Below are 137,985 nucleotides of genomic sequence, written 5' to 3' on the forward strand. Positions count from 1 at the left end.
GACTTGATAAACCGAGCTTAGAGATTCTTTGAGCCATATGCCCGTATGCCCCCTTTTAGCCAATTAGTACAGGGTATTCAAAAAAAAAGTAGCCGCAGTACGCGCATTAAAATGTTGCCAGGCGCTTGCCCAGTTGTTGTTCAAGTTGAAATTTATATTAGGCCAACAAAGTCGCCAGGACGAGAATGAGAACGAGGAGGAGGATGAGGACAACGCAGCCGCTGGCGATGGCGCCTGCTCTCAAGTGCTCATAAATTCACGAAAATTTCACAGCCGACGGACCCGACAAAATATAAAAAACGTGAACCCTTCAACAGCACTAGAGAGGGTTGGGCTCGGTTTCTGGTGGTGATGGAGGGAGAGGTCGAGCGGGGATCCAACCGAGGGGCAGCAGCTGGCGTCAGCTGTTGCAGGGCCCAGCTCGCCGGGCACACACTCGACTTTGGTTTGGCAACAAAAATTTTTAAAGAATTGCCACTTTACAGTCGTAAGGACCACATAAGCCGGACAAATAAAAACCTCGTTCGCATTCTGGGTTTCCATCCAAGGTACTTTTTTCCACCCTTTTTTCAGAGAGAACTTACCTTGCCTCGACCAGCACTTGACTAGTCCATTGCCTGATATCATCTTTATTTTTCCAGGCCACACACAGAACAGAGCTTGGCTCTTTTTACACTCAAAGCCTGGCCAAACAGTTGTAAAAACCCAATCCGGAAGAAGACGAGCATAAAACTTGGCCGCCTCATTCGTAGTGTCACTCGCATCCGGTTTATAATAATGTCATACGCAAGGAGTCCTTTAATAAGGACATTCAATTGACAGCGGCTGCTGTTGGCGGCAATTGGGTAAGCATAAATAACCACTTAATAGAATCATATAGAGATAACCAGAAGCAGGCACACAAAAGGCAACTGGGCAATTGCTATCTATCAAATTTCAATGAAACCAATAGAGAAAAAAACAAGTCCTTTTAGGCTGGCCATGCTTAAATACCCTTTTAAAAATTTGGGAAATGTAAAGAACATAAAGTTAGCCTGATTCTTAGCCCTGTCTCTTCTAATTCTCAAGTAGTTATAGCTACGGACTAAGGAAAATCTCACAGATCGAACAGAAAGTTGACTTCAAGAATAGAAAATCTTATTTTACCTAGCCTTGAACTTGATATTTTAGTACTATTTTAATTGAAAAGAGTCTAAGCTTTGGAACTGCCGTCTATTAAGGCAGTAATTGTGCCTTTCACTTATGAACAGAAATGTTTTCCGGATTCAAAGCTCTCATTTGTCTAGTTTTGACTCAAATTTCCACCAAGTTAAATGATTCTCAGTTTGCATAACTCTATTTAAGAACAAGGAAAAAATAAGCTTATATAAACGTAGACATTTGTGAACCACAAAAATATTATATTCCAATCTAATTATTGGACTTAATAGTTACCATTAAAAGTATACAACAGTATCTGGTTTCAACAGAATAACTTAACTGACGGACTGTGGGGTACAGTCTGCACCCAGCTATGATGACCATATAATCTCAGAGTCACTCACAGTCACACATATCGCGATGAAATTGGAATACCCTCGGCAAGCATTTGCGGAACACGAACAGAAGTCGCTGCTCTTTGTCATTATATCCGGAGTAGGAGCTCACATTTCTCTTCATCGTATCGGGCCGGCATTGCAGCATGCATTGAAAGACTCTGCAATTTTCGGGTATCTTGTTACGGCGACCGCCGACCGCCGACACCGCAACCTGACATGTGTGGACAGTGGCCTTCCATTATCTGTGCCTCGGAGTCCTTGTGCCCTGGCGTCCTGTTCGTGCTGTTCGGGTGCATGTGAAGTGGCGTGATTTATAAGCGCTTTGCCGGCGATAATAAACACAGGGTGCGAGTGCGACGAACGACGAGCTCAAACACGCCCACAGTTTGGACTGGCAGAGGTGGATGGGGGGGGGGTGCACACAAACAAGAGGTGGGCGGGGGTGGCAACACATGCAAAATAGTTTGCTATCCTTTGGCACATCCTTTTGCCTTGCTTTCAATTTTATTTGTTCGTTTTGCGGTTGCATTGGCTTTGGGGCCGATTTTTTATTATGCCCTGAACTCATTGAAAATTGGCAAAACAGGGTATATTGTTTTTTTTTAAATGTATGCGATAGGTAAGTGGAGGCTTTGTCTACCAGATAACTGATGTATAATATTCCTCTAAAATGTCTGCCTATCTGTATGTCCGTCCCTTTTTATTATTTATAAGAGACGACAGAGAAAGGGAGACAGAGGGAGAAGAAGACTACCTGAACAGATCAAGTTTAGTTTAAATTATCGATAGCTTATCCGCTTGCATGAAATCGATAAGTATCGATACTATATATATGATCTAGAGTGTTCAAATGTATGTCGGTTATCTAAACATGCCCAACATTTTTCACTTTTTGCAAATGTCGAACATTTTCCGACAATTTTATAAAGAGTTCTCGTTTGCTGAGTTCAGGGTAACTGCTAGTCGATCATTGCCGACTGTTGCCCTCTTATTTGTTTTACTTGCGTCCGTTTGACAATAAGAATGGCAATAGACGAGGCCAGTCGAACCAAGCTAACCGCACGTCGGTTCGGTTCCAACACGCTTCCCTGGCCTGGCCCCATATCATTAATTTTGCACAAAAGGACATTTCGCCTTTTGCCAAATGCAGGAATGAACCGATCAACGAAACGGGACCAACAAATAAATAAGGCTCGCAACGACTTTGTTTCTGCATTGGCAGCTGCTGCGACTGCATATTTGTGCCCGATGCCAAGGCAGTCTGAGCCATGTCTTTGGCCTGCCCAATACGTTCGACATTTTGTTGGTCACACGCTGCGTTGAGTTTTGCCAAATTGAAATTGTTTTCCCAAACAACAACGGGGCGTATACGTAACATGAGATTGTCTATGCCTTTGCCAAAAATCTCTGTGCATGTGTGTTGATGTCCGTGTTTCGTTAAGAGAATGTCACAATCATGTGCTCCGAGCAAGAATCAAATGCATAGAAACATCAGCCTACAGCAGTAGGTACTAGAATATAAGTATATAAAACTGTATGTACACTCAAAGAATATTTTCCCTTCATTTAAAAAAAAAAGAAAAGAATTGGCAACAAATTTAATTATTGAAAGCAAAGTGTAATAATATTTGAAGCTTGCACATTGCAAGGCATTGCCACGTGCGGAAAATGAGTGGAAACCATCTAGAGAGAGAGAGAGAGAAAGAGAGAGAGAGAGAGAGAGAGTAGGGAATAAAACACTCGACCATTTAGTAAGTAAGTATTAAGTGACACAAAATACACAAACAAATGCTTGTTTAGAGTTTCAATGAAAATAATATGAAAAATGGATACGTGCACAACAGCACGTGTTTCTAACAAGCCAGAATCCCGAACTGTTAGCACAAATGGTACCGAAGTGTCTGAGGAATGCTATGAAGATAGCTTTGAGGATAACGAGCCCCGAGCTCCGCCATCGTATCGCAGTACACGTTCGAAGGCCTACGGCTGTTGCATTGCCAAAACGTGTAAGTTTTCACCCACATACGATTGTACCCATGTGTATATACCATTAATCCTTTCACAGACTACAGTGAATATGGCAATCTGGTGGACAGTCTGCATATTACGCCGCGATTGATAATACAAAAGAAGGCCTTTCGAAAGAATTCAACATACGGCTTAAACATAGCGATTCGAAACACTGGACTGGTATTATATATATTAAATGTTTATACTCATTCGTACTATTTGCATTCACCTCATCCTAGTATCAACGTAAAATCACGATTACTACGGATAGTCCCAGCGATACCACAATTGTGATACTACAACCCGAACTGAATCGTTTTATTGAGACAGACAAGGTACTCAATGTGAAGATCAACATTCGCAGCAAAACGTCTAAGAACATAAATCGGCCACGTCACATATTAATTCATTCCTTTCATCCGAACATAACGTTTCAAGTGCCCATAATCGGTAAATGGTGGAGTAATATCCCGATAATACCCTGTAACCAGAAGTTAAGTGAGATGGCATATAGGTTTATAAAGCTATATTCGATCCAATATTATATATATATATATAATTGTGATCGATCGATTTAATAGATGTGCACGATACTTTTCGAAAATCGATATTTATCGACACTTAATTAATAACTATTTTGATAAATATTATTTAAAGTAATTATCGTTTTTGACAAATATCTCTTGCGATAAACACCGTTACCCATTGATATAACTTCCGATAAGTATCGTTGTTTCCCCCTTTCCCTTGCGTTTCGAATTATTAATACGCGAATTTTTCTCTAATGAGATCTTTTATTCACATAAGATCTGGCTACAGGGTAACTCCCATTCGAGCTCTCTCGACTATAGTTCTAATGTTAATTTCAAAATTCATCCACAGTCTTGAAAAATATGACCGAGCCGTTTGTTTGTGAGCACATAACCCTGCCCCCTACCGTGCCCAGGGACAGATCGCATTATGAACTAATAATGTACAATCCAACCAAAGATCCCATTACCGTGAAATACCGAAAGTAAGTTTTGCTTAAACTTAAACTATGCAAATTTAACGAACATTATTTTCTTTTTTCGATAATTTGCAGTAGTTTTAAGGGTATCATCCTGCACACTTTGAATAAAAACGTGATAGTGCCGCACGACTACCTTAAGCTATTGATCAAATTTGATCCAAAGAATCTGCAGGAATACAAGGGCTTCTTCAATGTTAAATTTGGTGTGAGTATGTATCAAAAGACCGACAGAGAGAGAGAGAAAGAGAATTGTAATTGCCTGCAGGGCTGATCTACAATATACAGCCAACCCCCTTCTACAGGTCCACCCAAGCTGGTGATCTTCAAGTATGTGCCCATGTCGATGAACGTGTACATAAACCGAGGCTACATATCGTTTGGCCTGAACAAATTTGGCGATGAAATCCAGCGCACGATAACCATATGCAACGAGAGCCCCCATGCAGTCCTGATGAGCACCTCCTTCTATGCCGCACCAAAATCAGAAGAAGAAATTTATGAAAGTGAGTCGGACGACATATCGGAACATTCACAAATATCGGACAAGCTACTCGAGTCGGCCATCAGCATGCACAGCGTGCTTCTCTACGATTTTGACGAACTGCGCCAAAGCGGTAGTCTATCATATTCGGAATCGGCTGCCTCTCACTTTCGATTGGAGGCACCGACGGAACTGGAGTCGCTGGACTCATACGAGATAATTCTCATATTCCGACCCGTCGCCGGTGAAGAGCCCTTTTCCGAAAATAAGGAACCGCCATTTCTGCAGCGCACCAAAATCAATTTCTGTTTCACGGACTTCAGCGAATGCATGCAATCCCATTATATAGTCGCCGAGGGGGAGATCGCTGGCATTGAGTTGGAGGTGTTTCCGAAAGTAATTGACTTTCGTAAGATCTATTTGGGGGAGGAGCATTGCGCCTTCATCAAAATCTTAAATGTGGATGGTCGGTAAGCGAGCTATCGCTCCAGTTCCCAAAATTATAACATCGCACTCTCTTCAGGGGTACCTGCCAGAGTCAAGTACAAGGATTGCCTGGAACCGGAAGACTGTGGAGTTCGTGTTACGCCATTAGAGGGTTTCGTTTTGGAGCCATGCGATCGTGGCATCTTTCACGTATCCTTCTTCACCATTGTATTGTCACGTTTCTTTGTGACGCTGCGTTTTAAGGTGGAATACGGCGCGTATTATACTGTTACCATAAAGTTAGTTCGATCGACTCTCCAACTAGAGCTCTGCATCGGGTCAACCGAAGAATCTTTCGAATACTCGAACAGTTATTTCGGTCGAGTGAGTCGAGACAAATCCACCGAAAAATAGGTTCGAGCTTTTCGAACTCGCTTCAGACTCAAACTTGTTGCGAACTCAAGCAGCTCAAACTTCGTTTGTAAGAATTTCTTTGGGTTTGGTGAGTTTTTTGTTCAACCTTCGCTAGAGTCAATCGGCTTCAAAGTTTGCAACAAGTAGGTTGACCAATCCAGAGCTCTATTTGTGCCTTAAATTTCAACCTTCCATTCCTCTCTCTCTCTCTTTCTCTCTCTCTATCTCTCTCTCTCCCTCTCTCTCTCCCTCTCTCTCTGCAGGGGCGTTGGCCAACATGTTCAGTTGCGCACATTTCCACAGCTTGTCGAATTTGGCAGCATACCCTTTGCTGTGCCCCAAAAACGCTTAATGCTACTTATGAATCCTCTGGCCGTGCCTATCACCATGCAGGTGACTGCCACGGACGATGGCTCAGAACAGCCTTTGGTCTTTAACATACGCGACTCCACCGAAATGCTGCCCATCACGATACGAGATCCCATTAAACATTTGCAACAAGTACACGAGGATCTACGCGGCCCAAATTATGATGTCAATGAAAAAATTGAGCTATCTACCGTCGAGCCCGATATGTTATCCGAGAAGTCACTCACGATCAACGAATCCGTTTATAGCCTTCAGTTCGAAGAGGACATCATAGGTAATCCGAAACATTTCTCTATATTACGAAACTATCTGTCCGTCTGATTCTATGAGAAGAAGTCTACCAGCTTGGAATTATTACTCCATATTCCGAACATCTGATATTTAAGCTTCGGTGTTTCTGAGTTATCTATTTGACCTACTTCAAACTGACTTAATTAATTTCTGTCTTACAGAGCCGGTTCCTGTATTGGCTACCCATCTGCTGAAAACTCTAAAGAGACAGAAGATTTTCGACAAATCGGAAACGGACAAGCGTGTCATACACGAGGCTCTAAGCAGTCTCTTAGAGACGAATTACTTTAGCATTATGAAGAAGCATAACAGCTTCATATTCCTCGACTGGAATGCCATACCGAGTGATCCCAATGAGGTGTATTGCGACAACGAGATTATCTATCTGAGACCCAACACTGGACGCAGCATTACCATATTGGTTATACCGAATCGCGTTGGCTACTTTCATCGATCGTTGAGCGTGCGCATCTGTCCGGCCACGCCCATGGATACATCTGAATCCACGGATGAACAGCAACTTAAGACGCTAATCAGGTCGGAATTCCTTTGCTCGAAGCTCTGGTTCGAGTACAACTGCTGCACGCCGGATATCACTTGGGAGAACTGTGTCGATCTGACCGGTCGCATTATCTATGCCGGTGAGGAGTATTCGTTTGATATGGAATTCTGGAACACATCCAAAGTCGGCGGATTTATACACTATGATGTGGTTGTAAGTTAACAAAAGAAGGGTTTCAAGAATGAAAATATTAACCGATATTAATTACACACACAGCCAAAGGAAATGAATTTTCGGGATGGCAACTGGAAGTTCTACATTGGCTCGAACTCGCATGTGGTTGGCAAATGTTTGATCACTTTCCGTGTGCTCGGCACAAACAAGCTCTCGGGTCTTTTACGAATTGTCGGCGGTCCACATCCCTATCCATTTCATTTGTTTGCAAATGTATTGCCCACCGAAATATGCGTTACACCGAAAGCTGTGCACGTACGTCTGCAGGTTTTTGAGCTCAACAAATTTCATATATATATAGAAAATTGCTCGCCAACCATAACAATCCTCTCCATGAAATTGGTAAGTGTATAATAAGAGAATTCCATTCATTCTGCTGTTTAAATACTCGACTCGCCGAACTTTAAGACATGCTCGACCTGCTAGAGTCAGCAACATGTTCGCGCTCGAACAAAATATTCAAGTTTGAAGCGAGCTCAAATTTTTTTGCGCGAAACACCTCGCTTTCTTTTATATTAGCTAGAATCAGATATAATTCCGTTATAGAATACCTGTTTGAATGTACACAAATATTACGCATTACCCCCAGAAAGACATCGAGTTTCAGCATCTGACAACGCGCGGCGGCAAGTTGGCGCCCACTGGTCAGAGCATGTACACGACCTTGGTGTCAATGTTTCCCGATCCAGATCTATATACGAACACATTATATATAGACTTGCAGTTTGACAATGTCATGGAAATACCAATTACCTTTCTGGTGGAGGGAGTGCCCATTTACTTCGAACCCAACATTAAAGAGGGCTTCGATGCGGGTCTACTCTTTACGGACACCAAGGAAAACTTTATGGCCAATATCTATCGCTATCGATTTCCGGTGAAGCTGACCAATCTGGGACATCGCTCCTACCGCTTAAATGTGACCCGGCTAACCACTTACAGCCCGGCCAAGAAGACGAGTGCCTGTGTTAACCAACCGCTGACGGCACGTTTCGATCTACAGCCCAAGCTGCTGGAGGTGCCAGCCGAGAGTGAGGATAACATGGAGATAATGATGACCAGCTACGAGGAGGGTCTCTACTTCTGCGACTTCATGATGGTCGTAACAGACATGAAATATCCGCAGCGCAAACAAGTGATACGCATGACAATCAAGGCGCAGTTTGGCGAATGCCAATTGACCTGGGATCGCAAGCAGCTCAACTTCAATTTCCAGCCCAATGATCCGCTCAAAGAGCGCCCACAGATGCGCACAGCCAACCTGATCAGTCTGGTGAACCTGCCCATAGATGAGGTAGTCCTGGAGGTGGTGGGTCCATTCCGCATCAAAGAACTCTATGAGCACACGTTAGAGAGGCAAATCCAAGTGTCTTTGAAGAGTCGCGAGGAGAAGGAGATTTTCGTCAGCCTCAACAAGTCGACAATGAAGCAGATCTTCTGCAAGCTGGTCGAGGGTCGCATCAATGTCTATGCTCAGGGCAAAAAGCATAAATATCTGTCGCTGCGGCTCAATGTGCTGGTGCCCGAAATCAATATCATACAGCCAGACCTGGTGCTCTTTGATCGTGGTCGTCCGTTTAATCATAATGTGGTTATCATCAATCACGGCTGCACCACCGCCGATTTTAAGTGGCGTCGCATCGACGAATCGGAGCATTACATTGGCGACGATAATTCAGTCGATGTGGTCGCCGAAGTGCTGTCCGAGATCCTGCGCACGCTGGAATACAATTTCACCTGCGAGGAGGAGCAGAACATGACGTTGCGCTATCAGCAATGTCGCTGCCAGTTCCACAGCGAGCAACAAAATGGCAGCCTCATATTGGAGATCATCGATGAGATCATCAACGAGCTCGATCTCAGCCGTCGACGCTTCCACATACCCATGAACGATATGTTGCCCGAGTCGCTCGACAACAGCGATCGGCACAGCTCCACCAGCTTTGTTCAGCACACAATCGATCACATTTTGGATAGGCTGAATATTGAGTCCAGCCAGTACCTGTCGGAGCCCTCCTCCGAATACTGTTTCTCGGATCGTTTCATTTACTTCTACGAGAAGGTGGGCCAAGTCAAGAAAATGGAGAATCAGGAATGCCTGCTACATCTGCCGCATGTACGTCGCTCCCATGAGGTCAAGTCCGTCTTCCAGCTGGATGTCATTGGCGGGCGGAGCGAGTATTTGTCGGTGACCCTTGTCAATTTGGTACAGAAAATCAAATACCACAAGGACAATATCTATCTGAATGTCAGGGTAAATATTGTAGAACTATATAACTCTCAGTCTATTTAGATCCTTTGTCTCTCAATCAAACCCCTCGACTCATACATATTATGTTGCCGCCGTTGTGACAATCCGTTTTTTATTTAATCTATATCTATCTGCTTATAGCCCTGGTACGAGACGTTTAATACCATTGTCCGCATCTCCAATGTGACCAAATATCCGCTGCAATTGCTTTTGATGGGACCAGCTAACAACGAGACGCGACTAATCGATGGCTATGCCAAACTCATGCAGGAGGAGGCGCTGTTTTTGGGGCCCCTGGGCACGGGCAAGGTCAAAGTGTCCGGCATTCTGGGCTTCAATGAGAACTTTCTGCGCATATTCAGCGTGATGATCAATAATAGTGCGTACAGCTTTTTCCGGCTGCGTGGCCAGGGCATCATGCCCGTCTTGAATATAACGACGCCACTGCCCAAGGTGGAGCAGAGCATATCAGAGGTTTTGGAGGAATACGAATTCATGCGTAAGATATACAATTACGAGATATTCAAGAGCATCACAGAGCGAGACAGAGAGCCGGCGGCCCTGGGCGAGGAGGAGGGCTTTCAGGAGGATCGGGTGAGCTGCGATTTTAGCGAGCTGTCCGAGAGCGAGGAGGATATGCCCAGCGAAAGGCAGCGCCAACATGATATACAGCTCTTCAAGATGGTGAAGACCTATGTGCTGGTCAATAACAATCAGGAGCTGCCAAATGCCGTGGTGCTCAATCAGATGCTCGTCACGGAGCGTTACATACATCGTTTGCGCAACAATCCCGACTTATATTCGGTACATCAGAAGGTCTACAACAGCTATGAGAGCCAGACCCGGACCCAGGGCTATAAGCTGCCTGTCAATGTCCGGCATTTCACGGTCCAGCCGCTGCCCTGCGAGCAGCTGGCCTATGTCCTCGATCTGGGTCCGCTGACCCGGGACACCCTAAGGCGTTTCGAATTGCGTCTGCATTTCTTTGGACCCGGCAAACTGATAGCAGCCGCACGCACAGCCGTACGTATTCCGGGGCTCTATGTGGACTTCAACGTGGAAAATCAGTAAGTAGCCAAAATAATTATATTTCTAGCTAAAGTCTAATATTTGCGTATTTACAGTCCCGACAAGAAGTTCACCTACTGGGCCGAGAAGTGTACGGAGCCCGAGTTCTTTAACAAGGGCTATCGCAACATGTGGGAGCGTTTATTGGACGCAGATACGAATCCCAAGTTGAAGCATGCGCATTCCTTTGATTTCGACGCCTTTGTGCGGCATCAGCGCGATATTACGGACAAGGATCGTCGCATGATCGAGGAGTATTACAATAGCCTAAATCTCTCCGTTTATCCCGATCACAAGCATCATTTCACGCTGGCCAAGATTCATACGGCAAATCTATCCAATTTCTCAGGCGTCGATATGCGCCTGGTTGGCTACTTTAAGCCCGAGTCCAAGTACTATGAGCTCGATCAGCGCATTGTGGACTATATATATATCGATGTAAGTCCGTTTTTACCATATAACTTGCTGAGCATAGATTTCTATATTGTCCGATATTTTCGATCAGTCCTGTCCGTCTGTCTGTGCCTATGTAAACTGATCTCTCTGAGCAGTTATTGCAGTGAAACTTCTTCCAGATACCTATCTCTGCTCTACAGATCATATATTTGCAGCTCGAAGCTTTGAGTTGATATATGAGTTTTTCTTCAATAAACTATTACTCTAGTAGATTCGTCGCAAAATCAGAAAGGAGCTCTTGAATGAATAATTTAATCAGCATAAAATGAATAGTTAAACACATTTTTTATTAATAAACGAGCGACATTTAATGCAACTAGAAATGCCTACATAGAACAGAGAACACCTTTTCATACATGAAATATAAATTATTCTACTAAAAATAAAGGCACTTGATTATCTTGTATGCCTTTCGCTTCGGCTACCGAACTTACTTTCTGCGGTTATTTTTTTTTTTTTTTGTTATTTTTTAATACCCTTCTTTTTAACTTTCATGTTTCCAGCTCCACATGGGACCCACTCTGCCAATTCTGCTGCGGGGCGTGATCAAGGCTTGAGTTAGCGGGAATATTCTTTATTTTAAATCTGACAATGTTTCGTATTTAAATGTTATGTGCATAAATAAAAAGACAAGCGCCAAAAAGGGCATCAGCAATACATGTTAAGCTGACGGAAAAAGTAGTGAAAAATGAGTAAAACTAGAAAGGAGCTGGTCACCGGCAAACCGGCCGCCCTTATCCAGCCCAAGATGTTAAAGTCATCCGGATAGAATTCAAATTGTTCCGTTGGCAGCTCGCCGCAGTTGGTTATAATCACCGGATCGATGGGAAAGTCGTCCGTGTCGGTCTTGACCTGCAACCAACAACAAAATTAAACAAGTAGATATTATTTAAAAATAAGCAAATTTACATTAAATTTAAGCAACAAATAGCTTAGCTTTAAGAAAACAAAAGTCAAATATGTATCCCTCTCCGCCACTCACATCTTCTATGGCATAGATAGTGTCCATGCCGTCCAGCACCTTGCCAAAGACCGTATGCTTGCCATCCAACCACTTGGCGCCAACTGTCGTCACATAGAACTGACAGCCATTCGTGTTGGGGCCACGATTCGCCATGCCCAGGTAGCCGGGACGATTGTGCTCAATGCCCAGGCCCTTGTCCTCGTCCTCAAAGAAGTCGCCGTAGATGCTGATGGAGCCAGTGCCATCGCCGCTGACTATATCGCCGCCCTGCACCAGGAACCGGTCCACGATCCGATGAAATGTGGCGCCCACATAGCTGCTGCCGTTGATGCCCCGTAGACAGATGTGCCGGAAATTGGCCACCGTCTTGGGCGCCAATTGGCCAAAGAGTCCGAACGTGATCCGGCCCAGTGGCTGCTTCTTGTGCTTAACGTCCATATAAATTCTGGAAGTTACAGTGAAGCTCAGCGCATTGCCCGCAGCGACCACAGTGAACAGAATCAGCAGCGAACCGAACAACCTCATGACGTTTCCAAAAATAATTTGTGTCGTCTGGTGAAATAGCTGACAGCAACTGAACTCGAAAACCTGTGATCCAAGCTGCCAGCGTCAATGAAGCCCTACAAATTTTAGGTTAAGTGCAACAAACTAGACAACCTCCCCACCTAGGCATACCCAAATACACACACACATGCACATACACATATGTGTCATTGATTTTTTGTTTAATTTTGTTTAATTCGCCTTCAGCTAAATACACTGTACTGTTTTGCCGCCATAAAAATGCTAAATTTTAAATTTTCAAATTGCCGCAATTAATTTTCAATACTTTAAACAACTATATCTCGGGTTAAAGTCAAATTTACATATTATTCAAATATTTAATATTTTTAACAATTTAACAACAATGACCATAACTCGGGTAAATAAAACCCGATTTTTGAGTGATATACCTCTTTCAACTCGCACAGATCCTAACTATCGATTGCCATCGATATATAGTTACATTAAATTTTAGCTGATTTAAAATTTGCATTTTTTTAAATGCAATCAAATCAAAATACAGATATATGTCCTTTTTAACAAAGTAGCTACATAAATATCTATGCCATACTCTTTAAAACTACGCCGAGTTCTGTGTCCAACAAATCTAATGGTCCAAGCAGCCATTGCATGTCACTCAACTGTGTCTGCAACTGATATTTAAAATTTAACGGTCGCCAAATTCCATTCGGCATGTCGGCTGTGTCACAAAACTTCAACCAAATTCAACTGAATTACCAGGCGAACAGAAATGCCAGCAGGTAGCCAAAAGTCCGAGACACCAGAACAAAATTAGTTTGTGCGCCGGCGCGCCATTGGTCAAGCGGAAATCCATTATGGCTGCTCGGCGAAATAAGTAACTGTAACTATCCTTTTGCTTTGATTCCTCTATGCATATTCGTCAATATATAGTGATGCGCAAGCACGCAAGTGATGCGCCGTATTTGGCTGAATAATGCAGTATCCGCTAAAACTAGCCATTTATTTTAAGAAATGCCGACAAGTTTAGTAAATTGTGTCTGATCTTGGGGAGATGATATTTTTGGACTCGTGAGAGTATATTAATCAGATTAAATATTGTCAAATTTTAATTTTGCAATTTTTTTTGTCAATCGGACTTGTGATCCGCAGGTGTCGAGTAAACTATATATTTTCTCGATCGGCGTAAATTAATTTTATATTTAGCTTTATTTGGCATGCATTTAATATCTTTTATGTCCTACTTAAGATAAAAGCTATATACATATATAAGTCATACGCTTCCAAACTCCGTCCTGTGCCTAACAGATCGAATAATCCAGGGGTTATCTTGGCAGCATACGAGATATCAAACCGATTTCACATCTAACTCAAATGCGGTTGCATGGTTGCAATTAATATTTAAATTTAACGGTCGCCAAATTCCATTCGGCATGTCGGCTGTGTCACAAAACTTCAACCAAATTCAACTGAATTACCAGGCGAACAGAAATGCCAGCAGGTAGCCAAAAGTCCGATACACCAGAACAAAATTAGTTTGTGCGCCGGCGCGCCATTGGTCAAGCGGAAATCCATTATGGCTGCTCGGCGAAATAAGTAACTGTAACTATCCTTTTGCTTTGATTCCTCTATGCATATTCGTCAATATATAGTGATGCGCAAGCACGCAAGTGATGCGCCGTATTTGGCTGAATAATGCAGTATCCGCTAAAACTAGCCATTTATTTTAAGAAATGCCGACAAGTTTAGTAAATTGTGTCTGATCTTGGGGAGATGATATTTTTGGACTCGTGAGAGTATATTAATCAGATTAAATATTGTCAAATTTTAATTTTGCAATTTTTTTTGTCAATCGGACTTGTGATCCGCAGGTGTCGAGTAAACTATATATTTTCTCGATCGGCGTAAATTAATTTTATATTTAGCTTTATTTGGCATGCATTTAATATCTTTTATGTCCTACTTAAGATAAAAGCTATATACATATATAAGTCATACGCTTCCAAACTCCGTCCTGTGCCTAACAGATCGAATAATCCAGGGGTTATCTTGGCAGCATACGAGATATCAAACCGATTTCACATCTAACTCAAATGCGGTTGCATGGTTGCAATTAATATTTAAATTTAACGGTCGCCAAATTCCATTCGGCATGTCGGCTGTGTCACAAAACTTCAACCAAATTCAACTGAATTACCAGGCGAACAGAAATGCCAGCAGGTAGCCAAAAGTCCGATACACCAGAACAAAATTAGTTTGTGCGCCGGCGCGCCATTGGTCAAGCGGAAATCCATTATGGCTGCTCGGCGAAATAAGTAACTGTAACTATCCTTTTGCTTTGATTCCTCTATGCATATTCGTCAATATATAGTGATGCGCAAGCACGCAAGTGATGCGCCGGATTTGGCTGAATAATGCAGTATCCGCTAAAACTAGCCATTTATTTTAAAGAATGCCGACAAGTTTAGTAAATTGTGTCTGATCTTGGGGAGATGATATTTTTGGACTCGTGAGAGTATATTAATCTGATTAAATATTGTCAAATTTTAATTTTGCAATTTTTTTTGTCAATCGGACATGTGATCCACAGGTGTCGAGTAAACTATATATTTTCTCGATCGGCGTATATTAATTTTATATTTAGCTTTATTTGGCATGCATTTAATTTCTTTTATGTCCTACTTAAGATAAAAGCTATATACATATATAAGTCATACGCTTGCAAACTCCGTCCTGTGCCTAACAGATCGAATAATCCAGGGGTTATCTTGGCAGCATACGAGATATCAAACCGATTTCACATCTAACTCAAATGCGGTTGCATGGTTGCAATTAATATTTAAATTTAACGGTCGCCAAATTCCATTCGGCATGTCGGCTGTGTCACAAAACTTCAACCAAATTCAACTGAATTACCAGGCGAACAGAAATGCCAGCAGGTAGCCAAAAGTCCGATACACCAGAACAAAATTAGTTTGTGCGCCGGCGCGCCATTGGTCAAGCGGAAATCCATTATGGCTGCTCGGCGAAATAAGTAACTGTAACTATCCTTTTGCTTTGATTCCTCTATGCATATTCGTCAATATATAGTGATGCGCAAGCACGCAAGTGATGCGCCGGATTTGGCTGAATAATGCAGTATCCGCTAAAACTAGCCATTTATTTTAAAGAATGCCGACAAGTTTAGTAAATTGTGTCTGATCTTGGGGAGATGATATTTTTGGACTCGTGAGAGTATATTAATCTGATTAAATATTGTCAAATTTTAATTTTGCAATTTTTTTTGTCAATCGGACATGTGATCCACAGGTGTCGAGTAAACTATATATTTTCTCGATCGGCGTATATTAATTTTATATTTAGCTTTATTTGGCATGCATTTAATTTCTTTTATGTCCTACTTAAGATAAAAGCTATATACATATATAAGTCATACGCTTGCAAACTCCGTCCTGTGCCTAACAGATCGAATAATCCAGGGGTTATCTTGGCAGCATACGAGATATCAAACCGATTTCACATCTAACTCAAATGCGGTTGCATGGTTGCAATTAATATTTAAATTTAACGGTCGCCAAATTCCATTCGGCATGTCGGCTGTGTCACAAAACTTCAACCAAATTCAACTGAATTACCAGGCGAACAGAAATGCCAGCAGGTAGCCAAAAGTCCGATACACTAGAACAAAATTAGTTTGTGCGCCGGCGCGCCATTGGTCAAGCGGAAATCCATTATGGCTGCTCGGCGAAATAAGTAACTGTAACTATCCTTTTGCTTTGATTCCTCTATGCATATTCGTCAATATATAGTGATGCGCAAGCACGCAAGTGATGCGCCGGATTTGGCTGAATAATGCAGTATCCGCTAAAACTAGCCATTTATTTTAAAGAATGCCGACAAGTTTAGTAAATTGTGTCTGATCTTGGGGAGATGATATTTTTGGACTCGTGAGAGTATATTAATCTGATTAAATATTGTCAAATTTTAATTTTGCAATTTTTTTTGTCAATCGGACATGTGATCCACAGGTGTCGAGTAAACTATATATTTTCTCGATCGGCGTATATTAATTTTATATTTAGCTTTATTTGGCATGCATTTAATTTCTTTTATGTCCTACTTAAGATAAAAGCTATATACATATATAAGTCATACGCTTGCAAACTCCGTCCTGTGCCTAACAGATCGAATAATCCAGGGGTTATCTTGGCAGCATACGAGATATCAAACCGATTTCACATCTAACTCAAATGCGGTTGCATGGTTGCAATTAATATTTAAATTTAACGGTCGCCAAATTCCATTCGGCATGTCGGCTGTGTCACAAAACTTCAACCAAATTCAACTGAATTACCAGGCGAACAGAAATGCCAGCAGGTAGCCAAAAGTCCGAGACACCAGAACAAAATTAGTTTGTGCGCCGGCGCGCCATTGGTCAAGCGGAAATCCATTATGGCTGCTCGGCGAAATAAGTAACTGTAACTATCCTTTTGCTTTGATTCCTCTATGCATATTCGTCAATATATAGTGATGCGCAAGCACGCAAGTGATGCGCCGTATTTGGCTGAATAATGCAGTATCCGCTAAAACTAGCCATTTATTTTAAGAAATGCCGACAAGTTTAGTAAATTGTGTCTGATCTTGGGGAGATGATATTTTTGGACTCGTGAGAGTATATTAATCAGATTAAATATTGTCAAATTTTAATTTTGCAATTTTTTTTGTCAATCGGACTTGTGATCCGCAGGTGTCGAGTAAACTATATATTTTCTCGATCGGCGTAAATTAATTTTATATTTAGCTTTATTTGGCATGCATTTAATATCTTTTATGTCCTACTTAAGATAAAAGCTATATACATATATAAGTCATACGCTTCCAAACTCCGTCCTGTGCCTAACAGATCGAATAATCCAGGGGTTATCTTGGCAGCATACGAGATATCAAACCGATTTCACATCTAACTCAAATGCGGTTGCATGGTTGCAATTAATATTTAAATTTAACGGTCGCCAAATTCCATTCGGCATGTCGGCTGTGTCACAAAACTTCAACCAAATTCAACTGAATTACCAGGCGAACAGAAATGCCAGCAGGTAGCCAAAAGTCCGATACACCAGAACAAAATTAGTTTGTGCGCCGGCGCGCCATTGGTCAAGCGGAAATCCATTATGGCTGCTCGGCGAAATAAGTAACTGTAACTATCCTTTTGCTTTGATTCCTCTATGCATATTCGTCAATATATAGTGATGCGCAAGCACGCAAGTGATGCGCCGGATTTGGCTGAATAATGCAGTATCCGCTAAAACTAGCCATTTATTTTAAAGAATGCCGACAAGTTTAGTAAATTGTGTCTGATCTTGGGGAGATGATATTTTTGGACTCGTGAGAGTATATTAATCTGATTAAATATTGTCAAATTTTAATTTTGCAATTTTTTTTGTCAATCGGACATGTGATCCACAGGTGTCGAGTAAACTATATATTTTCTCGATCGGCGTATATTAATTTTATATTTAGCTTTATTTGGCATGCATTTAATTTCTTTTATGTCCTACTTAAGATAAAAGCTATATACATATATAAGTCATACGCTTGCAAACTCCGTCCTGTGCCTAACAGATCGAATAATCCAGGGGTTATCTTGGCAGCATACGAGATATCAAACCGATTTCACATCTAACTCAAATGCGGTTGCATGGTTGCAATTAATATTTAAATTTAACGGTCGCCAAATTCCATTCGGCATGTCGGCTGTGTCACAAAACTTCAACCAAATTCAACTGAATTACCAGGCGAACAGAAATGCCAGCAGGTAGCCAAAAGTCCGATACACTAGAACAAAATTAGTTTGTGCGCCGGCGCGCCATTGGTCAAGCGGAAATCCATTATGGCTGCTCGGCGAAATAAGTAACTGTAACTATCCTTTTGCTTTGATTCCTCTATGCATATTCGTCAATATATAGTGATGCGCAAGCACGCAAGTGATGCGCCGGATTTGGCTGAATAATGCAGTATCCGCTAAAACTAGCCATTTATTTTAAAGAATGCCGACAAGTTTAGTAAATTGTGTCTGATCTTGGGGAGATGATATTTTTGGACTCGTGGGAGTATATTAATGTGACTAAATATTGTCAAATTATAATTTTGCAATTTTTATTGTCAACCGGACATGTGATCCACAGGTGTCGAGTAAACTATATATTTTCTCGATCGGCGTATATTAATTTTATATTTAGCTTTATTTGGCATGCATTTAATTTCTTTTATGTCCTACTTAAGATAAAAGCTATATACATATATAAGTCATACGCTTCCAAACTCCGTCCTGTGCCTAACAGATCGAATAATCCAGGGGTTATCTTGGCAGCATACGAGATATCAAACCGATTTCACATCTAACTCAAATGCGGTTGCATGGTTGCAATTAATATTTAAATTTAACGGTCGCCAAATTCCATTCGGCATGTCGGCTGTGTCACAAAACTTCAACCAAATTCAACTGAATTACCAGGCGAACAGAAATGCCAGCAGGTAGCCAAAAGTCCGAGACACCAGAACAAAATTAGTTTGTGCGCCGGCGCGCCATTGGTCAAGCGGAAATCCATTATGGCTGCTCGGCGAAATAAGTAACTGTAACTATCCTTTTGCTTTGATTCCTCTATGCATATTCGTCAATATATAGTGATGCGCAAGCACGCAAGTGATGCGCCGTATTTGGCTGAATAATGCAGTATCCGCTAAAACTAGCCATTTATTTTAAAGAATGCCGACAAGTTTAGTAAATTGTGTCTGATCTTGGGCAGATGTTTTTTTTTGACTCGTGAGAGTATTTAAATTTGTAGCCTTTCGTAAAAATAAATAGCTAGTTTTGGCGGGTATTGTATTATGCAGCCAAATCCGCAGCATCACTCGCGTGTCTTGGCATCACTATTAGACAATGCTTTTTTTTATATGTATTGACGAATGTGAGTTAGAAACCAAAACAAAAAGATGATTACAGTTATTACACCGAGCATTTTACATATATATAACCAATTGCGCGCCGGCGCACAATCTGTTTTAATTGTAGTCTCCGACGTTTGACTACCTGCTGGCATTGCTGTTCGCCTGGTAATTCACTTGAATTTGGTTGAAATTCTGCGACACGTGACATGCCGAATGGCGACCGTTAAATTTTAAATGATAATTGCAAACAAGCAGCCGCATACAGATGTGCAATATGTATGTATGGATGAGATGTAAAATCTCGTCGCAGCTTTTGATAAAATTCGAAAATATTTTAGTTTTGTAATTTTTGAACACTAATCGATGGTCGTGTTCCGTAAGAGTCGAAGGGGGTACATATGTATATCAACTTGTTATATAAAATAAGACTTTAAATACTCGACATACATATACAAAAATATTAAATTAAATATATGTACATCTATTGTAAACGAAATCAGATATTGCATTGTTGTCGATTGTGAATACAAATAACTAGGATTTTAACAAATAAGATAAGACGGATATGATAAGACAAACCCAAGACTGAACATTTTGAAGGCTTAATATATAATACTTGATACATCTTAAATATTGGCATTCGAAATATGTATTAAATTTCTTCATATGACTTGGTCTTTATTGTTAACAAGCTAGCTTACGAATACAAATTACAAATAAAAATTAAAATTGAAATGTACGAAATTCGAAATGAGTTTCTTCTACTTTTTACATTACACTAAATATATGTATGATAGATATTGGATAGATAACATAGTATACATATATGTATATGTATATATATATATATATATATAAGTGTGTATGTACAGTATAAAACTAATGTTGGGCGCCGGCGAGGCAGTACTCCTCCGTGGCGACCCAGGCTGCAGTCTTCATTGGCTGGGGGGCAGCGTGTGGTCCGTGATCCGTTTTGATTTTTGTTGCCGGGATCACAAACCATATCGCAGAGATTTGAATATACATGGGTATGGTGTGTGCAAAGCTGTGAGGCTCTGTGAGATCTATACTTTCGAATCTTCCTCGGAAGATTCGGGTGAGTCCTACATTCTCTTCTTTTGCGGATGCACATACTTGCACGACTTGCCCATGTGACAGTGTCCGCGCATGAATTGTTTGCAAATGCCTGTGTTGTTGTTGTTATTGCCACCGCCCCCGCCACGATTGGAGCCAGAGCCCGCTGACCGCCAATTGCCGCCGGAATTGTCCTGGAAATTGTTGCCACCGCTGCGCCAGTTGCCGCCGCCTCCACCTCCGTTATTCTTGCGATTGTTGTTGCGTGGCCCGCCGCCGCCGCCGCCGTTCGTCATGGGCCCCATGCCATTGGGCATGGGTCCGGGTCCGTTCATCATGGGACCATTAGGTCCCGGTCCCACCGGTCCCGGCCCCGGACCGGGTCCATTCATCATCATTGGCGGAAAGTTCATATTATTGAAACCGGGCGGCGCACCAAACGGACCGACTGGACTGCCAAACTGATTGCCCATAAAATTGGGTGGCATACCGGGCGGATTGTTCATCTCCATGCCGGCCGGTGGTCCATTCATGGGATTCATCATGGGACTGCCCGCCACCATTGGATTCTGCCAAATTGGCGGCGGTCCCGGCTGTGGCATATTCAGTGGCATCTGTGGATTTGGATTCGGTGGCATGTTACCCGCGTTGGGCATGTAATTGGTGCCAAACGGCTGGAAGGGATTATTCTGCGGCAACAGATTGGGATTCATGCCGGGAATAATATTGTTCATGCTGTTATCATTGTAGCCCAGCTCGTTGCTGGCGGCACTGTAGCCCTTCGGCTCCGGCCAGGGCAGTGAGCTGTAGTCATTGACCGCGTCCGGATTGCCCGTCAAATCATCGATGGGTATAATGGGAATGTCGTGTGAGAAATGCGGTTCCAGTTCCGCCTCGGCAGCACTGTCGGGTATCATGTCCGGCGAGAAGTAGAGCGCACGCAACGTGGTCGCCTCACGTTCCGCCTGCACGATACGCTGCTTGGATAGATTGCCGTTGGGATGATCGGGCACATTGGCCACCTCGATCAGTGGACGCCACTCCATTTGCGGCTCCATAATATCATCGAAGCCGCGTCGCGCAATATTCAGCGCATCGCGTTCACTGTAACGCTCCATGTTCTTCATTTCGAGGAAGCTCTGCTTCGTCACGTTCACACGCTCTGAGCGGTCCACCTCAAAGTAGCGTATCTGCGTCAGTTTCTCTTCCGGCTGCCAGGTGAGCTTCTTTTTGGGTCCGCGGCGTCGGTGCAGCATTAGCACGCCGGGTGGTCCATTCGGTCCGCAGCCGGGTCCAGGCTTTTTGGGCTCCTCGGGCGTATCGTCCGCATCGTCCGGACTGGCATCACCAGCGGCACCGCCGCTCTCCACCGCCGACTTCTCCTTTTGCACCTTCTGTTCAATGTCCTCCTTGACCTTCTTCAATGGTATATCATCATCGTCAGCATCTGTGTCCTTGCCCGGGGAGCCCGTTCGGCTGTCATCATTCTCCTTGGTGCTATCATCGGACTTGTCCTCACTCTTCGATTCGTCCAGCGTATCCTGATAGAATTTGAGCGGCGCCAGCGGCGCATCCTTTTCCGTTGGAGATGCGGCCGCATTCAGCCGCTTACGCTTAACAACCTTCTTGGGCTCTATGGAAGCCGCCAAAGCATCCGAGAATAGATTTGTCTCCACCAAAGTTGAAACTGCAAGCAATAAATACGAATTAATAAGAAATAATTTAAAGAATATATAATGCAATTAGGGTTCGTTACGCACTCTTCGGGTTTTTGCTTTTGTTGCGAAAAGAAACTGATAAAGGGGGACTATCAAAATACCTGTATGCCCAGCTAATTTGGTAGAAAGCTATATATATAAAAAAAAAAAAACACGACGTGCCTGGCGCAAGACTAAATCTTTAACTATATACCATATAGCTGAATCTATATAAGTATATATATAACTATATAAAATACGCGCAGCCTCTGCACAGACCCCCAAAAACTGCTCGAATAGTATATATAAAATATATACAAGCAGCCGATTTGCTTAACTATCAAACAAAAATTAACATCAAAACCTATCGTACACCCCTTGCAGACGCTGATCAACAACAACAAAAAGAAAAGTAATGAAAAAAAAATAGAAAAACAAAAAAAATTAATTAACAAACTGATCAACAGCGCGTGGGCATATGCCACATGTTGCAAGGCCAGCTCAAGTGAAAAGACGGCCAAGTTCTCAGACCTTGGTAGCATCATGAACATGCAACACAGCACAGTTTTCCATTTTCATTTGCTTTCATATATATACTATAGATCTTTTAAGTTAGTGCTGGGTGCTTGTCAAAATATCGTTGCGACCATCATAGCCAGCGGCAACTGTAGCGTGTGTGTGTGTGCTCGTCATTTTGGCTACCAAACTTTAAGAAACGCCAACTCAAGTTTGATGTTTATATAGATATATCATCATCATCATCATCAGCATCAGCATCATCATAGTTTTCATATCATATTTTATTTCAATAGAAAAAGTAGATTTTTCTAGAGGAAAGTCGTATTTATTTTTGGTTTTTCTGTTTTGTTTTTTTTGTATGTAGTAGGTTAGTAAGCTGCATCTACATACCTTATAAGCTAAATCATTAACGTGTATTGCATAGATTTATAGATATATGTTCGGTTTTTTTGTTTTGTTTTTATCTGTTGTTGTTGTTGTTTTTTTTTTTTTGTAGGTTGAGTTTTAATACTTAACACCAAGCCGACTTGCCGCCGCGCCAGCTTTCCGAGGAGCGCATGCGCCGTACAATTGGGCTCTGTCTTGCCGCTGGGGCCCATCCGGCCTGCCACATCGTCGTGTGCCCCGCCGCTGATCAGAGCTGCGCCGGCAACCAGCGACTTCCTCGTTTTGTCCTTCCATTTGCAGGTAGGCTTCAACAAACTAAATCAAAAATTCAACTAGTATAACTGAATGACCGACCGACCGACCCGCCGCGCGCACAATCGATCGATCGATCCGGGCCAAATAATTGATTGTACCAAAAAGCATCCAAAACTTGTCTAATCAAGATTTGCAGTTTGCCCCAAACCCAGCCCAATCAATCAATTAATGAACCACCCCAAGCGAAAATTAAACTCCTTAAAATGATTTCAACAAAAATACACACACAAGAAGTTCGTGTCAAATTGCAGCAAAACAACAAAAGCAAAAAACCGACAGAGTTTCTGTAAAGAGATAATAGGAGGATTAGTAACGTGCTCTTTGGAACGATGCTTACTTTTTTTGGGCGCTATCAGCTTAACCGATCCCGGCCGGTCCACATGTCCAATCACATGATTCATATCGATTTTGGGCTTCTTCTCGGCAGGCGTATCCCGGGGTGGTGGCGATGGACGCTTCAGTGCCGTCGCTGGGGGCAGAATCGTTGGTGGTATTGTTGGCGTCGTCGAAGATGTGGGCTTCTTAAGGCCTTTGCGCGATGGTGGGGGTGGCGCCTCCTCGGTGAGGCCATGGGAACGAAATTTGGACTGATACGTCTTGACTGTGGCCGTCTTTTCGTTATCACGGCGTATTTCTATCGATATCGAGGCCTTTCTATTGGGTATGGATATCGATTTGGCCTTTTGTACATCGGATTCACCATCTTTAGTTTTCTTTTCGGAGGATGCGGGCGGTGGCATTAGTTTGTTGTCTTTTTCATTCTCCTTCCTGGTGGCCGTCGAAGACGACGACTTCTCTTTGTCTTTATCGCGATTGCGATCTTTGGAGGTGCTAGAGCTCGACGAAGAGGAGGATGACGATGACGACGATGATTTAGAGGATTTGTGCTTGTTAGATGAAGATGTCGCCGTCGAGGATGAGCTAGAACCCTCCTTTCGATCCTTATCTTTGCTTGAGCTCGAACTGGAACTTGATCGTGCCTTGTCTTTGTCACGATGCTTATCGCTGGAGCTGCGATGGGACGAAGATGATGAACCCTTCGACGAGCTCTTGGAGGAAGACGAAGACGACTTATGGCTAGACGAAGAGGACCTGTGACTGCTGGACGATTTTTTATCCTTGTCACGGTCTTTCTCCGATCTACTTCTACTCTTGTCCCGAGCACTCTTATGCTTCTTATCAGACTCGTCATCAAGCTTTGAATCTGCCGTTGTACTACTATCATCTAAATTCGATTTCTCTGAACTGGCTAAATGGGCATTCGGCTCGGTCCCTTTGGACTCAGAGCCAGCCTCAGATGCTGGTAAGGAACTATCGTCATCGTTATATACACTATCTGCCGTTGTTAACGTAGAGGCAGATTTGTCAACAGTTTTGATTGTTATAACTATATTGCGCTTGCGCTCAGCCGAGGAGGTAATCGTGTAGTTTTGTTTGACGGTCGCACCGCCGCTGCCGCTGTCCGTGCTGTCCGACGAGCTGTGCTCCATATTCGTGTCCTTCAGATCCGATCCCGACGTATCCCTGGCTACTAACGCTGTCGTCTGCTGTGACTCGACTGCCCCCGCGGGCGAACTTGTGGTAGCTGTTGTGCCGCTAGGATTCTCCGTAACAATCTTTAACCACTGCTCAACCAACCGCTTCGCCAGTATCCGTACGCCTAAAATGAGCAAAAAATATAAAAAAGGAGGAACAAGGGCAAATTGCCATATTACCAGATTAGTCAGTTATACAGCCATTTGGTTTATAGATCTAGTGAAGTGACACTTACCTTCATTGCCCCCATCTTTGCACAGCCCTTTGACCAAAATGGGCGCCGAGTTTATTTTTAATCTATTTACATCAACAGGGGAAAGTAGCAACAATTCAAGTATCTCTTGTACGAGTGGCCAGTTCATTGTTCGTATCGCATCGCTTAGCCAGGTGCATACCAGACCCCATCCGCCAACTGTCATAAAGTCGCCCAGCAGTTCTGTTTTGGTCGACTTTAAGATCTGCACGTAAACGCACTTAGATACCAGCTTTTTTGAGTATTTCGTCATCAACCTATAAAAATCCACCAGAAAAAATAAATAAGTAAGGAAAACTAACGCTAGAGGGCGCTTGGTGTTTTTTTTTTTTTTTTTTTTGCACATGTGACAACTTACCCCGCTATCCGTTTTACTTCTGTCGCACTTAGTATACCTCCATTGGTATCTAAAAGCACCCGCAGGCACTTTAATAACTGTAAGGGCACTATGCGCGGCTGCAATTATTTTAAAATTTCATTAATTAAATAAATCAAACTCGATTAAAACATTATTACAAACTCACCATACTTTACTTCTTTTTTTAAAAACTATATGGCAACGCCAAATAGAAAATGCACTACTGTCGTCTCTTTCTAACGCAAGCGTCGATTCGTGCGTGCGTAAATTATAGAAATACAAACACCACGAAGATTACGTAATGCACCAATTTAGGCCATCAAATTGCAATCTTTATAAATTCAGATCTAAAATCGTAGAAAACGTCACTTAGTATTTGTGCACATACATATACAAATAATATTCAACTACACTTTGCAACAACGCTACCTAGCGACGCAATAAATTGTTATAATAACCATATGCTAAATAATCTTGCATATGTACGATCCATGTCCATTTATTTGCCAAACGAGCACCAATGGCCTTCAATTGTTGTATTCAAGTTAATATTTGTATGTTTTTCGATTTGACCAATTTCATCAGCAGTCCGCTTCCAACAAAAAAACGTGTTTCGCGTTCTAATGCTCTTGTCAACTACGCAGTGATGGAACCAATCGACTAATCGCAATCGATACTTCAAATGAACATGCAACCCTGCATTGAAATTAACCATTCATCTGCAGATGTGATTAAATATTTTTCTCAAAAAATTTTTATTGGAACATTTTTAATGAACGCGCGCTTGAATTGTTTTATGTAGCCTCCTAGCTGCAAATAAACATTTTTGTTCGAGATATTCTTAATTTAAAGGAGTTGGCAGCGCCGTGCCGTAGCCACGTAGACGCGTCATCGACGCCATATTGATTTTTCACAGAAATTTCTCACTAATACGCAATATGCGAAAAAATTTATGTTTTAACGATACAATACCAATATTTTCCACTTGAAATGAAAGAACTAACAAATTAAATCAACTTTATGCAAATTTTGCACGACACATCCACGCCCCCAGGTGGCTTTTTTTTCTTTTATCCGGATACACTTCAGGTTTTACGTTTATTGATGAAATTTTAGCAATATGACCTACCAAAAAATGAATTCAATTCAATTGTTCGCCAGCTAAACTGATTTATTTTTAATATTGACGAGTTTAAAAATTTATTGCGTCTCAAATTATATGCGAAAGTGAAAGTCCGTGCCTCAACGAAAATAACATCGACCAAACTCACCCAAAAGCAACAATAGAATGAAATATGAATGGAAAATTTCATTCGACACACCTTATTTGAGTACCTATCGATGTTTCAACACTGACACGATATTTCGATAACTGTTTCGCTCTAGCATGTACGTCACTATTTTAAAAAATGTATATATGATTTCATAAACTATCAATAAAAATGGGAACGTTTGTCGGACAAATAAAATGCCTTGTTGATTTTTCTTGGATTAATTATAATTTTCACGCAGTCCTACAAAGCTAATTTATTTTCAGCTTGGGTTAAACTTTTGTAACCTTGTATATTGTGTGTATTGATGTTACTTCAACTATCGTTATATGCTATCGCACTCATAACATATTATCGATACTTTTTATACGGCCACACTTGCTTGACAGCTGTTCAAAACAAACGTGCACGGCCAACTTTAGTAAATTTGTTTAAACGAAATTGTTTTTTATAAATTTAAACAATTATGAGTGACAATGAAAGTGACGGACCGACAAAGCAGAGCACGGAGCCAGTGGACAACGCATGGTCGTTGAAAATACCCACATTCAAGGCAGAGGACAATCCACATGGCCTGGTCGAGGAGAGCTCCTTTGCCACGCTCTTCCCCAAATACCGCGAGAAATATTTGAAGGAAGTGTGGCCCCTGGTACAGCAGTGCGTGGCAGAGCATCATCTGAAGGCCGAACTGGATCTGGTGGAGGGCAGCATGGTGGTGAAGACGACACGCAAAACATGGGATCCCTACATCATCATTAAATCCCGGGACATGATCAAACTGATGGCACGCAGTGTGCCCTTCGAGCAGGCGAAACGTGTGCTCCAAGACGACATTGGATGCGACATCATTAAAATTGGCAATCTGGTACACAAAAAGGAGAAATTTGTAAAGCGTCGACAGCGCCTAATTGGCCCCAATGGCGCCACGCTCAAGTCCATCGAGCTGCTTACCGATTGCTATGTCCTGGTGCAGGGCAATACGGTCTCAGCGCTGGGCCCGTACAAGGGTCTGCAGCAGGTGCGCGACATTGTGCTGGAGACCATGAACAATGTGCATCCCATTTACAATATAAAAGCTCTGATGATCAAACGCGAACTGATGAAAGATCCGAAGTTGGCCAACGAGGATTGGTCGCGGTTTCTGCCCAAGTTTAAGAACAAGAACATAAGCAAACGCAAGCAGCCCAAGAATAAGAAACCCAAAAAGGAGTACACACCCTTCCCCCCGGCACAGCCGGAGAGCAAGATTGACAAGCAGCTGGCCACAGGTGAATACTTCCTCAACAAGGAGCAGAAGCAGGCCAAGAAACAGCAGGAGCGCAGTGTCAAACAGGCGGAGGCAGCCAAGAAGCAGGACGAGCGCCGCAACAAGGACTTTGTGCCGCCAACAGAAGATGCGCCAAGCCAGAGCCGCAAGCGTCCGGCCGAAACCAGCAAAGTCGATGTCGATGCGTTGAAAGCAAAGCTAATAAAAGCAAATAAAAAGAACAGAAGTTGATCTGTTTAAGGCGCCTTAACTTAGTTTATAAGTTGAATCAATTCTTTGCGTACAATAAAATTATAATTAATAAAGAAAAAAAAACTGTTTTATGGCAATTTGGATTAATACTGGCAAAAATCTCGAGTTCTAAATACATTTTGTAGGCTAGTGTAGAAAATGCAAACGTATTTATATTGATTACAAATTTGTTTTGCTAGGTGGCAACGCTTGGGCTTGCTCTCCGCTCTCTCACCGCTCGCTGGCGCGCTCTCGCATGGAGACAGACACTTTGAGGCTTAGCTCATGTGGCTCTGGCTAACGGAGCTAGAGCTAGCCGTGTTGAGTTAGCCAAGTTAGTACCTTGATTTTGGTCTGGCCAGACGTACTAAACGCGGCCGCAGCGGACAACGCGTGTGCTATAAAAATAACTACAATTACGGCGACATTACGGCTATTTTATTTCATTTATATTTTCCATATAATTTGCAACTAAGGTGTGTGGAAATAATTAAATCAGTGTTCAAATAACACACACACACACAAACATATGTATAAGCCCAAAGCGAGACTTGATTTATAAAAAGTGTTGTAAAAATTGTGAAGAACGAACGAAAGTGGAAAGCCAAAATAGAAGGAAGGCGGACGAGAATACAAAAGCACAACAAGTAAACGGCAGGTAAAAAAAAAAGAAAACAACAAAAAAGTGACGAGCGCTCTCAAGCTGAGATTGGGAGTGTGCAGATAGATGTCAAGTGTGAAAGAAAGAAATTAGACAAAAGCGCAAGCCCAATTAAAGTTAGCTTTTATGTTTTTTAATGAAAATAACGCAGCGTTAATGTCTGCGAAGTGTTTATGTAGCAAATGCGCCAAACCTGACCTGCCCCCGCCCCCGCCCCTGCCTGTGCCTAATACAATCGAATATTTGACAAAAAATGCATAACGAACGTGTCAACAAAAATTTAAATTCGTGCTAATTAGCAAAGAATGTGCAATGCGTGAGTGAGAGAAGGAAGATGTTAATACATACGCATGTATGTATGTATGTGTGTGTGTACATTTGTGAGCTGTGTGTGTGTGTATGCACAGGTGCGATTTGCATGAGACATTCATATTGAATAACTATTAACAAATTTACATATCAGATATCATAAAAGGCTGTCAATTAGTTTAATTATCAATCAATTTTTAAATGATAGCTTAAATCAATGGATCTCGTTAGCTTGCTTTTAACATAAAACAAAAACAAAATGTTAAAATACATAGAATATTTTTTTTGCAAAAAAAAACTGGTAGAATACATTCCTGACTAAATAATAACAAATCTGAATATATATTAAATATGTATCTGCATAACAGAGATCACAGCGAAAAAAGAAAAACAAAAATTCAATGCGGTCAATTAGAACACACGCACACAGCGACACAATAGATAGCGCAGGTCTCGTTGAATTAGTGAATGAATTGAACAAAAGCATTGAAAATCAATATGAGAAACCTGCCGCCGCTCCCAGTTTGTGTGCATACCTTTGGTATTATTGCCCATGCTCTATGTACAATACCTACACACACACACACACACACAGACATGGGTATTCGTATGTGTAGCTAACAGTAAGCCGCCGTCTGTGTGAGTGTGCCTGTGGAAAAAAATCATAAAAATATCAACAGAGCAAGAGAAAAACAGGTGGAAAAGAAAGCTAAAAAATGCGGTCGTCAAAAAGTAAAGTTGCAGCAGACGCAGCGGGGACAAATCCGAGTTACCTTTTTAAAGCGCACACACACACACAAACAAACAAAAAACAGACACACACACACACATGCAGACAGACTCCAAGTAGGAGAGCAGAGTCTCACTCTCGGGGCACCTGGCAGCCCGCAGTCACGCATGCGCATGTGTGCGAACGGGATGGCCATAGTGTGCTTGCTTGGGGTGTCGGTGTCGATGTCTCCCCATTTGTAACTGAGCCGCGAGTCTCACTTGTTCACAAGCTGGTTTTTCACAGGGGCACAACAACAATAAACAACAACAACAACAACAACAAACACAGCGAGCACACTGAGCAATAATAAAAACGTTTGTTGTTTTGCCATTTGCCTGCACCACTGGAATGTTTTAAAGATAAACAACAACAAAATTGAAAATGAAATAAGTCAGGCAACGCTTATCTAAATTTTGTACTGCAGCTTAAGCCATGAACACACATACTTACATATGTATATGCACACTTATACATATGTCTCTATGTACATAACTAAGTGTGTACACACACCTTGATTTTCAAAAATTTAAACTCTAACGACTAGCTAACTAAGACGAATGGTGTTGTCTACTATCAAAATAGTTGCTTATCACGACTTAATTAATTATCTGTACTTAATGAATGGCGGCTGCCCAGCCGGCCGGTCGACCGTTACGATATTACTGTGCTTTTACGACGCTGACGCTGCCACAGCAAAGAAACTCTGGTTATTTGTGTATGTATGTATGTCTGTATGAGGCTAGTACACTTCATTATGCTTTGGACATTTTTGTTAGTTGGGTGTGATAATTTTTTATAACCTTCATTCGTCAAGTGTTGTCTTTGTTTGCCTAAAGCATAACTTGTGCTGTAAATCTGTCAAAACAAAAAATACCTTGCCGATGATGCAATTTGGCATGCGAGAATATAAATAAGCCAAGTATAACAGTCGGGTACATACTTTGGCTCTAACATTCAAATTATAAATTCCCACACGCACACACATGTGCATATGTGTATGTGTGTGTATAAATATGCGATCGCTTGTTTTACTGGGCATCCGGCGCAGTCGCCGTCGCCGTCGCCGTCGGCACACGCCTAAGTAGTTGCTGTCACTTAAGTCGAGGGAGCGGCTGTTTCTGCTCACTGTTTGTGTGTGTGTGTGCGCGCACGCCCGCTCTCTCGCACTGTTGCGCGCTCTCCGCGGCTTGCAAACTGTTGACAGAGAGAGAGAGGGAGAGAAAGAGCGCTAAGGTTGCCAGAGGCCACATAGACAAACAGGTAGATTCTATACAACTGACAACTGACAGCTGGCCTGTGCTGCGGGCTGTGGGCTGGGGGCCAGGGCGGTGACGGGCGCGCGATTTTTAAATTCCAAAGCTGCGCGACTGCGAACAAAATGTTAAAGTTTGAGAATAATTATGCGCTGTTCGCCAATGTGAAAAATGAGTATATCGGCTTGTGTGAAATGCCAAGAATATATAAATATGTGCGCGATTTTCGATAAATGACAGTTTGAGAGATACGGCAATAATATATTACTAAGCAATTAGCAACATTTGCTGGTCACAGTTTGACAATCACGATCAATGGGATGAAAGTCAACCTAAGAAGTGAAGCGAACTTTTTGACTTGTTTTACGGGCTGTCACAACACCGCAAACAGGGTATTGCGCAGTCGCTTACGCCCGACATTAAAATTGTATAGCTGTTGCGTTTGTGCCTTGAGCTCAGCGTGGAATGTGGCCTGAGTCAGAGCCACAACGACTGCGCAATAGCTAAAGCCAAAAAGTGTGCTGGCCGCAAATGTGGGATGCTTAGTGAATTCCAACATTTTCACTTTCAGCTGTGAGTCCGGGAAAACAGTCACAATTACCTGGCTGGCAAGATGGTCAATCATCATTCGAATGGTGGCGGCAGTGCCGGAAATAGCAGCGGTGGCGCCCATGGTGGAGGCGGCGGCGGTGGTGGTGACTATTCCGGCGATGATCGCAGCGGTGGCGAGGAGCGGGAGCGCCTGGATGGCGATCTGCATGACAAGCCCACATATCTGCTGGAGCATCTGGCCACGTTCACCGTGAACAAGGAGTCGGGCATTGTGTATCCCGCGGACGGCATGCGTCGGCTGTTGCAGCTGGAGAAGACCACAGGCATCTGGTCGCAGAAGATGCAGCTGTGCCTGGACTATCAATGGGTGCTTATCATGGATTACGAAACGGGGGTAAGTCGGCGCAACTAAAGTATAAATCCGGGTTCTTAATGAAAGTCAACTTTTCCAGAACATTATTGAACGCTTTCCCGCGTCGCTGGTGCAAGAACCCACCGCATTCACCTCCAACGACGCCATGGAGCTGTACAACAATATACTTGTCTTCATTGTATCGGGCGGCGGTGGTTCACGCTCCGAAATGCACATATTTCAGGTGAGTAATCCTCGTCAGCGCTCGTCCATCCGTCTGACCATGTGTTCTTCTCCTCCTGCAGTCACAAAGCGTTTCCGCCGTGCATCTGGTGGAGGATCTGAAGCAGTTGCGCAGCGGCAAAATGATAACACAGCAGCGTGGTGCCACGCCCACGCAGCATACAAGCGGCGCATCCAGTTCCGGCCTGGCAATGATGATGAGCAAAACATCCTCCTCCTCGTCGCACAGTCGCGCCACAGTCGAGCAACAGCATCATCAGCGCGAACAGCGCGATCGGGAGCGCGGTCGAGAGCGGGAAAGGGAACGGGAACGGGAGCGCGAACTACAACACCAGCATCACATGCATCATCAGCGGAGCAGCGTGGATCAGTATCGTGGATCGGCTGGCGCTGTCACCGACGTGGACATTGGCCACAATGGCGAGACGGACTCGGAGCATGGTGGCATGGCAAATGATCGCGATGAGACGAGCTCCACGTCCAGCGAGAAATACGAACGGGATGTGGCCGTGTTGAATCATTGTTTCGATGACATCGAGAAGTTCATTGCACGGCTGCAGCACGCGGCGGCTGCGTCCAGGGAGTTGGAGCGACGTCGTCGCAATCGCAAGTCCAAGAAACGTGATCCCGGCGAGGGTTTGCTCACGTTGCGCACCCGTCCGCCGCATGAGAAGGAGTTCGTGGACATATTCGCCAAGTTTAAGCTTTCATTCAATTTGCTGGCCAAGTTGAAGGCGCACATACACGATCCCAATGCGCCGGAGCTGGTGCACTTTCTGTTCACGCCGCTCGCCTTGATTGTGGAGGCATCCAGTGACACCTACTACGAGTCGCAACTGCCCTCGCGCGTCATCAATCCCCTGCTGACGCGTGAGGCCATCAATTTGTTAATCAACTGCGTCACCAGCAAGGAGACGGAGCTGTGGCGTTCCCTGGGCGATGCCTGGGTCATACCGCGTGACCAGTGGAAGGAGGATGTCGGCTCCTATCATCCGGTATTTCTCGACGGCTGGTCACCCGATTATTTAGTCATTGACGAACTGGAGGCCACATCGCCGACGCACATCAGCAAGCGTCGCCTTGACGTCCAGCCGGGGCCGGGTCATCTAGCAGCTGCCGGCATGGGTCTGAACGGACGTGGCGCTGCCGGCGGCTATGATGACTACGACACGAATGGCATCGGCATCTCCCTAAGCGAGAAGTACACCATTCACCATGGCAACGATCGGGATCGGGATCGGGAACGTGATCGAGCCGGTGCCATAAGTGCCTCCGATTTTAATGCACGCAGCGAGCTCTCCTTCGATTCCATTGAGCGCGGCAGCGGCGCTGGCGTCCCGTCCAGTGGTGTGGCTGGCGGTGCCGCTCATGGTCATGGACCTGGTGCTGGACCCACACTCAGCGCAATTACAGCAGGTCTACAGAATCTACACACACGCGAGTCCCGCAACGTCAGCAGCGTTGGCGGCAACTATGGACCCGGCGGCGGCGGCGTCTCTGAGATATCCGCTGTCACAGCACGTGGTGTGGGCAATGCCAATGCCAGCGAGGATCAGCTTCTGGAAGCGTGGCTGGAGGATCTGCAGTCAACAGGCGCGAAAATTGTTCTGGTCACCTACCCGCGTACCGCCAACAATGACAAGGAGCTGAGCGTCATGCGCGGTGAATACTTGGAGGTAGGTTTCCCATAGGGCTACCCATTAAGATTCCCATTAGCATCATCAGTCGAGTAGATCCCAGCCATGTCTGTCGATTCGATCACATGTCTGCCTGTCCGTCTAAACATATACATAAACTTTCCATAAGGGTCCACATCCAGCCATCCAACATCCAACCAACATCGGTTGGAGTAAGACCTGGGATGCAAATTCTCGTTTATCATAAGCAGGTCGAGCTTCGATAACTAATCGATAACTTCTACGTGGCCACGATTGTCGATAAATATCGATGCCTGTGTTCTGGCTTAGGCTCGCGTGCTTTGGAATTCCTCTCAAGGTTCGGTTCATAGTAAAAGTATAGGATTTCTGGTTTAAATCGGTTGGATGACGGGTTTCCAACCTTGGTACAGGGTAGCTCCTAACCGATTACTTATGACTATGTATTGCTGTATTTATCATGGTTTGCTCTCTCCTCCAAAACAGATACTGGATGACACACGCAAATGGTGGAAGGCGCGTAATATGCGCGGCCAGGTGGCCCATGTGCCGCACACGATTGTCACACCCTTCAATTATGGCGACGGCGAGGGCAACGGTCAGTTCTATGGCCAGCAGCAGACAGGCGCGAATAAGTCACGTCATTTGACGGCCGGCAATGCGGTAAGTCGGAAATGGAAACCCAATAAACCCAACACAATACAATCAATTCCGACTTTCTTCAGGACAATACGAGCATGGATCAACGCTCACCGGATGCCACGGACATGATGCGTAGCAAGCATCTGGGCAAGAAGGGCGAGTTCCGTTACTTTTAAAGGAGATATCCAAACCCAAAATATATTAACGAATAGTTGACCTTGACCTATGACCTATAACAGAGTTGATGCGAAAAGGAATCGAAGGAATGATGCCTACATAAAATCGTAGCTTATATTTCTGTTTCGATTTGTATATGTGTGTTTTTATTCTAAAATGGAAACTCGAAACTAACCATAAGACTAAATATAAGTTGTACTTCATCGAAGTTTAGCCAAACACACACACACACACACACAGACACACACACACATACTCAGCATCACAGTAGAGCGGGAAGTAAGTAGTGCATACCCAATGGTATATATATTGTTTATAAAGAGTGTGGACTGGCGGCGAAAGCAATCAATTGTTTTAATAAAGCCTGGTCCTTGCAATAACTAAAGGAACCTACATAAAACAGAGTTGTCTTTAAGTGTACAATTTATCGATAAATATCGATTGTCACAGTTTTTTCGATAAAGGTTAGATTCAGTGCTGCCCATTTAGCTGACTTTTAGCTATAGCTAGCTTTTTTTTAGATAGAAAACGTATAAGTTAAGTTTAATATTGTACTTTAAGCGATCTTTTAGCTAAAGCAAGCTAGAATTAGCTAGAAATGAGGCTATCCTAAACTACAATTTCCACTTTTTTGGGCGTTTTTGTTTTGCAATTTCAAGACGTTAGCTTGAGTCCAATTTCTATATGGAAATTATGATGTTCTTTAAGAGAATTAAATTTATTTAATAAACTTGATAGACTACAGGTAGTTAGTTAACTGGTGTACAGGAAAAAATTCAACGATTGCAACTAGCAAGGTTTTACTCGCTTCTAGCGATAGTTCGGAATAATCTAAAAAAATACAAATCTCCTCTTAGATAATGGACAATTTCTCGACACGTGAGAGCAGCGGTGAGTCCGAGTGATACTCCAGGCTTCTCACAGAAAAGTCACCCGAATCGTTGGTGAAACACTTGAGCGTGGATATGGAGAACGGACGCATCGGAAAATTATAGTAGGTAAAATATTGTCCGTTGACCGCGATGAGAAAGGAGCGATCGCCAATGCCGAAGGCGATTTTGAAGAGCTTGCCGCGCACAAACGGAAACTCGCCCTCGGTTTCCTCATCATCGCTGGCATAGCTGCAGGAAACGTAAAAGGAATGAAAGTGTGAGTGGGTCTCCCCGGTTATGGGTCATTCGGTTGGGGGTCGCACCTGTTGTCCTCACGCTGATAGCAACGCGTGACGGTCGTCTTGTCAAAGTTGACGTTGAACCTGAGCACCATGCGACCCGTGTCGTTGCACTGGAAACAAATGGAGAACTCCGTTGTGGGCGGTCCCTTGGCAATGCACTCCATGGCCACAACGGTGCCCGTCTCATAGCGCCGCGGCACATCGCTCTGGAAGGCGACACGATCCACGCACATGAGACTGCGCGGAAAGACGAGCGGAAAGAGCATCCGATGATGGAATTGTGTGATCTTCTCGAAGTCCCCGTAGGCGCGCACATAGTTGATTTGCTTGGGAAACTTGAGGAACTCAAACGAACCGTAGAGCTGATCGTTCACGTAGATCTCGAAGCAGCGCTGCAGCACGGCCACGCGAAAGGTGAAACATTGGCCCGGCACCAGGGGATTCTTGGGCCCATCGCATTTCCAATTCTTGGAGATTTCCTCCTGCTGCCAGCCCTCGCCCGGTTGGAACATGCTGCGTATGATTTGACCCTCGCGGAAGTTCGCCTCAATTTTGAGGAAAACCGTTTCGCTTTCATTCTGCGCATTCACATTGTCCGTCAGGTCCAGCGAAATTCTGCAAATATATATTTCGGAATTCGAGTGGACTTTGGTTGTCGGAATCATTATTGTTGCCTACTTATTGGGATGCGGCTTGACTTTGCCACCGACGATGAGCACATGACCAAACGGCACCTCGGTCAACACTTTTGCCTTCCAGACGTTCATCGCGATTCAACGGCTCCAATGCAACTGATTTGTTGGCCTGGCACCGCAGACATTGTACGCCATATTTTATGCGATGTTATGCTAATAGAATTGCCATTCATTGGCTTTCTACATTTATTATGATTATGTAAAGCGGCATGAAATGAAGAATTACCTGCAGCCGCATGCAAACTTGACATGGACATGGACATGGTAAGGTTAACCCGTCATCGAAGGACCCAGCCCCCCAACCAACGCCCACCTTGACTGCATTGAAACCTTGTGCCTTTATTTATTTGATTCAATCCTTGCCTTTGTAACCCATAACTGTCATCCTGAAGTTCTTTTCACGGTTGTTGGCCTCCACCCTCCCCGCCGTTTGGGTAGCTAGTTACCTGGCCATTGTTGTTGCGTGTCTTTTCGACAAAGGGAGCGAAATAAAACAAGGTAACAATTGATTCCCTGTCTAAAGTTTTTGCATTTACCAGCAGCGAACACCGCCCACCCCAGCCTGGGGCCCACTCGTCATCATCATCGTCGTCATCGTCAGGCTTCTTAGGCTTTTTGGACAGGGAATTCATTTCTTTTGACGTTTCTTGGCACCCTCCGACTGCACCCACCTGACGCCAATGACATCGAGTAGTTAAGCGATTTGGGGTCTGGGGTATTCAAATATATATTTGGCGTTGTGCTTTTCACGTCCTCGTCTGTCGTTTGCACCTGATCAACTTTTATTTTTACAGCTTATAATTGCGTTTCAACAACTTCAGCTTTGGGGCCTTAGCCTTCGGGGCACTACCGGAGGTAACATTCCAGCTACGCATAAACTCCAAGCAATTTATTAGATTATGACTATGTTTGGATGTTATAAATTAACTATCAGTTGGTGGGGCAGCGAATGAACTATCATTGAACCCTTGCGACCTTGTCGACCTTTCTCGTGAGCCCTACCTCAAGAATGCTGACAACACTTTGTATATTTAGTTTTGCTCTAGCTAATGATGGAGTCGTTCCGAATTCATCATTAATATTTGGTTATCATTCTTTTTAGAAAATATCTGAATTGGGAAAGCTTCTCTTGAGCGCTACCCTACGGAGCACTACCGCTCTGGAGGCGCCATATTCCCAACCAGCTACCCTTCAATCCCAACCAAATAGTTCAATTATAATTAGGTTTAGGCCATTCATAAACAAGTAGAAGTTACAAATTAACTATAAGTTGGTGGGCAGAGAATTAAACTATTATTGAATGCTTGCGACCTTGTCGACTTTTCTCGTGAGCCCAAACCCAAGAATGCAGGCAACACTTTGTAGAGCAATATAGCTTATTAAATAGTCTTTCTAAATTCATTGTTACCTATCACTCTCTCTAGAAAATAGCTAAATTGGCAACAATCCCCTTGAGCGCTACCCTACGGAGCACTACCGCTCTCGAAGTGCCACTCCCAACCAGCTACCCACCAATTCCAACCAAATCGTTCAATTATGATTAGGTTTTGGGCCATTAATTACCAATAGAAGTCATTAATTAATTATCAGTTAAGGAGGGTTCATTGAACCCCGGCGACCTTGTCGACCTTTCTCATGAACCTAACCTCAAAAAGCATGCAGCACTTTGTATTTATGAAGAAATACAGCTAATGAAGTAATCGTGTCGATTTCAACTTTAATTTCCGGTTGTCACTCGTGCTGATAACTCGAGCAAGGTTCTGTGTACGTTGCACAATTATCAGTTTCCATTTCAGTTTCAGTCTCGAGTCGTACCCACTCCACAATATCTCTACATATATATATTTATATATATGTATATATCTGTGACACGAGAAGCCACGTCGCCGGTCGAACATGCTTTAGCTTGAGCCCTGGACCCCCAACGTCATTATCGACCCTACTATCCAAATAAGCGACGGCTGCTGGCAGTCCCAACCTCAGGCGTGTCGAATCAGTTTAAAGCTGCCAACGACACGTCTACAAAAAAAAAAAAAAAATAAAGAAGAAAATCTCGGATTTTACACTCGTGGCGTGCCAGGGGCAGGGCTACAGCTAGGAAGGGGGTGTAAATCGTACAAATCAATATTGATTATAGATTTATGACCCTATGCTATGGCTGTCCATAAAAAAAGCTCCACTAAAACAGTAGCAAAACCCGATCGTCAATATATGTCTATAGATATGGGTCTTGGTGTGGGTCTTGGTATGGGTCTTGGTATGGGTCTTGGTATGGGTATAGGTATGGGTAGGGGTATGGGCTTGGATCTTGGTATGGGTATGGGTATGTGAATGGGTATTGGTAGGGGTCTTGCTATGGATAGGGGTATTGGTAAAGAGGTATACGTAGCCCTCGGACTCTCGACAGCTTCAATCTTTTATCCCCTCTCTCTCTCACTCTCTTTCTCTCTCTCAATGGTAGCACAATCAGTTTAAGTTGAAGATTAGGAGCGAGTCGCGTATCGGTGTCATTATCAATCCGACCGATTCGCTACGCTACACTGCCGGCAATGAAAGAACCAGAGTTTGTGCAATTTATATGATTGATTGGAAGGGTAACGGATTGGAGGTAGGTAGGTTGGGTAGGGTAGGGTTTCTTATCTGACTCTGGCTCTTTCTGGTGGCCAGGTGCAAAGATTTATTTTTGCCACAGCCGATCCTCGCAACGATTTCTAGATGACGTTGGCAATTGGATGCGATAGTTGGGCAAGTACTTTCCCTGGCGCTCCACCACGTGGCGTTATGTTGGGCATGAAAATAACTTAAGCCAAACGAACAAACTTGTTGCAATGCGTTGACAGTTTGCATTCCCTTGGCCCAAGTAATTTGCTGCCCGAACTTTGAATGGAGCGTACCGCGCACTGAGAGACACCTGGTCAATAAATATAACATATATATTGATTGGCGGATCGAATCTTCTTCTGCTCGTTGCGATCGCACCTGGGAGCGCGTGGCACTATGCACTTGTCGCGTATCGAAACGTAACTGAAACGTTGGATTTGTCGATGAAATTGAAAACGTCAGCGTTGGCTGGCAGGGCCACGAAGTTGTCGATCGGTAGAAACGAGCTCCCTGACTGATATGAATTGCAAGAGCTCGAGCACACACACACACTCACACACCTGTGCAGGTGGAAGGAGGAGCCGCTGCCCCGTGTCTGCGTGTGCGTGAAGCCAAAACAGTAAGCAAATAAATATGAAATATTGAACGCATAAATGTGGGGCAAAAGTGGGTAATATTTTTGTAGATAGCACTACGACAGGGCATACAGGTGTGCGGTTGTGTGCGTGTGTGTGTGCGTGTGTGTGGCCCTTGTATTGGCTATTAAATTAAAAGCACCCAGATGGAAGATGGAAACGCAATCCGCAGTTTTTGTGCCATGTCAGCAGCGCACATGACATGCTTGATGACATGTCATCGAAGGTGTCTTCCATACAGACTCGACGACATGTCAGCGAGCTTGTCTTGTGTTATAGGTGTAGCTTGGGTCTGATTTATTATCAGCCTTATATATAATCATTATTTTTATCAAGATTAAAGTTAATAAATTAGTTAATATGGCAATATTTTATTTTAAAAAGTAATAAAAAAAAACAGCCAAAAATAGTTCTCCATTCAACACATACATATTCGTAGCAGACATGTCCTAATGAGTGTCCTGCAAGACATCTGGCATGACATGTCATCAAGAGAGTCATGCAAGACAACAAGCATGACGTGTCCTCAAGAGCGTCCTGCAAGCAATTTCAATTAGATGTCAGGTAATGCTATCCCACAGGGTATTGATGCTCCTGCGCTTTGCCGCACACAACAACAATGGAAAATGAAATGGAAAATGTCGTTAACAACAAAGTTTGAACAGTTTTGTGTCACATGTATATATGCATTACAATTTGTCTCAATAGATTTCGAGCAGCGAGAGCTCTTCTTATCAGCAGCAGGTAGTTGCCGTTTATCTATATACCCTTACCTGTGCAGGTGTGTGTGTTAGTGCTGCTCCATAACACAAATGACTTCAACTCAAATGTTGTTTGCTATTTGCTCGACATACATACGTCTGCGTCAAGGCACTCTTCGAGACACGTTTGCATTGGCGATAGTCGGGGCCCTCCCTTGGGCCCTCCCCTCCCTTGCCATCTCTACAAAGAGTTTCAGTGGCTTTATCAACGAACATGTCATGTTGTATGTCGAGAAAAACCTCTCATAATTTTCGTCTTTGATGTTTGCACGAGCCGTGGTGTCATTAATTGATTTATTACTAAAGTTGATTGCCATGGAGCTGTCCGCAGCTGTCCGGAGCTGTCTGTCTGTCTGTTGGTTGACACTGGAAATCGATCTTGAGGGTCCATAACAGTGGGTCATGCAACAGATCCAGAACTACATAATTGCCAACTAATTCAGACAACAATTTTGGTAATGTGTTTGTCTTCTGTCGACCTGTCGCTGAGATACTTTGAGATAACGTCGGCAACATGTTCCGAACATTTAGTAAATTGGTGCGACAGGATTGCTAGCTTTTGGTTAGATCTTGTGCGGCTGGTGGGTTATTGTCATTGGATACAGCGTTTAGCTGGCCCGTGTTTATTCGTTTTGGGTTCTTGTTTGCTATGGGAAAAAGCATACAACTCTCGTTTGGTCATGTGTGTACACTTGGCGGCTGTTTATTCAGCTTGCGAATTGAACTTTTTTCAGTGGCTGTAGCAACACGTCTTGCCTTGACTAGCAAAAGTACATAGCGTAGAATTCCAAAGAAATGAAATAAAAATTGAAAAAATACTGTGCAGAAATTGTCAATTGCGGCGACTTTCGACGTTTGCCTGGTTGCTCTTGTTGCTGGCCTCCAGCACATTATGCATGATCAGATCGTATAGCCTTGCCTCCTCCAGCGAGTCGTCCTTCTCTGCTGTTGCCTGACCCGAAAGCTCCTGTGTCTTTTTATTGTATGTCTGTTCGGTAGGCAGTTTCTTGTTAAGAATCTCCAATTCGTTTTTATAGTTCTCCAGTGCACGCTGTAGCAGTTTTTCTACAGGTGAATATGTGGTTCGTGAGCGTAGGCGTGCTTTTGCTATTTCCAAAGACTGTACAGAAAACAAATTCGGTAAATGTATGTTTTTTAAATGCGATTCTATTTACTATACTTACCTTTAGGGTGTTTGAGTTCCTTTGTAGCGCCTCCTCATAGGATAGTATCTTGGGCGACTGTGCGGCTGTTGATTTCTCTGCCAGCTTTTCATTTTGACGCTCTAATTTTTGTTCCTCGGCTTGCCTACAATATACACAAGCATTTTTAGTTTCAAATGTCCGTTACGGCGCTCAATAGAAAGCGACATCTGTCGCCAAAAAAGTGTAGTGTCATGCAGTTTAAGTCGGCCTATTGACTTACATACAACTTTGTTAATAAATAAATATATAAGATTTTAAAAGTAAGTGGCTTTAGCCATATTTTAACAGTTTTACATACAATTTTATAATAAATACTTATTTAATGTTTGGCAATACTTTGTGCCTAGTGGCCGCTCTGATTTTATAAGCAGCCGCAAAGTATGCTACAATTTTAATATTGTATGTAAGCAGTAGAGGCACACTGGCTCATTGCATCGCGGCACATAATCTTACAAAATATAAGCGCACTTACACTTTTTCCAGTTTCTTATCAATTTCCGCCTCCAATGCTTGATACTTTTCGTTAATTTCCTTTATCAAGTCCATTTATAACACAGCGTGATGCCTGGCCAGTCACATCAAAATAATGCAATATTGCAGTCTATTAAAATTGACGCCAAAACAAAATGTTGCTAAGCAACGGCGCTGCCAGTGTTGCCCAACTGTCGAAAACTCATTTATATTCCATTTACCCAAAAAAGCGGTTAAATTTTGCAATACTGGTCAAATCATAAAAAATATAATTATGTTTCTACAGTATCAAGCCTCCTACTTAATTAGGGCCCTTCGGCTCACACTGTACGATTAACACATTGCGCAACAATAACAAAAAAAGACCCCGGACCTTTTTAAGATATGTCAGAGCGAATGTTAAAATTGCAGCTGAGCCAAACGGGATTTTGATCATTATCTACTTATTTAAAAGAAATTGATTGATATGCGGCGCCAGCCGCTCGGGCGTCACCAGGTGCAGATGATGCGTGCCGGGCACTTCCACGTAAACCACATGCTCGGCGTTTGCCTTAAGCGTTGCAATAACCTCAGCATAAACTTCGGGCATTTCGAACTTCATGCCGGGCACACCACGAATGTTAAGCACCTTGCAACGTATTTGTCGAGCATAGGCCAGGGTTTGTTCCGCCGTAAATAGACCCAGCAAGCTGACCTTGAGCCGCAGATCACGCGAGAAGAGAAATCCGCTGTGATTGGGCCGCATGCCGCGCTTCATCAAAATCTTAACAGATTCTTCGTCCACGGAACCATCGTAGGCATCCAGCACCAGCTTGATCATCTCCTCATACGAGTAGCAGGGTTGTTTACTCTCCGGCAGAGTTTCATAGTCGAGAAACTTGTCCAGCGCCTTGCCGGTGCCCTCTGCCATGCGCTTAACGCCACGCACCGTTGGTCCAGCGATGTCTATGTTGATCAGCTTGGCCACCTCATCGGGAAAGCTGGCCGCATACATGAAGGTGAGTGCGCCGCCCAGCGAGTGCCCCAACAGCGTGACATTCTTCCAGTTGTACTTGCGCACAATGCGCCGGATCAAGCAAATGCCGTCCCAGAATATAAAGTAATGCATGCCCTGCGGATAGTGCGAGGAGTGTCCATGGCCGGGCAGATCAATGGCCAGCACTGAACAGTCCGCCGGCAGCAACGGGCACAGCCTGTCGAACGAGCCACAATTGTCCTGCCAGCCATGCAGCGCCAGAATCGGTTGCGTATTGCGCGAGCCCCACCATTTACCTGGAACAGAAAAAGTCATTAGTTGGCTGTGTGTGCGTATATGTGGGCATATGTGTATAGAAAAAGAACCAGTGCCAATTCAGCTATTTTCCAGCTGAATTGCGCTGCATTACTATTTTCTTGGATTCCGCTATTTCTTTGGAATCGATAATTGGCAACATTGTGCGCTCGTCTGGAGCACTCTTCTCCTTCTACAACTTGTTGTTGGCGTCGCGCTATTTAATTAGCGTAATCACAGCCATTGAGAACGTGCGGCTGTGATTCGTGAGCTTAGATAAGCTGACTGAGGATGACTCAGCAGACCGCCAGAGATGGAGCTACGCAGTCTCGCTTACCTGCGACAATGCCCCAGGGCACATCTATGGTAAACTCGTCCCAGCTGTTGTCACCCAACATCGGCATAGATACACCATCTGAAAATGCCAAACGAAAGTTTCGCATGAGCGACGAGCAACAACAAAAACATATTTTGGATTAGCTTAAGTCAACAGCTGTTTTTTTTTTGTTTTTTTATCACGCTGGTGAAATCGGTATGTCTGGCAGGTTGGAAGAAACTTTGGACCAGAGGTCGCAATTGCCCAATTCTCTCACTTGTCTTGGCCGTCATTGTGTCATTCAAAGAAGTTGTTGTTGCGACTCGGGCCTGTGCCATGTCTGGGGACGGACGTCTTGGAGCGGACAGCGAGCGCTCGTAAACAATGAAATTTTGCTACTATTCGGCACAGCCAGAGTGTCTCTTTCTAAACAACAATATAAATGTTAACTTAACATTTTTGCGAACTGTTATTGGCAGTACCTGGACAATCAAAATGCTGGAAAATTTTTTAGCACTTTTTAAAATTTTGTTTGACTGTTTTAATGAAATTCAAGTTGAAAATGTGAAAGAGCTTAAATAAGTTTGTAGTTTTTTAATTTGAATGAAAATTACTTTGTCAAAAAAGCTGATTTTTAAATTTAGCATAACTGGCTCGCGGTCTAATAACTGCTAACAGAGTAATAACAGAACCATAATGAGTAAATATCTGGTAAGTCGCAATTGCACTAACAGTTTAGAGCCTGAGAGAATTGTCGGCAATCATATTGACTACTTATTATAATTTTATGTATTCACGACAGAAAAAAACGAGGTATTGTCTTAATTTACGAATATTTTTGTCGTTATTTGCCTGAAACGAACTGCTACTCAAAATCAGAGCAGCTATCACAGCTGCTCCGTTCACGTTTTACAACACTTCTCAGGCAAAACAAATTTTAGGAAACAAAGTGTAAACAATATTTAATAAAAATGTAAGTAGACAAATTGAATTATTTATAACAAATTGTGGGTAATATTATTAATAAATATGTGATTTGCAGGACGGAGTACTGGAAGTCGAATGAACGCAAGTATTGCGACTTCTGCAAATGCTGGTTGAGCGACAACAAAGCCGTGAGTAAATATTTGGACAAAATTAAAGAATTGTTTATTACAATTATTTAACTGCTGCAGAGTATTGCGTTTCACGAGAGTGGCAAGCGACACAAGCTAAATGTATCCAAGCGCATCACGGAAATCAGCCGCAACAGCGAAAAGTCGGAGCGGGAGAAACAAAAGATGGACGCAGAGATCCGTAAAATGGAGGATGCGGCAATGAAGTCCTACGCTCAGGATATACACGGCTATCACGGCGACATGACAGCCCGTTCCATTAATACCGTACTCAGCGCAACAACTTCCAGCAGTGCCAAGCTTGGGCCGTTCGGCAAGCCGCGCCAAATCGATCCAATGCGTTTGGAGGGCGATTCCGATGAGGATGCGGAGGATCAGCGTCGGGTAAATGTGGATAAAGTTGCCGCCGAGACGGTGCCAGACGCATCGCTCTGGGTGGAGGGCAAGTCCGATGAGGGCCATACATATTACTGGAATGTGAAAACAAATGAATCCGTCTGGGAGCCACCCAAGGAGGGTTATCTCTCCTATGAGGAATACGAACGCATCAATCAGTTGGCCATAGATCAACAGCAGCTCACGCAGGCAGAGGAATCGCTACGCTTTCGTGCCAATGCGGACGAGGAGGTGGCGCGCTTTAATCGCGAGCGACACGCAAAACTATATCGCAATCCCGAGAATGCCAAGGAGAAGAAGCTTAAGGAAGAGAAACGGCTGGAGTTTAAAACGGAAGAGGAGGCAGCCACCAAGGAGATTGGCCAATGGCAGGTGGTCGAAACCAGGTAAGCCCAAAGAATTCTTCCACATACAAAAATTGTTAAGATTTTATAACTACTTTGTAGACCACCAGCCGAGCCCATCGATTGGCAGTTGCCCAAAATGGATTATTATGATGCAGCACCTGTTGTTAACGCTGTGACGGAGACTGAGCCACCTGTAAAGCGTTTCAAGGAGAAAACAATATCGGGCCTGGATGAGGAGACAGCGAGCAGTGCACCCGCCACATTTAAGAAACGCAAATTTGCGAATAAAGGCAATGCGCGCAAGCCTTTGGATGAGTAAATGTCGTACCTGTAGCATTCAGCTAATTAAATCATTTTCAACCAGAATTAATTGTCATATAATAATCAATTGTTCTTTTGGGCAGCTATATGAAAATTTGTCCGATGCCGTTAAGACACATTTTCAAATTTGAAATTGTGAATAGAAATTTGAATTGTGGCGCTGCCAACTTGGCTTTTGGTATTTTTGGCGCCTGGTCAGTCGAGCAGCATTTGCTGCTTAACCCAACTACGGCCACACTATAGCATAGTCAGTTCATTTTTCAAGTTTACGACGTTCAGTCGTGTCGTGAATCGTCGGACGGGCGTCTCTAGCAGTTTGTTATTAAAAGAGAATTTCTGTTGTGCTTAATTCTGTTAATAACAACAACAACAACAGCAACAGTAACAACGAAGACAAGGCGCAGCGTGTGTGATTCAGTGTGTTGTGGGCCAATTGAGCGCAGCAGCAGCAGCGGGCAGAGTGCGCTGCAAAAGTGTGTAAATAAATTCAATTAATGTAAAAAGAAGCAAAAACGAAAACCAGTGTTGTTGGGTTTTCTCGTGTATGTGAGAGAGCAAAGAGTGCAGTGTAAAAATTAAACGTAAACAATAACAAATAAACGAGAAAATATTTTTGCTTGCTGCCTGATAAATTATAACACACATACAGACACACACAGAAACACAAACACCAATACACTTACACATTTATATATATATTTTTTGGTAAATGTGTGGCGGCGGTGTCAGCGGCGTTTGTTGTTGTTCTTCTTTGTGATTTGCAGCCGAAGAAAGGTCAAGCGTTGCGTAAAGCGGTTGCACAAACACGCACACACAGACACACGGACACACACATAATCGCAAACACGCACACACACGCGCACACACACACGCACCCGTGTAACCGAAGTTTGGAACTTGATCGTGTTAGCTGTAAATCAGGCAAAATTCAGTTCGTCTACGTTTACAACAGCAGTGTCCCACACGCGGCTGACATCTATCAGCCTCATTCACGTTATAACGGCAGCAACGCCTACGATTCGGACACCGAGTGGCTGGAGGACAGCGGGCAGACGGAAGCAGGAAACAAAGCAAACGACGACAACAACAGCAGCAGCAGCAACAACAACAGCAACAACAACAACAACAACAACAACAATAGCAATAGCAATAGCAATATGGCAGTGCGCAAAAAACAGGACGACAAATACCTGCTAGCGCTGCGGGAGCTGGTTAACAGAGGCGCAGGCAATCGCCAGTGCTTCGATTGCAACCAGAAGGGGCCCACCTACGTGAACATGACCATCGGCTCGTTTGTCTGCACACGCTGTTCGGGTGTACTGTGAGTATTTGAACTACCTGTTTGCTTTTGTATATAAGCCGATCTACTCGCTACTTATTACTCGTTACTTGTTGGTTACTCGCTGACTGTGTCTAATTACAACTACTTGTACTTATCCTTTATTTGAGTACATTTTTCACTCGTTTTGCGGTACACTGTTAGTGTGAGTATTTGAACTACCTGCTTGCTATTGTATTTAAGCCGATCTACTCGTTACTTATTACTCGATATTAGCTGGTTACTCGCTGAGTGTGGCTAATTACAACTACTTGTACTCCTCCTTTATTTGAGTAAAGGTTTCACTCGTTATGCGGTACACTATTAACATTAGTTACTCGTTACTATATACATGTAATGTATAATGTATAAATGTATATGAGCAAATCTTGCAGACACTCAATCCATAAATTGTACTTGACTTCAGTGTACTTACTTGCTGATGCTCTTATTATATTTGGTAATCATTTACTAGTTACTCTCTACACAATATCTTGTATTCGCTGAAGTGAGTTAGCAATTTCTTTATTGCTACGCAAAACTCGCAACTCTGGCTGCTCGTTTGAATTATGATTTAAGTATGATTGGCTGATAGTGAGTAACGACTTTACTCGCTACTTTTTAAGTAAATAATTTACTTACTACTCGTTGCTCTTATTCTCATCAGAGAGCAGTTACACTTATTCCTTATAGTAGCACTTCCTTATTACACTCTTCGACTCGTTACTATTAACAACAACAATCTACTCGTTACTATTTACTTCATTCTCGTTACTTGCTACAGCTGCGCCTTGATCGCTATCTCTTCTTCGTTACCTGTGTGCTTTCGTATCCACCTCGTTAGTTCATTTCAGCTTCCCCTCCTTCTCGCTACTCGCTGTTATGCTGTTTAATGTGCATATAAACGCTCACTTTACCGCAGATAAGCTGCAATCTGTGTGCTCTGTGTGATTGACCGATAATTCGGTTCGAATGCATTGACCGACCCCACAACACATCACCGATTAGACCTGTCCGCTGCACAGCGAGGGAGTCAGTGAGGCACCGAAGATGGAGGGGGAGGGGGGGCTTGTGCGGCGGGGGCGTTTGCGGCTAACAGCGAAAGCGAAAGCAATTTCGTTTCACCATTTGTGTCGAGCCACCAATTTGGAAATGCAAATCGCAGACAAACTTTCAATTGGCAGAGCCACTTGGTCTGAAATCAAATGAAATTATTTTGGCATTGGCGTTTCTAATTTGGGCTGGCATGCAAAGCCCCGAAAACAGAATAAGACGTCGTGTGGTGCATGCTACGTGCTCTCAATGCACTTGGTACCCTTTGACAATGGGGTATATTGACTATTAGCTGCGATGCGATGCCTTTGGCTCGTAATCCTGGCTAGCTACATCGATTGATTTGAACCGAAATTTCTCGCATTCCAATTAAGTTTCAACTTTTCAATTACATTCCAATTTGAAATAGATCAATTCAATTTATTCTATTTACAAACTTTTATTGAACGAAATTAGTAAAAAAAAAAAAAAGTTTTTCATATGCAGAGAAATAAATTTCTCTTCGTTGTAAATTAATAATAAAATTTAAATTGCCAGGAAAAAAAAAAAAACATGTTAACGTTCGGTTCGGTTTATTGTTCGGCTGTTAGTTAAGGGTATTTCATTTTCGGCCAACCGCTGGCGAAAATGATTTTTCAGTTTCTTTTTGTCCTTGGCACTAAACGCCAAATAATTGGCAAAATTGGCTGCGATTTATGCGCTTTGCTGCACTATTCACGAGCACTTTGTCCGATTAAATGCAAATTGAGGTCATCTCCTGCCTGCCTGCCTGCCTGCTTGTCGGGGAGTTGCCCACTTTCTGTTTTTCCGTTTGTTTTTCCACTTGATTTACGCACTTCCGCTCTCACGCCCGCACACTCTTCCCCCCCCCAAACTCTACACCTCGTTTTCATTATTTGATTGCTTTCAATCTGCCTGCTTCCGCACTCGGGCAAACTGGGCCCAGCTGATGCACATTCCACACGCAGATTGCGCCCCAGTTTCTCCACACTCACACACACACGCACACACAAACTAGTTGTTGTTCTTGTTGCTGATGTTGCCAGCTCGTCGCCTGTTTCACCTCAATTGGGCAACATGCGGGCATTCGCTGCGTTCTTCACGCTCTCATTTGCCTATCGATCAACGATAACATTTACGATTATTTTTTTTTGCATGTGACCAAAGTTGCTGGCACTTTCCTTGGACATAATTGAGATACACTTCCTGAGGGTATCATACTTCTTTTTGCAATATCAATATCAAGAAGTTAGCCTGAGTTGATATTCATTTATTTCCCATTGCCTTTTTGTGGCAGGTAGTGCATAGCTAACTACTCCAACTACTTACAAGCTTCCCTCTTCTCAATGTAAGCCGCTATTTTGGATTCAAAATATCGATAATGCTATATCGATATACCATATATATACTATATTTCATTATCATTCACTCATTAGCTCGAATTGCTACTATGCGTCTATACCTTCGCATTCATTTTCCATTTCATTGTTTTGTTTTTAATTTAGGCTCATTTTTGGGGGCTTGAACCAACGACTTTCCGTTTGCTAGCTCAACATTCAAACATCTAAGCTGCATAGGCTCATGACGTAACATAAAAGTTATAAAAGCTTAATAAAATTGCATCAGCTTCGCACATTACACAACACTGTCATCGGCAAGGGTATTCAAGCTTCGGCGAATTTCGAAAATAACTGTTCTTTCTTGTTTTGCATGTGACCAAAGTTTCTGGCACTTTCCTTCAGAAATGTTGTTGTTTCGGATTCGGTTTTTCTTTGCATTCATGACAAGTCGCCGCAGCATATGTAAATTATATTGAATGCAGCTTTTAAAGCTGGCGCTGGCATTGGCCAATGCTCCCCAGCACCGTTTGCATGACTCATTCGAGTGGGCCTGCCCCCTCTTTCCCCTTTTCCCCCCTCGCCCGGCTCCTGCAACTTGACTTGCAACAGCGGGCAAAATAAATAAGTATTACGACTATGTAAATGGAAAGCCGCATAAATGCCTCATTGCTGGCCCTTTTGGCATGACAAACAGCCAGACGACAGACAGACAAACAGACAGACCGAACGACCGGCAGAGGCGACGAACTCCATTTAACTGCACTGCATACCCTTTGCTGCCCGCGCTGCCCTTGCTCCCCTTCTGCTTCAGTGCCAGCAAAACAAAAGGAACTCAAAGTCCAAGACAAAATTGTTGTGCATGTTCAATGCTACAATGTTTCCTGCCTCGGCTGGCACCCCTCCCCAGCCCTCTCTATATTCCCCTAAACATTGCCGCCTCATTCTGTGGCAGGAACTGCCATTCAGCCGCATTTTAGCTTTGGCTTTCAGCGTCGAGCTTCGAGCTCCGAACTGCATACCGGCCGGCCACACGACATGGCTGTAAAGGCGAAAAACCTGTCAAACAGCTTTTTAAGCGCGGCCTAAAGTATTTTTGGGCCAGTTGCTGCGGTAACTGTTGGCAATTGCAGACAAATTGTTGCACCTCAATCGAGCAGCAGTCGCGCTGCGCGTCACCATCTGGCTGCCAAAGCAACTTGTTGATTAGATAAGGCCCCAATATGCACACACACACACGGCAATTCCGCTTTTTTTTTGGTCCCGTGCACTGAGGCTATTTATAAAACTGCGCTTGCGGATAATACAAAGTGACTATTTTACAACTATTTCTGTTCGTGAATCATTTAAAGCCATAAAACAAAGTAAATATAAATACGCGTAGTGCATGGATAAGGTATAAAATACTTGGCATATATGATAAGCAAATAAAATAAGAAAAAGTCTGCTTGTCGGCTTTTTTCGGTTCAGACTTTTATTCCTGCTAGAGTTCTAGCTGCTTTTGCTTGCGCAAAACTTGGCAGCACTGTTCTGCAGAATGAGAGAGGGAGAGACTGTCAGACGCTATACAACACTCGCCTCAGTTGCCACTGACCTACGTCTGCGCCCCCCTTCAGCCGGGCTGAGCTACTTTCTCAGGTGTGTCAGTTGCAGACATGAGCGACTTTAACGGCAACTGCCCACAAGCTGACAAATACTTACAACTAGGGGAATTGTACACACACACACAGACATGTATACATGCAGACATTTATGTATATTCACACACGCTTACGTAGATATGTACATAAGTGTATACACACGATAATCAGCTGCACGTCTCGTGGTCAAATTGTAGATATGTAAATTTGTCGATTATGAAACAACATAAACACGTCCCAGCCGCCGTATGGCTGCAAAGGTCGTCGTTGGGGCCGGGCGGTGGTGGGGAATCGATTCGCCGGGGCAGACTTTCACCAAACGTTGTCAGCTGTGTGGGCCCTTTTTGGGCTTTTCTTTTTTCTACCAAAACCAAAAAACAAAAACCAAAACAACAAACAACCAAGCAAAAGGTAAATAACAAGAAATAAAAGAAAAAAAAACAAAAAAAAAATCAACGAAAACGCGTCGCGTAATGGCAATTAAATACTTGTGTACATATGTTTCTATTAGAGATGAGTCCAAGTCGTGCCCTCTTTCGTGACACAAATACGGACGAGCTAGAAAGTAGATACTCTCTCTCTCTCTCTCTCTCTCTCTCTCTTGCATGAGGCACGAATTCCCAAATAACAACTGTATGTAGGATGTGACATATAGAACAGTTACTTTAATTGTTCGTGCCCAAAACTTGTGATCGTTTCGTGTCATCTCTAGCATATAGATACAAATGTATATATGTACATATATGTATGTGTTTAAAGCGCACTCACAAAGGCAAACACAAATATGCATACATATAAACAAACGGCGTATATATGAATGACAAATATACATATACATATGTACATATATTTATATATCTATACTTAAAGCATACATTTAATGTATACATATATATGTAAATCTATTTGTGTGCCCAATTCCCAGCTATTTTTACACACACACACACAGAAACACTTAGCGTCTCAATTTGTTGAAGCTTTTCCGCATTTGTCAGGCTCTTCTTGTCAGAATCCAGTCTGGCTGATAATTCAGTTACCTGATTATGCACCTAGCTATACGTACATATATGTATATATGTATATACTTACATGCATGTGTGCAAATCGAACACGCTTTGTTAACATTTGGAAAATGTGAATCGCATAACGAGTAGAATTCAGCAATAGCAAACAAAACTCTTCCCATCTGCCGCTCTCTTTCGCTCTTGCGTTCTTTATATACCCCCCCCCCCCCCCCCCCCCCCCCCCCCCTTCCCGCGTACATTCTTGTCCGATCGCACTATCTCGCTCTGTCTGATTGGCAATAATTGCGCAGTTTTTGTTGTCGATTTTGGTATTGAGGCAAATGCACAAAAGGTGTCGCTGTTGTAATCGCCGTTTGTTTTATTGTTTCATTCGTTTCGTTTGAGTTTGTTTTGCCTTGCCTTGAAATCAAGATTTATATTCTATAAATAATGGAATATATGTACGTATGTGTATGTATATGTACATATATATACTTGAATATATGGGATAAGCTGCTCAATACTTACAATTTGAAAGTGCGGAAGCATGCGAATTATGCAGTTTAGCCAACGATCTGGCAACCCAATTGCAACGTACAGTGGGTGGCAGGCGCCGTTCCACAGCTGGAAAGCTGCTGCCGCTGATGCTGCTGATGCTGCTCATGCAGATGCGAGTTCCAATTAAAAACGAGTACTCGAAACTGTTTTTAATGTGGGGAACTGGTTCCCCATGAAGTGAGCTGTCAGCGGGTAGGGCCCTGCCTAGTATTGTTGAAAGCGACGGGTGGCAACGGCGCCTACGCAGCAGAGATTTATTGCGTCGAAAACATATTTGCCCTGTCAGAATGTTGTTTGCGCACATTTGAACCGGGCACGAGTGGGTGGCAACAGCATTTTGGCCAATATGCCAATGAGTGGAACAGCGGCCCACGCTAAACCCGCTGGCCCAGCCAGAGGGCTTTGCAATGCATTTTCCCAACCATTCCAGTCGGCCATTTTTCATGACAACAAAAGGAGCTCAAGGCTTTTACAGCAATTTGCAGCTGGGCGCTGGGCGTGGGGTGGTGCATTATTAAAATATTCATGGATAGAGTGCAACCAGTGGGCCGCCATTACGGAGAGCATCCGCAACCCACAAGCCCAGTAGCAGCAGCCGCCTGACCGCCCGCTCGCTTGCCCTTTTGTCCTCATCCAGCCAGTGCCAAGTTGAATTTATTTTGTGCGACAAACACTGACAGAGGGCCTTCAACGCCTCTGCGCCAAAAGTGGCCACCATACCACACCACACCACACCACACAGAGATAACTGCAGATGGCGGACATTGATATTGATGTGCCTGACAGCCGCGTGGGATTCTCCTGTCATTTAGCGTTGTCTAATTGGCTACTGGCTGCTTTTCTCTCCCTTCGCACAGATGGCGCTGCTTAAATTCTTAGCTGCATGTAAACAGTGCTGCCAATTGCCGCTGTAATTAAAGCGGGTTTAACAGCGGGAAAATGCTAGAAATATTTGTTGTATAGGAATTTTTCTTAATATTACATTTCTTTTATGAAATACTTTCATAATTTGACTATTGTAACTTCAACAAATGGGAATCGAAGTGAATCGCATTAAAGAGCAATATTTAGGCGGAATATTAAAAAATGTAGAAATTATTGCTCTGCAAAAGAGGTTTATATTGTTTTCTGTTCTTCTAGAATCTTCAGAAATACCCATTAAATAGCCCAGCAGAAATTATTAAATACAGTTAATTTGGACAACAAATTAATAAAAATGATGACAACCTTTGATAGGGGCAATGTTGTCAGTCTTCAAAATGCTACTAATTTTAGAGCTAGAGAAATTGTTGATGTAGATGCTCCTAGCTCCCGCGCAGATCGAGTTTGTTTCCGATAATCGATAACTCCGTTACTCCGTTTCCAAGCAATCGATAAAAATCGATATCGATATCCTGTTTTTTGGGCAAGTAGAGTAAATAATAAGAACTAGAGTCACCAAACTTGACATATAGCTTCCAAAATAGAATATATATATGATATAGGATTTTTCTTCATGGTTTTCCCTCAAGATTAATCTGGCATTCAAATCTGAACAGCGATTTTTAAGTCGAAATTCATGTCCAAATCTTACCCCAAGATTCGTATATAGACATGGGTCAAAAATTACCACCCTCATATCTCGGCCAAATCTCATCCGATTTTCACGAAGTTTGGCTTTTTCTTCATGGTTTTCCCGCTAGATTAATGTGGCATTCAAATCTCGACAACGATTTTTTAGTCGAAATTCATGTCCAAATCTTACCCAAGATTCGTATATAGACATGGGTCAAAAATTACCACCCCCATATCTCGGCCAAATCTCATCCGATTTTCACGAAATTTGGATTTTTCTTCATGGTTTTCCCTCTATATTAATCTGGCATTCAAATCTGAACAGCGATTTTTTAGTCGAAATTCATGTCCAAATCTTACCCCAAGATTCGTATATAGACATGGGTCAAAAATTACCACCCCCATATCTCGGCCAAATCTCATCCGATTTTCACGAAGTTTGGCTTTTTCTTCATGGTTTTCCCTCTAGATTAATCTGGCATTCAAATCTCGACACCGATTTTTTATTCGAAATTCATGTCCAAATCTTACCCCAAGATTCGTATATAGACATGGGTCAAAAATTACCACCCCCATATCTCGGCCAAATCTCATCCGATTTTCACGAAGTTTGGCTTTTTCTTCATGGTTTTCCCTCTAGATTAATCTGGCATTCAAATCTGAACAACGATTTTTTAGTCGAAATTTATGTCCAAATCTTAGCCCAAGATTCGTATATAGACATGGGTCAAAACTTACCACCCCCATATCTCGGCCAAATCTCATCCGATTTTCACGAAGTTTGGCTTTTTCTTCATGGTTTTCCCTCTAGATTAATGTGGCATTCAAATCTCGACACCGATTTTTTAGTCGAAATTCATGTCCAAATCTTACCCCAAGATTCGTATATAGACATGGGTCAAAAATGACCACCCCAATATCTCGGCCAAATCTCATCCGATTTTCACGAAGTTTGGCTTTTTCTTCATGGTTTTCCCTCAAGATTAATGTGGCATTCAAATCTCGACACCGATTTTTTGGTCGAAATTCATGTCCAAATCTTACCCCAAGATTCGTATATAGACATGGGTCAAAACTTACCACCCCCATATCTCGACCAAATCTCATCCGATTTTCACGAAGTTTGGCTTTTTCTTTATGGTTTTCCCTCTATATTAATCTGGCATTCAAATCTGAACAGCGATTTTTTAGTCGAAATTCATGTCCAAATCTTACCCCAAAATTCGTATATAGACATGGGTCAAAAATTACCACCCCCATATCTCGGCCAAATCTCATCCGATTTTCACGAAGTTTGGCTTTTTCTTCATGGTTTTCCCTCAAGATTAATGTGGCATTCAAATCTCGACACCGATTTTTTAGTCGAAATTCATGTCCAAATCTTACCCCAAGATTCGTATATAGACATGGGTCAAAAATGACCACCCCAATATCTCGGCCAAATCTCATCCGATTTTCACGAAGTTTGGCTTTTTCTTCATGGTTTTCCCTCAAGATTAATGTGGCATTCAAATCTCGACACCGATTTTTTGGTCGAAATTCATGTCCAAATCTTACCCCAAGATTCGTATATAGACATGGGTCAAAACTTACCACCCCCATATCTCGGCCAAATCTCATCCGATTTTCACGAAGTTTGGCTTTTTCTTCATGGTTTTCCCTCTAGATTAATGTGGCATTCAAATCTCGACACCGACTTTTTAGTCGAAATTCATGTCCAAATCTTACCCCAAGATTCGTATATAGACATGGGTCAAAACTTACCACCCCCATATCTCGACCAAATCTCATCCGATTTTCACGAAGTTTGGCTTTTTCTTTATGGTTTTCCCTCTATATTAATCTGGCATTCAAATCTGAACAGCGATTTTTTAGTCGAAATTCATGTCCAAATCTTACCCCAAAATTCGTATATAGACATGGGTCAAAAATTACCACCCCCATATCTCGGCCAAATCTCATCCGATTTTCACGAAGTTTGGCTTTTTCTTTATGGTTTTCCCTCAAGATTAATGTGGCATTCAAATCTCGACACCGATTTTTTAGTTGAAATTCATGTCCAAATCTTACCCCAAGATTCGTATATAGACATGGGTCAAAAGTTACCACCCCCATATCTCGACCAAATCTCAGCCGATTTTCACGAAGTTTGGCTTTTTCTTCATGGTTTTCCCTCTAGATTAATGTGGCATTCAAATCTCGACACCGATTTTTTAGTCGAAATTCATGTCCAAATCTTACCCCAAGATTCGTATATAGACATGGGTCAAAAATTACCACCCCCATATCTCGGCCAAATCTCATCCGATTTTCACGAAGTTTGGATTTTTCTTCATGGTTTTCCTTCTATATTAATGTGGCATTCAAATCTCGACACCGATTTTTTAGTCGAAATTCATGTCCAAATCTTACCCCAAGATTCGTATATAGACATGGGTCAAAAATTACCACCCCCATATCTCGGCCAAATCTCATCCGATTTTCACGAAGTTTGGCGTTTTCTTCATGGTTTTCCCTCTAGATTAATCTGGCATTCAAATCTCGACACCGATTTTTTAGTCGAAATTCATGTCCAAATCTTACCCCAAGATTCGTATATAGACATGGGTCAAAACTTACCACCCCCATATCTCGACCAAATCTCAGCCGATTTTCACGAAGTTTGGCTTTTTCTTTATGGTTTTCCCTCTAGATTAATCTGGCATTCAAATCTCGACACCGATTTTTTAGTCGAAATTCATGTCCAAATCTTAGCCCAAGATTCGTATATAGACATGGGTCAAAACTTACCACCCCCATATCTCGGCCAAATCTCATCCGATTTTCACGAAGTTTGGCTTTATCTTCATGATTTTCCTTCTATATTAATCTGGCATTCAAATCTGAACAATGATTTTTTAGTCGAAATTCATGTCCAAATCTTACCCCAAGATTCGTATATAGACATGGGTCAAAACTTACCACGCTCATATCTCGGCCAAATCTCATCCGATTTTCACGAAGTTTGGCTTTTTCTTCATGGTTTTCCCTCAAGATTAATGTGGCATTCAAATCTCGACACCGATTTTTTAGTCGAAATTCATGTCCAAATCTTAGCCCAAGATTCGTATATAGACATGGGTCAAAACTTACCACCCCCATATCTCGACCAAATCTCATCCGATTTTCACGAAGTTTGGCTTTTTCTTCATGGTTTTCCCTCTAGATTAATCTGGCATTCAAATCTGAACAGCGATTTTTTAGTCGAAATTTATGTCCAAATCTTACCCCAAGATTCGTATCTAGACATGGGTCAAAAATTATCACCCCTATATCTCGGCCAAATCTCATCCGATTTTCACGAAGTTTGGCTTTTTCTTCATGGTTTTCCCTCAAGATTAATGTGGCATTCAAATCTCGACACCGATTTTTTGGTCGTATATAGACATGGGTCAAAACTTACCACCCCCATATCTCGGTCAAATCTCATCCGATTTTCACGAAGTTTGGCTTTTTCTTCATGGTTTTCCCTCTAGATTAATGTGGCATTCAAATCTCGACACCGATTTTTTAGTCGAAATTCATGTCCAAATCTTACCCCAAGATTCGTATATAGACATGGGTCAAAAATGACCACCCCAATATCTCGGCCAAATCTCATCCGATTTTCACGAAGTTTGGCTTTTTCTTCATGGTTTTCCCTCAAGATTAATGTGGCATTCAAATCTCGACACCGATTTTTTGGTCGAAATTCATGTCCAAATCTTACCCCAAGATTCGTATATAGACATGGGTCAAAACTTACCACCCCCATATCTCGGCCAAATCTCATCCGATTTTCACGAAGTTTGGCTTTTTCTTCATGGTTTTCCCTCTAGATTAATGTGGCATTCAAATCTCGACACCGATTTTTTAGTCGAAATTCATGTCCAAATCTTACCCCAAGATTCGTATATAGACATGGGTCAAAACTTACCACCCCCATATCTCGACCAAATCTCATCCGATTTTCACGAAGTTTGGCTTTTTCTTTATGGTTTTCCCTCTATATTAATCTGGCATTCAAATCTGAACAGCGATTTTTTAGTCGAAATTCATGTCCAAATCTTACCCCAAAATTCGTATATAGACATGGGTCAAAAATTACCACCCCCATATCTCGGCCAAATCTCATCCGATTTTCACGAAGTTTGGCTTTTTCTTCATGGTTTTCCCTCAAGATTAATCTGGCATTCAAATCTCGACACCGATTTTTTAGTCGAAATTCATGTCCAAATCTTACCCCAAGATTCGTATATAGACATGGGTCAAAACTTACCACCCCCATATCTCGACCAAATCTCAGCCGATTTTCACGAAGTTTGGCCTTTTCTTTATGGTTTTCCCTCTAGATTAATCTGGCATTCAAATCTCGACACCGATTTTTTAGTCGAAATTCATGTCCAAATCTTAGCCCAAGATTCGTATATAGACATGGGTCAAAACTTACCACCCCCATATCTCGGCCAAATCTCATCCGATTTTCACGAAGTTTGGCTTTATCTTCATGGTTTTCCTTCTATATTAATCTGGCATTCAAATCTGAACAGTGATTTTTTAGTCGAAATTCATGTCCAAATCTTACCCCAAGATTCGTATATAGACATAGGTCAAAACTTACCACGCTCATATCTCGGCCAAATCTCATCCGATTTTCACGAAGTTTGGCTTTTTCTTCATGGTTTTCCCTCATGATTAATGTGGCATTCAAATCTCGACACCGATTTTTTAGTCGAAATTCATGTCCTAATCTTACCCCAAGATTCGTATATAGACATGGGTCAAAACTTACCACCCCCATATCTCGACCAAATCTCATCCGATTTTCACGAAGTTTGGCTTTTTCTTCATGGTTTGCCCTCTAGATTAATCTGGCATTCAAATCTCGACACCGATTTTTTAGTCGAAATTCATGTCCAAATCTTACCCCAAGATTCGTATATAGACATGGGTCAAAACTTACCACCCCCATATCTCTACCAAATCTCATCCGATTTTCACGAAGTTTGGCTTTTTCTTTGTGGTTTTCCCTCTATATTAATCTGGCATTCAAATCTGAACAGCGATTTTTTAGTCGAAATTCATGTCCAAATCTTACCCCAAAATTCGTATATAGACATGGGTCAAAAATTACCACCCCCATATCTCGGCCAAATCTCATCCGATTTTCACGAAGTTTGGCTTTTTCTTCATGGTTTTCCCTCTAGATTAATCTGGCATTCAAATCTCGACACCGATTTTTTAGTCGAAATTCATGTCCAAATCTTACCCCAAGATTCGTATATAGACATGGGTCAAAACTTACCACCCCCATATCTCGACCAAATCTCAGCCGATTTTCACGAAGTTTGGCCTTTTCTTTATGGTTTTCCCCCTAGATTAATCTGGCATTCAAATCTCGACACCGATTTTTTAGTCGAAATTCATGTCCAAATCTTACCCCAAAATTCGTATATAGACATGGGTCAAAAATTACCACCCCCATATCTCGGCCAAATCTCATCCGATTTTCACGAAGTTTGGCTTTTTCTTCATGGTTTTCCCTCTAGATTAATCTGGCATTCAAATCTCGACACCGATTTTTTAGTCGAAATTCATGTCCAAATCTTACCCCAAGATTCGTATATAGACATGGGTCAAAACTTACCACCCCCATATCTCGACCAAATCTCAGCCGATTTTCACGAAGTTTGGCCTTTTATTTATGGTTTTCCCTCTAGATTAATCTGGCATTCAAATCTCGACACCGATTTTTTAGTCGAAATTCATGTCCAAATCTTAGCCCAAGATTCGTATATAGACATGGGTCAAAACTTACCACCCCCATATCTCGGCCAAATCTCATCCGATTTTCACGAAGTTTGGCTTTATCTTCATAGTTTTCCTTCTATATTAATCTGGCATTCAAATCTGAACAGTGATTTTTTAGTCGAAATTCATGTCCAAATCTTACCCCAAGATTCGTATATAGACATAGGTCAAAACTTACCACGCTCATATCTCGGCCAAATCTCATCCGATTTTCACGAAGTTTGGCTTTATCTTCATGGTTTTCCTTCTATATTAATCTGGCATTCAAATCTGAACAGTGATTTTTTAGTCGAAATTCATGTCCAAATCTTACCCCAAGATTCGTATATAGACATAGGTCAAAACTTACCACGCTCATATCTCGGCCAAATCTCATCCGATTTTCACGAAGTTTGGCTTTTTCTTCATGGTTTTCCCTCAAGATTAATGTGGCATTCAAATCTCGACACCGATTTTTTAGTCGAAATTCATGTCCAAATCTTACCCCAAGATTCGTATATAGACATGGGTCAAAACTTACCACCCCCATATCTCGACCAAATCTCATCCGATTTTCACGAAGTTTGGCTTTTTCTTCATGGTTTGCCCTCTAGATTAATCTGGCATTCAAATCTCGACACCGATTTTTTAGTCGAAATTCATGTCCAAATCTTACCCCAAGATTCGTATATAGACATGGGTCAAAAATTACCACCCCCATATCTCGGCCAAATCTCATCCGATTTTCACGAAGTTTGGCTTTTTCTTCATGGTTTTCCCTCAAGATTAATGTGGCATTCAAATCTCGACACCGATTTTTTAGTCGAAATTCATGTCCAAATCTTACCCCAAGATTCGTATATAGACATGGGTCAAAACTTACCACCCCCATATCTCGACCAAATCTCAGCCGATTTTCACGAAGTTTGGCCTTTTCTTTATGGTTTTCCCCCTAGATTAATCTGGCATTCAAATCTCGACACCGATTTTTTAGTCGAAATTCATGTCCAAATCTTACCCCAAAATTCGTATATAGACATGGGTCAAAAATTACCACCCCCATATCTCGGCCAAATCTCATCCGATTTTCACGAAGTTTGGCTTTTTCTTCATGGTTTTCCCTCTAGATTAATCTGGCATTCAAATCTCGACACCGATTTTTTAGTCGAAATTCATGTCCAAATCTTACCCCAAGATTCGTATATAGACATGGGTCAAAACTTACCACCCCCATATCTCGACCAAATCTCAGCCGATTTTCACGAAGTTTGGCCTTTTCTTTATGGTTTTCCCTCTAGATTAATCTGGCATTCAAATCTCGACACCGATTTTTTAGTCGAAATTCATGTCCAAATCTTAGCCCAAGATTCGTATATAGACATGGGTCAAAACTTACCACCCCCATATCTCGGCCAAATCTCATCCGATTTTCACGAAGTTTGGCTTTATCTTCATGGTTTTCCTTCTATATTAATCTGGCATTCAAATCTGAACAGTGATTTTTTAGTCGAAATTCATGTCCAAATCTTACCCCAAGATTCGTATATAGACATAGGTCAAAACTTACCACGCTCATATCTCGGCCAAATCTCATCCGATTTTCACGAAGTTTGGCTTTTTCTTCATGGTTTTCCCTCAAGATTAATGTGGCATTCAAATCTCGACACCGATTTTTTAGTCGAAATTCATGTCCAAATCTTACCCCAAGATTCGTATATAGACATGGGTCAAAACTTACCACCCCCATATCTCGACCCAATCTCATCCGATTTTCACGAAGTTTGGCTTTTTCTTCATGGTTTGCCCTCTAGATTAATCTGGCATTCAAATCTGAACAGCGATTTTTTAGTCGAAATTTATGTCTAAATCTTACCCCAAGATTCGTATCTAGACATGGGTCAAAAATTATCACCCCTATATCTCGGCCAAATCTCATCCGATTTTCACGAAGTTTGGCTTTTTATACCCTGAACCCATTAAAAATGGGTATAAGGGTATATTGTATTTGTGCGAAAGCCAAATGTATGTAACAGGCAGAAGGAAGCAACTCCGACCCCATAAAGTATATTTATTCTTGATCAGCATAAATAGCTGAGTCGATCTAGCCATGTCCGTCAGTATGTATGAACGCAAGGATCTTAGAACCTATAAGAGCTAGAGACTGAAATTTAAATAAAGTTACCCGCTATTTAAAAAGCAAAATTCCGCGTGTAATTTGGCAGCACTGCACGCAAACTGATTTTGGAGCACTTCCAGCTGTGTGTTTTAGTGTGTGTAAATTTTTGCTGTCTCGGCTGAAAATCGAATGGCCAGAAAATTGCCAACTGCAAGCTGAGAGCTTGCGAGTGGGTCAGCGAATTAAAGCGAAATATCTCACACAGCACTTAAAATAGTAAATGGCAAATGCTACACATATTTAGCTCGGGTTTGTTGATTATTTTTCTAATCAATCTCGTGTTTTCTTTTATGGCTGCCGTTTGTATGTTTCAAGTGTAGCGAATATTTCCGGTGCTACTCGCTTTTAAGCCACTCGCTTTGTTTATCTCTCGTCGGTTAGCCTTGAAATGTAATTGACTCGTCGTCGTCAGTTGTTTCTTGGCGAATTATACTCTCGGCCCGCTGTGTACGTTGACTAGCACGTACTCTCCGTGGCCTGCTACATTTCCATTTTATTGCACGCCAGTTACGTGCCGCCAGATTATATAAGGAGCAAGTTTCTCAGATGTTTTTACATCCCGCACAAGTATGTGTAGATGTTTATATTATTATGTGCCACAAAGGCACACGTTCCACTAATGGCTAGAGTATTTGACTAGTCGAGGTCATCGGTGGCTGCAAAGAACCAATTTGTACAAATTGACGACTAAGGAATACCCTGTGAGTTGGTTACAGCAAAACGCTTGCAAACAATTTTAGGTTTACAGGTTGTTAGAAGCAGAAATATGCTGCTTTACTTGACTAAACGATACCTTGTATTTACCAAGGTAATTCACACTAAGTAAAGCAAAAGTACGCAGCAAACAATACCCTGTATATGATTAGATGGCTGTAAGGAAAACATTTACTTCATACTATATGATACCCTGTGTTATCTGTGGGTATAAACTGTGTGAATTGCAGCCTTGCAACTTGCCTTCAGGATAAAATTATCTTTACAGAGGGTATAAGCCAACGAATATGAAGCACGTTTGACCCGACTAAGGGATACCATGTAATAATATTTGTAAGCACACTGAGTCAATAGAACTTAGATAACCCTTTAGTCTCACATTAATAGGGTATAATAGTTGTCTTGGACTTTAATATACCGAAAGGAATACATCATTAAATGTACTTATTGGACAATGTGACTAAGTTAATAAAGACGATGGGAGGATGAACACATGATAAAGGATGCCAGTAGTATGCCCTGCAGTAATAAATCATAAACAAAAGTTTTTGCTTAGCTAACAGCCGCAGATGCCCTTAACAATGACAACTTTACAGGGTATAAGCAGCGAAAACGACACCGTTGCAAAGTTAGCCGCAATTTTAGTTGATTTACATAGAAACTACATACATGCATCACAATTATATATAGTGTATATCTGTATTTACATACTCATGACACATATCGCACTTGGGATCGCACAATTCCAAAGCTTTTCATGCCGTCAGGGTTGCAAAGACATTGTCGTTGCCTTGTAAGGCACTTGACTGCGGTTGAAACTGAAACTCGGTTGATATTTTTAGCCCTCCGTTGTTGCACCCGTTGCCCGAATGCCTCCTGATCTCCCTGCATCCCCCCACCCTGTTTGTGCCGTTTGATAGTCTTTCACAATGCTGTCACACGCTCAGTCGAATGATTCATATGCTCAACCGCACAGTGTTTCGAAAATGTGGAGAATTAGGATTTTAAATATATCCAGATGTTATCCGTTCTTGGTGTTATTTAAAAACTTTCAGCAGATTAGGATTAATTCATTTGCCAGACGATATCTTGATATCAAAGTAAAACATATTAAGAAAACAGTCAGCCAGAATTGAAGAAATAGATATAAAGTTATGCAAATATTAAACATTCTGGGGATACCCTTATATTTAGGATTGAGATAATATAGGTATACTATAATATATCTATTTATAATTTTAAACGAGCCTAGAAATTGTACAAAACTTACTTACTTTGTAGAACAAATTATAAAATTATAGCTCAAAGAAAAATATATCGATAACAGCAATCGATAACATGTGAGTGAACACTGGTTTTGAAACTCTGCTTCGAGAGTTATGGCCTTTTTTTAAATTTTGTTTTGTTCTCCAATATTTCGATAACATTAGTCGATAACATGCATTTTTAAAGTTAAACTTTGCTATCCAATATATCGATAGCATTAATCGATAACATCTTAGTAAACATTGTTTTAAAAACGTTGATTCAAGATTTTTTACATTTTCAAAATTTATTTTGTTGTCCAATATATCGATGACAGTAATCGATTTAAGTAAACATTGATTTTTAAAGTTGTTCGATTATTTTGTTATTGTTCACTTTTTTATGCTCTGAACAAACCACTGTGCGTCTTGTAGATTTCCGCATGCTATTGAACTTCAAGTTAATAATATTTTCTTAAGGTCAGATCCATTCCGAGTCGCCTCAAGAGCTGGGAAAGCCAATGTCAATTAACCGAACAGCTGTTCGAGGCAGCTTTCTTGTTGTTTGTCTCGATGCCCGTTGTGTCTCTGCTCTGTTGTCTGTAAGGCAACTGCGAGATAAGCTATTAGGGCTTTGTCTTTTGTTCTTTTCAATAAACAATTAATTTAAATGTATATATAATATATATACATCAAGCACGTGTCAGCGACGCCTGCACCGAATGACCGCTGGAAAGGGCGTAACGGCTGGGACCTATCTTCAGGGCGTATGCATTGCGGCAAACATTACGAATGGATTTCCGTGAATAACATATCAATCCGAACCAGACAATATATATGCATATATATATACATTACATTTATAATTTGAGACGCCCCTTGACATCCACTTATCGCCATTCGCACACGCAAATATTTGCCATTGCAATATGAATTGCTGCAACGCATTTCGTCTGTTTTTTATTTTTTTTATTTAACATACTTTTTGTGGCGTCGCCAACACAGCTGACAGTTAAGCTCGAAGCTTGCCACAGGCCACAACGCTCGTGTCCACATATTAAAGGGAACCTTTTTTTATTGTTTTGTTCGCCAACACAAACAAGTCTACAGTAAGTTGTTTAACTTTAGGACAGGGGACATAAAGAAAAAAATAATAAGAAAACCAATTTAAACAACCTTCAAAACATTCAGTAAATACATCAGCTTTTGGTGCACTTCAATGACCCAACAATATAAATATCGAGTACAATTGGCTGAGTTGTTTTTTTTTTCTTTTTTTCTTTGTGACCTTAAAGTCAGCTTAAAGACTTAACTTAACTTGGTTTATTGCTATTTGAAACGAAGCTCGCTGGTTGAGTTATCGAAGTGACCCACTATTTGAGACAATTGAAAAAGCAGGACAACGGTTCAAATCCACGACTAGTCTACGTTTGTTTATGTATTGCAGAGTAAACTATAAAGATTAGTTGCATATTTTCTATTTAGTCCGAATTTATGTTAAAGAATAAAGTAAATATTTGTTTGTTCTAATAAGAAAACACAATCTTAAAGTGGGAGACTGGTTCGAACTCTAGTCTGCCGCTTGATTAAAATTTAGTATAACTGTGAATTATACTTAATTAATCAAATCTTGAGACTAATGGATCTTTGATATATTCATTTTTTTTAATTATTACTGATATATGACGTTTGAGTTTTATACCCTGAACCCCATGCTAATGGGTAGAGAGGTAAAGAGAGAGAGAGAGGGAGGGAGAGTAATAGTTTGTATTAAGCAGGCCAAAGGAAGCATCCCCGTAGAGCATAAGATTCTTCATCAGGACAACGTGTCTGTCCGCGTCTTATGTAGGTTCCCTTATATTTAATAGCTTCCTCTGTTTCTCCCATAACTAAACACAAATTAGTTTTAAACGTAAGCTTCGCGCTTTAGTATTTTCACACAGGTGGCTGCCATATAAAAAAGGCCTGAAAATTTCAAAAAGATCGGACCATAAACTCCGAAAGCCCTGAAAATGAATCATACTATAAACGTCAAAAGCGCAGAAAATTGCAAAAAATAAAACCGGACTAAAAACTTTAAAAGTCTTAAAAATTAAAAAAAGCACGGACTATAAACTCCGAAAGCCCTGAAAATGTCAAAAAGACAAAAAGACATCGGAAGTTAATCGAGAAAGCATTTCCTTATATTCAAAATGGAAAGAAAGGGCAAAGAAGAAGCTTAAATTGTGCCGCTGCTTATGTGTATAGAACAAAGAGCTTGTAACGCCAGCTTGTCACTGCTTTTAGAGTATCTGCTAGTCGCGCACTTCCGATAACTATTTCATGCTGAATGGTCACAGATACCCGTGCACAAATTCGAAGAAAACATTCACATAAAAATGTATCGTGCATATTGTGGACTTTAATTTAAATTTAATGACTTAGTGAGTCCGTATTAAAATCGTATTATAATGACGCATACTCTGTTTAGATCGAATTTAAGCAAGTCACTTGATTCAACATTGACAGCAAATGTATCAGGTTTCGTGTATAGAGTATCATGAATCAGAATTCTTTAATAGAATCTTAACATTTCAAAGTTGGTACAGTCTGAAGGGGTTCAGGTCCCCCGACTGCAATATGGGTATTCCCTGGATTTTAGTAATTTATATTATTGTGGTATTAGTTAGTTAACTAACTGAACAGGTTTTTTGTTTAAATTAATTGAAAAGAAAATGGTTTATTTGAAAGAATTCCAGTCAAAAGTTGAAAGTGTGGCTTTCTTAATTAGATTTCTAGAGAAGGAGGCGTGGCGTGGCTTAAAAAAACGATATTAGAAAAAGAAATAGAAAAAAAAAGAAACAGAAATTCGTTGGAAATATTTACTTAGCCAAGCCAGTTGGCTGTAAAGTGGGGAATGCAAGGGTTTCTTTCTGTCCCTCTCTCTCTCTCTCTCTCTTAAGTTTTTTCTTTTTTGAAAATTGACTAATTGCCAGTTCTTTGGCTTGTTATCAGCTGTGTCTGCCACGCCAAATGACTCATTGGCATTTTTTTTTATTGTTATTTATTTTTTTTTTAGTTATTTCAAGGCACAGCAATAAATAAATTCTTGCTGCTTAACGCTCATGACTCGCACTCGAAGCTAAAGTTCAAATCCCCCTCCATATGTTGGATCTATCTCGTACTCGTACTAGGTGCGCTTACTTTTCTTCATTTGCCGTTTGTAGCTTTTGCTTTTCGTATTGTTTATTATCATAATTGAAATTTTGTTGTTGTTATTTGAATTGTTGCTGCTTTTGCACAATTTCTTGACTCGGGCGGCAGCGCTAAACGTCATGTGGTAGGTCTGAAAACGCTATGCCATTGTTATACCCTTACCACACTTAAGATATTCACGCTCGACTATGAATTGTGTAACACATGGAAACATATCTGAGACAACGCATAAGGTTAAGATTGGCTGGAATAGAATATACAAATATATTTTATATAATAAGAATTGAAAATTTACAGCTGAGTTTGAACCGGCAACTTCTCGCTTCTCACTCTCAATATCCGTAGACTTTAAATTTCAAAAAGAAAGAAACTTAAAAATGGTGTATTTATAGCTGGGTTTGAACCGGCAACTTCTCGCTTCACAGTCTCAATATCTTTAGACTTTAAATTTGAAAAAGAAAGAAACGTTAAAGTTGAACATTTACAACTGGATTCGAACCGGCAACCTCTCGCTTCACAGAAAGAAACTTAACAATTGAAAGTTTACAACTGGATTCGAACCGGCAACCTCTCGCTTGTCATTCTTGTGCACCCTGCGCAGGGTATACTTAGTTCGTCGATGCCCAACGTTCTGTTCTTATAGGTTGCTGCAAATGTATCTGTATCTGTATCTATATCTATGTGCGTATCTATGTACAGATATAGGATCTGTAGCTGTATCTGTATCTTTAAATGTATCTGTTGGCTATGCATAATATTTCGCTACAATTTTGTTGTTATATTTTGCCGCAACGCAGCGACGAGTTTTCTTGTTTTTTTTTTTCGTTTTGTTTTGTTTCGCGTTTGTGTTTTTTTACGCTGAGTGCGCAAAATGCGCAAAAAACAAGTTTTGCACTTTGTGGCGAAAAAAAACAACACTGAAATACAATACACACATAACTAAGCTAAGCTTTATCTCAGTGTGTGTGTGTGTATTGGCATTGTGTGTTTGTTTTAATTTTGTATCCACTTGTGCCTAGCACGAAAGATGTGGCGCTGATTTGGAAAACCCGACAGCTGTTTGACGCTTTTTGCTTTCGGCAAACTCTTGACTCCTCCACAACCCGCCCGGCCTTTTCCCGAGAGAAAGAGCGAGAGAGAGGGAGAGAGAGAAGGGGGGACATTGTGAATTAGTGAACGGCAGCTTTAGCTTTCGCATATTGTTGGATGCATTGAACCACACACACAGCTGTTGACGATTGTTGCAATTGCCTTTGCATTTCGGGACAGGGCTAAGCCCCACAGAGAGTGGGTCGCTGGCTCTGACAGATGATGACACAGTTTGTTGTGTGTGCTGCGACTTGACTCAATTCTCTGGTCTTCGGCCGCCCAATTAGCATCATTTTGTGTAGAAACTTAAAAGTGCTGTGTACTTTTCAAGACCCCTGGCTCTTGTTGCCTCACTTGCGTCGTTTCTTTTAATTAGCACATTAAGCAAACAAGTCGGAACTTGTCAGCCAATGCTGCTGGATCAAGTCATACCCTGTGGTGATCCCTGCTAAGCCAGGGGCAGAGCCAGCGACGATCAGAAATGTGGCAGACTCTCATATGCAATCAGGCAGAGATACCTAAGATCAGCTGTAGAAAAAAACAAATATATATGTATAGAATATTCGTAGCTGGAAACTCGATTTATGACATCAGCCTTATTTAATGCTTTCTGGAAGGTTTTTTTTTATTCATTTTTAAGAGAAACACCGAAGTTGGCAGCATTTCTGAGTTTTATAATTGTAAAATGGATTCTGTGCATGCAAAATTTTAAAGCCAAACTTGAAATCAGGTCTATGCTTTGAGTTTAACAAGTCAAACTATATTTCCTTAGATAACTTTACCTTTTTGTCGAAAAACCGACGCTTACTAACACTCTACCTACGTAGCAAACGCTTACCAACACTCTTTAACTACAATGCTTGAACGTCATACTCGGAATATGGTCTATGAATTGTATTCTTATAGCAGATAATTATTTTTACTTGATGAAAAGCTGGCGCTAAACAATACTGTTTGATTACTTTGCTTGATAACTATATCAGCTTGAAGAAAACGTTTGTCAACACTAAAATGTGTTCTTAAGTAACTTCTATGAAATTGAATTGATTGGCTTGAAATTTGAGTTATATATTTATAGCAAACCTAGGTTTATGTATACCAAATATGATGCTTTCAAGTTATAAACTGTTTATTTGCTTCTAGCTTCAAATGTTCATAAGTTTTAATGGGATCTAGGATAGGAAGATTGACTCTTCTATTGCTGCTAGAATATATATGGATATATACATATCTTATATAAATGACAATATGACTTAGTACAAAGTGTAAAATCAAACTGCCATTCGCTGGTTTTGTTTTTTGTTGTTTTTTTCTTTTGCCAGCTACTCTCGCTGTCGACCCAAAGCAATTCAAATGCTTGTTGTAAGCGGATGGGCGTGGCATTGGACCTGGACCTGAACCGGGTGTGTGTGACTGTGAGTGCGAGTGTGTGAGTGTGTGAGGGGGGCAACTTTCACTTTTCACTCGGGTTACAAAAATAGCTGTGGCCACATTGCGGCACATGGCTGCGGCTAACGAATTGCGTGTGCGTGCCTCGAGACCAACAATTGGACACTCCACACACAAAGATGGCAACAAACTGACAACGGCCACTTGGACACCAGGCATCAGACTGAGTGTCAGTTGCATTTGATCTCAGGCCCGGTTTCCGTTGCGCTTCACAAATCAATTGACATCGAACGGAAGTGCCTGCAATATCGAAAATCGTCTCTGCATATCCCAATCCACTTGAAAGCCAGCGTTAATTGCGACAGAGAGAGAGAGAGAGAGAGAGAAAGAGCGCGAGAAGAAAAGAGTTTTCCATCACAAAGTGCAGTCTTTAATTGAATCACTTTTGCACACAGCTGCTGCCCCAGTTGCCCCCAGTTGAGTCTCAGCGGCGACTCGGACCCGCAGTAATTTGCAGAACTTGTCGCAGCGGACATAAATTGCAATTGAGTTGTAAATTGCATTAGACCCTAACAAGGGCAAAAAGACAATGCCCTATGCTAGCATGACACTAGCTGAAAGCATTAAATTGACTTATCGATTCGGCTGTAGCAGAAGTTAGAGAATAGATCGTTTAATCAAGGCAAATCGTTTTCAAGTTGGTAGAGGCAAGAGAATATACATAAGGGAGGAGGTGTAAGATGGCTAAATAATACAAGCTTAAAAGCACATCTAACTAACTAAATAATGTTAAGTTAAACCATATAATCAATGTTGGTAAAATTGTAGTTACTGCAACGGCAAATAGATACTGAGTGCAGGAAACAGAATTGGATAGTTTTTCTAAATGAATACGAGTTGAAAATAATTCAGTGCTGTATAGCGAAAGCAGTGGAAATTATAAATTGGAATGACATTTGCTGTAAAATTTAGTGTTGCATAGGAGAGAATGAAAAAGGCAGTGTTGAAAAGCGGTATACTACATTTAATATCTAAGAAAATAGTAGATGGATCGTATAGTATAGTATAGTGGATAGTAGATTAATCTAAGAAAATCAGTGTTGCAAAGGGCTGTACGAAAATAATAGACTTGAAAGGCGATATACGAAAATTGATATTAAGTAAATAAGTAGATGGCCAAGGAAATTCATATCGCTAACAAGGCCCAACGTTTCTTTATATTAATTTGTTTTCTCGAGAACGCTCACAAATAGACTCTCTTTTTCGCTTTGTGAACAGAGTATTTGGCATCTTCAGCTCGTGTCATTTAGAACCATGCAATGTCGATCGAAGCTCTCGCTTTTCGCTGCAGCCCCCCCTCCCCCTCCCCTTCTAACGCCCGCTCCAGCCAACTCGTCGCGTCTCGTCTCGTCTCGTCTCGCTTACCATAACGAATTGGCTCTGTGAGCCACTGAAGCGTTCATGTGAAACGTCCAGTTTCTTCATAATATATATATATATGTACATATGCATATATGAGCTTCTGTGTGTGTGTGTGTTTGTTTTTTTGTTGCTGTGCCCATTTCGTTTGGGAAAATTCGTGAAAAACTGAAATTAGCTTTAAGCGTTAGCGAGGCAAATTTTTGCTGTTGCCGGTTTTCGCTTTGAGTTTCATTTTGTGGCCGGTTTCAGTTTTCATGTTTTGCCGCTTCATCGCCTTCTTCTTCTTCTTTTTCTGGTCATAAATTCGCCTCCGCTTTGGCCAGTTGCTCCAATTGCAGCGCTTACCCCAAGGCCGGGCCAATTAATTTGTGCAATTATCTGAAATTGAATATCCATTTAGCGGGTCATTCTGACCTGTTTGCTCAAGTATCGGCCATAAAACCCGAATTATGCTTGCCACTTGTTTTGGCCATCTTTCTAAACGACTTTCTACACTTGGCGAAAAGTGTGAAAGATCTAACGCTTGGTTTTCCAACTTCGAGTAGACTTTGCTCTAAAATCCACTCGCAGCTTTTGTAAGAACTATAACTGTTCGAAAAATTAATTAAAAATATTAGAAAAATTAATTTAACAAGAAAATTATGCTTGGTCTAAGTAAAATATGTTTATTACGAGCATTTGCCTGCTTGAAATAAGTAAAATTTGCTTTGTGCAAAACAAATTTGAAACAAATTATAAAATAATAAATATAAAATATATATTGAAGAATTTTGTTGATTTTTTGCAGACGTGGTCTGACGCCACCGCATCGAGTGAAATCCATATCGATGGCCACATTCACACAGGAGGAGCTGGACTTTCTGAAGGCGCACGGTAACGAGCTGTGCGCAAAGACCTGGCTGGGCCTGTGGGATCCGAAGCGTGCCGCCGCCCAGCAGCAGGATCAGCGCGAGCTGATGATCGATAAGTACGAAAGGAAACGCTACTATCTGGAGCCAGCCAGTCCGCTCAAGTCGCTCAATCTGAAGTCGGCGTCGTCGTCGACATCAACGTCAACATCGACATCGTCCAGCAATGGCTATCATCACAATACGGGCAACATATCGAGCAATGGCTATGCCACCATCCATTTGACACCGCCCGCCGCCCAGCGCACAGCTGCCAATGGCCTGTCTAAGAACGGAGCATCCACAACGGCCATCAGCCGGCCGCAGCATCATCACCATCATCATCATCAGAATCACAATCACAATCAACTGAATGGCAATCATGACGGCTTCTCCAATAATCTGTCTGGCATTGGCCTGGGCCTGACCAGCCTGAACAGCGCCGGCTCCACATCCACGGGCGCCCTGTCCGATACGAGCAGCTGCGCCAGCAATGGCTTTGCCGGCGAAACAGATTTCGTTGCCGATTTCGGCACGGCGAACATATTTGATGCCACCTCGGCGGCGCGTTCCACAGGCTCACCGGCTGTCTCCACGGCCAGTTCGGTTAGCTCCACCAACGGCTATGCCAAGGTGCAGCCCATCCGAGCGGCGCATCTCCAACAGCAACAGCAGCAGCAGCAGCAGCAGCATCATCAGCTCAATGGCAATGGAACGGAGAACTTTGCGGATTTCGAGCATGCGCCCATTTACAATGCAGTCGCTGATGGTAAGTTCTTTCAATATTTTCTTTTTCTGTTCCTGTTGGTCAGCCCTGGCAGAGCGTGGTAATAAATGTGGGTTCCTTTCTTTAAGCGAGCTTAATTGATATATAGTCTAGTCCGTCTGTCTGCAACTTTGCTAACTCAGACTTCACTAAAGCTAGTTGATAGAAATTTTGTACAGCTGCTCCTTTTTGCTATAGATTCTACCTAAATCGGAAGGGAATGCATTGGCTAAGGGAATTAGAAAAAGCATTTCAAATATATATGAGACTTGCTGACTTGCATCTTGTTTTATTCTCTGTTCTGTTTAAAGTTTTAAACATATATTATTAAAAATATAGTATACTTGAATTTTTCATATTTCTGCTGTGTTTCCACAGTTTTAATGTATATTTTTTTTAATAATAATGATCATTTTTTAATTGATGATGCTCAATATCGTCCAATTATGCTATATAGTCTACACAGTAATAAACGATCCTTGGCTTCGATCGTTTCTGCGCTAGGTTGAAAAACTATAGAAAACCTATTTTTGACGAGCTTTTAAAGCTTCCTACTTCAAACTTTGGATTTAAAGTTGATGTCTGAGCAGGTTTCTAGAGAATTGTCCAGCTATAAACAGGCTGAGGCTAACTCGGAGATAGATTGATTTCTATAGAGCATTAGGCGGTTCATATGTCGGATGAGATCCCTATATCATATAGCTGCCATAGGAATAATCGGCAGAAAAGTCGGTTCGTGTAAGGAAAACTTTTTTACTTCTTAAGATACCTTAACCAATTTTAACGATGCTTTTTATATATGTGCCAAGTCTATATTATATAGATTTATAGAAAGAATTGGTCGAGAAAAAGGATGTTGTTTTATATGGAAAAGTATTCTGTTTTCCATGAAATTTTCACCAGCATGTGCGAGCTTCGCTATTCTCACATATCTGTAAAAAGCAAATATCTAGAAGTGTATTAAATCTTGGGCGTGCCGAACAAATTCTCACTTTCTCCTTTTTAAATATCAATAATTTGTCAAAGCTCTGCAAGGGAATTATTTTCTCAAATTTTCTAGTTTGTTTTTAGTTTTTTTATTATTTACAATTCTTGCATCACACGCGCAACACACACACACACACGCGCCACACAAGATGATTTCTCACCTGTTTTGCTGCTGCTTCTTCTTCTGCTGCTGCACGTGGTCACAAACCGAATGCCAGTTTCTGGCTGCTTTTGGCAATTGCGTAGAGCATTTTCTCACATAGATCGCATTTCGCTTAACAACTCCAGCTTGTTTGGCCTTGTGAAAGAACATTTATCGTTAATCTATGTACTCTCTCCTCCTGATCTCGCTGTGCCCTATTCTTATGTGCTGCTCCTGTCAATCGTTTGTCCCAGCGCTGAGCACGTGCCCGTCGAAGGCATCGCTGCCAGATTGGAGCGATTGGAGCACGCCCGACCCGACAACAGATCCCTTCGAGAATGAATTTGCAACGCTGCGCTCGGCAACAGAAACCAGCTCGGAGCCGGAGCTGCCCGCCTACTCCATGCTGACGCTCTGGAGCGACGAGTGCTGGCCAGAGAAGCCGCCTGCCATACACTATGACAGCTCGGCGACCTCGCTGGAGTCGGCCAAGTGTCCAGACTCCGGCGAAGATGCCAGCCGAACGCCCACAAATCCATTTCTGACCCAGCTGAAGCAGCCGGAGACAGCGTTCAGTCGGGCCTTGAGCGCGCTCCACAGCTCCGCAGAGGAGACAGAAACAGCGACAAGAACAACAACAACAGCAACAAATGCGACGGTCGAGCATAATGAGTGCGACTCAAATTCGAATATTTTAAATGCCTATTACAATCCTTTCTTTACGTGGAGTAAGTTTTACGCTGACTTTTTATGCCCTGAACCCATTCAGATGCAGATGAAGCCCTTGCAGGCAGAGCGAAGAATTCACCATTAAGATATATATATTCTCGATCTGAAAGAAGACGATTTAATTTCTGTCTGGCCGTCTGCGTAGCTGAGGCTTGGATCTTGGAGAACACAAAAGCCAATTCTGCCATTTTCATAATATCGATAAATATCGATTTTGAGATTTGGTTATCTCCCAAACTTTATGCAGGAGTTTTTAATACCTTAACGCTAACTTCTGCCATTTTCATAATATCGATAAATATCGATTTTGAGATTTAGTTATTTAAGCATAACCTGAAATCTATAAAAGCTAGACACTTGAAATTGTGAATATATTCTCCCAAACTTAATGCAAAAGGAGCTTTTAATACTTTAACGCAAACTCCTGCCATTTTCATTATATCGATAAATACCGATTTTGAGATTTGGTTATTTAAACATAACTCGAAAGCTATAAAAGCTAGCTACTCGAAACTTGGTATAAAGATTCTTGTAAAATATAAACAGCTTAATATTATTTCCCTTTTTGGAAAGCTTGCTCCATTTCCTTCCAGTTATGGAAAAAAAGCTTTATTGTTAGAGCCTTGCGATTTTGGCGTACGACAGCAACATCAGAAGGTAGCGCTGGGTTCAGGGTATCTGCTGGTCGGGCACTTCCGACTAGTGCACACTAATTTGTTTGATTTCCATTTAGTTGAGTTGTGTTTGTAGTTTTGGCTTGTTGTTGTTGTTGTTGTTGTTGCTTGTATTATGTGCTGTTGGGCTGCCTTTTGAGTTCCTACTTTAATATAGAAATAAAGTTTGCGTATTTGCTGCTGGCATTCGACTAATCCCTTCTAATTATAACCCTTTGCAGGCGCCGCCTTGCAGAGCCATCAACAGCTGAGCCAAACGACAAATAAGCAGAGCCCACGGCAGGCAGGCGCTGCGCCCAGCGAGGATCGCTATGCGGCGCTCAAGGACCTCGACGAGCAGCTGCGCGAACTGAAGGCCACCGAAACGGAGGCGCCGACGCCAACCAGTGGCAACCTCACACAGCTGACGGATGCCTTTGGCACGGGTAAGACTGCCAGACCTTAACCAAAAACCGCAACTAAAACATTTAACAATCCACAGCCAACAACAACAACAGCAGCAACAACAATAACATCCTACATGCCAATCCCTTCAAGAGCCAGCAGTCGGCGCTGCTCATCAACGGCAACAGCAGCCACTTGGTGAATCCATTCCAGGCACAGCAACTGCAGCAGCAGCAGCAGCAGAATCTCTATGGCCAGCTGGCGCTCATACCAAATGGCTACGGCAGCAGTCCACAGCAGGCTGCGGCTGCGGCTGCGGCGGCGGCAGCGGCAGCAGCAGCGGCTGCAGGTCAACAGCTGCTGCAGCAGCAACAGCAGCAGCAGATGACAGCCAACAGTTTCTATAATTTCAATAACAACGGCTTTGCCCTGGCCCAGGGTCTGCCCAATGGCTGTGGCTTTGGCAGCATGCAGCCAGCGCCCGTGCTCGCCGGCGGCATATCCGGCGGCTTTAATAATCCATTTGCGGTAGGCATTGTGCTCAGCTTTGTATGCCCTGTACCCGTATTCAAACAGGGTATATATGCCCGTTGTGCAAATGTATATGATAGGCGTAATAGTTGTTATAGGCTAGAAATGGCTATTTCTTTAAAGAACGATAAATATCGATCGATTTTGAGCGGTCGTTTATCAGTAGAATAAAAAATGGATATACCTAGTTTGCAAAAATAAACTGGCGCTGGGTACAGGGTAGCTAGCATTCGAGCATTCTAGACCAGCGCACGCTTGCTTAACTTTTAATATATTTATATTAATGTATTTATTCATTTAACTCGACAGGCCAGCGGCGCTATGAACACCAATAATCCATTTTTATGAGATTCAGAATCGTGTGGAGCACAGGACCAAAAGCGGGACCGGGAGCGGGAGCGGGAGCGGGCACAGAAGGAGCACCAGCCGCAGCAACAGGGCCAACAGCAGCAGCAGGAGCTCACATCATGGCTGAGGCGTTGAAGCTGAACAGAGAAAAGCCGCTGAACAAAAATATTTAAAGCAAAAAAATGAAGCAAAAAGTGAAACGAAATTAGTCCATTTTACGAACAATAGCTATAAAACTATAAAATATACATAAATGTGTATATACATAGGCATATGCATATGTGTGTGTGTATATATAGTATATATATATATATATAGATAACGTAGTCTGTGCTACATGCTGAATTGGTATCCATTTGAACGGATCGTGCAATATATATATACCCCTGTATATGTATATATATATATTCTTTTACAAAAGCTCTAACTCTCATATACATATTTATACCGCAAAAGCACACATACATATGCACACACAGATATATATATAGTATATATATATATATATATAAATTTATATAAATATACGTTTTGCGTGTAACTAAAGATTTGTAATTAGCGTTTGCCTTCAGCATCTGTAGACTTTTTACTAAACTTAACTTTCTCGTGTGTTTAGCTTAACTTAAACTAAATGCATATACACATGCACATGCATACACATACATGCATACTATATATATATATGTGTGATATATATATATGCATTATATATATTTATAATAATTACTAAAAACAAGTATCTGTAAGCTCTTATTGGTAGCGCAGAGCCCATCCTCAGCCGATGCGGGCTTAGTTTGTGTTTCGTTTAAATTTGATTTGATTGTTTGTTTTCTCCCTGAAACTTGTCGAACATTGTATACCCTATCGTTAGCATTGTCATCGTATACTTGTTGTCAGCTCTCTGCCCTATTTCTTTGGGGTTTCCTTTCAACTCGCTTGTTTCACTCTACGAAACTCTTGTCAGTTCTTGATTGTGTGGCCTTAATAAGATTATAAAACTGTTCATTAAAACTAACTATCATATAATATACTTACCTTATATGATATACATATATATATATATATATCTACATATACGAGTACATGTAATACATATATGCTTTTGTACCTAAATTAAATGCTTCTTGTTTTAATAATTGTTAATCAACTATGATAAATAAACCACAACCAACCAACACACACACACACTTAGAAGGGTTAGTTTGCTCAACACAAGAAGTTAAAGTTTGTTAAATGCGATAATAAAAAAATTATATATATCTCTTTATATACTTATCAACAAGTATATATATGTTATGATATAGCGCGACATCATTGCTGAAAAAAGAAAGAAACAAAACAATATCGGGATTGTTTGAATAATACGAGTCCAAATAAGAAGCAAGTTGAATTTTTCCATATTAAGCCTTAGCGTATGTCAAACATTATCTCGAAGCCTTAAAACAAATTATTTAAATTTACAACTTTCAATAAAAACTAAGAAAAACAAAAAAATTGTAATGTTGCATTCATATTTGGCTTTTGTGCTAGTTGAGGAATTCAAAACGGAATGTCAGCCCCATTTTCACTTATCATGGTTCTCAGATGATGCAAATATCCTTGGTATTACCATACCATTGATAGAATCCTGGTGAACCTAAATATCTGAATGCATGCTAAATTCGCTCGGAAATGTGTTAGAAACGTGAATAATGTACTGTGAGTGTACTGTTAAACATATGTTAATTAACATCCCATGTTAACAGTTAACAGCTGCTGCTAAGAGGGGCACGTGAGATTTTAACGAAAATTTGGTAAAAATACCAGGCGAACAGCAATGCCAGCAGGTAGCCAAACGTCCGCGACACCAGAACAAAATTAGTTTGTGCGACGGCGCGCCATTGGTCAAGCGGAAATCCATTATGGCTGCTCGGCGAAATAAGTAACTGTAACTATCCTTTTGCTTTGATTCCTCTATGCATATTCGTCAATATATAGTGATGCGCAAGCACGCAAGTGGTGCGCCGGATTTGGCTGAATAATGCAGTATCCGCTAAAACTAGCCATTTATTTTAAGGAATGCCGACACGCTTAGTAAATTGTGTCTGATCTTGGGCAGATGATATTTTTGGACTCGTAAGAGTATTTTAATTTGATTAAATATTGTCAAATTTTAATTTTGCAATATTTATTGTCAATCGGACATGTGATCCACAGGTGTCAAGTAAACTATATATTTTCTCGATCGGCGTATATTAATTTTATATTTAGCTTTATTTGGCATGCATTTAATTTCTTTTATGTCCTACTTAAGATAAAAGCTATATACATATATAAGTCATACGCTTCCAAACTCCGTCCTGTGCCTAACAGATCGAATAATCCAGGGGTTATCTTGGCAGCATACGAGATATCAAACCGATTTCACATCTCACTTAAATGCGGTTACATGGTTGCAATTAATATTTAAATTTAACGGTCGCCAAATTCCATTCGGCATGTCGGCTGTGTCACAAAACTTCAACCAAATTCAACTGAATTACCAGGCGAACAGAAATGCCAGCAGGTAGCCAAAAGTCCGATACACCAGAACAAAATTAGTTTGTGCGCCGGCGCGCCATTGGTCAAGCGGAAATCCATTATGGCTGCTCGGCGAAATAAGTAACTGTAACTATCCTTTTGCTTTGATTCCTCTATGCATATTCGTCAATATATAGTGATGCGCAAGCACGCAAGTGATGCGCCGGATTTGGCTGAATAATCCGCTAAAACTAGCCATTTATTTTAAAGAATGCCGACAAGTTTAGTAAATTGTGTCTGATCTTTGGGAGATGATATTTTTGGACTCGTGAGAGTATATTAATGTGATTAAATATTGTCAAATTTTAATTTTGCAATTTTTATTGTCAATCGGACATGTGATCCGCAGGTGTCGAGTAAACTATATATTTTCTCGATCGGCGTAAATTAATTTTATATTTAGCTTTATTTGGCATGCATTTAATATCTTTTATGTCCTACTTAAGATAAAAGCTATATACATATATAAGTCATACGCTTCCAAACTCCGTCCTGTGCCTAACAGATCGAATAATCCAGGGGTTATCTTGGCAGCATACGGGATATCAAACCGATTTCACATCTAACTCAAATGCGGTTGCATGGTTGCAATTAATATTTAAATTTAACGGTCGCCAAATTTCATTCGGCGTGTCGGCTGTGTCACAAAATTGGGAGCAAATTCAGCTGAATTACCAGGCGAACAGAAATGCCAGCAGGTAGCCAAAAATCGGAGACACCAGAATAAAACAGATTGTGCGCCGGCGCCCCATTGGTCATATATATGTATAATGCAAAGCCAAAAGGCATGATGGCTGCTCGGCAAAATAACTGTAACTATCCTTTTGTTTTGATTCCTATGCACATTCGTCAATACATATCTAATAGTGATGCCAAGACCCACGAGTGATGCTTCGGATTTGGCTGAAAACCACTATATCCGCCAAAACTAGCTATTTAATTTTATAAATGGCTACTAATTTAAATACTTTCACGATTCCAAAAAAATCATCTGCTGAATCAGATTTGAAGATCGGACTCTATTTAATAAATTTCCAAACATCCATCAAAATAAGAGACTAGTTTTGGCGGAAATTGCATTATTCAGCTAAATTCGGCTCATCACTTGCATGTCTGCGCATCACTATTAGGCAATGCTTCAATTATATGTATTGCCGAATGTGAATTAGAAACCAAAACAAAAGGATAGGTACAGTTACTTATTTCGCCGAGCAGCCATCATGGATTTTCGCTTGACCAATGGCGCGCCGGCGCACAAACTAATTTTGTTTTGGTGTCTCGGACTTTTGGCTACCTGCTGGCATTGCTGTTCGCCTGGTAATTCAGCTGAATTTGGTCGAAATTTTGTGACACAGCCGACATGCCGAATGAAATTTGGCGACCGTTAAATTTAAATATTAAATACGCTGCCCTGGATCATTCGATCTGTTAGGCAAAGGACGGAGTTTGCAAACGTATGTCGCATATGTATGTATATGCATGCCAAATAAAGCTAAATATAAAATATATATACGCCGTTCGAGTAGTATTTAGTTTACTTGACACCTGTGGATCACATGTCCGGTTGACAATAAAAATTGCAAAATTATAATTTGACAATATTTAGTCACATTAATATACTCTCACGAGTCCAAAAATATCATCTCCCCAAGATCAGACACAATTTACTAAACTTGTCGGCATTCTTTAAAATAAATGGCTAGTTTTAGCGGATTATTCAGCCAAATCCGGCGCATCACTTGCGTGCTTGCGCATCACTATTTATTGACGAATATGCATAGAGGAATCAAAGCAAAAGGATAGTTACAGTTACTTATTTCGCCGAGCAGCCATAATGGATTTCCGCTTGACCAATGGCGCGCCGGCGCACAAACTAATTTTGTTCTGGTGTATCGGACTTTTGGCTACCTGCTGGCATTTCTGTTCGCCTGGTAATTCAGTTGAATTTGGTTGAAGTTTTGTGACACAGCCGACATGCCGAATGGAATTTGGCGACCGTTAAATTTAAATATTAATTGCAACCATGTAACCGCATTTAAGTGAGATGTGAAATCGGTTTGATATCTCGTATGCTGCCAAGATAACCCCTGGATTATTCGATCTGTTAGGCACAGGACAGAGTTTGTAAGCGTATGTATATATGTATATAGCTTTTATCTTAAGTAGGACATAAAAGAAATAAAATGCATGCCAAATAAAGCTAAATATAAAATTAATATACGCCGATCGAGAAAATATATAGTTTACTCGACACCTGCGGATCACATGTCCGATTGACAATAAGAATTGCGAAATTAAAATTTGACAATATTTAATCACATTAATATAGTCTCACAAGTCAAAAAAAAACATCTGCCCAAGATCAGACTCAATTAATTAAACTTTCCGGCATTCTTTAAAATAAATGGCTCGTTTTAGCGGATACTGCATTATTCAGCCAAATCCGGCGCATCACTTGCGTGCTTGCGCATCACTATATATTGACGAATATGCATAGAGGAATCAAAGCAAAAGGATAGTTACAGTTACTTATTTCGCCGAGCAGCCATAATGGATTTCCGCTTGACCAATGGCGCGCCGGCGCACAAACTAATTTTTTTTTGGTGTCGCGGACGTTTGGCTACCTGCTGGCATTTCTGTTCGCCTGGTAATTCAGCTGAATTTGGTCGAAATTTTGAGACACAGCCGACATGCCGAATGAAATTTGGCGACCGTTAAAAATTTAAATGTTAATTGCAACCATGCAACCGCATATGCATGGGTGAGATGTAAAATCTCCTTGATGTCTCGTTAACTGCCAAGATAACTGTGGATCATTCGATTTGAAGGACACTGGACTTCTCGGAGTTTGCAAGCGCATGGCATAGATATATGTTGCTACTTTGTTATTAATATTTTCATTCTCTTTATTGATTTAATTGCATTTAAAAAAATGCAAATTCGAAATCAGCCAAATTTAATTTAAATATATACCAAAGGCAGTCGATCGTCGGGATCAGTACAAGTTGAAAGAGGTATTAACCCCATCCCGGGAAGATTGGTGAAGTACACGTTTATTTAAAGTTTGAATATCTTGGGTCTATTATGACAGATATTGGGTTTTCGTCCTGTGCGGATGAGGAATTTCGCTTTAAGGGGAAGAACACAAAATTGCATTTAATTTATTTGATGTATTTTTATTCATTTCCGTTTCGGTATAATTTCTAGTTTGTTCTCTTTCGTTTTTAGTACTAGTTGTTGTGGTTTTTAGCAATTGTTGAAATTACTATAAATTATATAATCATTATATTTTTATGTATTTATATATATATATTTATATATTTTAAAAATTCGCATATGAAATAAAGTCGAAAGTCATTTAAACCCTATGGTTAAACCTGCCACGAACGAGCCAACCTTTTGGTCAACCACTCAGCGTTCCGTCCTATTATCAGATTGATATTCTCTTCTCTCTTCTCACTAATCTTAAGCTAAATCAAAAACAAATCAATACAAAATATTATTGCATAAAGGAAAAATAAAACGTCAAACAATGTGTAATAATTCAAAACAAAATTAAAGCTGGAATCGCGGCTTCTACTTTATAAATATAATAATGAACTAATAATAATAATTATAGGTGTAAGCTATAAATAGAAAGTATGTATATATATGAAAGTGTGCCCAGGTTGGGCATTGCATCATCAACTGTACATTATGGCTTATATGCGTATCATATATATATATATAGATATATATATTATTTATAATATATTAGAGGGGGAGGCTCCACTTAAGTATGTGTGTTTCGTACGATGTTGATTATGTTTATATTAATGCGGGGCTAGAACAGCTTTTCTTTAGTTATTTTTATTATTATTAATATTATTATGGGTATGCGTATGTTTATATAATTTAAGAAAAATAACAACAAAAAAATGACTGGCTGTGTGTGGAAGAAGAAGACAAGCAGCTTTATCTTGCCAATTATAATTTCTTTTTCTTGAATTTTGATTTCTATTTTTTTTCTTTGCTGTTTTTGCAAGCGTTCCGCCTACATATTTACATACTCGATTAGATATTGGTATGATTGGGTATACATATATATGTGGCTCAGGATTGCGAACTTTATAAATTGTTTACAAAGCAATTGCAGTGCACACACACATACACACACTCACACACACACACACGCACATGACAAAAACGCACTCACACACATAGAGCTAGACATATCTTAAGTCAGTTTTTTAAAAGCGCTTTGCTGTGTACACAATACTTGGCTACAATGTTTAAATATCGTATATTATGTATTTATACATATAGAGTATGTAAATGTAATGCATTTTGACATCTAGAATTAAGTGTGTGTTTTTTTTGAGTAAAAGAAGCCTTTGGTTCTTTCATTTTTATCTTTTACAAAAAAAAAGTAGGTAGCGACAAATGAAATTAAAGAACTGAATCGAAAGCTCGCCGAATTAAGCATTAATTAATTATTAATTTGTATATAATTTTTATAAAAGTACAAAAAGTCTGTCTATTACGCACTCGAACATGAATCGGCATCGAAATTAACCGATTTATATACATACTCTCTCTCTCTCATCTCTTTCTATATTCTTTTTCGATTTCTCTCGCGAAGCATACAAAACTGAGAAAACAATTTGGTCAACGCGCTATGCCATGTTTAGATACGTATGTACTCTATCATATCAAGTTGTATTTAAGTTTGTATTTAGTTATATTACGAGTAATATATTAAATTGATGACCTATAGATGATGGGTTTTGGGTTGTGTGGCATGGCCCATTTACGTGCCGTTGGCCTTTGGCAGCGACCGCACCAGATACAGTTTCTCGCCCTGCTTGTTCGTATAGATGGGCGCTCTTTGGTAGTGTTCGACCAGCTGGTCCAGTGAATGGAACTTTCGCTGTCCAATGCAGTACATATTCTGCTCCACGTGCACACGGAAGTGCTTGTTGCGGCCGGGCGCCTTCAGGGAAACCGAGTAATCACCCATCTGAAAGAAAAAGAGTATGAATAAGCTGGTAATTGGTGAAAGGGATTTCTATAAAGATGGGCAATACCAGAATAACCATGACGATAGCTTAAGGACTGAGATTAGTTCGCTTGGCAACAGTCAGACGGGGTCGGAGATATCTTCTTTCAGTCTATACTATGTTTACTTTATATTAATACATCCACGGTAGACGTGGCAAATCATTAAAATCTACATATTTCTATGTCTATATGTTGGGCTCCTCTAAGGAGTCCATCCGAATGCAAAAAAGATACCTTCTTCTTTTGGTCTAGTACATTTTTATGATAAGAATTTCCATATTATAAAATAATAAAGTGCAAATTTCCTAGATTCCTTCGACATGATTCGCCAATGTGATTTGTCATTGGCTAATCCTGGAATTGCACCTAGATTCTCTACAGCTGGCACTCACATTAGTCTCACTGTCTCTGATGAGGAAATCACCATCGTGTCCATGGCCATTGAGAACCGTGTCGCATTGGCTGCGTGTGATGGCGCCATAGTACCAGGATTTGCCCGCCAAATTGGGTCGCTCGATGGGCTGACTTGGCTGCGTTTGTTTGTTATTGCAGTCGTTGCGGCGCTCCATGGAGTCGCCGCCGCCACCGCCGCCGGCACCGTTGCCGGTGGCATTGGCGCCATTGCTGCCGGTGGCATTGCCGTTGCCAGCATTGCCGCTGGTATTGCGATAGGGTGTGGCCAAGTAGTCGTTTAACTCTTGTAGATAATTGCGTGGAACTAAACCGACTTGACCCTGATTATTGCGTGCCTTATACCAGTCCGGATCGGAGGCGGGCCTGTCAACTATCTCAAGGCGATCGCCCTTCTCAAACGACAGCTCCTGGTCATTGTTCGACGTGAAGCTATAGAGCGCCACCTGCAAGCGAGATTGGAAGGATAGCTTAAGATAAGGTATACATTTATTTAATTTAGCTTCTGGAGACCCACCACAATGTCGAGCACATTCTCCGCCATGGCATAGGTGTGTATCTCGCCATCGTTATCACAATCTTCGGTTGTGTAATTGCTGGGAAACCAGCCAACCGAATTGCCGCTCTGGCCACGCCACCAGCCATCGTTCGACTTCTCCAGGATGAGTATGCGTGTGCCCTTGGTCAGGGAGAGCTCGTCCGGCTGTTGCGCCTGATAGTTGTATTTGACAATGGCGGTGCCAATGGCCTCGGCCGGATCGGGTGGCAAGCGCCGGGACATGGTTGGACTCTCGATTTGGCGTGAAGGCGAACAATTGGGCAGAGTCTTTGAGCCGGAACCCTTTTTCACCTTCTTCTTGATGCTACAAGAGATACGCAAGAGATGGATCATAAATATAGATTATAAATATTTCTACTATTGACATATTATTTTACTGGATGTAACAAAGGGGGTTTCTTTTCTTTTTTCAGCCCTACTTTCTGGGGCTAGCAGTGGAGGGAGGCAACCAGAGTGGGGCATCAAACAATTTGTGTGTGGTTGTGGTTCGTGCGGGGTTTTTGGGTGGGGAACAAATATGAAAGGCTTTCTACTCGAAATGAATACTAAAATACAACTAAAGCATTAAACGAATTTGTTTATACAATACAAAAGCCGAAAAGCAGTTGATAAAAACTAATTACAAGAAGAAAGCAAAAGAGTTGGAGTAGAAAACAAACTCGACATATTTTTCATTTTTTTGGTATCTTTTTTTCTGCTGAAATCGGAATAAAAAGAATACTTAAATTTTAGTGAGTTCTCATAGCTATATACACATTTGTTGTTTTGTTTTTTTGTTTTTTTGAGGTTTACTCGTTGGATGGGCTGAATGGAATTGCTCCGAATTGCAACCGAAACACGCACCTGTCGAAGAGCGAGGGCTTCTCCTTCTTCACATAGTTGCTGGGCACATAGCCGGATTGATTGCGACTGTTCTGGACGCGCCACCAATGCTTGGAATCATCCAGCAGCAAATAGCGCTCGTTCTTCCGCAAATCCAACTCCTGAGCACCCTGGGCTGCATAATCATATTTGGCTACCACGTAGCAAACGTCTTCCTGAGATTTGCCTGTTATAAAGAAATGCAGTTTAGTCAAAGTGCTCCGTTTGAATATATTTATGTATGGGCAAGTCCACAAAATGGTTGAACATAATTAAAAACTAATAAACTTTTTGTTGCTTTATTTGAACTTATTTATAATCCAATCCTTATGGAATAATCAGTAAAGAACAAAGATCTGCCAAATTAAATACATTTTTCCCTTACAAGTTTCTGCCCATTTCCGCAAAACTAGATCTTATAAGCTTCCGATTTGTGCCTTAACACTCATTACATATGATCGATATTTATGGATGTTGTGCAAATCGAGTAGATTATGGTTATATATATATTGAACTAATAGAGCCCTTCCTTAGTGATAGCTTTACCCTCCAAGAAGTTAGTTCTTTATTTTTGCTTTATATAGAGAGAGCGAACCAGGTAATTGCCCATATTTAGTGTATATTGTGGGCAGAACTCACCGTGCTTCATGTTGCCCGCCATTGATTGTTGTCCAGCGTTGCCAGTTCCGGCGCTGCAACTGGAGTTACCGCTGCTGCTGCCGCCGTTGCTGTAGTCGATCGGCGCCGGGCAGCCGCTGCTCGCTGGCTGGCCAAAGGTCACACTTTTGTGCTGGGCACTGCAGCTGGAGGCGGTCGACAGTGTGCGATGATGTTGCAGCGATTGCTGCTGTTGCAGTTGCAGTTGCTGTTGTTGCTGTTGCTGCTGCTGCTGCTGCTGTTGTTGTTGGTGTTGGTGATGGGAGAGCGAAGAGTGTCGCTGATGATGAGCGGGCGAGCCAGGTGCCAATTGACGACAGCTCTGATAGTTCTGGTGCTGCGGCAGCTGTGGCGGATACTGCGGCGAGCTATTTGCGTTGCCAGAGGAGGAGTTGGGGATGTTGCGCGCGAATCGCTGTGGGTATTCCAACATTCCAGTGTGGGCTCCTCAATGGCTTGAGAAGCGCGACGGGGCACACAAATATCTATTGATGTGCTCTCCTCCCCTCAAATGCTGCGTCGAAGATACAAATTTGGCAAAAAATGGATAACAACAACAACAAATAAGAGTTTGGCAGCAGCAGAAGTTGCAGCAAGAGCAACAACAATTCGCAGTTGTTGTTGTTGTTGTTGTTGATGAAGATGATTATGTTGCTGTTGTTATGATAATGATGTTGATGAAGATGTTGTGGTTGTTGTTGTTGTTGTTGCTGTTATTATGGTGAATAGTTGTTGTTGTTCGTGTTACGCTGTGTATTACTGTTGTTGTTGTTGTTGTTGCTGCATGTTGCCCGCTTCCTCAGCCAACGCATATTTCTGCTGCTGTTGTTGTTGTTGTTGTTGTTGTGATAGTTGTTGTTGTTTGGCAGCAAATTAAACGTTACGAATGCGGCGAATGCAAAACAAAGATGTGAAAGAGAAAACGTAAAAAGTAAGAAGAAGAAACAATGTAAACAAGATGAAATTAAAGCTGTGTGTGTTTAGCTTAAAACGTGTGTGTGTGTGTGTGTGTGTGTGTGTGTGTGTTTAGCTTAATATATGTTTGTATGTGTGTGTGACTGGCTATGCCTGTATGTGTGTGTTTGTGTGTGTCTGGCCGTCTCTCTCTGTGTGTGTGTGTGTGTCTATGTGTGTGTTAGTCAAAAAAGCATTTGCGTGAAAGCATTTATAACTAGTGCTTAAATACCTAAAAATATAGATATACACACATATATATCTATACATATATATTTGGCAAAAAGAAAAAAAAAAGCAAAAACAAATTTAAGCACAAATAAGTGAAATTTACATAGTATGTAAAAGGAATTAAAAACGGGCCATCGAGCTAGGATATGAGAGAGATCTCTTGAAAGTGTGTATGTGTGTGTGTGTGTTAGGGATGATAATGCTAATGATGATGATGATGTTGGTGGCAATGATCATTAAGATGATGGACATATTTATTTGGAGGCAGACAACGGCTGGCCACAAATGTGGCCAAGCGAGAAATGGACGCCAAGTGAAAGTTGCCCCCACTCAAATGGGGCAGCAACACTCTGATTTGAAACTTGTAATTGAATTCAATTCAATAAAATAAAAGAAAACAACATTTAACTGCGGAAGCCGAAGTCGAAATACCCTTACAGCTGAAGCTCGTAATTGCAGACTAGATAAAAGATAAAGCAATCGGATGTTGATCAAATTTGGTTTATGTTTGGGCAACAACGTGGCGCTCGTAAATGCTAAGTTTGGTTAAGATAAGTTGGAAAACGTAAAAGTTGTTTATACAAGAATTTGCGACCGATTGTTTCTATGGCAACTATATGTTATAGTAAACCAAACCCGGCCTGTTTCGTTTTGTGTATTATCTTTAGACAAAGGCAGCAAGTTTTATCTAGATAACTTCACTGAGAGCTGAGTTCACATGGATCAAAATGGACACATAAGATCGACTGAGTTTAACCGATTGTTCCTATGGTAGCTATATGATATAGTAAGCCGACCCGTCCCATTTCGATTTGTGTACTATCTATAGCCAAAGAAAGCAGCTGTACCAAGTTTTAGCCTGATAGCTTCACTGAGAGCTGAGTTCACATGGGTCAAAAGAGACTCAAGATCAATTGAGAACAACCGATTCTTCCCATCAGCTCTATGATATAGTAAACCGACCCGACCCGCTACTCTTTGTATAATTTCTGTAGCCAAAAGAAGTAGCTGTACCACGTTTAAGCCAGATGACTTCACTGAGAGCTTAGTTCACCTGGGTCAACACACACCTATATCATCTAAGCTCATCCGATTCTTCCTATCAGCTATATGATATAGTAATCCGACCCGGCCCATTTCAATTTATGTACAAACTATAGCCAAAAGAAGTAGCTGTACCACGTTTAAGCCAGATAACTTCACTGAGAGCTTAGTTCACCTGGGTCAACACACACCTATATCATCTAATCCCAACGTGCAGATCATGTATAATACATGCCAGATGGGTTGGGAGCTGCCTGCTTGACTGCAGCTCACAAATTTCGTGACAAAATGCAAACAACCCCTTGAGGCTAGCGCATAAAAACGAGTAACCACTTGATTTTAATTGATGAATTTTCAATTGATTTGGCAACGCGGCACGCGGGGAGTCGCCTCCCCGTCACAGTATGTGCAACAGCATCCATACAGCAGCAATAACCGGAGAAGCAGAAGAAAAGAAAAAAAACCCGCTATGAAACGCGGCCGAGATTGCGTCTGGCGCTGAGACTGGCCCAAACGCTCGATGAGTCACGAACAGGTATTGGAAATGGAATTGGAATTGAAATTGGATTGGATTGGGTTGACTTGTACTTAACACAAAGGCAAACCAACTAACAATATTTGCTGGATAAGTAGCACAGCGAGAGGGGGAGAAGAAAAAAAAAAGAGAATAATGAACGGGTCGCTGAAGTTTGAATACCCTTTAAAATGAAACATTTCCATACATTGCTTTTACTATGTTAAAGTAAAGAAATCTTTGGACAAGTAGCACATCGAGAGGGGCAGAAAAAAAGGGGTCGCTGAAGTTTGAATACCCTATAAAATGAAATATATTTCTATAGTCTATCTAAAAGCAAATTGTTTTATTTTATGAATTTCCTGAGAAATGGGGCATATTTGTTATGCTAGCGCTATGTTGAAGAAGGGAAATCTCAAAAAAGATTTATGACTTTTAGCCCATTGCTAATGAACGGGTCGCTGACGTTTGAATACCCTTTAAAACTATATATATTTCTATACTTTGCATTCAAGAAGTTTGTTTTATTTTATAAAATTTCCCGTGAGATCATATGTTATATGATATGCTAGTGTTGTGCTGGAGTAATGAAATCTTTGAAAGCAAACAAGTTTTAAGACATTTTAGGTTTGTTTTCAAACTAATGCACCCTTAGCTGTCACATATATGTATATATGATAAGATATGATATATGATAAAGTACTCTAATTCCCTTGAGTCATAACATGCGTTCTACTTGCAGCCAGCTGATTGATTATTCACTTTCATGTGTTACATATTCGATAACAAAATGTGCATGCCCTGCCGCGCGACGTACATATGTAGAGTAAAAATAATTCTATGAGACAGACGTGAGGCATTTGCCGTTTACGCAATGCCCAGCAGGTAAAAGGCATAGAGAGATAATCGACAGTTTTCATTATGAAGCCAACTTGGCGAGCTTGTTGGCCACAAAGCGTAACCAAAGTCAATGCCAACAGCCGTAGGCCAAACAACATTTGCTAAGATCAATAATTATGCGACCCAATAAGGTATTGGACATTTTTGTAGACTTGCGACTCGACGAGTTGAAGGCCAAGTTCGCAAGTTCTGCGAGCTTAATTAGCGTGTTTCGACCAACACCTTCGCCGAAAGCAAAAGATTTGCTGTCATCAGCGATAAGTTTTGGTTTGCTTTTTTTTTCTGCGAAATAGAAAGAAAATGTGTACGGTGTGTGAAGGCGAAAGCATTTTTTTGTTTGGTTTTTATTGACACAATGTGATTCTATCTTCCGTATCGCTGTCAGCATTTCCGTCTATTTTGGGGCTTTTTGTTTCGGTTTTCGCTCGATGGCTGGCCTCGAGAGAAAGCTGAGCGCAACGAAAGAACCACTTCATAGATTATATTCATATTTGCGCAAGACTCGTTTTCTCATGTACATTGTACAGTTGTTGATAGCTGCCATGAGGATAAATATATCAGGGACAGTAGACAAGACATATGCAAAAATAACATAAATGCAGACATTTTGTGTTTATGCTTGAGACCAAGAAATTGGAAATGATAACCCCGAGGTTACAGGGGCAAACAAACAAGGCAGCATAACTGGCTTTCTAATCGCACTGTAAATATTTACCAGGCTGATAAAGTGCCTGGCAAATTCTGTGTTGTCTAATCGCATTGTAGGGCAAATAATGCGCCTGACTATTGCTGTGTGGTCAATTCACATGAGAAGAAAATATTTACAATGCAGACTAAGTTCCTTGCAAATTTGACCAGTTAGCATTTTGCTTTACAAAACAACTTTAATTAGCTGCAGCTTTTGTTAAATGCGTGTACAAACCAATTTGCATTCAAAAATATATTTACAATGCAGATGAAGTTCCTTGCAAAATTTAGCAGTAAGATGCAGTAAAAATCTATTATATAAACAAAGCTGCAGCTTATATAAAGTGGATGTACAAAAAATATCTACAATGCAGATTAGGTGCCTTGCAAATGTTAACAGTTACATTTAGTTTAGTAAACAACAGATGAATTGACTTGCAAATGTTAGCAGCTAGCTGCAGTTAACATTTTACTATACTAAATAACTTTTAAATAAATAAATAGGCTGCAGCTTTTGTAAAATTGATGTACAATTTCGACTTTACACAGGAAAACGTGACTTCGTGTAGCGCTTCACCAACTGGCGCTGCGCAACTCTGGCACAAGGCCACCAACAGAGCTAAAACATTGAAATGCTTGGATGGCTACTGCTTATGGCCATTGAACTGGGCTGAGTGTAGCTGCTATTTCGATCTATTTTGTCGCATTTGCTGTATGTTTTGTTAGGTTCAAGACATTGCCAAGGTAGCGCCTTTGTCTTGTCTTGTCTTGCCTTTGCCTTGTGCATGATTCGGAGACAGTTCGTCAAAGAGAAAATTGAAAGAGTTGCACGTGCTCGACGGGTTTATGAGGCGGAAAGTTGTTTCACGGATAGGAAATGCTCGTTCCGTTCAACGGATGGGCAACGCAACAACCATATCAAGAAATACACTAAAAAGTGGCCCTACAAATTATTGAAACTAATTGAAGACAAAGTAAACAATTCTCTATTATTTCAGATCTTCATAGAGTTGGGGGGGAATATGCTCTTAAATCACAGAAAATGGGGCAACGAAATGCACTAAAAACAACAAGAAAATTGAGTGAGTCGAGGGTGCGGCGTTATCGTAGCCAAAGGGCAGCCACAGGCAGCTTGCGTGGAAAACTATAAACATATATTTCTATATATGAATGTGCATCTATTATGTGGACATGAGCATCGGAATCAGTGCTGGCATTCTAGCTGCTAAAAGTTAGCTAGATTCTAGCCGTTAAGATGGGAAATAAGCTAAAAAATAACGTAGCCAAAAATGTAAATGGCCAAAATTATAATTTTTCTATTTTCAGCTAACATTTTTGACATTTTAGCTATTTTATGCGGACTTTTATTATTTAATTAGTCATTAGAAAAGTTTATTAGTTGAAAAATGTTTAAGTTTAGTTAGAATTCCCATTTAGTGAAAGCATCAGAGTGAAAGACTTTCGCAGCTTCGTTTTTGTGCCTTAGCTTAAAATTACGGCGCTTTGTTGATTGCTTCGAAGTGTTGTCTTTTTTTTAATTTTTTGTAATTTTTGTATACTCTTTTCTGCCACAAACGTTTTTTTTATTCCCCTCCGCTTTTTTCACAAGAGAAATAAAAAATAAAAAGCTAACTCAAAAGCGCGAAAAAATGACATTCATAAAATTAGCCGGCTTAAGGAGATTACCGCCGAAACAAGCAAAAATTGTTTAGCTTTTTTTCTCTCTGGCAACTTTAATGTGTCAATATAGCTAAATCCAAAGTCTGGCAGCACTGATAGAAAAGAATAACGGAACTCAATTCAGTGCATTCGAGTTGATTTAGTTATTTTGCGCAGCTGTTGTTGTTGTTGTTGTTGCTGCTACAGTTTGAATTTAGAATGGATGCTGAAGAGAAACCTGTGACATGTGTATTTTGGGTCGTCGTGGGTTGAACTGCGCCCCGAAGTGAACTGCGCATCCGAAGTTCGGGCGGTGGTTGTTTGCACGCACAGGGGGTTGAGCGGGTGGCGAGAACAGATTGCTGACACACATATATGGCCGCGGGCGGTGTGCATGGCGACGACCATGGTTACCAAAAACTGCGAGCCAAGGCGGAAGGAAAACACGAGCAGGCGTTGCATAAAAAGGATTGCGCTCGCAGAGATAAATGTTAGGTCGAATGGGGGTTGCTTTTGCGCACGCACTCGTAGGCGAGAGAGAGAGAGAGTAACTGTGAAAGTGCAGAGAGAGCGCAGCAGATACGCAATTTTTGCTTCCTTCTCAGGCACCTTCATATGTGTGTTATCCTGGGAAAAGTACCGTTTTTGTTGGTGGTGTGGAGCAATCGAAACGGCGCTGTTAATCGATAAATATGTAAATGGGGAGAATAGTATAACCAAACATAACAAATACGAGCGATTTTAAAGAGAGAGCCAGAAAGAGCGAGAGATGGAGAGTGAATGAGCACGGAGCACGGAGCACACAAGTAAGCATGAGCGAGACACAAAACAGGAGCTAAACAGGAGCAGCCGTATATTTTGTGTGTACCTACCGGAGACGACGAAAGTTTTTGGCGACGACGACGACGACGGCAACTCCTAGCAGCAGCCAACGGCCCCAGCCCTTTGTGCAGCAGCAGAAGCGACCATATAAAAATGCACTTTCTTCACTCAACTGCGAATGATATTCAAATGTTTTGCAGGCGCTTGCCAAACTCTATTTTCTCACTTAACATACGTTCACTATACTAATAATAATAATAATGCATTAAATGTACATTATGTGTACATCTGTTCGTCTGTATGTGTATATATATAATACGCTGGCTCGTTGAAAATCACTTTTATGCTTGTATTTGACACTTTTCGTTTGTTGTTAATGACGCAACCGCACTACGCTACATTCAATGTATGCAATTCAGTTATTTCTAAGAATTATTTCGCGTTTGATTAATAATTTTAGGCAATTTTACCGGAGCAACTTCTTCGTCGCTCTCTACAATTTCGATATTATGTGTCGCCCACATCGATATTTTAACTTGTGCGCATCGAGTACTTTTTGTGAACAGCTGTGCCATCGATAGGCAAGCTCGTGCTTGCGATTTCTTATCGCACCATCGCGATATTTATCGCATTAAATAACAACAATAATATATAGAAAACAAAACGAAACCAAAATTTGTTTCTTTTAAAAAACAATGGGAGAGAGAAAATCCGCAAGCGTGTGGCTTGTTGGTTACGCTTCTGATATGCTGGAAGCAGGTCAAGAGGAGCCGGGTGATGAAGCGGCCGCCGCTCTCCGTCGCAAACAGCGCTTACCAAGGGTGAATGCCTGAGCCGAAGCGGATACATAGCTCGGCCGGGCGGAGAACCACCCGCATCGCAGGCTGGCATAGCACCAATGGAACCTCCCAAGCCGAAAGCAGCTCCATCGTCGACTACACTGCCCAAAAGTGAGATAACAGACGGCATTAGGCAAAGGCCTGATGACAAAGCAAATGCCTTTTTATCAGTCATAAGGTTATATAAGTGAATAGAATACAAATCATATTAAAAAAGAGCCCCTAAGTAATATAAGAATAAAGTTTTATAGATTTTAAATGACTACAGTTTTCAAATTACATTTTCTAGTGTTTTAATGCAGAATTTATCAGAAAGATAAACTACATTTAACATAATATTTAAATTTAAAAGTAATGCAACTGCCAAAATACCACACCTGTTCAGTTAGCCGTATTTAAAAAATACCAAAATTAATCGATACCTCGATAGCTCGATACATAGCTTGTGATTGCACATAAACATAACCATAACCATGGCATCGAGGTGTTCAACTTATTTATTTAAAAAACCGCTAATTTAATTAAGATGTTAATTTTAAAAATGTTGCATGGCGTGAAAACGGCGACTGTCCGCCTGGGCCGCCAGTACACGTCGAAGGCTAAGCGCAGCGTACTGTTGCAGGACCAGAAAAAAGTCAAAAGTATAAAGGCATAAGCACGTTGGGTTCCTCTTTTAAGCAAAATCTTTTTCAGACTATGAACCAAAGACAAGCGATGCCCATACAAATCGCGTGTATGTGTGGGGCTTCCAGGAGACAGGAGCTCTCGGGCTGCAAACAAATGTGAAGAAGGCCAAGGAACCTTACACGGAAATGGTGCATCATCCGACCCGGCTGCAGTTCTCGAATAACAATGAAATTACGGATGTGACCGCCGGCTATGGATTTACGGTGTATGCGGTGAAGCGGTCCGATGGTCAAACATTATTCGGCAGCGGACTCAACACGGACTCGCAGCTGGGCTTTCAAGTCAAGGGCAATAAAAAGGATCCCGCCAACCTGGATGTGATAATTTATCCAACAGCAATTCAGCTGCCGCGTGAGCAGGGCGAAACGGATGAGGATATGCAAGTGCGCTGCATGTCTGCCGGACGGGCACACCTCGTTGTGGTCACGCAGAACGGCACCGTTTTCACCATGGGACACAATGCGTACGGCCAGTGTGGGCGCTCCATCATTGAGGACGAGGTGTACACAGGCAGTTCGCTCATACATCGCATAGCCCAGACGGATATATGCGGTGCAGAGGATGAAATTGTGGCCGTCGAATGTGGCCAGGATCACACGATGCTGCTGACAAAGCTGGGACGCGTTTATAGCTGCGGCTGGGGTGCCGATGGCCAGACAGGGCAGGGCAACTACTATAGCGCTGGCCAGCTGACGCTTGTTGGCGGCGACATTGAAAAGGAGCGCATTGTGCGCATTGCCTGCGCCTCGGACTGTGTGCTGGCGCTGAATGAGCATGGCGACGTCTTTGGCTGGGGCAATTCGGAGTACGGCCAGCTGGATGATTCAACCGATGCAGCGCCCCAGATCTGTACGCCGCGAGCACTGCAGCTAACCAAGGGCATAGGCAAGGTTAAGGATGTGGCTGCAGGCGGCTCGTTTTGCATGGCTCTGAACGATCAGGGCCTGGTCTACACCTGGGGCTATGGCATCCTGGGCTTTGGTCCGTTTGTGGAGCAAACGTCCAAGCCGCAACACCTGCTGCCACCGCTGTTCGGACGCAATGATTTCAGCAATGCAACCACTGTGGTCTCGATTGGCTGCGGCGTCTTTCACATGGGCGCCATCAATTCGGATGGGGATCTCTTTATGTGGGGCAAGAATCGCTTTGGCCATCTGGGCGTGGGTCACAAAAAGGATCAATTCTTTCCCTTCAAGGCGGCCATCAATGGCAAGGTGCTGAAGGTGGCCTACGGCGTGGATCATACGATAGCCTTGTGCCGGCCCCATATATAAATAAACCACAATTATTTAAAGATCACAAATTCGCGTTTTTAATACATTTAAATCGATTGAAGAACATTTAGATTAGGTTTCTTTTTACTATTTTCTTGATAATGTTGTTGTCATTTGTTTCTTCTTGCAAATGTAAATAGCTTTTTTTCGCACGCGTACGCATTGATTTATAGTTATAGAGTTTAAAGAGTATATAATATAAAATATGTACTTGGAATCGAATGCATTGTGTATTTATATGTATCAAGTTGGGAATGGGCTTTATTTGGGTTTACTCTTGTTTGTTTTATGGTTTCCCCATTTATATTTAAATATACAATAGAAAGTTGCAGCAATCCTAAATCTCTACTCGTTTATCAAACCCAATTCGCACACGTATTTTTTAGTATTTGTCACAATTTCGTCAATCGCATTAAATTGCTTTCTAGGTACATTTCTTAACAGGGTTTCTTCTTTATATTTATATTTATATATATATATATATATATTTATATGTATATGATTCGCTATTCTTAACTGAGCTCGACGAGCGACAGTGCAGTCGCCGAGCCGCTTGGCCAATACAATACGATCGGTTTCCAGTTGATAAGCATGGTTACATCGAACATGGAGCCGGGCGTGTGTCTTAGTTTCTAGCCCGACACGAGCACGCACATCGCAACACGACGTGCTCGTGTTTAAGAAACAAAATTGCGCACGACAACAATTTACATACATAGAACAAATTTCTTAAGGTATAAATTTGACTTATATTGCTATTTAAAATTATGTAAAATCATAAGATACGACAAGAAGAAAACATGTTGAAATTTTAGAAAAATTCTAATTATAATTAAGAAATACTTTTAGGCCCAAACACGAGGCTATATTTCTTTTACATTGTTTTTATAATTTGTGAATAATTAAAATATATATATTAAATTTAGTAAATTGAATTAACTGAAAGGCAAACAAGTAGAACATTTCTCTTAAATAACAATATGATATAAAAACAGGCACAAATAAAAATTAAGTAGGAATAAATATTCTATAAAAAATGTAGTTCAATTCAAGGAATATACAAAAAACAAGTCGTGGCCCATACATTATTAATGATCGTGCCTGTTGCTCGCGTGTTTTTAAATAGTTATTCGTGTCGTGCCTAGAATGTTAGACACGCGCCCATCTCTAAGTAGAACTAAAGACTACAAGTTGAGGCTTTCGCCCCATAGATCATCGTTTTACACACAAACTTACGGAAATCAATACTAATTTGTCTTTGTTTGGATTTTTGTTGTTGTGTTTTTTTTTTATCATTTTGTTTTGTTTTTGCTCTTCATATGTTGATAATTTAAAACATTTGCGGCGCACGAACAACTATAGCTCAAGCCACCTGCTGCTGGCGGGCCTCGTTCGCCTCGTAGGCCTCCACCTCAGCTATGTTGGACAGGTCGTATTCAATCACGCCCTTACCCATGAACTCTGCATACTTGCCGGCATCTGGCAGAGGTTCGGCTGAGCGCTTGGCAACTGCAAGGGAAAAACAATCGTTAAAAAGTGAGCATAGTTGATTTAGTCGGACGTGTCCGACTGTGAAGATGCCCTGTACCCAAGCGTAAAATTTGTATAGAGCAAAAGTAACTAAAGATGTAAGATCGGATTAAATGGAGAGTTGGACTTTGACATTAATTTTCCTTAAGAAAACTAGAACTATTATCTTCGCAATATCTTTTCTACTAGATAATTTGCATGGGTACAGGCTAGAATAACTTTCACTTACCCCCAGACACATATTTCTCCATCATGTAGACCTTCATGTCGTAGCACTCGTTGGCTATGCGCTCCGAGATGAGCGACAGATCGGTGATGCGGGGTGTTATGATGCGCATATTGCGACGCACACGTTCTGTGTCGATGTTATAGTAGCCAGAGCCCATTTTCTGCATCAGATCCACAAAGCTGCTGGGCGGCAGGGTGGTGTCGCGGTCCAGGGGCATGATGAAGCAACGGCCGGTGATGGTATCGATGATGGCCGATTGGTTCTCCTTAAAGTCGTGCATGAAACGGCCATGACGACCATCCTTGAAGTCGGGCACATCGATCTTGGCATAGCCATCGTCATCGCTGCTATCCAGCTCGATCTCCTCGCGGAAGAAGTTATCGTTAACCTCGCCGAACTGGCTGCCTGCACTGTTGCCGGACAGTTGGGGCAACAGGGAGCGCCAGTTAAGGGCGAAGGCGTCATCGTTGCGCGCATAGAAACGTGGCATCTCCATTGAGTCCTCCGCATAGGGTATATCGCAGAGCGCATGGTAGCGCATGCTCGCATGATTCGGGGCATATAACCGGTAAAGTGTCCAGCCGCCCAGTACGCCCATCAGCATTACGATAAAAGCGATCAGGAACAAGAGAAACGATTTCAGACAGTTATATTGCGGCCGGTTGAAGACCATCGATTCTGTATCCGCATCGCTGTACGCTATTTTGGGCTGCGATTAGAAAATCAACAATAAATACTTTATTTATGTACAATAAATGTTAGACAGCGGTGGCCATATAATTAGGAACACTTTTTTTATATCTCTTTGTAAGTTATCTAAATTGCGTCTGTTGAAAATACTTTCATGAATTTAACTATTCACAAAGTGTTACTAATTGTATGGCCATGACTGTAAATGTATTTCAAATGACTTATAACGGTCCGTTTCTGCACGTTCTCAAGTAAAGTTCGTTTCTTATCACATTTTTTTTATCGTTTTCGCTTATATTAGCTCCAACGGATGGAAATGGAACATTGCATACAATCAACTTCAATTAAACAGAAATTACAACAACTTACATGCAGAATATTACTGATGCATAAATATGTAATGCAACTGGATATGTGTAAACATGGCTGTGGTCTAGCGTAATCAGTTTAGCTATTTTCAAGCCGGGACACTTTTAAATAGCTTTTCTAGCGTAAGACCTCACTTATTTCGTATTATGAAATATGCGTAAGATATAAGACCTTGTGTTTTTTTATCAGGTTCCTTTTCTCATTTCATTATTATTTAACGGTTACTCTTTTTAGCTTTTTACTGCAACTATTTAGCTGTTTACGCATTCTCCTAATCTGGCAACACTGCTGAGCTCTCCGCCAAATGCGCTTTCTTGCGTGTGTGTGTGTATGTGTGTGGGTTTATCGCTGATGAGCAAAGGGCAAAAATTGACTTCCATGCATGAAAAGCGGCGACAATGGAGGAAGAAAAAAAAACAAAACGCAAATGCAAATGACAAAAGCTTTGCTGCAGAATGCATATTTGCATGTACATACCAATACACATGCATATAAAACCTGCAATGGAATCATTTACAAAGAACCAGAGCAAAAAACAATATGCATACACACACACATGTACATACAGAAGACTAGGCAAACGGGCACAAGAAAATGGGGGAGGGTGGAGACAGCCAGAACTGAAGTCGTGCTGCTGGCTGGCAATGCCAACGCTGCGCGACCTCAAAAGGAGCGAAGTAAGGAGTGCAAGGACACACATGGGAATTCCAGCATGGAAAAATCGATAGATATGCATGCTGCTGAGAGCATACACACACACACACACACACAAACACGTATACATACTTATGCATGTACATAGAAAATCTCGCAGTAACAGACGCCCGCCCACACAAACACACGCGAAGGCAAACGAAAACGAAACTTGTAGCGCTATTGGCACGAAGGACACACAGGATATGTGGGGCCTGACAAGGACACGAACGATTGCGCAAAATATATATGTATATGTATGCATGTGCTGTCCAACTGCACATAACTTACACTGATTAGTGAACCATGATGCATGATGGCCTCGTCATTTAGATGCAACGGCAATGGCACCTTCTCCAGATCCTTCTTTTCACCTGTTAATTTAGCCAAAATCGTCATATTTGCTTTTATAACTTTACGTTCGGTGTGTTCTAGATTATTGAGCAATTTCGTTTGAAATTTTGTTAAACAGTTGACCGAAAAAAACCCAGACGTTTGCTGCCAACTACACCTGTAATGTGTTTACTCTTCAATTATTTTTTTCACTTTGTTTTTGTATTGCGCAGCAAACTGCGTAGCCAAGCAGCCGATATATCGTTCTTACTTGCTTGCAGTTACTTGCATTAGTATTATCGATATGTTTGTTATCGAGTAACAAAGACAGCCATTTTATTTGCAGCTAAAGATGTGTTATCTATACATCTAAGCAAATATAGCATAAATATGCTTTTAGATAATTCAAAAAGTGTCTTGACTACGTAATTATTGCATTTTTAGATTGTGCACTACAAGTTGTTGCGCTCCAGTGGGAACAAGTGATTCTCCAAATATCGGTATCCTGCCGTTAATAATCGCTAGACGGTAGCACAGTCTGCCGACTATTGCTTATCGCTGTACAGTATGCCAGTTGGTATGATTGATGATTTGACGTGATGCAATTGCAACTGATTTCTTCTTTTATTATTATTTTATTCCAGCTGAACTTGTAAGGCATTTATTTATTCAAGTACCTAGACGTTTTTTAAAAAAATGCAAGAATGAACACAATCGAAAACAGTCCGTTATGTTAATGTGCACCAGTGAGAACAGCTTGCATGTTATCGCTGGAATGTATAACAGTTGTGATGCTTGATGGTCTGACGGAAGATTTAATCTGTACTACTAACTGAATTCTTAGATGTACAATGGGTGTTCAGGGCTTAACACTATTTATGACTATGTTGATTCGATAGGAAGGCCAGATGACCCTTGGGGCACTTATTGGCATAGTGACCTTTGTGCCCACACTTGTAGCAGGTGATCTCCTCCAGCGGCGTCGGCACTTTTATAAACGCCGGCGGCGGATGATTGGGCACGCCATCTTCGTTGTTCTCCCCGCTGTGGTCCATGGCGTTAATGTTATTGCGATGCTCCAGGCTGCCCACATACTGTTTGCACGAGTTCGCCTTGTGTCCGAGCTCGCCGCAATAGTGACAGGTGGGCAGTTTCTTGTGCAGTTGATCCTTGCTGAGATCGGCGAGGGGCGGCAGCTCGAACCGCGGATGCATGTGCTTGCAGTTGGGCCCATCCGGACAGAAGCCGGCCAGGTAGTTCATGCAGAGCACACGCCGCAGATGCTGGTGCCGGCAGTGCGGCCCGTGGCGGCAGAAGCCGCGCTTATACCAGGGACAATCTTTCACCTTGCTCTGTGGATCGATGTGCAGGAACGGGCACTCCTTGTTGTGGCAGGCATTGAAACGTGAATAGAAATAGCATTCCGGCATCTTGGTCATGTCGTACTCGTGCAGAAACTCGCACTGGTCGCCCTTCTTGCAGAGGCCGCGCAGCCAGTGCTTGCAGACGATGGTCCGATCGCCTCGTATGTGCCGGAACGGGCAGGCGCTGCCCTTGTCGCACTCCTGGCCATTTTTTGTGATGAAATTGCATACGGCGGCAATGGACTTGTCCATGCCATAGAACGGCAGCGGTATGGCGCCCACCTGTTCAATCAGGTCGCGCTCCGCCTTGAACTGCAGACTGTTCACGTTGGCCAAAAGTATGTCCATGTCGATGCGGTACTTTGCTCATAAAAAAAAAACTATAAAAAAAAGAGCGCGTTGTTTTGGGATTTGTTGTTTTTTTTTTTTTGGCATAACACGCAAAAGTATCGATATTATCATTGCAATCAGCCACTGTTTATCGATACTTGGATAAAAAGGCATGTATGCAGCGCTTGCAACCTAGATGAATATGCTAGGTAGTTTTATTAATTAAAGAAAAAATAAAGCAAGTAAAAGGGATCAACTTAATTTTCGTATGCATATAAATTGTATAGATGCAAAAATGAATTTTAGTAATCACCATATATTTTATCAGGCCAGTACTACTCCTTGCCATTCTTTTGGGTTCAAGTTAACGGACCAATTTAATATAATTTAATTTAATCATTTGCAAATTGTATGCAACCAAATAAACATGAATGTTAAGTTTAGCTAGCAACTTATTGTTTGGTACTTTTTAATGGATGATGGGAAATTTTTGGTTAACTGCATACCAGACATTGGCATTTGTTTACGCGCTGGCGTTGCAATCAAAAAATGTAGCTTCGGTTGAAAGGTTAATAACTGTTCACAGCAACAACAATTGGGCGCGTGCGGCTAATGTGGAGGCGCGCCACGCCCACCAAGAAAAAAAAACCAATTACTTGCAAAATCTAAAGCGCCGCCATGCTGCCCACCTACGAGCGCTTGAACGACCCGAAAAAGGCATACTTTCGCCTAACATTTGCCCGGTTATCGATAATTGCCCTCAGCCTGCCATTGGGCGCATTTAGTTTCTGCGTAATCTGGTCGCTGTTAAATGACTTTGTGCGCTCCACATTTACGCACTGCGACGTGGCCAACTATTTGCCGTCGGTATCGGCGGCAATTGGCAATTATGAGCCACAGAAGACGGTCTGGCGCTTGGCCGTTATCCTGCATCTGCCGCTGCGCCTAACCGTGGCCTACATGTACTTGGAATACTATAGGGAGCATATTAAGCGCAATCGTCGCATGTTCGGCATTCTGGCCTGTACGCTGAACGTTATCGAGAATGTGGCGCTGTTCTGCCTGTCGCTGTGGACATCGGCGGACAACTATGAGATCCATCGGAATTCGTTTGTCGTTTTCATAGCCAGCAGCGAGTGCTATATGCTGATCTCGTATCTGTTGAATCGGAGCGCACGCAAATCCGTGCTGTTGCCGCACGAGGAGAAGTCGCTGCGCTACAAGCGCAATCTCTTTCTGGTCAATGTGCTGGCCTTCGGCCTGGCCGGCTACTGTTTCATGCGGCACAATGCCCGCTGCGAGGCCGGCGGTAAGCAAGCAATCAATACGATTTGTCATTCTCCAAATTAATGCCAACTTTATTTATCCTTACACAGTGTACACATTCTTTGCGCTCTTCGAGTATATTGTGGTGCTAACCAATATGGGCTTCCATATGACAGCCTATTGGGACTTTTATGCCTTCAGCATTGTCTGCGATGCCCGGAACGGTGTGCATATAACGCGTTCCTAGACTGCTCCACGTCCAGCGACCGTATCTCCGGCGTATTCTGTATATACATATGCGGTATTAGCTTAAGCTCAAAGTTTACTTAATTTTATTTAAGAAATCACACTGAATCACACTGTCAACGGCTTAGCTTTTATTTCAATAAGAGAAAAAGAGAAGAAAGTCAACTTGTAAATGCCTTAAAATATGGAGAAACTGCTGCCCATCTCAGACAAAGACCTGACGAGAAGCTCTGTGCGGCAATTCAGGATCTCGCTGTCTAATCTCTTGCTGGTTGGCTGCGCGCTGGCGCCCTTTACCACAATCTATACAGTACTGATGACATTGATATACGACTTTGAGAACTCCACGTATACGCATTGCGAGGTGCTAAACATTCTGCCGTCCATGTCGTCGGTGATCCGGCAGCAGCAACAATTGTGGATATTTATCGTATGGGTGCAGCTGCCGGCACGCTTGCTGGCGGCCTGGCTGCACTGGCGCTATCGGAGACGCGGCCTGCCCTGGCTGGCAAGTCTACTGAAATGCCTGTCGCTGTTGTTTCTGGTGCAGAACACTTTGAGCTCCATTTTGATGGCGCACTATGGTCATCTGTCGGGCACATTTCACAATGCGACAGCACTCTCCAGTTGGATATCGGGCCTCGGCCTGTTGGGTCTCTCCCATATGAGCCAGAGGTACTGTGCATCTGAGTCAATGGGGCCGCACGAGAGGCTTTCGAATCGCATCAAACGCAAGCTGCTAATCACGACCTGCACCGCCATGCTGGTCATGTGGCCATTTTATCTGCTGCACACGGGATTCTGTGTGACAATGGGTATGTTTGGCTGAAGCCTTTTCATTTTTCGACTATACGTATATATTATTGATCAATTGGAAGACTCGATCTGGCCATGTCCGACTGTCTGTTGAAATATCTTAAGTCTACGATAGGCAAAAAGTCTTGGAATCCCAACGTCCAATACATCAGTATCCCAGATACGTCGGTTCTGATAAGATTTCTAATTGGGTCTCACTGGCAATATCTCGTACATCCGTATCCCAGATATTTCGAATCCAATTAGAAACAGTATGCCCAATTGGGTTTAACTGGAACTATATTGTACAACCGTATCTCAGATACGCTGGATCTTATTAGAACCGCATTTCCAGTTGGACATTAATAGCGTTATCCTGTAAATTTATATTCCAGTTAATTTGAATCCAGTAAGAAAAAACATGTCCAATTGGACACATGTTGTATTAGACCGTACACGAGTATCCCAGATATTTAAGTTCTAATAAGAAAGATTGCTTCTAATTGGTTCTCACTGGCCTTATCTTTAAAATATCGTACGTCTTGCCTTAACTTCCTCCTCACTAAGTGCTATTATATAAATGAATATTAGCAAAATATGTATTTATTGTATTCTTTCTTCTACTTACAGCCTATTCGGTCTTTTCGTTTTGTGAATACACGTTGACTTTGGCTATAGCGTGCCATATATGGACATCATATCTGGATTTCCATCATGTCTATCTGTGCCTCAATGTACATTTTGGTTGCTATTTGGCAGACGCATAATTGTTATGGAACTGAAACTCTTTTTAATGCAATACTAAATCTATAAATACAGATTTGGGGCTGCTACGCTTCATAGATGCGCACCAGATCCTCAATGGTAATCGGATAGCTGGTCACGGGGCAAGTGCCCTTCTCCTTGAGATGCATTACAATGCATTTCCAGCAATAGACATAGCCGGATACAGCGCACGCTGTTGGCGTTTGCAGCGGCAGCAAACAAACGGGGCATTCTCCGCTCTTTGGCAATGTTTCCCTCAGCTCCTGGGGCAGTTCACGTTCCGGCAGGGGCTCAGGATTTTGTAGTGTGCCGCCCAGCTTGCGGCGCTGATCGTTCGAGTACCACCACTGTATGAACTGCAGGAAGAAGGCCAGCACTTCGAGCATCTTGAGGAACAAGTACGTCCACTTGTCCTCCTGGGGCGGTTCGCTGGGATAGCGCAGCGTCAGGCGCAGCGCACGAAACAGCGGCGAGTGGCTGGACGCATATTTGATTAGGTACAGGAATGTGTGCACCGCCTTGGAGGCGTTATAGACATGGAACAGATTAATCAGCTTCGACTCCCAGGCATAGGTGTCCTCATGCTGGGCACTGCGCGCTCGCAGCCTGCGCTCAACATAGGGCAGCAGAGTCAATAGCGTCGCGGAGCTGAACTGTTGCCGGCGGGTGAGCAGCTCTCCGGTGCTGCTGGCCGTGCGCTGCAGTCCGTAGAAGCTTTCGCCGAAGGAGGAGGCGCGTTTGCGCAAATACAAATACTGTAGGATCCATGTAACAAGCGGCGATAGCTCTTCGCGTACGCGTATGTTGCCCCAAAGCTTAAAGTCCAAACGTAGGCCAAAGTAATCGAAAACTTTGCTCAGCGCTGGATAGATAAGATTGTCCAGCGTCTCAGCTGCTGATATTTCAAAGATCGACGGCACATTCTGCAGATTCTGACGCACATTGGCTGCCTCCGCCATCTGGTGTCCAATTTCCTTATTTTATGACAAGAATTTGGTGGGCAGCCGCAACAATTGTCCGAGTACTTTTTGTCAATGTATCGTTGGCCTATGAAAGTATCGACTGCCTATCGACCGACCGCCACAAAGTATCGGCAGCATCAATCAGCTGTTTGCCAAATTTGTTTATAAAATATCGCTTGAAACGTCGCGCAGTTGCAAAGGTGAAATAAATAACGCAAATAACATACGAAAACAGTATGAAAACATCAGGCGGTGGCTCGGCGGAGGAGCCGGCCAAATCGTCGCTTGGCAAAATTAGCAAAAAGTCTACAAAGTCACGCTCAAAGAATACCAAATTGGAGCCTGGTAGCAAAAATTCTGTCTCAGCCACAAATGTTAACGTGCCCATGGGCAGCTTGCCAGCCACGCCCACGCATGTAAACATGGCCACAACGCCCACAACGCCAACGACCAGTTTAAGCAATTATAATCTCTTTGATGCTTCCTTTGCTGTGGCTGGACATGGACAAGGTGTGGGTGTGGGTGTGGCTGCGGAAATGGCGAACAATCCCGGCAAAGTGGTAGGAGGAAGTTAAGGAAACCTGGAGGTTGTCAACTTTAAAGCATTTTTGTCGCATTGCAGAGTCACCACAAAAGCTACGCCGGCTTTGATCCGCGCAGCATAAAAATCTTCTGGGAGCAACATGACCAGACGGACGTGGAGCTCTCGCAGGATGTGTGCGCGCGCCTGGCGGAAGATGCATCCTACAAAGTCTGGGAGCTGATTAATGTATGGCCACCGTTTTATTATTTTTAAAAAATGCTTGATTTTCATATATTTTCACAGAATGTAAAGATTTATTCGCGTCACTCGGGCGGCGTGGTCACCTACGATCTGGTCAATGAGGTGCTCAAGGATGCGGATGTGCCGCCCATGCTGGGTGCCATGGACAGCGATTGGGATTGCATTGACTACGATGGCAGCTATTTCTTTCACTCGGATAAGATATTTGAGCTACGCGATGAGTTTCAAAAGGACATTACGCTCTCGCTGCCAAATGATGCGGACTTTCATTGCATCTGCCCGGTGGAGGACAAGAATACCGAACAGTTGAAACAGTTTGTGCAGAGCCTGGTAACTGGTAAGTGCTTGGAACTGCTGCTGCTGCTGCTAACTGTTCATCCAAAATACTTCTCCCTTGTAGCGGCAATCTTTGGCGACTCCCAGGCACGCAGCGTGGCCGTTACGCAGGCGTTTCAAACGCCTTTAATGGGCGCCTGCTATCGCGTGATAGTCAGTAAAATGTTGCAGTTGCTCGCGTTCAAGCAGCACGATCAGGTGAGCCAACGCTGCTGGCGCCTGTTGCGCGCCTGCAATTACAACACACAGGCGAATCACATCAATTGCCGACCGGAGTATTTTCATCTGGCCGAGGTGCTCATCAGCCAGCTGATGGCGCCGTATGAGACAATCAAGGTGGCCGATGGCAGGCCGCAATCACAGCAAGCAGCACCGGTGCCAATGGAGCTGGATAAAGTGCTTAAGCTGGAACCTGGCCTGAGCGGCGATGCGCAGGCTGAACAGTATGCCAGTCAAGCCATGGATCTAGAAGCGCAGCAGCCGCAGCAACAGCAGGCGCAGGAGCAGCAGCAGGCGCAGCAGCCGCAACAGTCACAGCCAACGGTGCCAGAGATTACCATCACCAGCGACACATCACAGGGGCAGACCATTTACAAACTGCAGCTGGACGATGATAGCTGCGAGGCCGCCGAGCAACAGCAGCAGCAGCAGGAGCCGCAGCAGCTTTCCAGCTACTTTGCCAGCCCCGTGGGCAACAGCTACGTCGATGAGCTCTGTGAAACAATTGGCCAAATGGCGGCACAGAGTGGTTATCTGCATGCCGAGTGTTTATTTTTGATTAAGCGACGCTTGAACAGATTTTTTGAGGGACGCGACGTGTGCAATGAGCGGGGTAAACGATTGTCTTTATATATAGAACTTTTCATATACATTTAATAACATTATCCTTGCTCTTCTGCAGATTTCAAGTACATCAGTCGTGCCATACGCGGGCTCATCGCGCTGGGCGAATACGCCTTTCGGGAGTTTATACCCTACATATATAAGCTGAATGTTAACGATGTACCCGACAGTCTCTGGCGGGATTTGGCGCCAGCTGCTATATACCTTGGCGGGCGCGACGATATACATTTGTACGAGTGGCTGGAATACGGCTGCGGAGCGGGCAGCCTGCAGCCCTTCCTCGTACACTATGCGAGTGAGTAGACGCCAAAATATCTGGCTTACCGATAACTAATTGGAATGTGCTTGCAGATGCATATGAGAAAATGATCTCCAAACGTTATATACATGCCAGACAGCCCGCCTTCAGATTCGAGGCACAGCCAGGCGTGCGTCGCCTCGAATGGAGCACGCTGGCGGCAGCCATGTGCCATGGCGATGATCCCAGCAAGGCGCTTAAACCGAAACCCACGCTGTGCGAGGCCTTCCCCAAGCTGGTGCAGCCCAATTTGCGACTCAACTGCGCCGGCACCATACGCTTCAAGTTTGCCGGCTGTCGGCCCGTGCTGCTCAAGCCCAAGGGCGTTGCAGCAATGCACTTCATGGACTCGCCCTCAACCAATGGCGGCAGCGACATTATCCACTCCGATATACTCATTGCCAAGCGCAAGATCTTCAAGCCGCCAAGCAAGGTGCGGCGCCCGATGGCCAACAGTGGCTATCACTATTTGCGCATATGAAGCTGGTAATTGAAGTAAAATAAATGAAGAAAAACTTAACACATCAGGTATCAAGAAAACCTTATGGGCTGGAAAACGTGTTCTTCGTGACAAAAATTTATTTAACAATTGTATACTAGAATGCCTCCTCCTGCGGCATCGGCACGCCCGCCTCTTTCATGTCAGCCATAATGCGCTTGTTGATGATATTCTTAATGTTTGCATTGACATTGGGCAGCAGACCGCCCGTGCGTGCCGCATGCTCGATGCGCTGCACCACATCAATCTCGCGACGGGATGAAATGAAATTCGTGACCAGTGTCTTTTCCGAGCTGCCCACGCGTCCAATGCGGCCGCAGCGATGTATATAGTCGGAGATGTGCAGCGGGAAATCAAAATTGAGCACATGACGTGCGCGCGTTGTGTCCAGGCCGCGACTGCCCACATCTGTGGTGGACAGGACATCGCACTGACCGCGCTGGAACTCCTCGAAGCGGCCCAAACGTATCTTCATTAACATATCGCCATTTAGATTGAGACAATTGATGCCGCTGTTGTTTAGAAATATGGACACATAGTCGCTGGTCGCTGACTTGTTGCTGAAGACAATCAAGGGACGACGTTTGGCCAAATCCTGCTTGACCAGGATCAACAGGTTGGCCGAACGATCCGCCTTGGACATGCGCAGAAACTTTTGCGTCACATGCGCCATCAGATGATGCAAGTGCGGACTGACCACCTCACGTATAGTTTCTACATCGATGACGCGTTGCAGGATCTCTCGTGTATTGGTGGGCATTGTGGCCGAGGCGAGCAGCAGCTGGGTGCCCACAATGCGCGCATCCTGCACATGATTTCTGTGGAACTAAGGAGCAGAAATGTAGACAGCTGCTTTGGGTTGGGAAAATGCAAACTTACGGGAAATCTTCTCATGAAGTAGGTGAGCTTTTCCGTAAACGAATCGTCCAGCAGCGTGTCTGCCTCGTCTAGCACCACATGACGCACCTGCTCCATGTGATAGATCCCAGTTGTTACCAGCTTGCTGATGGCGCCCAAAGTCGCCACCAATATGTCTACCTCCTCGAATTGTGGATTCAGCATTAATTGTTTGGTATTTCCGCCGAGAAGTGCCTTCACCTTTAGCTCCGTGTTCGCGCACAGCTTTCGGGCCACCTGTGCGATTTGTGTGGCCAGCTCGCGTCCGGGCGTGAGTATCAGCACGCTGGGCGTATTGAAGTGTCGCTCGCCGGGCTCTGGGCATTGGCCCTTGAGCCTCTTATTTAGCACGGGCAACAGGTAGGCAAGCGTCTTGCCGCAGCCCGTTTCGGCGGCAATTAGTGTGTGAAAGCTGCCATCCACAATGGGCATGGCTTGGGCCTGAATGCCCGTCAGCTGCTTTATGCCCAGCTCCTGCTGCAGGTTCTCTAGCAGCTGCGGATGCAGCTCAATTTCAGATGTGGACAGAACTTCGCTCAAGTTCTTCATCTCCGCCTTCAGCTGCGCGCTTGTGATGCTGGCATTGAGCGTAAAGTGATCGCCCTTGGATTTATGATGCAGCCAACCCTTGGAGCACAGTGGCAGGGTGCCAAACTTGGCGTCGGCTCGCTCATGTTGCAGCAGATTGAATTGTGTGCGTCGGCAGCTAATAAGCGGTTTATTGTGGCTCTGTTCGATTTCTTTTGTCTTGATTTGTGCGGCAGCCTTGGCGTATTGCCGGCGCAAGAATGTCCGCGAAAGATTTTGCAACATTTCGTCGCCAAACACTTTTCTTGCGTTTACCACTGCACGCTGCAGTCAGCTGTTTTTGTTATGATGGGGCTCATGTAACGGAATCGAAGTGTTGGAAAAGGCCACAGCAGCAGTGCCGGCTGTCAGCGTATATCGATAACAAAAAGAACCGTTGTACGCGCCAATTAGCAAATGTCGCGAGTGTAAAGTTTAATTTTTGAGCTGTGCGTGACAAATAAATAGTATAATTAAGTGAAGTGCGTGTTCGTTTAATGTGTGTGTTTAAGTGTTTATATAATAACAATGTGTCAACAAAACGAATGTACAATTCTGCGATATGCGCGCAGCATGGAGAGCAGCCGGCACAAGCCAAGATCAGAACATATGGTGCAGGCGGTAAGTGAGAATTAAATACATACTTACATAGTATATAAATGCAAGCACATCGGCCAAATAGTAATATATGTATGTATGTATGTACATGCATACATATATATGCATCTATACATCGATGCAGCGAAAGAATGAATATGTACACATGAATATAAGCAGGCACAGGCACGCAATTGCGTGCACAGACCCAGTCGGACCTGCTTGTCTGCGAAAGCTACTGCTTATCCATTCTTTTTTCACATAAACCCAAGTTGTAAAAATGTGCACTTTTGCTTCTTACCAAGTAGAAAGCTTTGATTTCTGGGCGATTTTTATTCGCGAAAAACTGAAAGTTACGTTTTATATATTAACGAATTTAAAATATGAAATTTAAATGTTAAGCTAGGGGCTTACAAATTCTATGCTTGAACTTTATTTAGATTAGAAAACTCTTCACAGTACTTACTGTTGATGCCAAGTGATTTAGTACACAAAACTTAATTCAAAAATTCAGGAGAAAAGAAAATATTAAATAAAGCACACAGTGCAAGAAAAATAAAGGGATAATTTCTACAAAAATGGTCTGCAATTTGGAAGCTTTAATGAATTGAAATTTACTGGAGCCGAAATACTATGGAAAACTCTTGAAAATTTGTTAGCAGCAAGTTTTTTTTTAGCACAGCAGATGAGGGCTTTCGATACGGCGGCAAAAAATATATGTATTTTTACATGCAGATATATATTTTTTTTGGGAAACACAGATTAACTAAGGTACTGATATATTATGTGCCCTTGTGTGCAGATATATCATGCATATAACTGAATTTACTAACGTTAATAACAAAGTTAAAAGTTGATGTAAAATTTTTGTGAAATTGCAGCGACAAAACGGTCCATAAAAGTGCATAAAATCTGCCCGCATTTTGTCAGCAAGAGCAAAAGTTTCCAAAAGGAATTCACTTTTATGCGTGTGTGTGTGCTGGATTATTTTTCTTTTTGTTAATTTTGTCAACGTTGTGGGCGTATGATACGCCCACTTTTTAATATGTTTTAAGTAATTTGTGCACATTTTCGAATTTTTATCGCGGCCACAAAACTTTGTCCTTTTGAATTTGGCAATGCCATCAACTGCAAACTGATGATGGCCTCTGAGCCCCCGACCTTTTGACCACCAGCCCCCTTGCCCCCCGCTCTGCCATCGGTTGCTTGCCCTTTGTCCCACTGTCTGTCGCTTTGTGCTCAATGTCAGTGCTTGTTGGCGAGCGTGTAATGATGACTTTATGACTTTATTTACGTGCAATAAAAGCAACAATTCAGCTCGGGGAACATTTGAAGACACGCGCACATACATAAATACACTCGAAGAAAAAGGACATTCTAAACGGGGAAGATATCTTACGATTTTCATTCCCTTCTTGAATATTCCAAAATTACAAATAATTTTATTACAGATGATTTCGAAATTTGGCAGGGATTTTGTCAGCATTTTTAATTTCTTTGATTACATTTTCTTTTATGATTTCTCCGAGTGTACGTAAGTAGTACACATACAAGTTCCGGGAATACGTTTGGAGGAATGCGTTGTGGACGTTCCTCGGCCTCAATATAAAAGCGATTTTCAACTTAATTTATTCCATTTGCTTCCTTTTCATTTGGGCTGAATTTTAATTCTGCTCTTTTAGTTTTGGGCTTAAATATGTTAAATACCAGCTGCGCATGGACTCGCTACCTTTTTGATGTCATATATTCCCAACCAACCCTCCCCAGCGAGTGTGTGTGCGTGTGTATGTGTGTTTGGGACGCGTGCTGTGCTGTTGCCATGTGTCTTTCTCAAGTTACTGACAAAAAATTTGCAATTCCAATGATAAAAGTGTTGAACAAGTTCTGCAAAACACATGTGTAAGAATTTTTGCATGCACTAATACACTGAGACAAAAAGGGAAGACCAAATATATGATTGCTCCTCAAAACATAATGGAAAAGTACGGATTTTTAATCCCTTAGGTGACTTTTTTAATATATTGAAAAAGAAAAGAATTGAAGGAGAAAGATAAAAAAGTCAATTGAAAGAATGAGAGGCAGGGTGCAGTGGTGAGAAAAAGAGAGGGACAGTGGGAAATAGAGAACGAAAACGAAAGAACGAAAGAGAAAGAGAGAGAGAGAGAGAATAAAAGAGAGAGAATAAAAAAAAGAGATAGAGTGAGAGAGATAGAGAGAGAGATAGAGAGATAGAGAGAAAGATAGAGAGAGATAGAGAGAAAGATAGAGAGAGATAGAGAGAGAGAGAGAGAGAGATAAAAAGAGAGATAGAGATAGGGAGATAGAGAGACATAGAGAGTTATAGGGAGATAGAGCGAGATAGGCAGACAGAGATGGAAGGAGATAGAGAGGGAAAGATGGAGAGAGGACGAGAGTAAATTAAGCAAAATGAACAGAAATATATCTTATTAGATTGAAAACACAATATGTTAAACTTGAATTTATGAGAATCGCATAGTAGGGAACCATGTACGTTGTTTTGATAAGCGTATTACACACATTCAAGCAAACATACAAGATACAATATATTTCCTCCTGCCTGTTACGGCAGGATATAAAAACCATATAAATTAGATAAATATAAGAATAATTAAATAATTTCACTACATTACTACTTATTTTGCTCAGTGTACTAATACGCTTGACACCACATATTTTTCTAATGTTTTTATAATCAACCTAATGCAATAATAATAGCGAAACGCAGTGCAACAAGTTCGAATTATGTTAATGCCATAAACTGTCGTGTCCTCTGCCGCAAAAATTAGGCTCTAAAATATCACGCATACGCCACACACATTGGCGTCAAAATTGGCTGTGGTCACATTAGGACCGCAGCCCTTAGTTCTCCAGCCAATCTAATAAATAAATCACATCTGGCCGGGCGTGAACGGATAATGCGTCTGGTGTCGGCTCTGGTCGCTGGCAGGCATCAAAATGTTGTCAGGACATTTGCATTTCGGGATAAGCGTAAAAGCTGGCTGATAAAAATAGTTGAACAACCGCTGTGGTGTGGGAAGGGGTGTTGCTTGTCTAATTGAAATTTGCATAAACTTTTGAATAGTGTCCTGTGCAGCAGCAGCAGCGGCAGAGGGGGGCGGGTTGAGGTGTGGTTAGGTGCCAGCAGTGGGCGGCATTTGCAATGCGTGCTTGCGAAATGCCTAAAATTTAACAGGCGGCATGTGCCACGCCCATGTCAACACTAACGTGCAGCACACTCGATGACACTGGCAGACACTGAAAAATCAGACAGTCGCAAAATAGTGCTATGCACAGGAGGAGGGGTGGAATGGAGGCGGGGCGGGATGGCATAGCGTCAACCGCAGTGCGTGAAATGCATTTAACATTTTCTGTTGCCTACTTCTCAGCGTCAAATTACAGCCACGTCGAGTGCTGCTCGCCGTGTGTGTGAGTGTGTGTCTGTGTCTGTGTGTGTGTGCTCTACAAGTGTTTAACAACACTTTAAAATGTGCATTAGAGACACAAAGCGCCACTTGTCGTTGTTGTTTATATAATTATTATATGTTATGCTGATTTAATATGTGATTCCTATAGCTATATAGCTTTTTCAAATGCAAAAAGCTTAAATCTGCCTCGACTTCGACTTCAGCTGCCAGGCAACAGCTTGTGTGTGTGTGCTTAGGGCCATGTGTTTACAGAGGCTTAATAACAACAACAACAGTAACAACAACAACAACAATAACAACAACAGCTGCCCGCCTTTAGTTTACCGTTGAGGCTTTTATGGGCTTAACATATTAATTAAACTTGAAGTGGAAAAACATGCAAAAACTTGACCGTTTCAACTTCAAATTAGATTTTAATCTGTTGCTCATATTTAAACAGACAATAGGTTTAACTGTCTGTGTATGTGTATGTGTGTACATATACACATATGCATAAGTTTGCCCAGCTATATATAGCAAAGGAGCAAAACGTGTGTGCAAAAGTGCTCAGCATTGTGAAGCTGTTAGGGCCACTTGAATTATACCCTGCAAGACTTAGAAATGGGTTCAAGAAAGGGTATAACCATCAAGCAGGTGTAATTTGCGATATACGCATACGTACATATACACATAATATATATTTATTTATGCGTTATATCATTTATGAACTCAGACCCTCTCGCTTTGGTACTTTTGTATGACATATTTTAGCTGTGAACATTTCAGAAAGATCGGACTTTAAACACCGAAGTTGACCAAGAATATCTTTCCCATGCAGGGGCGGCGCAAATAGAAGAAGAAGCACAGGTGTATATGTATTTATATGCTTGTTTATATATATATATATACTTGTTTATAAATGAAATATAAACTGTTTGCAACGTCAGCTTAGCATTGGTTTTCAGGATATCTTTAAGTCGAGCACTCCCGACTTGTCGAGTACTCTGCTAGTTCTACCTGCATGTGTGCTTCTCTGCATTCGTATCTGTGGCTTACACGTATCTAATTGAAAGGGGGTGGGGAGGGGGGGGGGGGGGGGAGGATTCGTACAGAAGCAGCAGCAACAATTTGAGTGGCATTTCGACAAACTGTTAGCCGACAGGCAACACGATTTGGTAGCCCTGCAGCAAGCGGCGAACACGCATAAATGCTTGATGTGTGCAACAGAGAGACGGACAACAATGCAACCTCAACATGGAACATGCTTTATATATGTATACACAGACATATATATAGTTGCATGGATATATAGAGTGGAGATTTATGCATGTATGAGCTGGCGCTGTTTGTTAATTAACAACATTTAAGTGGTCGCTGAATGAGTTGCACTCGCTTGTTGTTCTGAATGGTATTCATACGCTTTAGTCAGACAGCAGACATCAGATAGAAACACACACGCATGTGTATGTATGTGTGTGTGTGTGAATTGACAGCTTAATAAATTAAAATGCATTAAGTGAGTAGCGTAGATTTGCAGCAGCCATAAATCCTTCATCCAGTCAGAGTCGGAGTGGCAGCTCTCGCTTTGGCTTTGGCCTTTCTTTTTGTTGGCTGCGTTGTTTGGGTGGGTTGGCTTAAATATTATATTGTAATTCAAATGTTTATGGCCATCAACGTAAATAAAAATGTCTGCTTAACACTCGTCCTGCGGCACAGCTGCAGGTGAAATGCTCCAGCTGAGGCGTCACCAAGATATATGTTGTATGTCTGTGCAGCTAGCTAAGGGTCGGCTTCATCTTTTAGCCTCTTTCAGCTACTACCAACAGTCTCAATAGAGATGGGCGCGGCACAAAAATTGGCCTCAACCTTAATAATTCACGTCTAACTGAGTTGTGCGTGTTCGTGTCACGACAGGCAAAACACGACAAAGGGTCAGCTCTAATTGGCTGTCAGTGGTTTTTTGGCTGCTTCAGCGCCTGCCCCTAAGCCTGGCAAGCAACAAATTCGCACGCACAGAGCCATTGACACGGGCTGCTAAGCTGCTTGAAGGGGGTGGCCATGGGAAACGCGTGGGGTGTCTGGCAAATGTTTTGCACCTGGCAGACAACGACAGCAAAAGCAAAAACAAGGCCATAAGAAGCCAGCGACAAAATCAAAATACATGCAAAATAGCTTTGCATTCAAAATGGGCTCGCGCATATTTGTCAGTGCGTGAACATTGTGAATGAGATTCATGAGTTGAGTTTTGCGAATGAGTTTTCCATTTAGGGGTTCGACGCCCGATAACAAATGCATGACATAGAATTTAAGCTGATTTCGACAATGCCAAATACAATCGATAAATTGACAGCAATAAATAAATATCCGTACGCAGCGGAATAGAAACTGCGTACAATTTTTGCTTCTCGCAAAATATGAAATACAGATACGAAACGGGCATCGACAAATCATAATAATCATGAACTCGAGCTGGCCTATTCTACAATTGCGATTCCCGGCTTAGCACAGTATTGTGTGCAATGTACAATGGTTGAAAGATGTGCATAGATTGCCAAAATGTGTAAAGACTTTACTGGCGAAAAATGAATGGAAAGATGACGAGGAAAAAGCAAAAAGCACTAGGCTGGCAAAGGCGGATAATAATATTTACATGTCTATTCACTAAAATATACCCACGATTTAATCAAAGTTTTTAATCCCATTATTCTTCGGATTGCTCATGTCAATATTGCTTCTAAATATTGCATGGGAAAAAGCTCAAATTTATATTTAAATATTTTACAAGTTTAGTTAACTTAAAGCATGATTGCATGAATTACCCTTTGAGTTTTAATTCTTTTCGTGAATTTCCCTTCGAATGGCACGTGAATTTCCCTTCGAAACTTCTGCAATATATCCCCTAATGTTATTTTGTTACCATTCTTGTGAAAAATCTTCACAATATTAAATTAATTTATGTCGATATTTTTTCACCATATTCAATAATCCCTCAAGTGAATTCAAAACGCAGTTTTGACGAAAAACATGGAACGACTTTAACTTTAACTTCTTTAACTTTCTACTACAAAAGCTTGTAGAGAGTAAAAAAAGAAACATGCTTAAGCTTTCGAATATTGTGGATTTCAGTCAGCCTAGAAAAGCCTTTAAATATTTGATTTAATCAAAAAAGTGCTTGTTGTGCAGTCTGTTGGGCCCACTGTGCCTGGCCCAAATCTTGTGTTGCCTACTTTTGTGAGGCAAGGCATGTGCTGTCCACTCATTTGGGAGTATGTCTATGTGTGTGTGTGTGTGTGTGTGGTTTGCCTGCTTGTGGTGGGTGTGGCTGAACGGACATAGAACTGCGCTTCAATAAATTGTCTGTTATCATTTTCATGTTTTTGTATTGATGACGGTCTGCTGGGAGTTAAGTATTGGCTCTCGTCTATCGTCCGAGTGCGAATGAGGTGGCAGAGAGGAGGGCAAGGGGGCGTATGAGCAATGTCAACGCTAACGAAAAGCTGCTGCTAAGAAGGAAAACGACTTTACTGTGGTCAGATCCAAAGCCGGAGCCTAATTTGCCGGAAATAAAATGTGCAGCGATGTGTGTGTGTGTGTGTGTGTGTGCGGACTTTATGAAGTCAGAAGGAGGCGCGTCGACAGGGCCGACTCTCAAGTCCTGGCAGGAAATTTGAAACTTGTTCGCACTCGTCCTCGTATGGCCCATGATCGTAGCGCACTTCCGCCAAATCAAATTTGAGAGCATGCATTTTCGATTAGAGAAGAGAGCAGCGAGCACTCCTTACAACGAATCCAACTTGACAGATTATTGCTGTGACATTTCGAATTTCAATGCCGGCTGCCAGTCAAGAAAAATAAAAAATAAAAAAAAAAGTTTAACGAGCTCGGAAATGCGTCCTGTGCAGCTTGTTTGAGGGCAAAAATAAAAAAAAGTAGGAGGAAACGTCGCGCATAAACTTTTTCCTTTTTAATAAAATTGAAGTGCGCCAAAAGGAGCTGGCCCAAGTTAAAGGAAATGTCGAAATAACATGAAAATCTGTTTTTATGCGAAAGTGTTGCGTAAAAGCGCCGAAAGGGCGATGAGTGTTTGGCCCCCCCAAACCAAACCCCAAAAATGCAGCCATTAACGAAAGTATTCGCAAGCGCTCGGACAGACTGACAACAACAACAACAATCTGAAAAGCGAGCCATGTTGGAGCGGGGGATTGGGTGGGTAGACTGCTGATGATGCAGCCAGCACAGATTCGTCCAATAAATTTAATGGACATTTTTGTCATTTACCAAAAAGTGCGGCGACATCGATAGCGCCAATGAGTCTGCAAGTGGAGGAGGCGATGGCGGACAAAGGAGCAGGAGTCGGAGGTGAATGCACAGCGAGGAACAGTGCAAGCGTTTGGCAGGACAGGCTGGACAGGCCGGCGGCAGGGTCACGGTAATGGCAGGCAATGTTAGTATTCATAACTTCTTGTTCTGTGCGTTGCCTTTTGCTAGCTGTATTCAACCAGGCTGCGTATAGTGCCGGACGAAATGTGTGCAGGACAACGCTCTGGAATTTCATAGACAATTATTTCGTTGGTTAAGAATGTCAGACACAAAATGCTAGCATAAAGCTGGATAGTTCCATGCTTTCAAGCAACATTCTCTATGCCTTCCAGCTATTTAACTTATAACTTATACTTATATACTCGCTCAAGCAGATATTTATAGGCCTTCCAGTTTCAGAAAGTGTTCTATAAATATTTGTATTTCATTTGCAATGAACTTATATTTTAATTTTCTCTAAGCATTTCCCATCAACAGGAGAGACAAAAGTTGGTATATAGGTTTTTAGTCCCCTTTTTGTGCTCTTGCCAAATTACAACTTTAATTATTGATTTTTGTACACAACGTCAATTGTTTCAATTCCCATATTCAGTGCCATTTTAAGCTTCATCATTGGCGTTGAGTGTCGGCAATCAATCAGCGTCTTTCAGCGCCAGCTTTTTGCATAATTAAAATCTGATGCGTTACCTGTTTACGTCAGCCGTTGTTGCTTTTGTTCTTCGTCTTCTTTTTTTATACCCGTTTGCAAAGTGAAAAGGAGTATATCGTTTGCTATCACCGTATCCTTTGAACTAGCAATTTATACTCCTGTATATGTGCGTCAGACACGGTGCTTAAAGTTTGTTGGCCACGCCCCCTTTGGGTGGGCGTGCTAACCGCTAGAACTGGAGCTGCAGTCAACAAGTTTGACGTAAATTACGTGAGTTTACCAGGTGATAAAAATGAAGTGCACATCAACTGTCACCACCATAAACCAGACATATATGGTTCCCTGAGTGACAGTTTTAAATGCACTGTTTGTTACAGTTTGAGGGTCAATAACCCAATACCAAAATCGCAATTATCGACATGTCTGGACTTGACAGTTTGATCGCATCTTATTCATTGTCATTTACTAAGTTCACAGTTCGACAGTCACCAGGCATTCAGGCTTACAGTTGGAGAGTAAGTCTCTCAAATAATCAAGTTGAGGTTTCAAATAAACATGAACAACAAATTAGTCACTGCATTACAGCAACCATTAGCCACGCAGATATTTTCTGCGACCACAGTTCGAAAGCCATTGCCGTTGGGGTTACAGTTTGAGAGTCACCAACCCAATTAATGCAGCCTACGCCTTTTGGCGTACTTTTATCTCTTATTGCATTACTTTTACCCCAAGAATCGCACACGTCGATATTTTCCAACCACACCGTTTGAAAGTCATTGCCTTTGGGCTTACAGTTTGAGAGTCACCATGCCCGTCGAAGAATTTTGAGCTCTATTTACACTGCGCACAGAGTATATCGCAGTCAGGTATAGCTGACTGCAATGTTTTTTACTTGTTTATAGTTGGAAAGAGACCGGCGCACAGTCTGAGAAGGTGACGTTCAAATCTGGCTCAGGTGGCGACTGCGGCTCTCGGGGACGTGCGTGGGGATTTTAAAAAATTATACAAAGACTGGCCCAAATTTGATGTCTGCGTTAACTGTGTAAACAACAAAGCTGCAACACGTGGTTGCCACTCACTCATTGACAGCCCCGCCCAAGCCCCCCTCGCTATACGCTGCTTTTAATGTTCGAAGTTGAATTCAATTAAGTTGATGAAAACGACAATTGGCAAGTGACAAGCGTTGTGGGCGCTGGTCGTTGGGTGGGAGCAGAAGGTGGTCGGTGTTGCGACGTGGTAGGTGTAAATCTCAATGCGTATTTATACAGCTGCTTCTGTTCGCCGGCCAGGATTCGCATTTTCTGATTGTCTGTCGTCCTTGCCATTTAAATACGGTTCCGTGATGTATGTGTGTATGCGTGTGTGTCAATTAATTGTGACAGTTAAGTGCTGAGCTTTCTGTTGACGTGATGCGATTGCAATGTGGCCCATCCTTTGCTCGCCCACCCACAGCGCGCATGACGAGCGCAGCGTTCACTATTGACCAATGGGACAGTTGCTTGTTTGCTGTGATACCCTGTAATTCATTAACAAGCGAAAATAGAGTGTTATGAAATTGCGCAAATGTTCGTAATAGGCAGGAAGAGGCATCTCTCATATCAGAACTGATCAGGACACCAAATTTCTGGTATCAGTTCTATTAAAGCACACTTAGATCAAAAGCCTCTAAGTTTATATTTTTCCGATAGGCTCCCGCACAAAATTGATTAATTTAAATAAGTTGAATTTTATAAGAACAAGAGACCTCTTGAATATAATTTTCAATTTTATTTTGATAACTTTTCCCCAAAATCGATAAATATCGGAGTGTGGGCTCTCCTTGGCAAAATCCCCACAAACTCCAAATTTGTATACGCCTGTTTGTTTTTGGGTAATTATGAATATGTTTGTGCTTGGAGTTGGCTACAGAGTAACTTCCTGTCGAGCACTCTTGACTTGTGCACTCTGACTTGCTGTTGCTGTGAGGTTAATTGAGGTGCAGGCGACGAGCATTCGCTGGGGCCCAGACATGCACTGGGGCAGATACGTTTTAATGGCCGCTCAGGTATTGACCATATTTAATACCATTTAATTGAATTGCTGGCGTTTATTAATTGCCCAGCGAAGGATGCAGCACAAATCGTGTAATTGCCACAACACATACAAGGCAACCAAAAGGGGGCTGTTGGCAGCTGGCTCAAAGCCATGGCCAATTAGTCAATCAGCAAACAGTTATTTTACATCAGCCTTAACCAGTAAATGTCGTTGGTCGTTGGCAATTAAATTGGCAAATGGCACCCCAGAGGCTAACCCATCATCATAATCATGATGAACCTGTTCAAAAAAGGAAACGTTCCCTTTGTTGGCAGGGGCCGGGTGGCTGGGACTCCTGCACTGGGACGTTGCACAAGTAATTAGTGCACTTGCTGGGCGCGCGCTCACTTGACCGTTGTTATTTCACAGTTTTTCTTGTTATACCCTGTAACCATTGAAGATGTGTCAAACTGGGCATATTGAAATTGTCTGTCGAGTTGACCCATAGAGATTTTAATTGTCGATTGTCAGATGAAGTCTTTTTATATCGTATATCGATCGGACAACAAACGCCGACGTTTTTCAAAAAAGAACTGTTCATAGTTTAGATCTGAGGGAGAGGGTGGCAGCTTCCTGCATGTCGCTTGTTTTGGTAGATTCTATGCAACTCTGTATTGGTTACAGGATATCTACTTGCCGGACACTCTCGATAATTGCTTTGGTACTGGATTTTAGTGCGCTGCCTTTGTCCATTTGAAGTGGTCCTTTGGCTCGTTGCTGGTTCTTGTTTTCTCGCTTTTGCGTTTCTCGTCTCTTTGCTTAGGCGCCTTTGTTGATTCTTTTAAATTTCGCCTTTCAATTATTTTATGCAAATAAGCAAACGGCGCTGAGCGCAGATTATGCCAGCTTGACAGAATTCCTTTACATTTTCCCAGTCGCCCATTGAAATGTCTCCATTTCGCCTCCGACTCTAATCTCAGTTTTTCCCACGTAACACTGGGTCGGATTTTGTCGCTAAATCCGCGACGCACAATTCTACTTACAAAATGAATTGTTTGTTATGCTTGTTACTCGATGCTGCACGCCTACACCCTCACCCTGCACCCTACACCCTCTCATTCTATCAAGCCCCCCACATCCTGTTCTTGCTCTCCTCATGTCCCGTCCTGGCATTTCTCTACGGGCGTAATCAACTTAAGTTGGTCAAATCAGTTTGTTTCGTTCTGAAATGTTTCTTGGCCACAGAAAAATAAAAAAAGGAAAATACTTTAAAAATAAAATGTTTGCCAAATGCTTTGCTTTCAGTTGTCTTCCGTTTTTTCTCAGTTTTCCCTGGGATAATTGCTAAACTCCCTTCGGGCTTGGGCTTAAATTTCTGTTGTTTTCTGCGTTCAATTGCGCTTTGATTTGTGTGGCATGCAAATTGTGCATCCCTTTGGGATTTGTCTGCCGCAAAGCCGCTGCACACGTACAGGTGTCGCTTATAATTAATTAATAACACTTCCGCTTGCACCCGCCTGCCGCTACCCCAGCTACGCGTGAGCCAATTATATATTTAATGCTATATGCGATTTGTGGTTTATAATTTAAAAGTGATTTTTCGCCACGCACGGTGTCAGAAGCTGTGACAGTTGCTCAGACCTTGAGACCGGGATACTTCAGGTGGCTCAAGATGATGTAGATGCTGTCTCACTCTCACTCTCGCTCTGTCTCTGTCTGCGTATGAGCTAGAGATGGGCACGTGCTGATTAAATTTCTATCGCGCTCGCTTCTCTGTCTGCTTATGTGTTGGAGATGAGCGCGTGTAGCTGATGTATTTCTCCTTCGCTGTCTTTCTGTATGCACTACAAATAAGTGCGATGGGCGTACATTGGCCTAACACGATCTTATGATCGTAGTTCTTTATTAAGACAGAGATATAATTATATATGTAGATCGTGTAGAGTCGTGTTCGCTCGTGTTAGGTCGTGTTAGGTCGTGCTGAGTCATGCTATTTTCAAAGTTCGTTTTAAGTAGAGATAATGTACGATCTTGTAGGGCTTGTGTTTAGTTTAGCTTGTGCGTGTTCGTAGAAATTTATGCCAGTTTGTTTCGCATTGTAAATTTATAATCAATAGTCATGATGGGCTGTGCTCAGTGGATAAGTCGTATTAGGTGGAAATGTTGAGTCGTGTTATGTTCCGCTGATCACGAGTTGATTCGTTTAAGCTGGTGTTGACTAAAGAGTTAAAGAGTAATGATTAGTGTTGTGTAATGAAGCGAATATCTAACTTATGTTAGGACGTGTTTGCTGCACTTAACTCGGCCACGCACGAAAGACGACCACAACTTAAGTCTCGAGCCGTGAATGCTCGTGCACTCACACAGCACGCGCTCCGCTCTAGCATTCATTTTAAAAGGTAAGCCCAAGGAAAAGCGTAAGAGCAAAAATAATTGAGATGTCAGCTGAAATTCAAGTGGACTTTTATTGACTGCTTCCTGACTGAGCTGCCTGACTGAGCTGCCTAACCGACTGACCGACTGTCCGGCTGTCCGACTGTCCGAATGTCTGACTGGCATGGCATGCTCGCCCTTTCGCTGCTCAAGTGGCATGCAATGTCAATTCCACACACACACACATACACACGCACACACACGCACACACTTATATCGTTGTGGGGCATGCAACGTCTTTTGTCTGCGACCTTCGGTTTGTATGGGTTGTAGGTGAAATATGTTTAGCAAAATCAATAGTTGGATTTGGGCACGCTTTCGGCTGCTATTTAAGCTTGCCACAGAGCACGTGGCACGTATGGCTTTTCTTTAATGCTAATAAGAACAACAACAATAACAATTGTCGACGTGCAACTTGTTAGTGTTGGTTAAACTTCGAACTTCATCTCTGCCGCGCCCGTTTTCGCCCGCAATACCTGCCACACGACACAATCTTGATGTTCCCGCCTGTGTTTCCACTTCATCCGCCAGCTCGACATTGAATAGCATCCCTAAGTGTCCTTAAGCGTCCTCGAGTGCTGCTATTGCTGTGCAGCCTGCTGCCTCAAGCTGGCGGAGATTGTTGCGTTGTTGCGGTTAAATTGCGCCAAACATATTTGACATTTTATTATGGCAACGGGTCGGCGACGGGCTTGGGGCGTGCATATTGCGGCACGGATATTGCATGGACGGCTCTCTCGAGACCGGGGCTAATAATGACTACAAGTGTTTTTCATTAACTGACGCTTATGAATATTAAATTAAAAAGTGCTATTCATTTGCGGCGCGGCTGCAAATGTTACGCATACGCCCCGTTCTGCTGCAACAAAACCGATCCTTTCTTATAGCCTATATGCCGCACACCCATCTAGATGTGTGTGTGTGTGTGTGAGCGTGGGTGTGAGGTGTGCCACAGGCTTAGTGGAAACAATAAAAAATGCGAGCATATTAAAAAACGCGCCACGATGCGACTTGAGTCCAAATTGAATTCGCATCGAGACTGAAATCAAAGCTCTTTAAAGTTGCAGCTGCCTGCATTTCTGGCTATTTTTAAAGCTGATTAAGCTTTTCTATTATTTTCAAGCTATATGTAAAATATTTTATTGTGTTATTTTAGCTTATATTCACATCTGCTATGCATATTTCTGCAAGGGTATTTGGCTTGCTGACAAAAAAAGCTGTTGTTTCCTGTTTTTTAAGGCAACTCGCACTGAATTCAATTTGCAGATTGGCTAAAACTTAAAGCGGTGACGATGCAGCTCATGAATTTCAAATGAAATTAAAACGCTGTTCAAATATAATGACGCCAGCAGCAGCAGCAGCAGCAGCAGCAGCAGCAACAACAGCCGTGTTTTGTTCGTGACTGCAGCTGCTTAAAAGCTGTGCATTTGGCCGGGAAGGGGCTGTGGCAAGCAAAGCAGAAGACTCCAGCAGGGCTGCTGCTGCTGCCACTGCTGCTTGTGGGCGTCTGACAGCCGAGAGATTACTCTGCAGCACGCCAGGACTTAGTATTGTAAGCATTGCCAGACTCTTTTGCCACTGCTCCCCCCTCTCCCTTCTCCTACTGCTGCCTGGCAATGCCTCAATTAAGTGGAAGCAAATAGCTGCACAATTTGTGTGGACGAGGCAGCTGTGCTAGCGAAGACCATGTAAACACATCAAACTGTGCAACAACTGCATCTGTCATTATAATGCCACCCCTCCCCCTCGAGCTCACACACACACCCATTCAGACAAACACCTATACAAAGAAATACAAATGCTAAGCTTGGGCAAACTTTTTGGTTACTTGAAAATTCAATTTTACGCAATATGCGCAAATCGTGATTAAAATCCTGTGCGTGCTACTCGCTCATTGCATACTTTGCGGTGAGCTCCAACTGTTCCTCCTTCTGCTCCTGCGCCTGCTTCAGCGGCTAGTCCAGCATCTGCTCCTGCGCCTGCCCCTGCTCTACTCAAGCCGCCTTTAAGCTCCTGCCACTGTGGGCTAAATTTACGCGCTTTGCGGCGTTAAGTAATAAGTAAAATGTTGTTTAGCTTATTGTGCATAACTCTCGAATGAAAGGGGATTTTAAAACCTGAGCGTGATAACGCATAGCTTAGCCATCTATTTAATGGGAACGTTTTGGAGAATAATAAGTGCTGTTTGGCACACATAGAATGTAATTTAACTACACGGCGTGTTTCATTGGGATTGAAAGCTAAATGAATTTATCTTTGAATAGCTTCTTTCAATTTTGAGCATAAAACTCTATCTTAGCATGATTGAACGCAGTGTAAAAAGACTTGAAGTTTAATGTAACTATTATCTATATATTTTATTATATATTATTATATATTTTATTTTATATTTTGACCAGCTGACAAATGGGTGAACAATTTATCATTTCATTACAATTTTTGAATCAGAATCAATCAATAAAAATCTGCGTTAATGTATAAGGAAAAGCAAGCTCACGAACTGAACCGAAAGGCAATCAGTAATTCGGTATTGCTTGATATATTGCTAGAGTTTTCTACTTTGAATCAAACCTTAAACTGCTTTGATTATGAATTAAAAAGTTAGTTATTTCATTACAATTTTGAAATAAAAGTAAAACAATCAAAACCTTCGTTCATGTTCAAGGAAAAGCAGGCTCACGAACCTAATTTCATTTAATTCTTTCATTTCGTTTATTTCTAAAAGGCAAAATTTATGCTTAAATAAAATATATCACGCTAGAAAATGACAATTTGATGGACACACGAGCTGTTACTTTCAAGACATAAAAGACATTTTGTCACAGCTTATGGCAACTTGCGCCACAGTGCCTTGTCGTAGCATAAATACAATGACTGAGAAAAGCTGCTGCCTACTTTCAGGCGCTGTCAGCGTAAAAACTATGAAAATGTGTTTTCAAATTGCGAAACAATTTGCTGACCGTAATTGAACTTTGCTGTTGCCAGCGCCATCGCCATCGCCATCATCGTCGACGGCACATAAAGCAAACTTTCGGCCGCTCATTTGAGTGGTTCAGCCACGCAAAAGTTTTCGGCGCACAGCCTGTGGCAAATGTTGGCCAAGCCGGATCTGGTCTGGTGCTGGGCTTTGGGTTAGCTGAGGCTCGTATTTTCTCTTAGCCTTTTTCGCGGCTGTTGATTTGTGTGTGTGTCGTGATTCGTCGCGGTTTTGGCCAATTTGCCATACCCTTCCGCATCGCTAATCCGCGCACTACTTCGAAGTTTATTCATTCGCAATGCAAATGCCGCCGCCGCGAACCTCAAACAATGCCAAACACCGTCACCGACTGCCCTTTAATTCTATTTGTTTTCGCCCCCTCCATTTTATTGTTGTTGCATTTTTGTGCAATTTTGTGTTTTTTATTTTTGCATAATTGTCGTTGTTTTCATTGGCCCTTTCGCATACGCATGAATATTTCAGCTGTTGCAAGTAGTCGGGGGCAGCAACTGGCCCCAATACGACTGCAACTGTTGAGGACAAAGTTTTGAATAATTTATGCGCTTTCAGTGTGCCACACAACACACACACAGCCAGATGCCCCGTGCTCAATTCTATTCGATGCCAGACAACAATTTTCATCTTCTTGTTTTACTCCTTGGCATACGCAAAGCGAACGCATTCAGCATCGAGCTCGAGCACTTTCATTGTCCTGTCGTTTCCTAACGATGATGTTTGGCTGGCACGAAAGTCAAGAAGTATTTACACTGAACAAAAATGTCACACGAAAATAATGCATCATATTCCTAATTTTTATGTATAACATAATTTTTCTTCGAGTTCTTAGTTTTGTAAAAATTTTACTAGCCCACCTAAATGGCATAAAATAAGTTAGAATCTCGTTGCTAATATTGTTTTGTTTCGTTTGGAAGAAAGCCAAGGAGTATTTAGACAAAACATGAATAGCTCATTATGTTTATAAGTTTCGTATTATATTGGTTTTCTTCGAGTTATGCTCGAGTTAGTGTTAAAAGAACTAACTTAAAGGTTTAAATCCCAAATAAGATCAGAATCTCATTGTTAATATGATATTCACTTTGGTTTTTGGGCATGTTTCGGAGTTTGTAGGTGAAATGAGAATTAGTATGCTAAAGCATTTCCCATGACGAGGCTTTTAGCAAATATTCTACCATATATATATTCATCCTAACTCTCACCCCCATAACTCAAATCCCACGAGGTTTGGCTTATTGTTCATAGTTATGTCTCTAAATTAATTTGTCATCCCAATATAACAACATGATACTTGGTCAAAATTGTGAAAATGGTATCCTCAAACATCCGAAATATTACATATTGCAATAGACACAAAAGCTATTCTAGAGTATATTTTTTGCAATGTGCATTTTGCGATTGTTTTTGCTAGAGCTAGGAGTCTCGTTGCACACTCTCGAATCGCCTTATTTTTCTTACTTTTAATAATTGTCAAATTTTTGGATTTTTCAATTTATTTTTTTAAATATCAATTGCTAAGTTTGCTTTTCGCTCTGTGTACTCTCCTGTCTTCAACCAGTCTCACGCTTTCCTCGCCTTGCTATTTGTCGAGCGTAATTAGCCGCAAAGTATGCAACTTGCATTTGTGCAGCCAGGCATGGTCAACGCTATCGCCAATTGCCTTTATTGAGACATTCTACCCAGCTGTCGGGAAGGCTGGGCATTGGAGGTGCGAACGGGTTGGGTTGAGGTGCTTGTGGAGCTAGCTGCGGCCCGCTGCAATGGCAGGCCGCAAGGGCAACATCAGCCGTTGCATGGCAAACGTGGCAGCTCTTTGCTTGGTTTTTCTATGCGAGAGTGTGTGGGTGTGCACGCGCGCGTATGTGTGTGTGTGTGTGTGTGTGTGAAAAATACCACAATTTCAATTTCAAAGTATCCTTTTAGTGCAAAGGAAATGACATTTACGCGCTTTGTTGTGGTTTGCTCATGCATAAAACATTTTTAGTTTATATTTTTTTCCATTTTATTTTTTATATACACATAACATATATGTATATGGTTGTTTTTTCCTTGCCCGACGCACTGGCTGTGCTGTAGGCGTGGCAGCCGGGCCGTGCAGGTCCTTCAGCTGCAGCGAACAATACAGAAAACGTTTGCATGCCGCTTGGTCACATGAACAAAGCACAACGAATGGCCACAAGGTCCGTTCGCAGCATAAAAATTGAAAACTGCAAGCGCAAAAATAAACATAAATAATATCAATTTAAATCAAGAAAAGTGCAACCTAACATTATTGATTACTCAGCTGTACGAATTTGATTGCCCTATTGCTTCTAGATGGACTGAGTGCACATGAGATATATAAAAATAATATATGCTTTCCCTGGTTCCTGGTATTCGAGTATAGAAAGGTTTTAAGTTCGAAACAGTTTTCATTTTTATTCCTTTTAGAGGCTGTTATAATTTTGTTATGAAATGTGTAACGCATAGAAGGAGACAGCTTCGAGTCCCTTAAGTATATATATTTTAGATCAGCATCAACAGCCGAGTTTAGATTGCCATATATCCGTTTTACTATGCTCCTTCGGTACAAACTAGATCATATATCATATCATCATAACGATCGGTCGAAAATTGAGATTTTAGATGGAAATGCATGAAGAATCGGACTACGCCGTCATATAGCTGCCTTAGGAACGATCGGAGTGGTAGGTTCTTGTATGGCAAAATATACTGTTTTCCAAGATATTTTCAAACTCCGAATTTACAAGCTTCACTATTAGCAAATATCTGCAAAGTGCAAAAGTCTATATAGTTAAAAAAATATTATCCTTACTTTCTATATATATATAATATAATTTGTAAAAATTATATTGACTCTGTTTTTCTTTACATTCTATGTTATCGGACCGAAAAAATGATGGCTGCCCCATGTATAACATTTTTATACAAACAAAAATTCGTTTCTATAAAAAACAGGTAAGTTTGCTCTCATTTACTAAAAAACTCGAAATGTTAACTTGAAAAATAAAACTTATGACAACTCATTGCTCGAAAATAACTTCCCTGAAATTTCAAATTTCTCGGCAATAATATCGTCAACATTTATGTATAATATTTCTATAATTTTTACTTTGGAGAATATTTTTAAAAATTGTTTACGATTTAATATCATATTTTACAAATTTAACATATACAACTTTGGTATACACAATGGTTTCCTTTTATTGTGAGGTACCTAAAAAATGTAGCACTGTTGGGCTTTAGGAACTAAAATATTTGCTTGAGAAAACAAAGTATTGTTCCTTTATAATATCAGCAGCCAGTTCTTAAGAAATAATAATTGCAGCTGAAGCAGCTTATTTCGTTCATAAGAATAAAGAAAACTCAGAATGTAACTCAAAAGCAATTGTACCTAATAATTTCAAAATAATATTATGCACAACAATTGAAGGCATCAAGTACAGTCTATAAATACAACACAAAAGCTATAGATGGGGCGTAGTGGGCGGCGGGGGTGTGGCACATTCCATTGTGCGCCAAGGTAAGCAATAAGGAAACCTTTGGAAAAGGGGTTGGCGGGAGCTCAGCGCAGTGGAGCATCGTCTAAATTGTTGAAAACCTGAGACAGTGAACCAGAAACGATTAAACTTACTTTTTTTTTTTTTTTTTGGGTTGCTAGAAGTGAGTTACCATTGTGTGTGGTGAGGGGAGGTGGTGATGGAGGGGGAGGGGATGGGGATGGTTGGACAATGTGAATGGTAACTGGTAACGAGGACATCTGCGAGCTGCAAACAATAAGTGACAAAAATCAATGGAGAACTTCTGGGCAATGCCGGCGGCTGCTGCAAATGCGCTTCCTGTTTCCTTTATGGGGGAAGCACCAAACGGGATGCAGTTAAAATGGCAGGGAATGAAGGGAAAGGGTGGGGGGGGGGGGGTGCAGGGCGTGGAAAACGTTTGACTGCTGAGCTATGTGAATGTGGTGTTGGCATTTGTTGAATATCAACAGGAAATGCAGTGAATAAACACTTCGAGTTTGTTCGATTCGTCCAAGAGTTCAGCATTGTGTGTGTGTGTGTGCGTATGCACGTGTGTGCGTGTGTGTGTGTGTGTGTGTGCTGCATTGTGCTAGTATGAAACTCACATTTTGAATGGTATTCAATTCAATTCGTTTCGATTCAATTCAATTTTCGTCCTGAATGGCAACGAATCTACCGCGGGCAGCTTTTAGCCTCGGGCAATGGCCAGCAAATAATGCAAAATTTTGCATCTCTCAATGCCAGTGACAGCAACAACAATAACAGCAACAACAATAGCAGCAATAAAAACAACAACAGTACCAGTAACAACAACAACGTCAATGCTCAACAAATTTGGCACACAGCTCGTTGCGTAATTGCATTCATCAAAATGAATGCAATGGCATGTTCATTTTCGTATGCCCTGTAAATGTTAAAAATGTGTAAAAGAAAGGGTATCATAGGGTGCAGCTAGTGTATGCAACAGGAGGCGACACGATCTAATTGTATTTGTCTGCACGTCTTGATGTCAAATTGATAGCAGCTTATATTATGGCATTTAGTATGTAGATTCTATTATGCAACAAATATATCAATAATTCTGATTTATCGCACTAAATCGATATATATATCGATTTACTTTTTTATACCCTGAACACATTAAAAATGGAAGCTTGGGAGGCTCAATTTACTTAAGCTTTTTTTATAATTGCAAAATTTTTTGTGCATATCGATAAATATCGATTTTTTATTAGCTGAGAGCGTGAAATTTCCTATGCTTCAAGCTAGTGATATATTTGATATGGCTAATTATTGTCAAGTTTATATAAAGTATAAGGCAGATTTTCAGCGAAAATGTCAAAAATCGTTTTATATTGATTTCCAAAAACTTTTGTGGCAAAATCCTAGATTTCTGTTATATGCGAGCAGATAGAAGCAGGAATAATGTTGACAAAAGTGGACTTGATTTCAAACGTTCTTTTATAAAAAGAAATCTCTTCAGAGAACTTTCAATTAAAAGGCGACTTTCTGGATGTGCTTCTTGTCCATCATATGATATCACCTAGTCGTGCATTCTTATCTGGACTTTTCATAGGTTTTGTTTTAATTTTTTGCAGTTTTGACTTTTTCAATGTAATCAAATGAAATGCAGTGCAAAAATTTGTTGGACTTTTCTGTGCCCATGCATTCGTGGGCATACATATATTGTACGGTTGGCACTAGCCGTTGGCTGGCTTGGCAGGTGCTGCGCTTAAAAGCATGCAATCAATGCCAAATATCAGATGCCATCCGTTCCAATTCAACTGAACTTCATATGCTGCTCCTCGTGCAGGTCGCCTTCATCATATTGTCCGTCGTCCATCAGTCAGCTAGTCAATCATATGAATCGTTTTCGTTTGCGTTACGTTTTCGATTCCAATCAATTTGTTTGGCATTTTTGGCTGGCGTTATTCCTCGCTTGAACTCCACCACCCCCTCCCCCCGTACAAAGATCCATAGAGGAACCCCTCGTACTGCGAAATGCCAACACTCGCTGACCCACAGCGTGCTGTTAATATTCGCAGTGCCTGGTTTTTCTTCCTCATGTGTTGTGTTGCTTTCTATCGATTTTGTGCCCCTGATCTCAAAGCACAAACCGAAAAAACAGAAAACATTTCCATTGAGTTGCGTTCGCTTGTTGCATTTTTAAATACGGTCGGTTGGCTCGTCGCTGGACAGGGAGGAGGGGGTGGGTGGAGGAGCAAGGCCAGCATTGGGGTAACGAATCCATCTTAGTTTGTATTTCCGCCTGTCAAAGAAACTTCTTGTTTGTTTGTTACTGCAACGAGTTTTAGTTTCGTATTTGCAAAAGTCGAACGCCAAAGGCTAAGGCTAAACGTTACAAATGGCGAATAGGTGATGCTTTGAGGTTATGAAAATGAGTTCCACACGCAGAAGAAATGCCTTTTTTACCTCTCTATTAAGAAATGTTGTCTATCTGCATCAATAGCGGAGTCCTTCAAGTCATTTAGCTCAAGAAAAGAGAATATATTATATTTTTTTAGGGCTAAACTGTTTGCAGGGTATCTTCTAGTTAATCACTCTTTTAGAGCCTTTTACAGCTTGCAGGGTATCTTGTAGTTGATCACTCATTTTCAGCCTTTTACTCTTTGCAGGGTATCTTCTAGTTGAGGTTTTTACTTATGGTAAGATTTTTAACGATTGTTAGAATTTCCTGTGATATTCGATCTTGCAGTGCTGTAAACTTATAAAAGTGCCGATAGTTTTTGAATAGTCTTCAAGAATGTTTGGGATACTGGCAAAAAATAATCGAATGAGCTAATATCGATAGTTTTGATAGGCCCTTATAGTCTCCGATAGTCTCCCTATAGTATCGTTAGGGCTTATCGTTTAAGGAGAGGCCAGACTTGATATAGCGATAGGATATTTACTATGTTATTTACTATGTATTGTTACTATGAATGGAAATGAATGAATGTAAATTGTATTGGCAGGAAACATCGATTTGTGCTTCAAAGTTTCGATATAACGATCGATATGTCAATGTTGTATTCGACACATCGGTACATAGCACATAGCCAAGATATAGAAGCGAATTGTTAACACATTTGAACGGGTTTCGCTATCGTTTATTAATAATCGATATATGTGTATCTCACAATTCCTGGACATTGCACGTGTTCTTAAGCTTTAACATTCATTTTTCATTTTTACCTATTTTGGTGCTCTGCTTTCTTTATGGCTCAGCCCCGCAGCAACCCTTACAAATTAGTGTAATACGTGAATTTAAAAATGAAGAATTTCAAATTGGTTTAAATCCAAATTTAAGCCGAACAACACACTATAACTAAAACTAACTCCCCCCAAAAAAAAGGAAAATAAATAAAATGAATTAAAACGATCGATTAGAATAAAACCGGGTCAGACTTAACGCCATTGTTTCCGTCGATCCTGAAGCTTTTTCTGCAATTGTGCCTTGGATGGCGGCACATTTGGTTTCTGTGCTGGAACCTCCGCTGGACAGATCTCCGGTAATTTGGTAAGTGCTGTATGGGTTTTATAAAGCGGCTCCTCGATCCGACCAAATTTTGCTGTCACCCGTGGAGTTACAATGCATTCCGTTTGCCCGCTTCCCTTTAGGGTCACATTTCGTTCCCTGCGTGACGCTTGAATACGCGGCGCTGCTATGACCGATCCCTGTTGGATGGGCGATACCTTCTTGACTGGGCTGGGACTCTTGTTCGGCTGGTGTCGCAGATTGACAGTTGATCGTGTCAGCTGACAATTCATGTTAGGCTTGCGGCGATTTGTGATATTGCTCGTCTGGTCATTCGCACGCACATTGAAAGTACCAGGGGCTGCATTTAAGCGACTATCCTCGGAGGCTGAACGCTTCAATTTGCCTGGACGTTTGCCGCCGCAGGTTCTGATCAGTTCCTTGTTGGTTTTTGCCTTAAAGGGCGTTGCTCTGCCTTTGGGAATGAGTGCCAGCTGTTTTCGCAGCTGCAAGAGATCTTCCATCTGCTCGGGCGGCTCGATGCCATAGTTATCCCGATAAAAATCGGTGACGGCTCCGCGCATTACTTGCTGCCCGATCAGAAACTGACGCGTGAGTAGAAAAAATATTTTCGCTTTGTAGGCGCACGTGCCGCAAATGCAAGCCGGCAGATCGGGCATGGTATGGAATTGCTGTTGGATAAATACACAATTTATGTATGTGTATATATTCCTAAACTTATTTTATGCTCTGGACACTTACAAACTGCAGCGAGGCACGCTGAAAGAGCATGCGGTAGCTGCATATCGAAGGCTCAAACTCGAACTCCTGATACTTATCCAGATCAACAAAGTGTCCATCGTTGGGGCAGCCGCACACTCGACATATCTGCTGGTATTCATCCAATCTGCCAATTGTATTTGGTACATTCAAATAGACATGTTGACGGGCCAACAGGGCACTCTTGTAGAATGCATCATAGTCCTGTAAGCTGCGTGAAAGCTTATATAATATTATATTATTCTAGTAGAGGAGGAAGAAAGGTATATATGGAGTCAACGACCTTTCTAATTGGGCGAACAAATACATTTTAAATCATCTATTATCGATGTTGAATGGGTTTGTATTTTCTAAATGATATATGTTTATCAGGATAATCGAAATGCTATTGATTGATGCGATAATAAATAGAAAATAGATCTGATATATCAAAAGGCATCGTTATATCCACTTATCAAGTATAATAATCCAAATAAACAATTCCGTAATTATTTAGTTACTTATCTAATATGAAACATGGATTCAAAGTCGATACACCATTAAATAATTAAATTAAAAATAAAAAAACCGCTATAAAAGCAATCCCTTCACTCAACTTAACCTAAACCATCAGCGGCCAATCCTAACCTATATAAACATTTGTGCAATTGGCGAGTGAATTGTTTGCCATGAAATTAATGCATAACCGTTTCAAAACTTGTTTAAAATCAGTTACGGCTATGAAAACTTAACGCTAATTGCCAATTTGCCAAGTTCCGGGCAACAAAAATCGCTGTACAAAATTGCTAAAATAAGGCAAAAGCCAAAAGGCAAAAAAAAAAAACCAGAAAGGAGAAAGTGTCCAAGTCTATCTCCCTCTGGCTAACTATCTCTATCTCTGTCAAGTCTTGCGCTGGCGCTCATTGAGCGGCAAAATGCGAAACTTTTTAATTGACTTTTTCAATTACAGTTTAATTTTGTTGCAAGAAATTTGTTGGAGCTGCCAATTGAAGTTTTCTGATTGTGAATGTGAGAGCTAGCAAAATATGGAGGGAAAGCTGAGGGCACAAACACACATTCAGCTAATCTATCATTGTCCACAATATACATGCATGTGTGTGTGTGTGTGCGTGTGTGAGTGTGCCTGGCAATTTGCAAAACTTCAAAAACATGCACAGCCAGCAGCACATCCAGTCCAGAAACCAGCAGTCAGTCCACAACCATCATGAAAGGCAAAAATCTAAATCTATTTGCAACAGAAAATCATAGAGAGTAAAAGTTCTAAGAGGAGAGGGAGGGAGAGAGAGAGAGAGAGAAAGGCAGGCAGAGGGCAAGCGTAAGACCTCCATCTAGCCGCGGGCACAAAGAAAATCCAATGAAAAGTGTGAAAAGTTTGCAACTTACCTTAGTTTTTTTTCCATGACATAAAATATCTAAAAATCCTCCTGGTTAGTGTATAACACAAGTCTGCTTGACTTTACTGCGGCTTTGCTACTTATCTAGTGAACAGAGATTAAAGTTAGTGTATTTGTAAAAATTTAACCATGTTGCATGTTAGGAAAATCACGAAAATTAGCTGCCCCATTCAAGCATTGCCCATTGAGTTATTCAACTGGCCGGCACATGATGCATGTCCCGCTGATATCAGCTGGGTTTATGGCCATTGAGATTGGCTTTGGGGGCAGGGGCAGGGGCAGGGCAATGGCAAAAATGCTGCCCGAGCCTGAGCAAACATGTTACTATTTATCTTGCAACACACAAAAGCACAGAAAAACCGAGCAAAAAAAAAAAAATAAAAAAAAAAAACAAAAGTAAAAGAATTTCAACAAAGAAAAAGAGGCAGGCGATTTCTTATATTTGGTTTGAGGAAGTTTTAATACCCTTGCTGGCAATTTCCATAAATTGACCATGTGGCATTTGAATTCTTAGGTCGATAATTTGAGTTTCCTAAAACAGTTTTCCAGCAATTTTTCAAGCAGGGTCGTGCATTGAGGACATATAAATTATTTCAATATGCTCCTGACTGAAAATATCCTCCTGGCTGTAAATAAGTTTAAAATTTATTAAAGAATTTGAACTTTTCACGCCATTTGGAATAATTTTCCTTTATTTTTCGCAATCGGATTGGAATTTAGTTTTCTAAGTAAGTTTTTTTTTTGTAAATATTAATCAACCTTGGTCGACTTAGCTGTCGTACAATTTTCAATACTTTCAAAGATTTTTGAACCATAATATATAGATATGGTAATGCCTGAGCTTATTTATAAAGTAGTACATAGACTTTGATATATCTTTTATATATCTGCTATACGTTCCCAGCTCGGCTCTCTGATCATAAATTGATACTTATACGTGGAAACTCTGGTGTCTGGTGTCGGAAAAGTTTTCATGAACTAAAGTGGCAGTATATTGTTATTGTATATAGTATTTCAAGTGGTTCATTTCGATAAATCTTCTCGCTGATTTGTGTCGATTGAAAGTCGTAAAATTCGATGCACAGTCGGTATACACATACGTATAGTCCACTTGTGCGAAATACACTCGAAGTCATATCTTGATTGCCTTAACTTCTCTCGTGAAACGTGAAAAGTTTGTCTGCTCCACACGGAGAAAGCGTATGACAAAGGGCACGACAGCAGGCAATAAAAGAGATACCGACTTCCGAGCATAAAACAACAAAAGCCCGAAAATGAATGAGCAGCACACGGCACAGGTGGCGATGGTGTTGGTGGTATAATGCCCGAGGATTGAGGCCGGATTGGAGGCCAGCTATTGGCCGGCTGTCTGTCTGGAATTAATCCCAGGCGTGCATTTTTTACCGCCCACCCTGCACAGCCCGTACACCTGTGTGAACAATGCGTGAGAGGACTTTGTGGCGGTGGATTTGAAGTGCGTCGGGATTTTAATTGAAGAACTATACGAATGTCAGACGGATTTTGTGCGTACCTGCTCACTGCCTGTTTCGCCGTATCCTGTCCAGTTCCTTGCTATCCCGGCGGCTTGGGCTAACGCTTAGGTTAAGGCCCGCCAGGCTTAAG

The 137,985-nt window shown here is 41.9% G+C and overlaps 20 protein-coding genes and 1 long non-coding RNA gene across 34 annotated transcripts in view; 9 read left to right on the plus strand and 12 right to left on the minus strand.

Annotated features, from left to right (window-relative positions):
• The first annotated feature begins 3,319 nt into the window (after positions 1-3,319).
• On the plus strand, positions 3,320-11,707 carry LOC115765868. 6 transcript variants are annotated; one of them, XM_030709600.1, is made up of 14 exons: positions 3,324-3,544; positions 3,604-3,728; positions 3,788-3,998; positions 4,431-4,563; positions 4,633-4,769; positions 4,863-5,507; positions 5,565-5,766; positions 6,145-6,524; positions 6,703-7,256; positions 7,320-7,619; positions 7,867-9,531; positions 9,670-10,595; positions 10,653-11,034; positions 11,556-11,707. In XM_030709600.1, the coding sequence occupies exons 1-14, from the start codon at positions 3,364-3,366 to the stop codon at positions 11,607-11,609; spliced, it is 5,895 nt and encodes a 1,964-aa protein (XP_030565460.1). In that variant the 5' UTR covers positions 3,324-3,363; the 3' UTR covers positions 11,610-11,707. The 6 variants fall into 6 exon arrangements, with proteins under 6 accessions (XP_030565466.1, XP_030565460.1, XP_030565464.1 ...); XM_030709604.1 differs by lacking the exon at positions 7,867-9,531 and having other exon boundaries at positions 3,325-3,544; XM_030709606.1 differs by lacking the exons at positions 9,670-10,595; positions 10,653-11,034; positions 11,556-11,707 and having other exon boundaries at positions 3,320-3,544; positions 7,824-8,094.
• On the minus strand, positions 11,620-12,750 carry LOC115765870 (peptidyl-prolyl cis-trans isomerase, rhodopsin-specific isozyme). The gene is made up of 2 exons (XM_030709607.1): positions 12,035-12,750; positions 11,620-11,904 (listed from the first exon to the last, which is right to left on the minus strand). Exons 1-2 carry the CDS (start codon positions 12,539-12,541, stop codon positions 11,701-11,703), a joined length of 711 nt encoding a protein of 236 aa, XP_030565467.1. The 5' UTR covers positions 12,542-12,750; the 3' UTR covers positions 11,620-11,700.
• Positions 12,751-20,186: 7,436 nt separating this feature from the next.
• On the minus strand, positions 20,187-26,341 carry LOC115765865 (serine/threonine-protein phosphatase 1 regulatory subunit 10). Its single transcript, XM_030709595.1, has 6 exons — positions 26,055-26,341; positions 25,792-25,972; positions 25,626-25,723; positions 25,250-25,524; positions 23,816-25,138; positions 20,187-22,247 (listed from the first exon to the last, which is right to left on the minus strand). Exons 2-6 carry the CDS (start codon positions 25,792-25,794, stop codon positions 20,590-20,592), a joined length of 3,357 nt encoding a protein of 1,118 aa, XP_030565455.1. The 5' UTR covers positions 25,795-25,972; positions 26,055-26,341; the 3' UTR covers positions 20,187-20,589.
• A 957-nt stretch (positions 26,342-27,298) lies between these two features.
• On the plus strand, positions 27,299-28,456 carry LOC115765911 (KRR1 small subunit processome component homolog). Its single transcript, XM_030709657.1, has one exon. It carries the CDS (start codon positions 27,363-27,365, stop codon positions 28,392-28,394), a length of 1,032 nt encoding a protein of 343 aa, XP_030565517.1. The 5' UTR covers positions 27,299-27,362; the 3' UTR covers positions 28,395-28,456.
• A 284-nt stretch (positions 28,457-28,740) lies between these two features.
• LOC115765937 (epidermal growth factor receptor kinase substrate 8-like protein 1) lies at positions 28,741-35,420 on the plus strand. Its single transcript, XM_030709683.1, has 6 exons — positions 28,741-29,052; positions 31,961-32,335; positions 32,394-32,537; positions 32,599-34,212; positions 34,678-34,854; positions 34,917-35,420. Exons 2-6 carry the CDS (start codon positions 32,003-32,005, stop codon positions 35,007-35,009), a joined length of 2,361 nt encoding a protein of 786 aa, XP_030565543.1. The 5' UTR covers positions 28,741-29,052; positions 31,961-32,002; the 3' UTR covers positions 35,010-35,420.
• A 289-nt stretch (positions 35,421-35,709) lies between these two features.
• Positions 35,710-38,832, minus strand: LOC115765980 (32 kDa beta-galactoside-binding lectin lec-3). Of its 4 annotated transcripts, none has more exons than XM_030709738.1 (4): positions 37,416-38,832; positions 36,863-37,346; positions 36,206-36,799; positions 35,710-36,131 (listed from the first exon to the last, which is right to left on the minus strand). In XM_030709738.1, exons 2-4 carry the CDS (start codon positions 36,949-36,951, stop codon positions 35,864-35,866), a joined length of 951 nt encoding a protein of 316 aa, XP_030565598.1. In that variant the 5' UTR covers positions 36,952-37,346; positions 37,416-38,832; the 3' UTR covers positions 35,710-35,863. The 4 variants fall into 4 exon arrangements, with proteins under 4 accessions (XP_030565598.1, XP_030565601.1, XP_030565599.1 ...); XM_030709741.1 differs by having other exon boundaries at positions 36,863-37,032; positions 37,106-38,832; XM_030709739.1 differs by having other exon boundaries at positions 36,863-37,055; positions 37,106-38,832.
• Positions 38,833-41,234: 2,402 nt separating this feature from the next.
• On the minus strand, positions 41,235-42,680 carry LOC115765902. The gene is made up of 3 exons (XM_030709645.1): positions 42,554-42,680; positions 42,061-42,184; positions 41,235-41,996 (listed from the first exon to the last, which is right to left on the minus strand). The coding sequence occupies exons 1-3, from the start codon at positions 42,625-42,627 to the stop codon at positions 41,709-41,711; spliced, it is 486 nt and encodes a 161-aa protein (XP_030565505.1). The 5' UTR covers positions 42,628-42,680; the 3' UTR covers positions 41,235-41,708.
• A 144-nt stretch (positions 42,681-42,824) lies between these two features.
• Positions 42,825-44,703, minus strand: LOC115765900 (probable serine hydrolase). 2 transcript variants are annotated; one of them, XM_030709642.1, is made up of 4 exons: positions 44,621-44,703; positions 44,416-44,564; positions 44,160-44,237; positions 42,825-43,824 (listed from the first exon to the last, which is right to left on the minus strand). In XM_030709642.1, exons 2-4 carry the CDS (start codon positions 44,474-44,476, stop codon positions 42,992-42,994), a joined length of 972 nt encoding a protein of 323 aa, XP_030565502.1. In that variant the 5' UTR covers positions 44,477-44,564; positions 44,621-44,703; the 3' UTR covers positions 42,825-42,991. The 2 variants fall into 2 exon arrangements, with proteins under 2 accessions (XP_030565502.1, XP_030565504.1); XM_030709644.1 differs by lacking the exon at positions 44,416-44,564.
• A 332-nt stretch (positions 44,704-45,035) lies between these two features.
• LOC115765899 (WW domain-binding protein 4) lies at positions 45,036-46,362 on the plus strand. Its single transcript, XM_030709641.1, has 4 exons — positions 45,036-45,111; positions 45,181-45,253; positions 45,314-46,035; positions 46,096-46,362. Coding segments are annotated over exons 1-4 (1,017 nt in total). The 5' UTR covers positions 45,036-45,109; the 3' UTR covers positions 46,316-46,362.
• A 594-nt stretch (positions 46,363-46,956) lies between these two features.
• On the plus strand, positions 46,957-77,699 carry LOC115765873 (arf-GAP domain and FG repeat-containing protein 1). Of its 3 annotated transcripts, none has more exons than XM_030709610.1 (6): positions 46,957-47,638; positions 72,606-73,474; positions 74,855-75,328; positions 76,225-76,428; positions 76,485-76,915; positions 77,228-77,699. In XM_030709610.1, exons 1-6 carry the CDS (start codon positions 47,475-47,477, stop codon positions 77,264-77,266), a joined length of 2,181 nt encoding a protein of 726 aa, XP_030565470.1. In that variant the 5' UTR covers positions 46,957-47,474; the 3' UTR covers positions 77,267-77,699. The 3 variants fall into 3 exon arrangements, with proteins under 3 accessions (XP_030565470.1, XP_030565472.1, XP_030565471.1); XM_030709611.1 differs by lacking the exon at positions 46,957-47,638 and adding an exon at positions 65,762-65,832; XM_030709612.1 differs by lacking the exon at positions 74,855-75,328.
• A 6,262-nt stretch (positions 77,700-83,961) lies between these two features.
• On the minus strand, positions 83,962-94,663 carry LOC115765974 (cytoplasmic protein NCK1). Of its 3 annotated transcripts, XM_030709727.1 has the most exons (6): positions 94,215-94,663; positions 87,336-87,867; positions 86,679-86,883; positions 85,794-86,139; positions 85,258-85,722; positions 83,962-84,824 (listed from the first exon to the last, which is right to left on the minus strand). In XM_030709727.1, the coding sequence occupies exons 2-6, from the start codon at positions 87,784-87,786 to the stop codon at positions 84,615-84,617; spliced, it is 1,677 nt and encodes a 558-aa protein (XP_030565587.1). In that variant the 5' UTR covers positions 87,787-87,867; positions 94,215-94,663; the 3' UTR covers positions 83,962-84,614. The 3 variants fall into 3 exon arrangements, with proteins under 3 accessions (XP_030565587.1, XP_030565588.1, XP_030565589.1); XM_030709728.1 differs by lacking the exon at positions 94,215-94,663 and having other exon boundaries at positions 87,336-87,943; XM_030709729.1 differs by lacking the exons at positions 86,679-86,883; positions 87,336-87,867.
• An 805-nt stretch (positions 94,664-95,468) lies between these two features.
• Positions 95,469-98,001, plus strand: LOC115765851 (RCC1-like G exchanging factor-like protein). Its single transcript, XM_030709578.1, has 2 exons — positions 95,469-95,644; positions 95,697-98,001. Exons 1-2 carry the CDS (start codon positions 95,530-95,532, stop codon positions 96,962-96,964), a joined length of 1,383 nt encoding a protein of 460 aa, XP_030565438.1. The 5' UTR covers positions 95,469-95,529; the 3' UTR covers positions 96,965-98,001.
• On the minus strand, positions 97,031-101,001 carry LOC115765852 (integral membrane protein 2B). Its single transcript, XM_030709579.1, has 3 exons — positions 100,767-101,001; positions 98,724-99,432; positions 97,031-98,473 (listed from the first exon to the last, which is right to left on the minus strand). Exons 1-3 carry the CDS (start codon positions 100,872-100,874, stop codon positions 98,328-98,330), a joined length of 963 nt encoding a protein of 320 aa, XP_030565439.1. The 5' UTR covers positions 100,875-101,001; the 3' UTR covers positions 97,031-98,327.
• Positions 101,002-101,504: 503 nt separating this feature from the next.
• LOC115765929 (cleavage and polyadenylation specificity factor subunit 4) lies at positions 101,505-102,579 on the minus strand. The gene has a single exon (XM_030709674.1). It carries the CDS (start codon positions 102,518-102,520, stop codon positions 101,681-101,683), a length of 840 nt encoding a protein of 279 aa, XP_030565534.1. The 5' UTR covers positions 102,521-102,579; the 3' UTR covers positions 101,505-101,680.
• Positions 102,580-103,040: 461 nt separating this feature from the next.
• Positions 103,041-104,035, plus strand: LOC115765896 (post-GPI attachment to proteins factor 2). The gene is made up of 2 exons (XM_030709639.1): positions 103,041-103,811; positions 103,879-104,035. Exons 1-2 carry the CDS (start codon positions 103,181-103,183, stop codon positions 104,013-104,015), a joined length of 768 nt encoding a protein of 255 aa, XP_030565499.1. The 5' UTR covers positions 103,041-103,180; the 3' UTR covers positions 104,016-104,035.
• A 140-nt stretch (positions 104,036-104,175) lies between these two features.
• Positions 104,176-105,599, plus strand: LOC115765897 (post-GPI attachment to proteins factor 2). The gene is made up of 2 exons (XM_030709640.1): positions 104,176-104,829; positions 105,440-105,599. The coding sequence occupies exons 1-2, from the start codon at positions 104,199-104,201 to the stop codon at positions 105,574-105,576; spliced, it is 768 nt and encodes a 255-aa protein (XP_030565500.1). The 5' UTR covers positions 104,176-104,198; the 3' UTR covers positions 105,577-105,599.
• LOC115765898 lies at positions 104,843-105,518 on the minus strand. The gene is made up of 3 exons (XR_004018161.1): positions 105,438-105,518; positions 105,266-105,378; positions 104,843-105,185 (listed from the first exon to the last, which is right to left on the minus strand). It is a non-coding gene; the product is annotated as an uncharacterized LOC115765898 (long non-coding RNA).
• Positions 105,600-105,617: 18 nt separating the features above from the next.
• LOC115765895 (peroxisome assembly protein 12) lies at positions 105,618-106,625 on the minus strand. Its single transcript, XM_030709638.1, has one exon. It carries the CDS (start codon positions 106,531-106,533, stop codon positions 105,640-105,642), a length of 894 nt encoding a protein of 297 aa, XP_030565498.1. The 5' UTR covers positions 106,534-106,625; the 3' UTR covers positions 105,618-105,639.
• Positions 106,626-106,704: 79 nt separating this feature from the next.
• LOC115765894 lies at positions 106,705-109,300 on the plus strand. Its single transcript, XM_030709637.1, has 6 exons — positions 106,705-107,096; positions 107,159-107,305; positions 107,363-107,657; positions 107,721-108,488; positions 108,558-108,794; positions 108,851-109,300. Exons 1-6 carry the CDS (start codon positions 106,773-106,775, stop codon positions 109,276-109,278), a joined length of 2,199 nt encoding a protein of 732 aa, XP_030565497.1. The 5' UTR covers positions 106,705-106,772; the 3' UTR covers positions 109,279-109,300.
• Positions 109,301-109,353: 53 nt separating this feature from the next.
• On the minus strand, positions 109,354-111,211 carry LOC115765910 (probable ATP-dependent RNA helicase DDX28). Its single transcript, XM_030709655.1, has 2 exons — positions 110,176-111,211; positions 109,354-110,122 (listed from the first exon to the last, which is right to left on the minus strand). Exons 1-2 carry the CDS (start codon positions 111,004-111,006, stop codon positions 109,394-109,396), a joined length of 1,560 nt encoding a protein of 519 aa, XP_030565515.1. The 5' UTR covers positions 111,007-111,211; the 3' UTR covers positions 109,354-109,393.
• A 22,596-nt stretch (positions 111,212-133,807) lies between these two features.
• LOC115765931 overlaps positions 133,808-137,985 on the minus strand; it is a 4,386-nt gene continuing 208 nt past the window's right edge. Inside the window, exons 1-4 of the mRNA XM_030709676.1 lie at positions 137,894-137,985; positions 136,352-136,446; positions 134,951-135,179; positions 133,808-134,880 (exon numbers count right to left, since the gene is read on the minus strand). The exon at positions 137,894-137,985 is cut by the window's right edge and continues 208 nt beyond it. Coding sequence (XP_030565536.1) covers positions 134,119-134,880; positions 134,951-135,179; positions 136,352-136,368 — 1,008 coding nt within the window. The 5' untranslated portion in view covers positions 136,369-136,446; positions 137,894-137,985 and the 3' untranslated portion in view covers positions 133,808-134,118. The remainder of the gene's footprint in view (positions 134,881-134,950; positions 135,180-136,351; positions 136,447-137,893) is intronic.

Source organism: Drosophila novamexicana, unplaced genomic scaffold (assembly GCF_003285875.2).
Source record: "Drosophila novamexicana strain 15010-1031.04,08,12 unplaced genomic scaffold, DnovRS2.1 tig00001059-arrow-arrow-pilon, whole genome shotgun sequence".
Taxonomy (NCBI): domain Eukaryota; kingdom Metazoa; phylum Arthropoda; class Insecta; order Diptera; family Drosophilidae; genus Drosophila; species Drosophila novamexicana.

Bases quoted from the DNA above. Each gene is read 5' to 3' on its own strand.
- LOC115765868 (XM_030709600.1), top strand. From the start codon at position 3,364: ATGGATACGTGCACAACAGCACGTGTTTCTAACAAGCCAGAATCCCGA. The intron at 4,564-4,632 runs GTAAGTTTTGCT...GATAATTTGCAG, and splicing joins ATTACCGTGAAATACCGAAA to TAGTTTTAAGGGTATCATCC. The intron at 7,257-7,319 runs GTAAGTTAACAA...TTACACACACAG, and splicing joins TTATACACTATGATGTGGTT to CCAAAGGAAATGAATTTTCG.
- LOC115765870 (XM_030709607.1), bottom strand. From the start codon at position 12,541: ATGAGGTTGTTCGGTTCGCTGCTGATTCTGTTCACTGTGGTCGCTGCG. The intron at 11,905-12,034 runs GTGAGTGGCGGA...TGTTGGTTGCAG, and splicing joins CTATCTATGCCATAGAAGAT to GTCAAGACCGACACGGACGA.
- LOC115765865 (XM_030709595.1), bottom strand. The intron at 25,139-25,249 runs GTAAGTGTCACT...TGCTCATTTTAG, and splicing joins CAAAGATGGGGGCAATGAAG to GCGTACGGATACTGGCGAAG. The intron at 22,248-23,815 runs GTAAGCATCGTT...TATTGCTTGCAG, and splicing joins GCTGATAGCGCCCAAAAAAA to TTTCAACTTTGGTGGAGACA.
- LOC115765911 (XM_030709657.1), top strand. From the start codon at position 27,363: ATGAGTGACAATGAAAGTGACGGACCGACAAAGCAGAGCACGGAGCCA.
- LOC115765937 (XM_030709683.1), top strand. From the start codon at position 32,003: ATGGTCAATCATCATTCGAATGGTGGCGGCAGTGCCGGAAATAGCAGC. The intron at 32,336-32,393 runs GTAAGTCGGCGC...CAACTTTTCCAG, and splicing joins TCATGGATTACGAAACGGGG to AACATTATTGAACGCTTTCC. The intron at 32,538-32,598 runs GTGAGTAATCCT...CTCCTCCTGCAG, and splicing joins CCGAAATGCACATATTTCAG to TCACAAAGCGTTTCCGCCGT.
- LOC115765980 (XM_030709738.1), bottom strand. From the start codon at position 36,951: ATGAACGTCTGGAAGGCAAAAGTGTTGACCGAGGTGCCGTTTGGTCAT. The intron at 36,800-36,862 runs GTAGGCAACAAT...ATATATTTGCAG, and splicing joins GTCAAGCCGCATCCCAATAA to AATTTCGCTGGACCTGACGG. The intron at 36,132-36,205 runs GTGCGACCCCCA...CGTTTCCTGCAG, and splicing joins TATCAGCGTGAGGACAACAG to CTATGCCAGCGATGATGAGG.
- LOC115765902 (XM_030709645.1), bottom strand. From the start codon at position 42,627: ATGGACTTGATAAAGGAAATTAACGAAAAGTATCAAGCATTGGAGGCG. The intron at 42,185-42,553 runs GTAAGTGCGCTT...TGTATATTGTAG, and splicing joins GATAAGAAACTGGAAAAAGT to GCAAGCCGAGGAACAAAAAT. The intron at 41,997-42,060 runs GTAAGTATAGTA...TTTTCTGTACAG, and splicing joins GGAACTCAAACACCCTAAAG to TCTTTGGAAATAGCAAAAGC.
- LOC115765900 (XM_030709642.1), bottom strand. From the start codon at position 44,476: ATGGCACAGGCCCGAGTCGCAACAACAACTTCTTTGAATGACACAATG. The intron at 44,238-44,415 runs GTGAGAGAATTG...TGGCATTTTCAG, and splicing joins CACAATGACGGCCAAGACAA to ATGGTGTATCTATGCCGATG. The intron at 43,825-44,159 runs GTAAGCGAGACT...TTTCTGTTCCAG, and splicing joins GCCCTGGGGCATTGTCGCAG to GTAAATGGTGGGGCTCGCGC.
- LOC115765899 (XM_030709641.1), top strand. The intron at 45,254-45,313 runs GTGAGTAAATAT...TAACTGCTGCAG, and splicing joins GGTTGAGCGACAACAAAGCC to AGTATTGCGTTTCACGAGAG. The intron at 46,036-46,095 runs GTAAGCCCAAAG...ACTACTTTGTAG, and splicing joins TGGCAGGTGGTCGAAACCAG to ACCACCAGCCGAGCCCATCG.
- LOC115765873 (XM_030709610.1), top strand. From the start codon at position 47,475: ATGGCAGTGCGCAAAAAACAGGACGACAAATACCTGCTAGCGCTGCGG. The intron at 75,329-76,224 runs GTAAGTTTTACG...AACCCTTTGCAG, and splicing joins CAATCCTTTCTTTACGTGGA to GCGCCGCCTTGCAGAGCCAT. The intron at 76,429-76,484 runs GTAAGACTGCCA...AACAATCCACAG, and splicing joins GACGGATGCCTTTGGCACGG to CCAACAACAACAACAGCAGC.
- LOC115765974 (XM_030709727.1), bottom strand. From the start codon at position 87,786: ATGTTGGAATACCCACAGCGATTCGCGCGCAACATCCCCAACTCCTCC. The intron at 86,140-86,678 runs GTGCGTGTTTCG...TATCTCTTGTAG, and splicing joins AAGCCCTCGCTCTTCGACAG to CATCAAGAAGAAGGTGAAAA. The intron at 84,825-85,257 runs GTGAGTGCCAGC...TTTTTCTTTCAG, and splicing joins TCAGAGACAGTGAGACTAAT to ATGGGTGATTACTCGGTTTC.
- LOC115765851 (XM_030709578.1), top strand. From the start codon at position 95,530: ATGTTAATTTTAAAAATGTTGCATGGCGTGAAAACGGCGACTGTCCGC. The intron at 95,645-95,696 runs GTATAAAGGCAT...AATCTTTTTCAG, and splicing joins GGACCAGAAAAAAGTCAAAA to ACTATGAACCAAAGACAAGC.
- LOC115765852 (XM_030709579.1), bottom strand. From the start codon at position 100,874: ATGACGATTTTGGCTAAATTAACAGGTGAAAAGAAGGATCTGGAGAAG. The intron at 99,433-100,766 runs GTAAGTTATGTG...TTCTAATCGCAG, and splicing joins ATCATGGTTCACTAATCAGT to CCCAAAATAGCGTACAGCGA. The intron at 98,474-98,723 runs GTAAGTGAAAGT...TTTCCCTTGCAG, and splicing joins GGAGAAATATGTGTCTGGGG to TTGCCAAGCGCTCAGCCGAA.
- LOC115765929 (XM_030709674.1), bottom strand. From the start codon at position 102,520: ATGGACATACTTTTGGCCAACGTGAACAGTCTGCAGTTCAAGGCGGAG.
- LOC115765896 (XM_030709639.1), top strand. From the start codon at position 103,181: ATGCTGCCCACCTACGAGCGCTTGAACGACCCGAAAAAGGCATACTTT. The intron at 103,812-103,878 runs GTAAGCAAGCAA...ATCCTTACACAG, and splicing joins TGCCCGCTGCGAGGCCGGCG to TGTACACATTCTTTGCGCTC.
- LOC115765897 (XM_030709640.1), top strand. From the start codon at position 104,199: ATGGAGAAACTGCTGCCCATCTCAGACAAAGACCTGACGAGAAGCTCT. The intron at 104,830-105,439 runs GTATGTTTGGCT...TTCTACTTACAG, and splicing joins GGGATTCTGTGTGACAATGG to CCTATTCGGTCTTTTCGTTT.
- LOC115765895 (XM_030709638.1), bottom strand. From the start codon at position 106,533: ATGGCGGAGGCAGCCAATGTGCGTCAGAATCTGCAGAATGTGCCGTCG.
- LOC115765894 (XM_030709637.1), top strand. From the start codon at position 106,773: ATGAAAACATCAGGCGGTGGCTCGGCGGAGGAGCCGGCCAAATCGTCG. The intron at 107,306-107,362 runs GTATGGCCACCG...ATATTTTCACAG, and splicing joins AAGTCTGGGAGCTGATTAAT to AATGTAAAGATTTATTCGCG. The intron at 108,489-108,557 runs GTAAACGATTGT...GCTCTTCTGCAG, and splicing joins CGACGTGTGCAATGAGCGGG to ATTTCAAGTACATCAGTCGT.
- LOC115765910 (XM_030709655.1), bottom strand. From the start codon at position 111,006: ATGTTGCAAAATCTTTCGCGGACATTCTTGCGCCGGCAATACGCCAAG. The intron at 110,123-110,175 runs GTAAGTTTGCAT...TCTGCTCCTTAG, and splicing joins ACTTCATGAGAAGATTTCCC to TTCCACAGAAATCATGTGCA.